The 121,896-nt window shown below is 43.8% G+C and overlaps 1 protein-coding gene across 5 annotated transcripts; it reads left to right on the forward strand.

The window, feature by feature from the left end:
• The first annotated feature begins 42,508 nt into the window (after window positions 1-42,508).
• Window positions 42,509-121,123, forward strand: hspbap1 (hspb associated protein 1). 5 transcript variants are annotated; one of them, XM_068034847.1, is made up of 8 exons: window positions 42,509-42,593; window positions 49,161-49,340; window positions 68,822-69,006; window positions 81,234-81,370; window positions 90,932-91,103; window positions 102,304-102,387; window positions 119,791-119,901; window positions 120,569-121,123. In XM_068034847.1, the coding sequence occupies exons 1-8, from the start codon at window positions 42,533-42,535 to the stop codon at window positions 121,052-121,054; spliced, it is 1,416 nt and encodes a 471-aa protein (XP_067890948.1). In that variant the 5' UTR covers window positions 42,509-42,532; the 3' UTR covers window positions 121,055-121,123. The 5 variants fall into 5 exon arrangements, with proteins under 5 accessions (XP_067890948.1, XP_067890949.1, XP_067890951.1 ...); XM_068034848.1 differs by lacking the exon at window positions 102,304-102,387; XM_068034850.1 differs by lacking the exon at window positions 49,161-49,340.
• Window positions 121,124-121,896: the final 773 nt, after the last annotated feature.

Below are 121,896 nucleotides of genomic sequence, written 5' to 3' on the forward strand. Positions count from 1 at the left end.
GATTCAGAGAAATGATTTCCTCTGGTGGAGAAATTTAGAACAAGAGGGCACAATCTGATATTAGAGTTTTAAAATTTAGGAATGAAATCAGGAAGTAGATTTTTTTCCTAAAGGGTCGTGGAAATCCAGAACTTTCTCCCCCAAAAGGCTGCAAGTGGATGGTCAATTAAAATTTTCACAACTGAGAGCGATACTTTTGTAGATAAAGCGATATGGAGTAAAGTCGGAGATATGAAAATGCAAAATACTGCGGATGTTGGAAATCTAATATAAAACAGATAATGCTGGAAATACTCAGCAGGTCTAGCAGCATCTGTGGAGAGAACCATAGAATCATAGAAAAATTACAGTACAGAAGGAGGGCATTCAGCCCGTTGCGTCCATGCCGCCGAGAAAACTAGCCGCCCAATTTAATACCACCTTCCAACACCTGATCCACAGCCTTGCCAGTTACAGCACTTCAGGTGCATGTCCAGGTACCTTTTTAAAAAATTGAGGGTTTCTGCCTCCTCCACCATTCCTTTCAGTGAATTCCAGACACTCACCACCCTCTGGGTGAAAAAGTTTTTCCTCATGTCCCCTCTAATCCTTTGTATCAATCACCTTAAATCTGTGCCCCCTTGTAATTGACCTCTCTGCTAGGGGAAACTGGTCCTTCCTGTCTACTCTATCTAGGCCCCTCATAATTTTATACACCTAAATCAAGTCACCCCTCAGCCTCCTCTGCTCTAAGGAAAACAACCCTAGCCTATCTAATCTTTCCTCATAACTGCAACTTTCAAGCCCTGGCAACAATCTTGTAAATCTCCTCTGCACTCAATTATGTCCTTCCTGTAATGTGGCGACCAGAACTGTACGCAATACTCCAACTGTGGCCGAACCAGTGTTTTATACAGTTCCAGCATTACATCCCTGCTTTTGTATTCTACACCTCAGCCAATAAAGGAAAGCATTCCATATGCCTTCTTCACCACTTTATCGACCTGTCCTGCCACCTTTCGGAACCTGTGGACATGCACTCCAAGGTCTCTCACTTCTTCTACTCCTCTCAATATCCTCCTGTTTATTGTGTCTTTCCTTGCTTTATTTGCCCTCCCCAAGTGCATTAATTCACACTTCTCTGGACTGAATTTCATTTGCCACTTTTCCGCCCACTCAACCAAACCATTGATATCATTCTGCAGTCCACAGCCGTCCTCTTCACTATCAACTACACGACCAATTTTTGTGTGATCAGCAAATTTCCCAATCATACCTCCCATATTTAAATCCAAATCATTAATATATACCACAAACAACAAGGGACCCAACACAGAGCTCTGTGGAACGACACTGGAAACAGCTTTCCATTCAAAAAAATATCCATCGACTACTACCTTTTGCTTCCTGTCACTGAGTAAATTTTGGATCCAACCTGTCATATTCCCCTGTATCCCATGAGCTTTCATTTTACTGACCAGTGTGCCATGCTGGACCTTGTCAAATACCTTACTAAAATCCATGTAGACCACATCCATTGCACTACCTTCATCAATCCTCCTTGTTACTTCCTCAAAGAGTTCAATTAAGATAGCAAGACATGACCTTCCCTTAACAAATCCATGCTGCCTATCCCTGATGAATCTGTGCCTTTCTAAGTGGCAGTTTATCCTGTCCCTCAGAATTGATTCTAATAATTTACCCACCACTGAGATCAGACTGACCGGCCTATAATTATTTGGCCTATCCTTTGCACCCTTTTTAAACAATGGTCTAACGTTCATAGACCTCTAATCCTCTGGCACCTCGCCCGTATCCAGTGAAGATTTGAAGATGATCCTCAGCGCATCTGCTACTTCCTCCCTGGCTTTCTTTAACAACCTGGGATGCAATCCATTCCGCCCTGGTGATTTATCCACTTTCAAGGATGTCAGACCCTCTAGTACTTCCTCTCTCATTATGCTAATCATATCTAATATTTCACACTCCTCCTCTTTTACTGCAATGTCTGCATCATCCCTCTCCTTTGTGAAGACAGAGATCAAAAACTAATTAAGAATCCTGCCCACATCATCTGTATCCACATGTAAGTTCCCTTGTACATCGCTGATAAGCCCTACCCTTTCCTTAGTTATCCTCTAGCTCTTAATGTACTGATAAAACATCTTTGGGTTTTCCTTGATTTTACCTGCCAATATTTGTTCATGTCCTCTCTTTGCTTTTCTAATTTCCTTTTTTACTTCACTCCTGCGCTTTCTATATTCCTCTAGGCTTTGTAAAGTATTAAGTTTTTTGTGATCGTCATAAGCTTTCTTTTTCTGCTTCAACATACCCTATAAGCTTCTAGATAACCAGGGTGCTCTAGATTTGGACGTACCACCCTTTATCTTTGTGCGGTCATGCCTACACTGTGCCTGTAGAATCTTGCTTTTGAATGCCTCCCACTGGTTTGCCACTGATTTTCTTCAGTAGCTGTATCCAGTCCACTTTCGCCAGATGTCCTCTCAGTTTCGTAAAATTTGCCTTCTCCCAATTTAGAACTTTAACTCCTGTCTTATCTTTGTCCTTTTCCACGATTATGCTAAAACTAACTGTATTATGATCGCTATCTCCAAAATGGTCACCACAGCTCCTTCATCTACATGCCTAGCTTCATTACCGAAGACTAAATCTAGAATTGCGCCTCCTATCATTGGGCTTGTTACGTGCTGGCTAAAAAAGTTCTCGAATGCAGTTCAAGAATTTTGTGCCCTCTGTGCCCTTCACACTGTTTGTATCCCAGTTGATATTAGGGTACTTGAAATCCCCAACTATTATTGCCCTATACTTTCTACACTCAGAAATGTGCCTAAACATTTGTTCCTCTATCTCCCTCTCACTATTTGGGCGTCTATAGTACACTCCTAGTAGTGTGGCAGCCCCTTTTTTATTTCTGATCGCAACCCATATGACCTCATTTGATGATTGATTTCGCATATCATCCCTCCTCACAGCTGTTATTGATTCCTTAACCAATAATGCGATACCCCCACCTTTTTATCCCCTTCTCTATCCTGCCTGAAAACTTTATATCCAGGAATGTTGAGCTGCCATTCTTGCCCCACTTTAAGCCAAGTTTCTGTTACAGCAACACTATCGTGTTGCCATATGTCTATCTATGCCCCAGCTCATTGGCTTTATTCTCCGTGCATTTAAATAAATACCTTTTAACACTGCCAAATTCCTGTGCTGCACACTTTTGAACCTTTGCTTCTTCTGTCCTTCCAAGTCACTCGCTAATTTTCTGCCTTTTGTTCCCTGGCCTGAAATTGTCCTATCTGAAACTGCCCTCAGGTTCCCATCCACCTGCCAATCTAGTTTAAACCATCCCCAACAGCACTAGCAAACCTTCCTGCAAGGATATTTGTCCCAGTCCTGTTCAGGTGTAGACCGTTCAGTTTGTACAGATCCCACCTTCCCCACGACCGGCCCCAATGGCCCAGAAATCTGCACCATCTCTCAAGCCATGCATTCATCTGGTGCATTTTCCTATTTCAAAACTCACTAGGCCTTGGGAGAGAGAAACAGAGTTAACGTTTCATGTTGATGTCCTTTCATCAAAACTGGGAAATGTTAGAGATGTAATAGGGTTTAAGCAAGTCAAAGTGTGGGATGTGGCAGGGGGTGGGGGGGGAGGTGAGGGTGCGGGGGTGGAAAAAGAAAAAAGTGCTAAATGGAGTTGAGGTGCAGCCTGGTCATGATCTAACTGTGAGGTGGAATAGGCTTGAAGGGCTGATTGATCTCCTCTCCTCTTCAAATGTTTCAAAAAATTTCAACTGCTTATCGTGCCTTCATCTTATTTTTAAGCTGATAATTTTAACCGATAAAAGCTCACATCTGATTAAGTGCGAAAGGATTCGTTACTGTAACATCACTTCTGATGAAAGGTCATCGACCTGAAACGTTAACTCTGCTTTCTTCTCCACAGATGCTGACTGTTTCCAGCATTTTCTGCTTCTGTAATCATCACTTCTTTGAACTGAATAGAATAGAATGAAAGAAGTGGCAATTATTTTTTTTCATTATATTTTTCTTCTCTTAATCTTCCTAATTGCTTCAGTCATTGAATTAGAATCATAAAATCAAAAGCACAGAAGGCAACCATTCAGCCCATCATGCCGGTGCCGGCTCTTTGAAAGAGTGATCTAATTGGTCCCACTCCTCTACTCTTATCCCATAGCCCTGCAAATCTTTCCTTCAAAATCACTTTCAAAGTGTTGGCACTGCTGTTTTGCAAGCAGCTAATTTGTCTACAATAAGCTCCCACAAACAGCAGCAAGATGAATGATCAGTTTTGGTAGCGCTGGTTGAGTGATGAATGCTTGCTTGGGCACTGGGAAAACTCTCTGCTTTTATGTCCATCTGCATAAATTAACATTGATTGTTTAAATATTCTGCCCCTGACATGACTTTGTTAAAATGCATTGGACTTAATTTTTCAGTAGCTGAGTTGTTACAGCATCATTCTTTCATACAGTTGATGGATTAATTACAATTAGAGTGGGTACTTATTCATCTATTCATTTAATTAAATTCACAGCGAAGTGAAAAACATTCATTTGTTCCTCTTCTCTCTGACCCCTTTGGGCATGTTTTTGTTTTTCCGATTTAAAATATGACAGTCAGAATCACAGTTCTTGGTCATGTCATATTAATAGGTCAAGAGTGAAGGAGGTTTTAAAATATTAAAAACGCGATTCTGCTCTACAGCCTTGTGATTTTTCGTTAACAAATTAGGATGTTTAAAGCGAAGTGGGGAGGGGGTTGTGTGTTTTGCAAGCTTCTGAATTAAAAATATTTCACATTTCAGCACCTGACTGGCAAGGGGAGGCAGTGGTGTAGTGGTAATGTCACTAGACTAGTAATCTAGAGCTTCGGCTACACAGGGGGACACAGGTTAAAATCCCACCATGGTAGCTGGTAAAATTTGAATTAAGTTAATAAATCTGGAATTAAAAGCTAGTTTACTGGTGACAATGAAACCATTGTCAATTGTTGTTAAAAACCTGTCTGGTTCACTAATGTACTGTAGGGAAGGAAATCTGTTGGCCTGCCTGTAACTCCAGGCCCACAGTAATGTGGTTGACTCTTAAATAGCCTAGCAACCACTCTGTTTGAGGGCAATTAGGCATGGGCAATAAATACTGGCCTAGTCAGTGGACTCCTACAAATGAATTTTAAAAAAAGATAAGATTTGAAAAAAGGAAGACTTGCATTTCTATAGTGCCTCTCTCAGCCTCAGGATGTCCCAAAGTGTCTTATTGACATTGAAGTACTTGAGAAGTGCAGTTATTGTTTTAATGTAAGAAACACCAATTTGTGCACAGCAAGATCCCATAAACAGAAATGTGAGTTGATCAGATAATCTGTTTTAGTGATGTTGGTTGAGGGAGAAATATTGGCTGGGAAACTGGGGAAACACCCCGCTGCTTTTCTTCAAAAAATAGTTTTTTTTTACATCCACCTGAAAGGGCAAATGGGGCCTAAGTTCAGCATCTCACCTGAAGACAGTGCAGTACTCCCTCTCAATCCTGCACTGAGAGTGTTTACCTGGATTATGGGCTTAAGTCTCTGGAGTGGGACTTGATCCTGCAACCTTCTAATTTGCAAACGAGAGTGCTACCCATTGAGCCACAGCTGACAGCATAAAGGAAAATCATCTGACACAGTTGTAAAATAAGTGAGACCAATTTCCTCTCGTTCTCACACCCTCAGTTTTAACTGTGCTGCTGTGCAAAGATATCAATTTGAGATGAGGCAATTCACCACAGGAAGAGGAAAGAATGGAGGGACTATCATCCCATCATCTTGTGCAACTATTTATCCAGCACAAGTCTGTGCAGCAATTGCCCTCTTTGTCTTGGATGTTGCATTGCTCAGGGGAACTAATTATAAGAGGAGGAAAATATTCAGAAAGGGGAAGTTTCAACCTCAAAGACAATAGACCAACTGAACCAAGAACCTTATCAGTTAATTAGAAAATAATAAAATCTAACAGGGTTACTTCCAAAAGGCATTCGACACAGTGCCACACAACAGAGTTGTGAGCAAAGTTATAGCTCATGGAATAAACGGGTCAGTAGCAACATGGATACAGAATTGGCTGATTGACAGGAAACAAAGAGTAGTGGTTAATGGATGTTTTTCAGACTGGAGGAAGGTTTGTCGTGGAGTTCCTCAGGGGTCAGTTTTGGGACCCTTCCATTTCCTTATGTTTATTAATGACCTAGACCTTGGTGTGCAGGGCACAATTTCAAAGTTTGTGGATGATACAAAAACTTGGAAGCATTGTGAACTGTGAGGAGGATAGTGCAGAACTTCAAAATGACACAGACAAGTTGGCGGAATGGACAACAGGTGGCAGATGAAGGTCAATGTAGAGAAATGGGAAGTCATTCATTTTTGTAGGAGCAACACGGAGAGAAAATATCAAATAAAGGGTACTAATCTAAGGGGGGTGCAGGAGTAGAGGGACCTGGATGTGTATGTGCATTAGTAATTGAAGCTGGCAGGACAGGTTGAAACCGCAGTTAATAAAGCAAACTGTATTCTAGGTTTTAATAGGGGTTGTTGCGACCCAGGCAGGAGGACTGCACTGTTTATTCTAGTTCCAATTCTCCATGGGTCACAACATATATTTAAAATTTTTCCCACTTACCGATACGGTCAATCATAGACTCTATTTTTATGCCAGAATAAAACACACCAACCAGGTTTCTTTAATGAACAACAAAATTATCAGTTTATTATAAAACAAGTCTTAACCAGTAATGAAGTAAAGCATAAACACACAGATTGAAATATTACAATTCCCTTTTTACCTTAGGCTCTCATACTCACACACACACACATGCACCGGTTAACCGGAAAAATAAAGGATTTTTGTTTTTCGAGCTCTATTACAGGCAAAAAAACACTTGGGCTGAATACTTGCTCATTCTTGAAGAAACAGCAGATGAGATATGTTGTGTTCCAAAACTGGCATACAGTCTGGCCTCCGAATACACGTAGATGGGTCACTGGGATCTTTTAAAACAGTTCTTTTCAGGTGGCGTTGAGAATTAATTTAGCAGGCTTTCTTCAAAGACAGGAGATGAGATGAGTTGACACAATGGACTTCTAAGGGTCTTAGAGAGGTGCTGGAAAGCTGAGCTGGGTTCTGGTCTTCTCTCCTTCCTTGGAAATTCTCTTCTCTCCTTGGAAGTTCTCTCTGTTTTTATACAGTTCAACCCCACAACTCAAAACAATTCTAAAGTGAAACCGACAACAGGAGGTCAACCTTTTCACCTCCATGAATCATGACCTGTCACTTCTTTGTAAACAATTTCTCCAGGTGTCCAAAGTTCTCCATGGTATATTGAGATGGAAGTCAGGTGGTTTTCCGGAAAGGCTTGTTGTTGTTGTTGCTGGAAGTCAGGTGGTTTACCAGAAAGGCTTGTTTTCCTCACAAGACCTCTCAGTGCCCCTTTTAAAAACATTTCCGGAGGTAATGCTCCACATGAGCCTCTTTCAATCCTTCCTCATCTAATTCTATCATCATAACCCTCTACTTCCTTCTCCCACGTCTGCTTATCTAGCCTCCCCTTAACTGCATCTATACTATTTGCCTCAGTCCTCAGTACCTTGCTCTACGGCAGCGAGGCCTGGACAATGTATGTCAGCCAAGAGCGACATCTCAATTCATTCCATCTTCGCTGCCTCCGGAGAATCCTTGGCATCAGGTGGCAGGACCGTATCTCCAACAAAGAATTCCTCGAGGCGACCAACATCCCCAGTTTATACACACTACTGAGTCAGCGGCGCTTGAGATGGCTTGGCCATGTGAGCCGCATGGAAGATGGCAGGATCCCCAAGGACACATTGTACAGCGAGCTCGCCACTGGTATCAGACCTACCGGCCGTTCATGTCTCCGCTTTAAAGATGTCTGCAAATGCGACATGAAGTCCTGTGACATTGACCACAAGTCGTGGGAGTCAGTTGCCAGCGATTGCCAGAGCTGGCGGGCAGCCATAAAGGCGGGGCTGAAGTGTGGCGAGTCGAAGAGACATAGCAGTTGGCAGGAAAAAAGACAGAAGCGCAAGGAGAGAGCCAACTGCGAAACAGCCCTGTCAATCAATTTTATCTGCAGCACCTGTGGAAGAGTCTGTCACTCTAGAATTGGCCTTTATAGCCACTCCAGGCGCTGCTCCACAAACCACTGACCACCTCCAGGTGCTCACCCATTGTCTCTTGAGACAAGGAGGCCAAGAAGAACTATTTGCCTCAACAATTCCCTGTGATAAACAAGTTTGACGTTCTCACTATTCTGTGGGTAAAGAGGTTTCTTCTAAATTCCCTATTGGATTTCTTGGTGACTATCTTATATTGATAACCTCGAGTGTTGCTCTTCCCCACAAGCGGAAACACTCTGTGTTTACTTTATCAAAAAACTTCATAGTTTTAACAATCTCTATTTGGTCAGCCCTCAGCTTTCTGTTTTCAACAGAAGAGAGTTCCAGCCTGTTTCTGTTAGGTATTACCTTGCATTTCTGGTATCATTGGAATGTTGTAAATGCTTATTGCACTCCCTCCAGTGCCTCAATGTCCTTTTTATAAAATGGCACTTGTATGGAGTAGAATTGTACCTAGTACTCCAGGTGTGGTCTAACCAAGGTTTGTTACAAATGTAATATAACTTCTCTACTTTTTAATTCTATCCCTCTAGAAATAAACACTAGTGTTTGGTTAGCTTTTTTCATATGGCCTTATTGACCGACATCGCAACTTTTAGTGATTTGTGTATTTGTAGTCCCAAATGGCTTTCCTCCTTTACCCCATTTAGATTCTTAACCCTAACCCTAACGCGGTAAAAACTTTTCGTTCCTTTTTCGTTTATCTAAGTTAAGACTAACTTAAGCTGAAGATTGAAAATGGCAGGAGATCTCAGACCCGTGTTATGCTCCTCTTGCTCAATGTGGGAGCTCAGGGACACAGCTGATGTCCCTGACTCCTTCACGTGCTGGAAGTGTGTCCAGCTGCAGCTCTTGTTAGACCGCATGACGGCTCTGGAGCTGCGGATGGACTCATTTTGGAGCATCCGCGATGCTGAGGAGGTCGTGGATAGCACGTTTAGCGAATTGGTCACACCGCAGATTAGGATTGCTGAGGGAGAAAGGGAATGGGTGACCAAAAGGCAGAGAAAGAGCAGGAAGGCAGCGCAGGTGTCCCCTGCGGTCATCTCCCTCCAAAACAGGTATACTGTTTTGGATACTGTTGAGGGAGATGGCTCACCAGGGGGAGGCAGCAGTAGCCAGGTTCATGGCACCGTGGCTGGCTCTGCTGTTAGAAAGGGCGGGAAAAAGAGTGGAAGGGCTATAGTCATCAGGGATTCGATTGTAAGGGGAGTAGATAGGCGGTTCTGTGGTCGAAAACGAGACTCCCGAATGGTATGTTGCCTCCCAGGTGCACGGGTCAGGGATGTTTCAGATCGGCTGCAGAACATTCTGAAAGGGGAGGGTGAACAGCCAGTTGTCATTGTGCACATAGGCACCAATGGTATAGGTAACAAACGGGATGAGGTCCTACAAGCAGAATTTAGGGAATTGGAGCCAAGTTAAAAAGTAGGACCTCAGAGGTAGTAATCTCAGGATTGCTACCAGTGCCATGTGATAGTCAGAGTAGAAATGAAAGAATAGTCAGGATGAATGCGTGGCTTGAGAGATGGTGCAGGAGGGAGGGGTTCAGATTTTTGGGACATTGGGATCGGTTCTGGGGGAGGTGGGACTATTACAAATTGGGCGGTCTACACCTGGGCCGGACTGGAACCAATGTCCTTGGGGGTGCTTTTGCTAACGCTGTTGGGGAGGGTTTAAACTAATGTGGCAGGGGGATGGGAACCAATGAGGTCAGTGGACAGTAAGGAGGTAGTAACAAAAGCCTGTAAGGAACTAGATAATTAAGTCAGCGTGACTAAGGGAAAGAGTAGACAGGGAGCAGATGATGAACGCAAAGGGACTGGTAGTCTGAGGTGCATTTGTTTTAATGCAAGAAGTGTAGTAGGTAAGGCAGATGAACTTAGGGCTTGGATTAGTACCTGAGAGTATGATGTTATTGCTATTACTGAGACTTGGTTGAGGGAAGGGCATGATTGGCAACTAAATATCCCAGGATATCGATGCTTCCGGTGGGATAGAGAGGGAGGTAAAAGAGGTGGAGGAGTTGCAGTACTGGTCAAAGAGGATATCACAGCTGTGCTGAAGGAGGGCACTATGGAGGACTCGAGCAGTGAGGCAATATGGGCAGAACTCAGAAATAGGAAGGGTGCGGTAACAATGTTGGGGCTGTACTACAGGCCTCCCAACATCGAGCGTGAGATAGAGGTACAAATATGTAAACAGATTATGGAAAGATGTAGGAGCAACAGGGTGGTGGTGATAGGAGATTTTAATTTTCCCAACATTGACTGGGATTCACTTAGTGTTAGAGGTCTAGATGGAGCAGAATTTGTAAGGAGCATCCAGGAGGGTTTCCTCGAGCAGTATGTAAATAGTCCAACTCAGGAAGGGGCCATACTGGACCTGGTGTTGGGGAATGAGCCCGGCCAGGTGGTTGAAGTTTCAGTAGGGGACTACTTTGGGAATAGTGATCACAATTCCTTAAGTTTTAGAATACTCATGGACAAAGACGAGAGTGGTCCTAAAGGAAGAGTGCTAAATTGGGGGAAGGCCAACTATACCAAAATTCGGCAGGAGCTGGGGAATGTAGATTGGGAGCAGCTGTTTGAAGGTAAATCCACATTTGATATGTGGGAAGCTTTTAAAGAGAGGTTGATTAGCGTGCAGGAGAGACATGTTCCTGTGAAAATGAGGGATAGAAATGGCAAGATTAGGGAACCATGGATGACAGGTGAAATTGTGAGACTAGCTAAGAGGAAAAAGGAAGCAGGAAAAAGTCTAGGTGGCTGAAGAAAGACGAAGCTTTGAAAGAATATCGGGAATGTAGGACCAATCTGAAACGAGGAATTAAGAGGGCTAAAAGGGGTCATGAAATATCTTTAGCAAACAGGGTTAAGGAAAATCCCAAAGCCTTTTATTCATATATAAGGAGCAAGAGGGTAACTAGAGAAAGGATTGGCCCACTCAAGGACAAAGGAGGAAAGTTATGCGTGGAGTCAGAGAAAATGGGTGAGATTCTAAACGAGTACTTTGCATCGGTATTCACCGAGGAGAGGGACATGACGGATGTTGAGGTTAGGGACAGATGTTTGATTACTCTAGGTCAAGTCGGCATAAGGAGGGACGAAGTGTTGGGTATTCTAAAAGGCATTAAGGTGGACAAGTCCCCAGGTCCGGATGGGATCTATCCCAGGTTACTGAGGAAAGCGAGAGAGGAAATAGCTGGGGCCTTAACAGATATCTTTGCAGCATCCTTAAACACAGGTGAGGTCCCGGAGGACTGGAGAATTGCTAATGTTGTCCCCTTGTTTAAGAAGGGTAGCAGGGAAAATCCAGGTAATTATAGACCGGTGAGCCTGACATCAGTGGTGGGGAAGCGGCTGGAGAAGATACTGAGGGATAGGATCTATTCCCATTTGGAAGAAAATGGGCTTATCAGTGATAGGCAACATGGTTTTGTGCAGGGAAGGTCATGTCTTACCAACTTAATAGAATTCTTTGAGGAAGTGACAAAGTTGATTGATGAGGGAAGGGCTGTAGATGTCATATACATGGACTTCAGTAAGGCGTTTGAGAATGTTCCCCATGGTAGGCTGATGGAGAAAGTGAAGTCGCATTGGGTCCAGGGTGTACTAGCTAGATGGATAAAGAACTGGCTGGGCAACAGGAGACAGAGAGTAGCAGTGGAAGGGAGTTTCTCAAAATGGAGACGTGTGACCAGTGGTGTTCCACAGGGATCTGTGCTGGGACCACTGTTGTTTGTGATATACATAAATGATTTGGAGGAAAGTATAGGTGGTCTGATTAGCAAGTTTGCAGACGACACTAAGATTGGTGGAGTAGCAGATAGTGAAGGGGACTGTCAGAGAATGCAGCAGAATATAAATAGATTGGAGAGTTGGGCAGAGAAATGGCAGATGGAGTTCAATCAGGGAAAATGCGAGTTGATGCATTTTGGAAGATCCAATTCAAGAGTGAACTATACAGTAAATGGAAAAGCCCTGGGGAAAATTGATGTACAGAGAGATTTGGGTGTTCAGGTCCATTGTTCCCTGAAGGTGGCAACGCAGGTCAATAGAGTGGTCAAGAAGGCATACGGCATGCTTTCCTTCATCGGACTGGGTATTGAGTACAAGGGTTGGCAGGTCATGTTACAGTTGTATAAGACTTTGGGTCGGCCACATTTGGAATACTGCGTGCAGTTCTGGTCGCCACATTACCAAAAGGATGCGGATGCTTTGGAGAGGGTGCAGAGGAGGTTCACCAGGATGTTGCCTGGTATGGAGGGCGCTAGCTCTGAAGAGAGGTTGAGTAGATTAGGATTATTTTCATTAGAAAGACGGAGGTTGAGGGGGGACCTGATTAAGGTGTACAAAATCATGAGAGGTATAGACAGGTTGGATAGCAAGAAGCTTTTTCCCAGAGTGGGGGATTCAATTACTAGGGGTCACGAGTTCAAAGTGAGAGGGGAAAAGTTTAGGGGGGATATGCGTGGAAAGTTCTTTACGCAGAGGGTGGTGGGTGCCTGGAATGCGTTGCCAGCAGAGGTGGTAGACGCGGGCACGATAGCGTCTTTTAAGATGTATCTAGACAGATACATGAATGGGCAGGAAGCAAAGAGATACAGACCCTTCGAAAATAGGCGACATGTTTAGATAGAGGATCTGGATCGGCGCAGGCTTGGAGGGCCGAAGGGCCTGTTCCTGTGCTGTAATTTTCTTTGTTCTTTGTTCTTTGTTCCAAGTAATATGTGAACTCCTTATATTTCTTACGAAAATGTTGTACCTCACATTTTAATTTGTGCTGAAATTCATTTGCCAATTGCAAGACCATTCTGCAAGTTTATTAATGTCTTCTTGTAATTTTTTATAGTCCTCCTCAGTATTGACTAACCCCTCCAATTTGAGTGAGTGGGCAATGACCTGGCAAATAGAGTATAATGTGGGAAAGTGTGAAATTGCCCACTTTGGCAGGAAGAATAAAAAAGCATATTATCTCAATAGTGAGAGATTGCAGAGCTCTGAGATGCAGAGAGATCTGGCTGTCCTGGTGCATGAATAGCAAAAGGTTCGTATGCAGGTACAGCACGTAATTAGGAAAGCTAATAGAATGTTATCGTTTATCGCAAGGGGAATTGAATACAAAAGTAGAGAGGTTATGCTTCAGCTATCCCGGGCATTGGTGTGACCACATCTAGAGTACTGTGTACAGTCTCCTTATTTAAGTAACGATATAAATCCGTTGGAGGCAGTACAGAGAAGGTTTACTAGACTAATACCTGGAATGGGCGGTCTGTCTTACGAGGAAAGATTGGACAGGCTAGGCTTGTATCTGCTAGAATTTATAAGAATATAAGAAATAGGAGTAGGCCATTCAGCCCCTCAAGCCTGCCCCGCCATTCAATAAGATCATGGCTGATCTGTCCCAGGCCTCAACTCGTCTTTCGGTCCTGCTCTGCCAAACCCTCGACTCCCCAATATTTCAAAAACCTATCTACCTCCTCCTTAAATACATTTAGTGACCTAGCCTCCACAACTCTCTGAGGCAGAGAATTCCAGAGATTCACCACCCTCTGAGAGAAGAAATTCCTTCGCATCTCAGTTTTAAATGTGTGCCCCCTTATTCTGTAATTATGTCCCCTTGTTCGAGATTCCCCCACTAGTGGAAACATCTTCTCAACATCTACCCTGTCGAGCCCCCTTAAAATCTTATATGTTTCTATAAGATCACCTCTCATTCTTCTAAACTCCAATGAATAAAGGCCTAACCTGTTTAGCCATTCTTGATAAGACAGCCCCTTCATCCCAGGAATCAGTATAGTGAACCTTTTCTGAACTGCCTCCAATGCTAGTATATCCTTCTTTAAACACAAAAGTCCGAGTGTATCAAGCCTGTGTCCTCAGTACCTTGCTCTACGGCAGCGAGGCCTGGACAACGTATGTCAGCCAAGAGCGACATCTCAATTCATTCCATCTTCGCTGCCTCCGGAGAATACTTGGCATCAGGGGCAGGACCGTATCTCCAACACAGAAGTCCTCGAGACGGCCAACATCCCCAGCTTATACACACTACTGAGTCAGCGGTGCTTGAGATGGCTCGACCATGTGAGCCACATGGAAGATGGCAGGATCCCCAAAGACACATTGTACAGCGAGCTCGCCACTGGTATCAGACCCACCAGCCGTCCATGTCTCCGCTTTAAAGACGTCTGCAAACGTGACATGAAGTCCTGTGACATTGACCACAAGTCGTGGGAGTCGGTTGCCAGCGTTCGCCAGAGCTGGCGGGCAGCCATAAAGGCGGGGCTAAAGTGTGGCGAGTCAAAGAGACTTAGCAGTTGGCAGGAAAAAAGACAGAGGCGCAAGGAGAGAGCCAACTGTGTAACAGCCCCGACAAACAAATTTTTCTGCAGCACCTGTGGAAGAGCCTGTCACTCAAGAATTGGCCTTTATAGCCACTCCAGGCGCTGCTCCACACACCACTGACCACCTCCAGGCGCTTACCCATTGTCTCTCGAGATAAGGAGGCCAAAGAATAAATACAGGGACCAAAACTGTATGCAGTACTCCAGGTGTGGCCTCGCCAACACCCTGTACAGTTGTAAGAGGACTTCCCTATTTTTAAACTCTAACCCCTTAGCAATAAAGGCCAAAATTCCATTTGCCTTCCTAATTACTTGCTGCATCTGCATGCTAACCTTTTGTGTTTCATGCACAAGAACACCCAGATCCCTCTGTACTGCAGTATTTTGTAGTCTTTCGCCATCTAAATAATAACCTGCCTTTTTATTTTTCCTACCAAAGTGGATGACCTCACACTTTCCCACATTGAACACCATCTGCCAAGTTTTTGCCCACTCACTTAACCTATCTATATCCCTTTGCAGATTTTTTGAGTCCTCATCACTACATGCCTTCCCACCTATTTTTGTATCGTCAGAAAATTTGGATACACTACACTCTGTCCCTTCCTCTAAGTCATTAATGTAGATAGTAAATAGCTGAGGCCCTAGGACCGATCCTTGTGGCACCCCACTAGTTACGGCTTTCCAACCTGAAAAAGATCCATTGATCCCGAATCTCTGCCTTCTGTGTGTTAGTCAATCCTCAATCCATGCCAACACATTACCCCCAATACCCTGAGCTCCTATTTTGTGCAATAACCTTTTATGTGGCACTTTATCAAACGCCTTCTGAAAATCCAAATACACAACATCTACTGGTTCACCTTTATCCACTCTGCTTGTTATATCCTCAAAGAACTCGAACAAATTTGTCAAACATGATTTCCCTTTCATAAAACCATGTTGACTCTGTTTGATTGCATTATGTTTTTTCTAAATGTCCTGCTATTTCTTCCTTAATAATTGACTCAAAGCATTTTCCCAATGACTGATGTTAAGCTAACTGGTTTATAGTTTCCTGCTTTCTGCCTCCCTCCTTTCTTGAATAGGGGTGTCACATTAGCAATTTTCCAATCCGCTTGTACCCTACCGGAATCCAGTGAGTTTTGGTATATTATGACCAATGCCTCCACGATCTCTTCAGCCACTTCTTTAAAAACCCTTGGGTGCAGGTCATCAGGTCCTGTCGACTTGTCTGCCTTTAGTCCCATCAGTTTGTCCAGCACCTTTTCCCTCGTGATAGTGGTTATTACAAGTTCCTCCCTCCCATTAATACCTTGCTCATCTATTTTTGTTGGGATGTTTCTAGTGTCCTCCACTGTGAAGACTGATGCAAAATATTGGTTTAAATTATCTGCCATTTCCCTGTTCCCTGTTAATAATTCCCCATCCTCATCCTCTAAGGGTCCCACACTTACTTTAGCTCTTTCTTTTGGGCCTCCTTATCTCGAGAGACAATGGATACGCGCCTGGAGGTGGTCAGTGGTTTGTGAAGCAGCGCCTGGAGTGGCTATAAAGGCCAATTCTGGAGTGACAGGCTCTTCCACAGGTGCTGCAGAGAAATTTGTTTGTTGGGGCTGTTGCACAGTTGGCTCTCCCCTTGCGCCTCTGTCTTTTTTCCTGCCAACTACTAAGTCTCTTCGACTCGCCACAATTTAGCCCTGTCTTTATGGCTGCCCGCCAGCTCTGGCGAATGCTGGCAACTGACTCCCACGACTTGTGATCAATGTCACACGATTTCATGTCGCGTTTGCAGACGTCTTTATAACGGAGACATGGACGGCCGGTGGGTCTGATACCAGTGGCGAGCTCGCTGTACAATGTGTCTTTGGGGATCCTGCCATCTTCCATGCGGCTCACATGGCCAAGTTATTACAAGTTCCTCCCTCCCATTAATACCTTGCTCATCTATTTTTGTTGGGATGTTTCTAGTGTCCTCCACTGTGAAGACTGATGCAAAATATTGGTTTAAATTATCTGCCATTTCCCTGTTCCCTGTTAATAATTCCCCATCCTCATCCTCTAAGGGTCCCACACTTACTTTAGCTACTCTCTTCCTTTTAATATACCCATCGAAGCTCTTACTGTTAGTTTTTGTATTCCTTGCCAATTTACTCTCACAATCAATTTTCTCCCTCTTTATTAGTTTTTTAGTCATCCACTGCTGGTTTCTAAAAAATTCCCAATCCTCTGGCCTACCACTCATTTTCGCCGCATTGTATGCCTTTGCTTTTGATTTGATACTCTCCTTAATTTTCTTTGTTATCCACGGGTGGTTCATCATTCTCTTCGTGTCCTTCCTTCTGACTGGAATAAATGTTTGCTGAGTGTTATGAAATATCTGCTTAAAAGTCTGCCCTGCTCATCCACTGCCTTCCCCTGTAGTCTATTTTCCCAGTCTGCTTTAGACAACTCTTTCTTCATACCTCTGTAATTGCCCTTGTTTAAGTTGAAGACACAGGTTTGAGACCCAAATTGCTCACCCTCAAACTGAATTTGAAATTCTACCATGTTATGATCACTTCCCCCGAAAGGATCCTTAACTATGAGATCCCTTATAATCCTACCTCTTTTTTTTTCATTCAGGGATGTGGGTGTCGCTGGCTCGGCCAGCATTTATTGCCCATCCCTAATTGCCCTTGAGAAGGTGGTGGTGAGCTGCCTTCTTGAACCACTGCAGTCCATTTGGGTTAGGTATACCCACAGTGCTGTTAGGAAAGGACTTCCAGGATTTTGACCCAGCGACAGTGAAGGAACAGTGATATAGTTCCAAGTCAGGATGGTGTGTGACTTGGAGGGGAACTTGCAGGTGGTGGTGTTCCCATGTATTTTCTGCCCTTGTCCTTCCAGTTGGTAGAGGTCGCAGGTTTGGAAGGTGCTGTCTAAGGAGCCTTGGTGCATTGCTGCAGTGCATCTTGTAGATGGTACACACTGCTGCCACTGTGCGTCGGTGGTGGAGGGAGTGAATGTTTGTAGATGGGGTGCCAATCAAGTGGGCTGCTTTGTCCTGGATGGTGTCGAGCTTCTTGAGTGTTGTTGGAGCTGCACCCATCCAGACAAATGGAGAGTATTCCATCACACTCCTGACCTGTGCCTTGTAGACGGTGGACAGGCTTTGGGGAGTCAGGAGGTGAGTTACTCGCTTCAGGATTCCTAGCCTCTGACCTGCTCTTGTATCCACGGTATTTATATGGCTACTCATATTTTTATAGACCCTTTGACATAAAATATCCGAAGATGCTTTTCTTTCTTTCTTTCTTTTGGGCCTCCTTATCTCGAGAGACAATGGATACGCGCCTGGAGGTGGTCAGTGGTTTGTGAAGCAGAATTAGATGAACGCAGATCAATGTGTAAGGAGGTTCTGCTTCCCAAAGGAAGCTGAGACTGCAGACCAAATGGGGTATGAATTTATCTTGGTAATAACATTACAGGGGTGACAGTGAATGGGCAGTGAAAGATTTTAATAGGTATGCTGGCTCACTTAGCATTGGGAACAGTGCATAATCTGATTCCACAAAGGCTGATCCAGTTGTCGGACTCTTCAGTAAACACCACTGTCTCTTCGCTTTGTTCTTTAGTTTACAACATTGTCAAGGAAATTACACTGTCAACACAGTTACTTCAGGCACTCTGACACTTGGACAATCAGCTGAGCTAACTTGGGGCTATGTCAAGAAGAACAACTGTCAGTGATGGCTCCACTGCCACATTAGGTTGTGCGGGAGGAGCTGCGAGTGTGATCTTTGCAATTTCATCCTCAGCTGGCTGTAATTTTCAGTGAAATTTCCTTTGACAAAGTCACTGTCCTTAAGCATAATGCTATTCAGAACCTAACTGAAGCTAGCTATGGCTTCAATGATATGGTTTTAAAGCAACATTTCCACATTCAGATTCAGGTGAGGACTTATTGTTTGATGAAAGCCATTTTGTTGAGACTTGTTTGTTAACTTTGTTGTCACTCTGAATTAAATCAGATCCCCATGGAATTGAGAGTGCTTTAGAAGTTTGAACAAAATCTCAAGAAAAATAACCTGCAAAAAAACAATCTGTGTCGAGAAAACAAAAAATAAGACATTGGCTTTCCAAATGTGAAATCATCCATAATCAAAACACTGGAATTTGCACATATTCTGGCAGTTGATGGACTGATTGACACACATAGCTCTAAAAAGTACTGCAAGCTGTTTGATGGACGATGCTTATGTTATGAGCAGTAACAAAGTACATTGGCAGCTCAAATTGGCATCCGATCAAAGCACTTCAAAAATAATCTCCGCATGTTCCAAGAGAAGTGCAAAGACATTAAGTGCTTAGCTTGTATTTCAAACGGGGAGAGCCAAGGCAGCTAACAGATTCAAAAAACTGAGGCTTCTTTCACTGGACCAGAGAAAGGTTAAGGTGGTGGTGGGGAGGGCAATCTAATTAACGTTCTCAAAATAGTGAAAGCTTTTGAGAGGATGGATGGTGAAATATTGCTTAATCTGGTTGAAGAATTGGCAACAAGGAGATGTAGATGTTTGAGGATCATCAATGGAAGAATGCAAGGCAGAGCTAGAAGTAATGCATTCATGCAAAAGCCTTACTGAAAACACGCAAACCTTTTCCGTAGGTGACTATTTAGGCTGTGACAACAACATTATTTAAAAAAGAATTGGAAAACAAGAATATTAAGGAGTGGAAGGGAAAAGCAGGAAGATGGGATTAGAATAGTTAGCTTCCGTTAAAGAGCTTGCACTGGTACAGATGTAATAAAGCCAAATGGACTCCTTCTGTGCTGCATTTCTAACATTCCCAGTCAACAATACTAACAGCAACAACTTGCATTTATATAGTACCTTTATTGTAATAAAACATCTCAAGGCACTTCACAAGCATCATCAGACAAAATTTGGCACAGTTTAACTCTATCCTATACTGCAAAACTCAATTAGGCATGTAGGAACAGGAGGAGGCCATTCAACCCCTTAAGCCTGTTCCATATTTCAATTCGATCATGGCGCATCTGTATCTTGACTCCATCTGCCCGTCTTAGTTCTGTGACCCTGAATACTCTCGCCTAACAAAAATCTATTAATTTCAGATTTGAAATTTTCAATTGACTGTCAGCCTCGACAACTTTTTTGGGCAGAATGTTCAAGACCCTTTGTGTGAAGAATTGCTTTCTGACATCACCCCTAAGTGGTCTGGCTCTAATTTTAAGATTATGCCCCCTTGTTCTGGACACCCCAACAGAGGAAATAGATTCTATCTGTTTACCCCATTAACTCCCTTGAGCATCTTAAACACCTCAACTGGATCACCCCTTCATCGTCTATACTCAAGGGAATACAAGCCTAGTCTATGCAACTTGTCCTCATAATTTAACCCTTTGCCCTTGGAAACTCAGACAAGCCCATGAAGAAGCGTGTTTGATGCATCCAATCTTGTGAGAACCTGGAACAACACTGCCACAGTAACTTGGTTCCACCATGCAAGCAAGATTCTCCTGACGTGTAGAACACAACCCATCACAGCATGCTAAAATAACATTGCAAGGCAGCACTGAACCATTATTTTTGTGGCTGTGGGCCAGACCGATTATGTTTGTAAGCTGCAGGCTTAATGATGCACAAGGCTGCTCTTCACATGCTGAAAACGTTTTATTTAAAGTGTCGCTGTTTACATCTGCAGCTGAGTTTATTAGGGCCATCTGCGAATAAAGGAAATGGCCTGACTGCCAGGAGGCACCTGACACCAGCCACACACTCTCTCTCTCTCCTGCAGCTGTCCTTGTTCTGTTATAGGATAAAGCAGGCCTTGTTTAACCTTCATATGGTTTCACTAGGGATGTTGCAGGAGCAGAGAGAAAAGAAGATATATCTTGGAGCACTGGTGACAATGAAGATTTGAAAAACTAGGCTTCGCGTCCTCAGGGTCAATTTTAACCTCCAAGTGAGCAAGACACACTCGCTGGCCTAAGTTTGAGGGCCTTGGGGAATGTTTAAGTCCCCGATCTTATCTTAATACTGTCGGTCAGCTGACTGCTTGATAGGGGCAGAAAACGGCAGCTACCCGTTGGGCAGGACAGTGAATTCCAGGTGGCCAGGGCCACAATATGGCTTACCGGCAAGCAGGTAAATCGCGAGGAAGGGGTTTCGGGAGGGTATCACACGATGGAAGGAGGGTTGCATGGGGTCTGGGGAGTCCACAGGGAGAGAAGTCCTCCTTGTGGAGCCTGTGGAGGAGGACTTCTGTATCACCCACCAAAGGAACACTTACCTTGTAGGACCTCTTCATCCCTCCTGAGAGCTGCCAACCAGGCATCTGGTGGGAAATCCTCAATGGCTTCACCGCTCAGGTCCAGGTTAAAATGCATCAGGGCCTAGTGATTTTATATGACCTCAATGTGCATAACTTGACGAGGCACCTCAGTTGTCTGAAGAGCCCCACAGGTTAAGACCACAGGTGGTATCAAAGGGGTGAGTTACGAGTGGGTAACTAACCTGCCTGTTTTTTGCTAAGTGGCTAGGGTTAAAATCGACCCTCTTGTCTCTGTTTTGTTTCAATTTCTTCCTTTCACCAATTTCTCCTTCTGCTCCTGAAGGAAATGGTTTCCTCACTGAGTCCTGCTCCACAGAAGAATGGAAAGTTCAGATGAGGAGGGTGTTGTCGAGTAAGATGACTTATTTCCACACTCTGACAACATTCAACAAAAGTGGTTTCTTTTGCCCACGCCAGACCAGATGTTACAACTTAACATACTTGATAAAAGATTCATGCGACTGGATCAAAGGTCAGGAATTCTGGTGTAGAGATGATCTGTCAAAATATAGTTGTGGGATCTGTTCTATGGATGAAATAAAAACTTATATTGACCCACTGAACATAGGTAATGTCATGGACAATTTACCAGTATAGTCTATTTATATTAATTTTTTAAAACATGTTTTAAATAGTTTGTGTTGCAAATATATCACAAGATGAAGCAGGGCCTCCAGCTTTTTTGATCTCATTCTTACCATCTGCACCATCTTGTATGCTGAGTAAAATGTGGAAGATGACATGACAGGACATGAGTAAAGATAATCAACGTGAATGAAGTAGAATTTATATAAGTAGGATAGACACTGTCACTTTTCATTCTGTGTTCATTTTACACACCATGTGTGCAATTGACTCATACCAGAAATGTTCATTGCTCATGAATTATCAATCAGAACATATGGGCTTGAGGGAACAGGAATTAGCTATTTGGTTCAATGAGCTCATCCCTTGAGCAAATCTGTCATTTGTTAGCTGTGGCTTTGTGGGTAGCGCTCTCACCTCTGACTAAGAGGGTTGTGAGTTCAAGCTCCAACTCAAAGAGTTGAGCCCATAATCCATGCTGAGGGAGTGCTGCACTTTTGGAGGTGCTGTCTTTCAGATGAAATATTAAACTTGCTCTCTCAGATGAGTGTAAAAGATCCCATGGCATATTTCAAAGAAGATCAGGGGAGATCTTCATGGTATTCTGGCCAATATTTATCCCTCAACCAACATCACTATAAATCAGATTAGATGGCTATTATGACATTGCTGTTTGTGGGACCTTGCTGTGCGCAAATTGGTTGCCGCGTTTCCTACAACAGTGTCTGTACTTCAAAAAGTGTTTCATTGGCTGTGAAGCGCTTTGGGATCTCCTGATTGTGAAAGGCAACATAGCAATGCAAATCTTTCTTTTTCTTTTTACCTATCTCGCTACTCACCATATCCCTCAATCCTTTCTCCAGAAATGCATCTGATTGCATTTTGAGCCAGTATAACTTAAGGAAGAGATGGGTTTTGAGGATATTGTTGAAGGAGAGTCTGCTGGAGAATCAGAGAGGTTTAGGGAGAGAATTCCAGACTGTTGGGTATCTCAGTATGAAGATCTATGTAAATAGATCTATGTAAATCCCAATTATCTTTCCACCTTTATAAAATATTTGAAATACAAATAATAAGGTAAATTAGGATACATTAATAAGGATCACTTTGAACTACAAATAAGAAATGATCCTTATTAATGGTTTTACAGATTCAAGACAAACTCAAGCTCATGCATTATCCTACCAACAGATATCTGTATCTAGACCAGCTGCACTTTTCCTCGGCTACAGATGTTAATCACATGAGCTCTGCTTACTGAACTATTAAAATAAACTATAACCTGGTGTATACAGGTTACAGACACATTGTACTCATTCAGTGTTGGTGAAATGTTGACAGACCAATGGTGCGCTGGGTTGTGTTTAACAAACACAGCAGGATTCTCACAAAGATTTATCTCATCTCCACACACTTTAAGCTGCAGCCAGTGAAAAGGAGAACTGATTTACCAACAGAATGCATACATCATGGTGCCCAGAGTGATATTTATACAAATGGAGTAAATCCTTTAGCATCTCGTCGAACTGACAAGTTATGTAAATAGAATATGTGCTATCCTGAGTAGCATGTTACCATCCAACCGTGCATTCTCCAGTTCACCAATTCCTCTCATAAAGGGCCGTAATATGTGTGGCAGGGCAACTAATAGGGTGGAATTTTATGGGCTGTGCAAGAATGAATTTAGTGGCATGTGGAATGATATAATTAAGTGGGAGATGCTTTCTCGGATTCCCAATGGAGGGATATTTTAGAGAAGTTAGTCGGCAGCGGGTTTGCAGCATTCCGGGGTTCCCCCAGTGTGGTAGCGGATTGCAGCTTTGCATTCATTTAAATAACATGAGTACTCATTACCCTATGTATAGTTACAATTCAGTCCTACCTGTCAGATTAAGTGAATGGCGAACGATATTCCCCTGCCCCCGGTTCACAATTGCTTTACCGTAGTGTGCAGCAGTCGGATTTGTGCATTTGAGTCTCAGGTCTGTGCTATTCTCTCTTCAACTCACCGTTAAACTAATGTCAGCATTGGAAAGGATGTTTGCCTCCAGGCTCGGCACCAGCAAGGATGAATCATCTCAGGGGATGGCAATGAAGACAAGGGGGAGGGCGGGCTACATGGAGAAGCAGGGCATTTGGGAAGGAAAGGGTGGGGTTTATCGGGTGCATCAACGAGTAGGGCAGGGTGGAGTGGAGCATCCAGATTGTTGAATTGGTTGATGTTGCTGGTGAAGATGCATGTTGTCGGCTGTAGGGTTTGTGGGTGGATTATAGCAATTCAGTGTGAAGATATTTGGCAAGGGCCTAAAGGAAGGGATGTGTGTGGGGAGCTGTGGGGCAAATTGACGGGACTGGTTAGCAGAGGAAACAGTCACAGTCAATGGGGGCAAATGGATTCTGTAGGGGGGAAGGTCAAGACTAATGGTCTTCAATAGTATTCAACAACTTCATATGGAGGGGAACAGGACTGGGCAACAATGGCCAGGTCGATGTGAGGAGGTTCAAGGGTAAGACTCAATAGTAACAAGAGTAGGAACAGAGGGGAAGGATGGCATGAATAAATTGATGACTACATTGTACATGTAATGGGAGGAGGCTCAATGGTAATGGATGGAAGGGTAATGGTAACATTAGGTGGGTTCAAGCTGGAAGTTTCCAGGTGGGGAGACTTGCCCTGAATTCCACATGCACCATTTTCTCCAATGATAATGGAAACCACATGGACACTTAAGGATAGCAAGGAGGGTGGGAGGACACAAACGATAGTGGGTGTCTTTTCTAATATAAAAACAAGAAATGCTGGAACCACTCAGCAGGTCTGGCAGCATCTGTGGAAAGAGAAGCAGAGTTAACGTTTCGGGTCAGTGACTCTTCATCGGAACCCAGGTCACGGACCCGAAACGTTAACTCTGCTTCTCTTTCCACAGATGCTGCCAGACCTGCTGAGTGGTTCCAGCATTTCTTGTTTTTATTTCAGATTTCCAGCATCAGCAGTATTTTGCTTTTATTATGTGGGTGTCTTTTCTACCTGGCTGCAATTTGAAGGCAGAAAAAGAGAGTTGATCATTGCCTCGATGTTTCAGCTCACTGGCAACAGAGGGCTGAATCGCCATGCTCTACTCAGTTATTGTTCAGAAATGCTGCAGCAACATGGGTCTCATATACTGAATTTGTCTAGTAGCACAGAAAGAAGAGCAAAGGGAGAGACTAAGGAGGGCTCAACTCATGATACCTGAGCACCAGCAACAGGCAGAACAGGAAGGTGAGGATACGCCAAATGATAATATCCAGGAACGTCCTTATCGGAGACAGGCACTGGCACGTCATCGCATCCTCGGGACAAGGATAAATTACCTACAAACCGTCACAGAGGCAATGCCAGAAACATGTAAGGATGTCACGTGAAATGGTCACAGAAATTTGTAGGATCCTGTGGCATGATTTGCAGTCGCTCAGATTCGGTGGGAATCCCATGCCCGTTGCCCTCAACGTGGCTGCTGCACTCAGTTTTTTTGCTAGCGGGTCCTTCCAGGGATCCGTTGGTAACATATGTGGCATCTCGCAGTCTGCGCCCCACAAGTAGATCAAAAAGGTGACCAATGTCCTTTCTCGACATGCCAATGATTTCATCTACTTACCTGGAGATGAGGACAGCAAGGGGTGATCGACTGTACTCATGTGGCCATTAGAGCTCCCTGGGATCCGCCTGCTGTATTTGTGAATCGCAAATGCTTCCACTCTTTAAATGTTCAACTGGTTTGTGACCACAGGAGAAGAATCATGCATGTTTGCGTGCATTTCCCAGGGAGCTGTCATGTCTCCCACATTTTGAAGAACTCCCAACTGCCAGCAATTTTCGAGGAAACAGCCAAAGTGGATGCTTGAATCCTGAGTGACGAGGGTTACCCCCGCTTTGTACATGATTGATGACGCCAGTACATGATCCCCAAAGCGCTGCTGAAGAGAGATACAATGCAGTTCACGCATCCACCACAGCCATCATTGAACACACCATCGGCATGCTGAAATCCGTTGCCTTGACCGGTCTGGAGGGTCTCCTCAGTACGTGCCACAGAGGGTGTCATGAATAATCATTGACTACTGTGCCTTGCACAAGCTTGTAATTAGACATGGCAAAATTTTGCAGGCAGAGGAACAGGAAGAACACCAGTGCTCCTCAGATAAGGATGACAATGAAGAGGGTGAGGAGGAGGGCAACAATGCTAATGATGCAGTCATTGATATGAGAGCCATGGAGAGAAATGCAAGGGATATCAGGAAGAACCTCATTTGTGCACATTTCAGCCAAGAATAAGCCACACCATCAAGGAATGTTAGGAGGAGAAAAATAACAATTCCCCGCAGAAATACACTTTGGCCTGAGGTCTTATTCATCTCTGCAAACTTAATGAAGTGTTGCAGCACTTTCATGTGATTGGCATTTGAAATCATAGACCCTTCAGGCCATCGTGTCTGTGCCAGCCATCAAGCACCTAACTATTCTAATCCCATTTTCCAGATTTAATGACATGGCAGAAAATGCATCACAACCATTGCATACTTGCATCAACATCATTCATTCTGCAGTGGCTTTCGCATGACACATCCAAGCACATAAACAATGCCAATCTTCACCTTGGCGCAAAATCATTTAGTGAATGGCACCGAGACTGCTCACGCATTCCACTGCAATCCTTGTGTACCCTCTCCCTTAAAGACATGGAGCCAGGGTGGAAAATAATGGAGCTGCTTCGCCAAGACCACTCACCCTCGCCAATCTGAGCAAGTCATTGATGCGCTTGCGGCACTGCACCCAGGTTATGTTCTTCCACCTCTGGAACATTGCTCATTATCTCTGACTATTGCTGCTGAAAATCTAAACCACATCTTCACCGTGGGAGCATTGATTTCCCAACACACTCCTGCACGGCCTATAAACCTTCAATGAGTTCAGAAAAACTCTGCTCTGTTGGACTATGTCTTACACACCAATTGCCACTGGCCCCTTTCCCTACCAAGACAAATTCCATTAACTCCCTCTGTCCTAGTCAAATTCAGTATTCTCATCCTTGTCTTCAATCTTTCCAGAGCATATAATTGTAGAATCTTACAAAACAGAAGGAGGCCATTCGTCCTGCTGTGTCTGTACTGGCTCTTTGAAAGAACTGTCCAATTTAGTCCAACACCCCATAACCCTGCATGAGTTCTCTTCAAAGACATGTCCAATTCCTTTTTGCTCATTCCTATGGAATCCAATTCCACTTTATTATTCCAGATCATAACAACCTTCTGTGTGGAATAATCTCTTCTTATTTCCCCTCTTGTTCTATTGGTAATTATCGGTCACTCAACCTTTCTGAGTGAAGTGGGCTGCTTTTATTTTGGATGGTGTTGAGCTTTTTGGATAGGCTGGGTCTGTTTTCCCTGGAGCAAAGGAGGCTGAGAGGGGACATGATAGAGGTATATAAAATTATGAGAGGCATGGATAGGGTAGATAGCCAGAGTCTGTTTCCCATGGTAGGGGTGACTACAACTAAAGGGCATAGATTTAAGGTGAGAGGGAGGAGGTTTAAAGGGGATCAAAGGGGTAACTTTTTCACACAAAGAATAGTGGGTATCTGGAATGAGCTGCCTGAGGAGGTGGTGGAGGCAGGAACAGTAGCGACATTTAAGAGACATCTGGACAGGTACTTGAATGAGCAAGGCATAGAGGGATATGGAATTAATGCAGGCAGATGGGATTAGTATAGATAGGCATTATGGTCGGCATGGACGCGGTGGGCCGAAGGGCCTGTTTCTGTGCTGTACGACTCTATGACTCTATGAGTGATCTCCTTCAACCCTGGGCTGAATCGATTGCTGCCCCACCACTACATAGAACATAGAACAGTACAGCACAGTACAGGCCCTTCGGCCCACGATGTTGTGCCGAACATTTAACCTACTCTAAGATCAAACTAACTACCTACCCTTCATTCTATTATCATCCATGTACCTATCCAAGAGTCGCTTAAATGCCCCTAATGTATCTGCTTCTACTACCACCGCTGGCAGCGCATTCCACGCACCCACCACTCTCTGTGTAAAGAACCTACCTCTGACATCTCCCCGAAACCTTCCTCCAATCACCTTAAAATTATGCCCCCTGGTGAGAGCCCTTTCCACCCTGGGAAAAAGTCTCTGACTATCCACTCTATCTATGCCTCTCATCATCTTGTACCCCTCTATCAAGTCACCTCTCATCCTTCTACGCTCCAATGAGAAAAGCCCTAGCTCCCTCAATCTTTCTTCGTAGGACATGCCCTCCATTCCAGGCAGCATCCTGGTAAATCTCCTCTGCACCCTCTCTAAAGCTTCCACATCCTTCCTATAATGAGGTGACCAGAACTGAACACAATATTCCAAGTGTGGTCGAACCAGGGCCTTATAGAGCTGCCGCATAACCTCGCGGCTCTTAAACTTAATTCCCCTGTTAATGAAAGCCAACACACCATACGCCTTCTTAACAACCCTATCAACTTGGGTGGCAACTTTGAGCGATCTATGGACATGGACCCCAAGATCCCTCTGTTCCTCCACACTACCAAGAATCCTGTCTTTAAGCCTGTATTCCGCATTCAAATTCGACCTTCCAAAATGAATCACTTCACACTTTTCCAGGTTGAACTCCATCTGCCACTTCTCAGCCCAGCTCTGCATCCTGTCAATGTCCCGTTGCAACCTAGAACAGCCTTCCACACTATCCGCAACTCCAGCAACCTTCATGTCATCGGCAAACTTGCTAACCCAGCCTTCCACATCCTCATCCAAGTCATTTATAAAAATCACAAAGAGCAGAGGTCCCAGAACAGATCCTTGTGGAACACCACTGGTCACCGAGCTCCATGCTGAATACTTTCCATCTACTACCACCCTCTGACTTCTATGGGCCAGCCAATTTTGTATCCAGACAGCCAGATTTCCCTGAATCCCATGCCTCCTTACTTTCTGAATGAGCCTACCATGGGGAACCTTATCAAACGCCTTGCTAAAATCCATATACACCACATCCACTGCTCTTCCTTCATCAATGTGTTTTGTCACATCTTCAAAGAATTCAATAAGGCTTGTGAGGCATGACCTGTCCCTCACAAAGCCATGCTGACTATCTCTAATCAAACCATGCCTTTCCAAATAATCATAAATCCTGTCTCTCAGAATCCTCTCCAATAATTTGCCCACTACCAACGTAAGACTGACTGGTCTATAATTCCCAGGATTATCCCTATTCCCTTTCTTGAACAAGGGAACAACATTTGCCATCCTCCAATCATCCGGTACTACTCCAGTGGACAGTGAAGATGCAAAGATAATCGCCAAAGGCGCAGCAATCTCTTCCCTCACTTCCCGTAATATCCTTGGGTATACCCCATCTGGCCCCGGAGACTTATCTGTCCTCATATCATTCAAAATTTCCAGCACATCCTCCCTCTTAACCTCAACCTGTTTGAACATATCAGCCTGTTCCACGCTGTCCTCACAAACGACCAGGTCCCTCTCACTAGTGAATACTGAAGCAAAGTATTCGTTTAGGACCTCCCCTACCTCCTCCGACTCCAGGCACAAGTTCCCTCCACTATCCCTGATCGGCCCTACCCTCACTCTGGCCATCCTCTTGTTCCTCACATAAGTGTAGAACGCCTTGAGATTTTCCTTAATCCTACCCGCCAAGACATTTTCATGTCCCCTTCTAGCTCTCCTAAGTCCATTCCTCAGTTCCTTCCTGGCTACCTTGTAACCCTCTAGAGCCCTGTCTGATCCTTGCTTCCTCAACCTTAAGTAAGCTTCCTTCTTCCTCTTGACTAGCTGTTCCACATCTCTTGTCATCCAAGGTTCCTTCACCCTACCATCCCTTCCCTGCCTCATCGGGACAAACCTAGAGTCCAATCATTCAATCCTCTGCTCTCTGGAATTCTTTCCGCAAACCATTTTGTCCTATTACCTCCCTCTGTACCTTCAAAAACCTTTTAGTGGTCCTTTGGTTTGCCCCTCCAAATGCCTCCTTTTATCTGTTGCCTCCTTTACTGCCATGTATGGTAATGTGAGGGGCTCAACATAAATGTAACCTATTGTTGTGAAAGGAATTGGTTTGTTTAGCCTCTGATGTGCCAACAGAAATGTGAGCTGAGTAGATTGAGATGTCAGTGTGAGTTGACTCTTGTGTGTTTACTCAGATGCCCAAAGATGGCAGGCAAGTTAACGGAGATGAGAGCAGTCTTACAGGTGTCACCTAGATCTGTAAATTTGTTTTAAATTGTAGTGAGCCGACATAGGGAAGGTGATGTCTAAGGTCAAGGTAAAAGGAGCAATGATCAAGATCACAGCTGCTGACAAAACAGAAATATTTATCAAGGTGGTTATCCAATCTGTCTCTCAATATAGAGGAAATGGTAGTGTAAGTGGCAATTATAGTGCACTTCAGATTCTCTGCATCTAGTTGCGATTGACATCAAGGGATATGGGGATAGTGCGGGAATATGGCATTTGAGGTAGATGATTAGCCATGATTTAGCATGGCAGAACAGGCTCCAAGGGCTGAATGGCCTACTCCTGATCCTATGTTCCTTCCTATGTTCCTATCATTACATCAAGTGTGTGGGCAGACATTAACTACTTGTGCAAACAAAAACAATGCCAGGTATCTCACTAAATAGGGAGAAATGCGGTTTAAATCGGACTGTGTTTTGATGGCATTAGGTTGGCTATACACTTTATATACAAATTAATTGCCCCCATGTACGTTGCTGAGCCAATAATTTTGTCAAATGTCCATGGTGCAACATGTTGGTGCCTATCCCTGTATCTGCAAATGACGTTTGATGACTTCTGATGAAAGGTCACAGACCTGAAACGTTAACTCTGTTTCTCTCTCCATAGATGCTGCCAGAGCTGCCAAAGTATTTCCAGCACTTTTTTAGATTTCCAGCATCCACAGTATTTTGCTTTTATTATTATGGCAGTTGATGTGAGATCAATTGTAAAACTGAAATTGATAGATTTTTGTTAACCAAAGTTATTAAGATGTGGGATTCCAGGAGTCTGGCCAACATTCCTCTGTCAAATAATATCACCGATTGATTATTTGTAGCCTTTTCACACCAGTGTGTTACTTCTGATTTATTGCCCACTAAACCAGTCTTCTGATGTATGCACCCATGGCACTCCACTACTGTGGTAAAGAGCCTGTGTTTGAAAAGCTTCTCTTAACAATAATATTGAAAAGGACTTAAACAAATCCTTTCCATATTATAGCACTGCCTCTATTAAAACAAATAGAATGTAAAAGCATAATCAACATTCTTACAGGAACTTGAACCCATGACCCACAGGTGAGGGTGCTGCCACTGAGCCAAGGGCATCTTGTAAACATTGTTTGCTCTTCTGCTGGAACACTTTCCTCTTCTGGGTATTCCAGCTGATTTCTATAAGCCACAACCTCTGGACACCAGCTGCTTACTTCTATCCACAATCTCTGGACCTCAGCTGTTTTTTCTATCTCTAACCACTGTACTCCAGCTGTGTTCTTCTACAAAAAGGAAAAAGACTTGCATTTATATAGTGCCTTTCACAACTGCAGGACATCCCAAAGCCAATGAAGTACTTTTTTAAAGTGTCGTCACTGCTGTAATATAGGAAATGCAGCAGCGAATTTGCACACAGCAAGCTCCCACAAATGATAATGTGATAATGACCAGATAATGTGTTTTTTAGTGATGTTGGTTGAAGGATAAATATTGGCCAGGACACTGAGGAGAACTCTCCTGCTCTTCTTCAAAATAGTGCCATGAGATCTTTTAGGCCCACCTGAGAGGGCAGATAAGAGTTTTTGTTTAAGGTTTCCACAGCAATGTGGTTCACTCTTAACTGCTCTCTGAAATGGCCTAGCGAGCCACTCGGTTGTATAAAACTGCTACATAAAAGTTGAAAAGGAATAAGACTGAACGGAACACCAGGCATCAACCTAGGCACTGGAAATGACAACAGCAAACCCAGTCCTGTCGACCCTGCAAAATCCTCCTTCCTAACCTCTGGGGGCTTGTGCCAAAGTTGGGAGAGCTGTCCCACAGACTAGTCAAGCAACAGCTGGACAGTCATACTCACGGAAACATACCTTATATCCAATGTCCCAGACACCACCATCACCATTCCTGGGTAGGTCCAGTCCCATCGGCAGGACAGACCCACTAGAGGTGGCAGCACAGTTGTATACACTTGAGCGGGAGTTGCCCTGGGAGTCCTCAACATCAACTCCAGACCCCATGAAGTCTCATTGCACCAGGCCAAACATGGGCAAAGAAACCTTCTGCTGATTACCTCCTCCCTCAGCTGATGAATCAGTAGTCCTCCATGTTGAACACCACTTGGAAGAAACACTGAGGGTGGCAAAGGCACAGAACATACTCAGGGTGGGAGACTTCAATATCCATCACCAAGAGTGGTTCGGTAGCACCATTACTGACTGAGCTGGCCGAGTCCTAAAGGATACATCTACCAGACTGGGCCTGTGGCAGGTGGTGAGGGAAACAATAAGAGGGAAAAGCCTACAAGACCTTGTCCTCACTAATCTGCCTGTTGCAGATACATTTGTCCATGACAGTATTGGTGTGAGTCACCACTGCACAGTTCTTGTGAAAAGTCACGTCTTCACACTGAGGAATACACCACTGTGTTGTGTGGCACTACCACTGTGCTAAATGGGATAGATTCAGAACAGATTTGGCAGCTCAAAACTGGACATCCATGAGACACTGTGGACCATCAGCAGTAGCAGAATTGTATTCAAACACAATCTGTAACCTCATGGTCCGGCATATCCTTCACTCTATCATTATCATCAAGCCAGGCAATCAACCCTGGTTCAATGAGGAATGCAGGAGAGCATGCCAGGAGCAGCAACAGTCATACCTAAAAATGAGATGTCAATTCGGTGAATCTATTGCATGCCAAACAGTGGAAGCAGCATGCAATAGGCAGAGCTCAGAAATCCCACAACCAATGGATCAGATCAAAGCTCTGCAGTGCTGCCACATCCGTCGTGAATGTTGGAAGGCAATTAAGCAACTAAGAGGAGGAGGAGGCTCCACAGGTATCCCCATCCTCAATGATGGGGTTGCCCAGCACATCAATGCAAAAGAAAAGACTGAAATATTCACAACCATCTTCAACCAGAAGGGCCAAGTGGATGATTCATCTTGGCCTCCTCCTGAGGTCCACAGCATCACAGATGCCAGTCTTCAGTCAATCCGATTCACTCCATGCGATATCAAGAAACGGCTGAAGGCACTGGATACTGCAAAAGCTATGGGTCCTGACAACATCCTGGCTGTAGTAGAACATAGAACATAGAACATAGAAAAATACAGCACAGAACAGGCCCTTCGGCCCACGATGTTGTGCCGATCCTTTGTCCTCTGTCAAGGACAATTTAATCTATACCCCATCATTCTCCTTTATCCATATACCTATCTAAAAGCCGTTTGAAAGTCCCTAAAGTTTCTGACTCAACAACTTCCCCAGGCAAGGCATTCCATGCCCCGACCACTCTCTGGGTAAAGAACCTTCCCCTGACATCCCCCTTATATCTCCCACCCTTCACCTTAAATTTATGACCCCTTGTAACGCTTTGCTCCACCCGGGGAAAAAGTTTCTGACTGTCTACCCTATCTATTCCCCTGATCATCTTATAAACCTCTATCATGTCACCCCTCATCCTTCTCCGTTCTAATGAGAAGAGGCCTAGAATGTTCAGCCTTTCCTCGTAAGACTTATTCTCCATTCCAGGCAACATCCTGGTAAATCTCCTCTGCACCCTCTCCAAGGCTTCCACATCCTTCCTAAAATGAGGCGACCAGAACTGCACACAGTACTCCAAATGAGGCCTTACCAAGGTCCTGTACAGCTGCATCATCACCTCACGGCTCTTAAATTCAATCCCTCTGCTAATGAACGCTAACACCCCATATGCCTTCTTCACAGCCCTATCCACTTGAGTTGCAACTTTCAACGATCTATGCACATAGACCCCAAGGTCTCTCTGCTCCTCCACATGCCCAAGAACCCTACCGTTAACCCAGTATTTTGCATTCGTGTTTGTCCTTCCAAAATGGACGACCTCACACTTTTCAGGGTTAAACTCCATCTGCCACTTTTCAGCCCAGCACTGCAACCTATCCAAGTCCCTTTGCAGACGACAATAGCCCTCCTCGGTATCCACAACTCCACCAACCTTTGTATCATCTGCAAATTTACTGACCCACCCTTCGACTTCCTCATCCAAGTCGTTAATAAAAATCACAAACAGGAGAGGACCCAGAACTGATCCCTGCGGCACGCCACTGGTAACTGGGCTCCAGGCTGAGTATTTACCATCTAAGACCACTCTCTGCCTTCTATCAGTTAGCCAATTCTTAATCCAACTGGCCACATTCCCCACTATCCCATGCCTCCTGACTTTCTCCATAAGTCTACCATGGGGGACCTTATCAAATGCCTTACTAAAATCCATGTACACCACATCCACTGGTTTACCCTCATCCACTTGCTTGGTCACCTGCTCAAAGAATTCAATCAGGCTTGTGAGGCAAGACCTACCCCTCACAAAACCGTGCTGACTGTCCCGAATCAAGCAGTGTCTTTCCAGATGCTCAGAAATCCTATCCCTCAGCACCTTTTCCATCAACTTGCCTACCACCGAAGTAAGACTAACTGGCCTGTAATTCCCAGGGTTGTTCCTATTCCCTTTCTTGAACAGGGGCACAACATTTGCCACCCTCCAATCACCTGGTACCACCCCCGTCAGCAGAGAAGATGAAAAGATCATTGCCAGCGGCTCTGCAATTTCATCCCTTGCTTCCCATAACATCCTTGGATATACCCCGTCAGGCCCGGGAGACTTGTCTATCTTCAAGTTATTCAAAAACCCCAACACATCTTCCCTCCTAACGAGCACTTCCTCGAGCTTACCAGTCTGTTTCACACCGTCCTCTTCAGTAATACACCCCTTCTCATTCGTAAATACCGAAGAGAAGTACTCATTCAAAACCTCACTTATCTCTTCCGGCTCAACACACAGTCTCCCGCTATTGTCCTTGACCGGACCTATGGTCCCCCTAGTCATCCTCATATTTCTGACATACGCGTAAAAGGCCTTGGGGTTTTCTTTTATCCTACCCGCCAAGCATTTTTCATGCCCTCTCTTAGCTCTCCTAATCCCTTTCTTCAGATCCTTCCTGGCCATCTTGTATCCCTCCAGAGCTATGCCTGTGCCCTTTTTCCTCAACTTTATATACGCATCCTTCTTCTTCCTAACAAGACTCTCAACCTCTCTTGTCAACCACGGTTCCCTCACATGACCATCCCTTCCCTGTCTGACAGGGACATGCTTATCAATGGCCCCTACTATCTGCTCCTTGAAAAAGTTCCACATTTCGACCGTGCCCTTCCCTGCCAGCATATGCTCCCAACTTATGCTCCTCAGTTCCTGCCTGACAGCATCATATCTACCCTTCCCCCAATTGTAAACCTTGCCCTGTTGCACATACCTATCCCTCTCCATTACCACAGTGAATGCTACAGAATTGTGATCACTATCTCCAAAGTGCTCGCCCACCAACAGCTCTATCACTTGCCCTGGTTCATTACCTAGTACCAAATCCAATATTGCCTCCCCTCTGGTCGGGCAGTCTACATACTGAGTCAGAAAAGCTTCCTGGACATACTGCACAAACACTACCCCATCCAAACTATTCGATCTAAAGAGTTGCCAATCAATATTTGGGAAGTTGAAATCCCCCATAATTACTACCCTGTGACTTCTGCTCCTTTCCAAAATCTGTTTCCCAATCTGCTCTTCCACCTCCCTGCTGCTATTGGGGGGCCTATAGAAAACTCCCATCAAGGTGACTGCTCCTTTCCTGTTCCTGACCTCAACCCACAGTGCCTCAGTCGGCAGATCCTCCTCGAAAATTCTTTCAGCAGTTGTTACACTATTTCTAACTAACAATGCCACCCCCCCACCTCTTTTACCACCATTCCTAATCTTATGAAAACATCTATAACCAGGTACCTCCAAAAACCATTCCTCCCCCTCACCTATCCACGTTTCAGTGATGGCCACAACATCGTAGTCCCAAGTGCCCATCCACGCCTTCAATTCACTCACCTTATTCCTGATGCTTCTTGCGTTGAAGTATACGCACTTTAACCCTTCTCCGTGCCCATCTGTCCTCTGTGACAGTGCTACCTTCCCCAATACCTCACTACACTCTTTGTCTTTCTGAGTGGACCCACTGGTCCCTGGATTACAAGTCCGGTTCCCATCCCCCTCCCAAACTAGTTTAAACCCTCCCGAACAGTACTAGCAAACCTCCCTCCCAGGATATTGGTGCCCCTCTGGTTCAGATGCAGCCCGTCCTGTTTGAACAGGTCCCATCTTCCCCAGAATGCAGTCCAATTATCCAAGAACTGGAAGCCCTCCCTCCTACACCATTCCTGCAGCCACGTGTTCAGCTGTGCTCTCTCCCTATTCCTAGCCTCACTATCACGTGGCGCCGGCAACAAACCAGAGATAACAACTCTGTCCGTCCGAGCTTTCAGCTTCCAGCCTAACTCCCTAAACTCACTTCTAACATCTGTGCCACCCTTCCTTCCTACGTCGTTGGTGCCAATGTGCACCACGACCTCTGGCTGCTCCCCCTCCCCTTTAAGGATCCTGAAGACGCGATCACAAACATCACGGACCCTGGCACCAGGGAGGCAACAAACCATCCGTGCGTCTCGCCTGCGCCCACAGAACCGCCTGTCCGTACTCCTCACCATCGAGTCCCCGATGACTAGTGCTCTCCCATTCTCCCTCCTTCCCTTCTGAGCCACAGTGCAGGACCCCGTGCCAGAGGCCCGGTCACTGCAGCCTGCCCCCGATAGGCCGTCCCCCCCAACAGTATCTAAAACTGTATACTTGTTGTTGAGGGGAACGACCACAGGAGATCCCTGCACTGACCTCTTCCCACCTCTAACTGTTACCCAGCTGCCTTTGATTTGTGGAGTAACGACCTCCGTGTAGCTTCTATCTATCAACCCCTCAGCTTCCCGAATGATCCTCAGTTCATCCAGCTCCAGCTCCAATTCCCTAACACGGTCTGATAGGAGCTGGAGACGGATGCACTTCCAGCAGGTGAAGTCGGCAGGGCCACCGGAGGTTTCCCTCACCTCGAACATTCTGCAGGAGGAGCAATACACTACACTGGCTGCCATTTCTTTTATTCAATTACCCCTTAGTTAAGTACAACTATAGATATTAACAAAAACAGTAAATAGCTTACCTGCTCAGTCCTTTTTGGTTAGAGGAGGAGGGTAAAAAGGGTCTTATTATTAGGTTAGAGGAGGAGGATGGGTGGGAGACACTACATGTGTAGTGGCTCGGGTTTACTCAGCTCCGCACCTTTAAGGAAAATACCTACCCAGGAGTCCTCGCTGCCGACCAGCTTCCGGTTCCTCCGGCGCCAAAAGAAACTCAAAGACAAGGAAAACAGTAAGTAAAACAGTAAGTACTTACTTTTAAAACACAGCTCCTGATGCCTTCACTCACCCACCGAAGAGTCGCTACCTTCTCCTGCTGCTCCGCCGGGAAATGAGGCCGAGTCCACGGAGCTCCGCACCTTTAAGGAAAATACCTACCCAGGAGTCCTCGCTGCCGACCAGCTTCCGGTTCCTCCGGCGCCAAAAGAAACTCAAAGACAAGGAAAACAGTAAGTAAAACAGTAAGTACTTACTTTTAAAACACAGCTCCTGATGCCTTCACTCACCCACCGAAGAGTCGCTACCTTCTCCTGCTGCTCCGCCGGGAAATGAGGCCGAGTCCACGGAGCTCCGCACCTTTAAGGAAAATACCTACCCAGGAGTCCTCGCTGCCGACCAGCTTCCGGTTCCTCCGGCGCCAAAAGAAACTCAAAGACAAGGAAAACAGTAAGTAAAACAGTAAGTACTTACTTTTAAAACACAGCTCCTGATGCCTTCACTCACCCACCGAAGAGTCGCTACCTTCTCCTGCTGCTCCGCCGGGAAATGAGGCCGAGTCCACGGAGCTCCGCACCTTTAAGGAAAATACCTACCCAGGAGTCCTCGCTGCCGACCAGCTTCCGGTTCCTCCGGCGCCAAAAGAAACTCAAAGACAAGGAAAACAGTAAGTAAAACAGTAAGTACTTACTTTTAAAACACAGCTCCTGATGCCTTCACTCACCCACCGAAGAGTCGCTACCTTCTCCTGCTGCTCCGCCGGGAAATGAGGCCGAGTCCACGGAGCTCCGCACCTTTAAGGAAAATACCTACCCAGGAGTCCTCGCTGCCGACCAGCTTCCGGTTCCTCCGGCGCCAAAAGAAACTCAAAGACAAGGAAAACAGTAAGTAAAACAGTAAGTACTTACTTTTAAAACACAGCTCCTGATGCCTTCACTCACCCACCGAAGAGTCGCTACCTTCTCCTGCTGCTCCGCCGGGAAATGAGGCCGAGTCCACGGAGCTCCGCACCTTTAAGGAAAATACCTACCCAGGAGTCCTCGCTGCCGACCAGCTTCCGGTTCCTCCGGCGCCAAAAGAAACTCAAAGACAAGGAAAACAGTAAGTAAAACAGTAAGTACTTACTTTTAAAACACAGCTCCTGATGCGTTCACTCACCCACCGAAGAGTCGCTACCTTCTCCTGCTGCTCCGCCGGGAAATGAGGCCGAGTCCACGGAGCTCCGCACCTTTAAGGAAAATACCTACCCAGGAGTCCTCGCTGCCGACCAGCTTCCGGTTCCTCCGGCGCCAAAAGAAACTCAAAGACAAGGAAAACAGTAAGTAAAACAGTAAGTACTTACTTTTAAAACACAGCTCCTGATGCCTTCACTCACCCACCGAAGAGTCGCTACCTTCTCCTGCTGCTCCGCCGGGAAATGAGGCCGAGTCCACGGAGCTCCGCACCTTTAAGGAAAATACCTACCCAGGAGTCCTCGCTGCCGACCAGCTTCCGGTTCCTCCGGCGCCAAAAGAAACTCAAAGACAAGGAAAACAGTAAGTAAAACAGTAAGTACTTACTTTTAAAACACAGCTCCTGATGCCTTCACTCACCCACCGAAGAGTCGCTACCTTCTCCTGCTGCTCCGCCGGGAAATGAGGCCGAGTCCACGGAGCTCCGCACCTTTAAGGAAAATACCTACCCAGGAGTCCTCGCTGCCGACCAGCTTCCGGTTCCTCCGGCGCCAAAAGAAACTCAAAGACAAGGAAAACAGTAAGTAAAACAGTAAGTACTTACTTTTAAAACACAGCTCCTGATGCGTTCACTCACCCACCGAAGAGTCGCTACCTTCTCCTGCTGCTCCGCCGGGAAATGAGGCCGAGTCCACGGAGCTCCGCACCTTTAAGGAAAATACCTACCCAGGAGTCCTCGCTGTCGACCAGCTTCCGGTTCCTCCGGCGCCAAAAGAAACTCAAAGACAAGGAAAACAGTAAGTAAAACAGTAAGTACTTACTTTTAAAACACAGCTCCTGATGCCTTCACTCACCCACCGAAGAGTCGCTACCTTCTCCTGCTGCTCCGCCGGGAAATGAGGCCGAGTCCACGGAGCTCCGCACCTTTAAGGAAAATACCTACCCAGGAGTCCTCGCTGCCGACCAGCTTCCGGTTCCTCCGGCGCCAAAAGAAACTCAAAGACAAGGAAAACAGTAAGTAAAACAGTAAGTACTTACTTTTAAAACACAGCTCCTGATGCCTTCACTCACCCACCGAAGAGTCGCTACCTTCTCCTGCTGCTCCGCCGGGAAATGAGGCCGAGTCCACGGAGCTCCGCACCTTTAAGGAAAATACCTACCCAGGAGTCCTCGCTGCCGACCAGCTTCCGGTTCCTCCGGCGCCAAAAGAAACTCAAAGACAAGGAAAACAGTAAGTAAAACAGTAAGTACTTACTTTTAAAACACAGCTCCTGATGCCTTCACTCACCCACCGAAGAGTCGCTACCTTCTCCTGCTGCTCCGCCGGGAAATGAGGCCGAGTCCACGGAGCTCCGCACCTTTAAGGAAAATACCTACCCAGGAGTCCTCGCTGCCGACCAGCTTCCGGTTCCTCCGGCGCCAAAAGAAACTCAAAGACAAGGAAAACAGTAAGTAAAACAGTAAGTACTTACTTTTAAAACACAGCTCCTGATGCCTTCACTCACCCACCGAAGAGTCGCTACCTTCTCCTGCTGCTCCGCCGGGAAATGAGGCCGAGTCCACGGAGCTCCGCACCTTTAAGGAAAATACCTACCCAGGAGTCCTCGCTGCCGACCAGCTTCCGGTTCCTCCGGCGCCAAAAGAAACTCAAAGACAAGGAAAACAGTAAGTAAAACAGTAAGTACTTACTTTTAAAACACAGCTCCTGATGCGTTCACTCACCCACCGAAGAGTCGCTACCTTCTCCTGCTGCTCCGCCGGGAAATGAGGCCGAGTCCACGGAGCTCCGCACCTTTAAGGAAAATACCTACCCAGGAGTCCTCGCTGCCGACCAGCTTCCGGTTCCTCCGGCGCCAAAAGAAACTCAAAGACAAGGAAAACAGTAAGTAAAACAGTAAGTACTTACTTTTAAAACACAGCTCCTGATGCCTTCACTCACCCACCGAAGAGTCGCTACCTTCTCCTGCTGCTCCGCCGGGAAATGAGGCCGAGTCCACGGAGCTCCGCACCTTTAAGGAAAATACCTACCCAGGAGTCCTCGCTGCCGACCAGCTTCCGGTTCCTCCGGCGCCAAAAGAAACTCAAAGACAAGGAAAACAGTAAGTAAAACAGTAAGTACTTACTTTTAAAACACAGCTCCTGATGCCTTCACTCACCCACCGAAGAGTCGCTACCTTCTCCTGCTGCTCCGCCGGGAAATGAGGCCGAGTCCACGGAGCTCCGCACCTTTAAGGAAAATACCTACCCAGGAGTCCTCGCTGCCGACCAGCTTCCGGTTCCTCCGGCGCCAAAAGAAACTCAAAGACAAGGAAAACAGTAAGTAAAACAGTAAGTACTTACTTTTAAAACACAGCTCCTGATGCGTTCACTCACCCACCGAAGAGTCGCTACCTTCTCCTGCTGCTCCGCCGGGAAATGAGGCCGAGTCCACGGAGCTCCGCACCTTTAAGGAAAATACCTACCCAGGAGTCCTCGCTGCCGACCAGCTTCCGGTTCCTCCGGCGCCAAAAGAAACTCAAAGACAAGGAAAACAGTAAGTAAAACAGTAAGTACTTACTTTTAAAACACAGCTCCTGATGCCTTCACTCACCCACCGAAGAGTCGCTACCTTCTCCTGCTGCTCCGCCGGGAAATGAGGCCGAGTCCACGGAGCTCCGCACCTTTAAGGAAAATACCTACCCAGGAGTCCTCGCTGCCGACCAGCTTCCGGTTCCTCCGGCGCCAAAAGAAACTCAAAGACAAGGAAAACAGTAAGTAAAACAGTAAGTACTTACTTTTAAAACACAGCTCCTGATGCGTTCACTCACCCACCGAAGAGTCGCTACCTTCTCCTGCTGCTCCGCCGGGAAATGAGGCCGAGTCCACGGAGCTCCGCACCTTTAAGGAAAATACCTACCCAGGAGTCCTCGCTGCCGACCAGCTTCCGGTTCCTCCGGCGCCAAAAGAAACTCAAAGACAAGGAAAACAGTAAGTAAAACAGTAAGTACTTACTTTTAAAACACAGCTCCTGATGCCTTCACTCACCCACCGAAGAGTCGCTACCTTCTCCTGCTGCTCCGCCGGGAAATGAGCTAATGAAGACTTGTGCTGCAGAGCTAGCCCCGCCCCTAGCCAAGCTGTTCCAATACAGCTACAACACTGACATCTACCTGGCAATGTGACAAAAAGCAGGACAAAGCCAATCCAGCATTTACCACCCCATCAGTTGAGTCTTGACCATCAGCAAAGTCGACAGTGCTATCAAGCCCCACTTAAACAGCAATAACTTGCTCATTGATGCTCAGTTTGGGTTCCGCTACGCCCTCTCGGCTCCTGACCTCATTACAGCCTAGGTCCAAAGATGGACAAAAGAGCTGAACTCAGAAGGTAAGGTGAGAGTGATTGCCCTGGATATCAAGGGAGCATTTGACTGAGTGTGGCATCAAGGGACCCTAGCCAAACTGAAATCAATGGGAAAACTCTCCATTGGTTGGAGTCATACCGAGCACAAGGGAAGATGGTTGTGGTTGCTGGCGGACAATCATCTCAGCCCCAGGATATTGCTGTAGTAGTGTCTTAGGCTCAACCATCCTCAGCTGTTTCATCAACGGCCTTCTGTCCATTATAAGGTCAGAAGTGGGGATATTCACTGATGCTTGTATGATGTTCAACCCCATTTGCAACTTAAGAGTGAAATGAGGAAACACTTCTACACACCAAAGGGTGGTGGAAGTTTGGAACTCTTCGGCAAACAGCAATTGTTGAGATATCAATTGTTCATTTTAAATCTGAGGTTGAGAGATTTTTGTTTTTTTTATTGATTCCTGGGATGTGGGCATTGCTGGCTAAGCTAGCATTTATTGCCCATCCCTAATTGCCCTTGAGAAGATGGTGGTGAGCTGTTAATCAAAAGTATTAACAGAAGGGGGCAAAGATGGGTGAATGGAGTTTGGATGCAGATCAGTCATGAACTCATTGAATGGCAAAACACACTGGATTGGCTAAATGGCCAACTCCTGTTCCTGTGTTCCCATGACCATGGTCTTTTTTTCATCCAGCAATTCACACATTCCCAAACCGCAGCTGCCTTTTGATTCAAGCATGGCCTCATTTCACGTATTTCACTTTAACATAAAACACACGAACAACTCCTGATGATTTCAGTGGGTTTTCAATCTGTATCAATGCTGCTCATTACAATGGTAAAGTAACATTCCACCACCACGTGACTCGTTCCCACCCCGCGCATGCGCGAGCCGCGCTCTCTCGTCATGGCGCATGTAGGAGCATGCGCGGAACAAACCCCCCCCCCCCCCCCCACGGCGCATGCGCTGTTTCCCTTCTGGCGCTGTGCCTGCTCTCGGTTGCTATGGAAGGCCTGGACATTCGGTCGGCAGAGCTGGAAGGAAGGCCGGTCATTATGAGCCAAGGTTAGGCCCGGCTGAGACTAGCCGGATGTTGGTTTGGTAAATCATGCTCATGTTATTGGCGGCTTGAGTTGGTGTTTATCGCACGGACTGTGGTGCGCTCCGACCCCCGAGAGAGAGAGAGAGAGATACACAGACTCAGGAGCCGAGTGTGCTGGAGCAGTGACCTGGAAATAGGTTCATTCACTCTTACTCACAATGTGACAGTCACAGTCATACTAAATTAGTGTCACACTAACAGTAACACTCCATTCGTACTGTGTGTGTGTGCGCGCCACCTACTCAGTCTCTCTTTGTCACTTGTACTCTTCACTCAGGCACTGTCTCTCACTTAATCACTCACTCAAATACTCTGTCACTTTCTTAATCTCATTCTTCGTAGCCCCCTCAGTCACGCTCGTCCAGTCTCACTCACCCAGTTACTGTGTCGCTTGGTACTGTCACACAATCACTCTCTCATGTTCACTTTCCAGGACTAACAAACTTGTTCAGCTCAAAAACAAGTTAATTGTTAACGAGTTAACAGGTTAATTGTCCAGCCCTGAACTTCTCAGTTACAGGACGTTGGGGAAAGATTTCTGCTGCTTAATATTTAAAGCAAAATCTTTAAATGCTTTCTCTATGCATTCACTTAGGATTTTGCATAAGTGATATTAGGTGTGGATGTTGAGCTGTAGGAGAGAGATTTGGAAGAATGATTAAGGTTTGGTTGAAAGGATAGGTTTTAAAGATGGAGAGAGGAGAACCAACAAGTGTAGGGAGGGTGTTCCAGACAGTGAGGCTGATGAGGCGAAGACTGATTCTGCTAGTGCAATGAAGATGGCTAGATGCACAGATGGTCAGAATTGGAGGACCGAAAGGCATGGGAGGGGATATAATGCTAGAAGAGGCTGTAGAAATGAGGGAAATGAAACTGTGTACAGGGTTTAAAAATGAGGATGATGGTTAGAAAGTTTCTGTCAGGCTAGTAGCCAATGTAGGTCAGTGAGATCAAGGGTGATGGATGAGTGGGATTTAAGTCTCACTGCTCTTTCACTACTTTAGTATACAAATAGTCATTTGGTAGTACAAAACTTGAGTATTGCTGAAAATAGAGACATGTTGATGAAGCTTTTCATCTTGCACTCATCAGGACAGTCTGCAAGAATACTAATGTAAGGGAAAACAATGACTTTATACTGTATGAGAAGAGAGTGCTGAATGGGGTTGGCACGTGAACTCTGATTAGTAGAGGCATTGCCGTGGAGAATGCACCAGTTTACGGTGACTGACATAAGAAATAGGAACAGGAGTAGGCCGTTCAGCTTTCATTGCGATCATGGCTGATCTTCAACACCGCTTTCCTGCACTATCCCTGTATCCCTTGATGTTTTAATATGTAGAAGCCTATTGATCTCAGTCTTGAACATACTCAATGACTGAGCCTCCACAGCCCTCTGGGGCAGAAAGTTTCAAAGATTCACCACCCTCTGAGTGAAGAAATTCCTCCTTATCTCAGTCCTAAATGACCTACCTCTTATTCTCTTAATTATCCTGAAACACAATCTTATCAAAGCCTCTTTTGTGGCACCTAATCAAGCACCTTTCGAAGATCCATACACAAAATAGATACTGCAGTTCCTTAGTTGTTACTCTGCTACTTCAAAAAATTTATTTGGAGCTGTCAGGACAGCTTACCTTTTATAAATCCTTACTGGTTGTCCTTAATTAACCTAATTTGTTCTAAATGAGTGTTAATTGTCTTGTGTTATGCCCTCAAGAAACTTTGCTCACAGCCAGTTTTAGCCTGCTTGCTCTAGGAAGTGGACTAAAAGGATTTATATAAGGCATGGTGGGAGAGGTGAATGCATAGTGGGGTGGCAACAATTGAGATTTCAAGGGAAGGGTAGAGAGGGGCAGTAGTTTTTGTTTAATTCATTCATGGGATGTGGGTATTGTTGACAAGGCTAGCATTTATTGTCTGTCCCTAACAACTGAGAGTCTTGCTAAGCCATTTAAAAGGGCAGTTCAGGAGTCAAACACTTTTCTGTGGGTCTGGACTGGCAAAGGACAGCATTCTTCCTTCCCTAAAGGATATTACTGAATCAAATGGGTTTTTACAACAATTACTGATTAATTCCAGAATTATTTAATTAATTGAATTTAAATTCCCCAGCTGCCATGGTGGGATTTGAACCAGTGTCTCTGGATTGCAAGTTCAGGAATCTGGATTACAAGTCCAGTAACATAATCACTATGCTACCGTATTCCATGGTATATTGGAGAAGGCAGAAGAGTTGAAGATGTCTCTTGAAGAAGGGACAATAATGCAACTTGGAATAGTTGGGGGAACTGAACTTGGAGGGGGAGTCATTGATGTTGCAACCAAAGGATCAAAAAAAGTTAGTTGTGCAGTCAAGAGTTAGGTTAAAGAGGATTGGTGTTCAAGATGTTGATGTTTTGGAGGAATTGCAATTAAAGTGAAGATTGCAGCTGAGGAAGCTGAGCTTGGTTCACAGAAATTCAATGTGTTCCTCATTGAAAGAGAGGAAGGAGGCACAGAAAGTGATTAATTGTCAAAAAGATAGCCCGACCCTAAAAATAATCCTGGAATAGTAGGGTTTTTTTTAAATATTCATTCATGGAATGTGGGTGTTGCTGGCCAGGCTGGCATTTATTGCCCAACCCTAATTGCCCTTGAGAAGGTGGTGGTGAGTTGCCTTCTTGAACCACTGCAGTCCATGTGGGGTAGGTACACCCACTGTGCTGTTAGGAAGAGAGTTCCAGGATTTTGACCCAGCGACATGGAAGGAACGGCGATGTAGTTCCAAGTCAGGATGGTGTGTGACTTGGAGGAGACCTTGCAGGTGGCGGTGTTCCCATACATTTGCTGCCCTTGTCCTTCTAGGTGGCAGAGGTCACGGGATTGGAAGGTGCTGTCTAAAGGGCCTTAGTGCATTGCTGCAGTGCATCTTGTAGATGGTACACACTGCTGCCACTGTGCGTCAGTGGTGCAGGGAGTGAATGTTTGAAGATGGGGTGCCAATTAAGTGGGCTGCTTTGTCCTGGATGGTGTCGAGCTTCTTGAGTGTTGTTGGAGCTGCACCCATCCAGGCAAGTGGAGAGTATTCCATCACACTCCTGACTTGTGCCTTGTAGATGGTGGACAGGCTTTGGGGATTCAGGAGGTGAGTTGCTCACCGCAGGATTCCTAGCCTCTGACCTGCTCTGGTAGCCACAGTATTTATATAGCTACTCCAGTTCAGTTTCTGTTCAATGTTAGCCCCTATGATGTTGATAGTGGGGGATTCAGCGATGGTAATGCCATTGAATGTCAAGGGGAGATGGTTAGATTCTCTCTCGTTGGAGATGGTCATTGCCCGGCACTTGTATGGCGTGAATGTTACTTGCCAATTATCAGCCCAAGCCTGGATATTGTCCAGATTTTGCTGCATTTCTATATGGACTGCTTCAGTATCTGAGGAGTCATGAGTGGTGCTGAACATTGTGCAATCATCAGCGAACATCACCACTCCTGACCTTATGATTGAAGGAAGGTAATTGATGAAGCAGCTGAAGATGGTTGGGCCTGGGACCCTACCCTGAGGAACTCCTGCAGTGATGTCCTGGAGCTGAGATGATTGACCTCCAACAACCACAACCATCTTCCTTTGCTCTAGATATGACTCCAACCAGTGGAGAATTTCCCCCCTGATTCCCATTGAACTCAGTTTTGCTAGGGCTGCTTGATGCCATACGCGGTCAAATGCTGCCTTGACGTCAAGGGCAGTCACTCTCACCTCACTTCTGGAGTTCAGTTCTTTTGTCCATATTTGAACCAAGGCTGTAATGAGGTCAGGAGCTGAGTGGCCCTGGCGGAACCCATACTGAGCGTCACTGAACAGGCTATTGCTAACTAAGTGCCGCTTAATAGCACTGTTTATGACACCTTCCATCACTCTACTGGTGATTGAGAGTAGGCTGATGGGGTGGTAATTGACCGGGTTGGACTTGTCCTGCTTTTTGTGTACAGGACATACCTGGGCAATTTTCCACATTGCAGGGTGGATGCCAGTGTTGTAGTTGTACTGGAACAGCTTGGGTAGGGGTGTGGCAAGTTCTGGAGCACAGGTCTTCAGTACTGTTGTTGGGATATTGTCAGGGCTCTTAGCCTTTCTAGTATCCAGTGCCTTCAGTCGTTTCTTGATATCACATAGAGTGGATCGAATTGGCTGAAGACTGGCATCTGTGATGCTGGGGACTTCAGGAGGAGGCCGAGATGGATCATCAAGTGGCACTTCTGGCTGAAGATTGTTGCAAATGCTTCAGCCTTATCTTTCGCACTGATGTGCTGGGCTCCCCCATCATTGAGGATGGGGATATTTGTGGAGCCACCTCCTCCAGTTAGTTGTTTAATTGTCCACCACCATTCACGGCTGGATGTGGCAGGACTGCAGAGCTTAGATCTGATCCGTTGGTTATGGGATCGCTTAGCTCTGTCTATCGCATGCTGCTTACGCAGTTTTGCACGCAGATAGTCCTGTGTTGTAGCTTCACCAGGTTGACATCTAATTTTGAGGTATGCCTGGTGCTGCTCCTGGCATGCCCTCCTGCACTCTTCATTGAACCAGGGTTGGTCTGCTGGCTTGATGGTAATGGTAGAGTGTGGGATATGCTGGGCCATGAGGTTACAGATTGTGGTTGAGTGCAATTCTGCTGCTGATGGCCCACAGCCCAGTTTTGCATTGCTCGATCTGTCCGAAATCTATCCCATTTAGCAGAGTGGTAGTGCCACATAACACGAAGGAGGGTATCCTCAATGTGAAGGTGGGACTTCATCTCCACAAGGACTGTGTGGTGGTCACTCCTACCAATTCTGTCATGGACAGAAGCATCTGCGGCAGGCAGATTGGTGAGGATGAGGTCAAGTATGTTTTTCCCTCGTGTTGGTTCCCTCACCACCTGCCGCATACCCAGTCTAGCAGATCTGTCCTTTAGGACTCGGCCAGCTCAGTCAGTAGTGGTGCTACCGCGCCACTCTTGGTGATGGACATTGAAGTCCCCCACCCAGAGTACATTCTGTGCCCTTGCCACCCTCAGTGCTTCCTCCAAGTGCTGTTGATCTCTCTTCCACTCTAGCCATATTCATCAAAATGTTCCCAGGGTTCCAAGGATTAGATTATGAAGACAGATTCCATAAATTGGGCTTGTGTTCCCCACAATGTAGAAGGTTGTGATGATTTGATTGAGGTTTTTGGGATTTTGAATGGAATTAATAGGGTAGATGGAGAGAAACCTTTTATGCTGTGGGGGAAATATTGGACAAGGGGTCATAATGTTAAAATCAGAGCCAGGATGTTTGGGAAAGAGGGAAGGAACATTGCTTCACACCAAGGGTGCTAGAAGTGTGGAACACTCCAATGAAAATCAAGCAATATATGTTTCTAAATGATAGGATCAATCGGAACATGACAAGGCCATTCAGCCACCTCAGACCTGTTTTGCCATGCATTTAGTTCATGGCTGATCTGTACCTCAATGTGTTGGATTCAGTAATATCCCTTTGAGCACAGCAGATGGAAAATAAATTACCAGATAGTTTTTTTAAAAATGCATTTATATAGTGCATTTCACAACTGCCAGACATCCCAAAGTACTTTAAAACCAATGCAGAACGTTTGCAATGTAGTCACTGTCGTAATGTAGGAAACACGGCAGCTAAATTATGCGCAGCAAGGCCCCACAAACAGAAATCTGATCTTTTTTGTGATGTTGATCTTGGGATAAATATTTGCCAGAACGTCAAGGAGAACTCACCTTTTTGAAATAGTTCTATGTTACACCCACCTGAGGGGGCAGTCGTGGCCTTGGTTTAACAATCTCACCTGAGTGCAGCACTCCCTCAGTACTCTACTGGAGTGTCAGCCTTGATTTTTGTGCTCAAGTCCTGGAGTGGGAATTGAACTCACAACCTTCTGACTCAGGCAAGAGTTCTACCCGCTGAGCCACAGCTGACAGCTAAAATGGGTAGCAAATCATTGATGGTTATTGCTTGAAGCCTGAGCTCTTGTGTTTGTGATTTTAGAGATGTCTTGCGTTTAGTCAGGGTGTCAGAATTTGGTGGTTTGCACTGACTGAAGTGCAGTAACGCGATAAAAATCACTTTCCTGATTCTGCTACTTAATGACAGCAACTTGCATTAATATAGCACCTTTAATAATGTGAAGCATTTCAAGGTGGTCCATAAGAGCGCTGTCAAACAAAATTTGACACTGAGCCATATCGGAGATATTAGGACAATGACCAAAACGTTGGTCAAAGAGGCAGGTTTTGAGAAACAGGTGGTTTAGGAGGGAATTCCAGAGCTTAGGGTCGAGGCTGCTGGAATCACGGCTACTCATGGTGGAGTGATTAAAGCCAAAGGATGCCAAAATTGGTGAAGAGCAGATATCTTGAAGGGTTGTGACAAACCCAATAACCTATTCCAAGGGAAGCAAAGGTTTTCAATAAGGGCACTCCTTTGATAAATTGTGATGGTCTGATTAAATGTGATATTGCAATTTGTCTTTTGAATGTATTTTCTTCCTGTAGATAGTAAGCCGTTTAACCCTGAGGAGGTCAGGGTTATCATGGCATCATTGCAGCAACCTGCAGTGTTTCTTAACATGGTTTCTGACTGGCCAGCACTGAAGTGGAATGTGGAGTATCTTTCACATGTCCTTAATGGAAAACCGTTAAAGTTCAGGATTGGAGAGCGGAAGATTACTAAAGGTAAGGCTTTACAGCTGCACCATCTCATTTATTGGTCGCATACTTACATAACAAAATAACATAAATGGGTGTAGTCAACATTAGCCTTCTCTCAAACTTTTTAAACTCAGTTAGAATTTAATACAATTTTACTAATTTATTACTGAGAGATGCCACAGTTTTACTATGCATTTAAGTGCATGGTGTGGGGTGTCTCACAGGTGGTATGTGGGTTCATGGCTGCTGACTCCTTGGCTGCTGAGTTCACATCCATCCTACAACCTTTCTCATTACTTTTATTGATATAGTCATTGCACTGAACTTTCATTCATTACAAGCTGCAACACACTATCCATGTTCTTCTGCCTCTCTGCATCCTCACCATGTTAAAATCAGATCTCCTACCTTTGAAGATTTCAAAACTCTGGACTCCTTGCCTCCCTCAGTCCTCTTTTGCTGCACAATCTGAAGACTTTTTAAAACCCCACACTAGACATTACTTCCCGATTTGTTACTTTTCCTTTTTTCTCGCTTCTACTCTTTTCAACCTTGTGGATCCCTGCACTCTTGTCTTTGAGGTTTCACTTGGGTTTCAGGGGAAAACAGCAGCAGCCAGAGCAGTGGCACCACGGCTGGCACTGTTGTTCAGCAGGGAGGGACAAAGTGCAGAAGAGCAATAGTTATAGGGGACTCTATAGTCAGGGGCACAGATAGGCGCTTCTGTGGACGTGAAAGAGACTCCAGGAAGGTATGTTGCCTCCCTGTTGCCAGGGTCAAGGATGTCTCTGAACGGACAGGGGGCATTCTGAACGGGGAGGGTGAACAGCCAGAGGTTGTGGTACACATCGGTACCAATGACATAGGCAGGAAGAGTGATGAGGTCCTGCAGGGGGAGTTTAGGGAGTTAGGTAGTGAGTCAAAAAACAGGACCTCTAGGGTTGTAACTTCTGGATTACTCCCTGTGCCACGTGCCAATGAGGCTAGAAATAGGAAGATAGTGCAGCTAATCACGTGGCTGAGCAGCAGGTGTAGAAGGGAGGGTTTCAGATATCTGGACCATTGGGCTCTCTTCAGGGACAGATGAGACCTGTACAAGAAGGACGGGTTGCATCTAAACTGGAGGGGCACTAATATCCTGGCTGCGAGGTTTGCAAGCGTCACTCGGGAGGGTTTAAACTAGTGTGGCAGGGGGGTGGGAACCAGAGCAGTAGGACAGTTAGTGAAATAAATGAGGAGGACATAGTAAATAAGGCCAGTAAGACTAAGAGGAAGAGCAGGCAGGGAGATGTTGCTGAGCACAGTGGGACTGGTGGTCTGAAGTGCATTTGTTTCAATGCGATAAGTATAACAGGTAAGGCAGATGAACTTAGAGCTTGGATTAGTACTTGGAAATATGATGTTGTTGCTATTACAGAGACTTGGTTGAGGGAAGGGCAGGATTGGCAGCTAAATGTTCCAGGATTTAGAAGCTTCAGGCGGGATTGAGGGGGATGTAAAAGGGGTGGGGGAGTTGCATTACTGGTTAAGGAGAATATCAAAGCTGTACTGCAGGAGGACACCTCAGAGGGGTCATGCAGCGAGGCAATATGGGTGGAGCTCAGGAATAGGAAGGGTGCAGTCACGATGTTGGGGGTTTACTACAGGCCTCCCAACAGCCAGTGGGAGGTAGAGGAGCAGATATGTAGACCGATTTTGGAAAGATGTAAAGGTAACAGGGTTGTGGTGGTGGGTGATTTTAACTTCCCCTATATTGACTGGGACTTGAAGTGCCAGGGGCTTGGATGGGGCAGCATTTGTGAGGAGCATCCAGGAGGGCTTCTTGAAACAGTATGTAGATAGTCCAACTAGGGATGGGGCCATTCTGGACCTGGAAGTGGGGAATGAGCCTGGCCAGGTGGTCGAAGTTTCAGTGGGGGAGCATTTCGGGAGTAGTGACCATAATTCCATAAGTTTTAAGGTACTTGTGGATAAGGATAAGAGTAGTCCTCGGGTGAAGGTGCTAAATTGGGGGAAGGCTAATTATAACAATATTAGGCAGGAACTGAAGAATTTAGATTGGGGACGGCTGTTTGAGGGTAAATCAACATCTGACATGTGGGAGTCTTTCAAACGTCAGCTGATTAGAATCCAGGACCAGCATGTTCCTGTGAGGAAGAAAGACAAGTTTGGGAAGCTTGGATAGCGCGGGATATTGTGAGCCTGGTCAAAAAGAAAAAGGAAGCATTTGTAAGGGCTGGATGGCTAGAAACAGACGAAGCACTTGAGGAATATAAAGACAGTAGGAAGGAACTTAAGCAAGGAGTTAGGAGGGCTAAAAGGGGTCATGAAAAGTCATTGGCAAACAGGATTAAGGAAAATCCCAAGACTTTTTATACGTATATAAAGAGCAAGAGGGTAACCAGGGAAAGGGTTGGCCCACTCAAGGACAGAGATGGGAATCTATGTGTGGCGCCAGAGGAAATGGGCGAGATGCTAAATGAGTACTTTGCATCAGTATTCACCAAAGAGAAGGACTTGGTGGATGATGATCCTAGGGAAGGGAGTGCAGATAGTCTCAGTCATCTCATTATCAAAAAGCAGGAGGTGTTGGGTGTCTTGCAAAGCATTAAGGTAGATAAGTCCCCAGGGCCTGATGGGATCTACCCCAGAATACTGAGGGAGGCAAGGGAGGAAATTGCTGGGGCCTTGACAGAAATCTTTGCATCCTCATTGGCTACAGGTGAGGTCCCAGAGGACTGGAGAATAGCCAATGTTGTTCCTTTGTTTAAGAAGGGTGGCAAGGATAATCCAGGAAATTATAGGCCGGTGAGCCTTACGTCAGTGGTAGGGAAACTATGAGAGAGGATTATTCGGGACAGGATTTACTCCCATTTGGAAACAAATGAACTTATTAGCGAGAGACAGAATGGTTTTTGAAGGGGAGGTCGTGTCTTACTAATTTGATTGAGGTATTTGAGGAAGTGACAAAGATGATTGATGAAGGAAGGGCAGTGGATGTTATCTATATGGACTTCAGTAAAGCCTTTGACAAGGTCCCTCATGGCAGACTGGTACAAAAGGTGAAGTCACACGGGATCAGAGGTGAGCTGGCAAGATGGATACAGAACTGTCTCGGTCATAGAAGACAGAGGGTATCAGTGGATGGGTGTTTTTCTGAATGGAGGGATGTGACTAGTGGTGTTCCGCAGGGATCAGTGCTGGGACCTTTGCTGTTTGTAGTATATATAATTGATTTGGAGGAAAATGTAGCTGGTCTGATTAGTAAGTTTGCGGACGACACAAAGATTGGTGGAGTTGTGGATAATGATGAGGATTGTCAGAGGGTACAGCAGGATATAGATCGGTTGGAGACTTGGGCGGAGAAATGGCAGATGGAGTTTAATCCGGACAAATGTGAGGTAATGCATTTTGGAAGGTCTAATGCAGGTGGGAAGTATATAGTAAATGGCCGAACCCTTAGGAGTATTGACAGGCAGAGAGATCTGGGCGTACAGGTCCACAGGTCGCTGAAAGTGGCAACGCAGGTGGATAAGGTAGTCAAGAAGGCATACGGCATGCTTGCCTTCATCGGTCGGGGCATGGAGTATAAAAATAGGCAAGTCATGCTGCAGCTGTACAGAACTTTAGTTAGGCCACACTTAGAATATTGTGTGCAATTCTGGTCGCCACACTACCAGAAGGACGTGAAGGCTTTGGAGAGGGGACAGAGGAGGTTTACCAGGATGTTGCCTGGTCTGGAGGGCATTAGCTATGAGGAGAGGTTGGAAAAACTTGGATTGTTTTCACTGAAACGACGGAGGTGGAGGGGCGCCATGATAGAGGTTTACAAAGTTATGAGCGGCATGGCCAGAGTGGATAGTCAGAAGCTTTTTCCCAGGGTGGAAGAGTCAGTTACTAGGGGACATAGGTTTAAGGTGCGAGGGGCAAAGTTTAGAGGGGATGTGCGAGGCAAGTTTTTTACACAGAGGGTGGTGAGTGCCTGGAACTTGCTGCCAGGGGAGGTGGTGGAAGCAGATACGATAGCGACGTTTAAGAGACATCTTGACAAATACATGAATAGGAAGGGAATAGAGGGATATGGGCCCTGGAATTGCAGAAGGTTTTAGTTTAGGCAGGCATCAAGATCAGTGCAGGCTTGGAGGGCCGAATGGCCTGTTCCTGTGCTGTACTGTTCTTTGTTGTTCTTTGTTCTCAATGTTCCAGACCTCAGGCATGTTGTGGTGAGAGGGGAGATGCGATGGAGCTTCTTCAGTGAGCTGTTTTAACTCATGTTCAGTGGTTCCTCTGTTTGTTGCCAAAGCAGAAGTCAGACACAATTTTTATTATTTCTATTTATTTATTCATGGGATGAGAGTGTTGCTGGCTAACATAAGAACATGAGAAATAAGAGCTGGAGTAGGCCATTTAGCCCTTCGGGCCTGTTCCGCCATTCAATGAGATCATGGCTGATCTACTTCAACACCATTTTCCTACACTATCCCCATAACCCTTGATGTTTTTAATATGTAAAAATTTATTGATCTCGGTCTTGACCATACTCAATGGACATACTCAACATTTGTTGTCCATTCCTCGTTGCCCTTGAGTAAGCCGCCGCCTTGAACTGAAGCTGTCCATATGATGATAGTCCACCCACAGTGCTGTTGGGGAGGGGGTTCCAGGTTTTTGACCCAGTGACGATGAAGGATTGACCGACTCGTGTCCAAGTCAGGATGGTGTGTGTTTTAGAGGTGGTGATGCTCCCATGCGCCTGTCACCTTTGTTCATCTATGGGTTTGGGAAGTTCTGTCGAAGAAATGTTGGCGAGTTGCTGCAGTGCATTCTGTAGATCTTGCGCACTGCAGTTGTGGTGCACCAGTGATAATGGGAGTGAATGTTTCAGGCGGTGGAGTGGTTGATGAACGTCCTCGAAAGACTGATGAGAAAAATAACAAAAGGAGGTATAGCGAGGTTTTCATATCTTTCCCAAAAAACAGCTTTTAGAGTCATAGAGTTATACAACACAGAAACAGTGCCTTCGGCCCATCGTGTCTGTGCTGGCCATCAAGCACCTAACTATTCTAATCCCATTTTCCAGCACGGCCCGTAGCCTTCTATGCTATGGCTCATAGCAAGTGCTCATCTAAATACTTCTCAAATGTTGTGAGGGTTCCTGCCTCTACCACCTCTTCAGGCAGAGCGTTCCAGATTCCAACCACCCTCTGGGTGAAAAAATTTTTCCTCAAATCCCCTCTAAACCTCCTTCACCTGACCTTAAATCTATGCTCCCTGGTTATTGACCCCTTCGCTAAGGGAAAACGTTTCTTCCTATCTAACCTATCAATGCCCCTCATAATCTTGTATGCCTCAATCATATCTCCCCTCAGCCTTCTCTGCTCTAAGGAAAACAACCCTAGCCATTTCAGTCTCTCTTCATAGCTGAAATGCTCCAGCCCAGGCAACATCCTGGTGAATCTCCTCTGCACCCTCTCCAGTGCAATCACATCCTTCCTATAATGTGGTGCCCCGAACTGTACACAGTACTCCAGCTGTGGCCTAACTAGCATTTTGTACAGCTCCATCATAACCTCTGCTCTTATATTCTATGCCTCGGCTAATAAAGGCAAGTATCCCATATGTCTTCCGAACCACCTTATCTACCTGTGCTGCTGCCTTCAGTGATCTATGGACAAGTACACCAAGGACCTTCTGACCCTCTGTAGTGCCTAGGGTCCTACCATCCATTGTATATTCCCTTGACTTGTTATTCCTCCCAAAATGCATCACCTCACACTTCTCAGGATTAAATTCCATTTGCCACTGCTCTGCCCATCTTACCAGCCCATCTATATCATCCTGTAATTTAAGGCTTTCCTCCTCACTATTTACGACACCACCAATTTTCGTATTTTATTTAAGTTTTACTAAAATTGGCATTGACTTGCTGTTGTCAGATTCAGAATTGGTTCCAAATGTTGGCATGATTCGTAACTAGTCCTGTTCGTTAAGGTGGAGGTCAAAAATTGACTGATCACCTTGAAAATGGGAAGGAAAAATGCCTTTTTTGATTTTTATTTGGCTTCATAAATTGATTTGATTGTGAAATTTTTTTTCTACATTTAGTATACTTAAAGCCATCCCTACACACCTGAGAATATTGACATGCTGTCCCAGTAATTATAAAATACTTCACTATTCCACCAGATTGAAACGCTGATTATGCTACCACTGCATATTTTTCATGTCTGTTGTGCATTTTCACGGATAAAGATGCTGAAGTTTCACATCCTTTATCCCACAAGCAGTATTGTATTGGAAAGATTGACTATTAGTAATGTTAGCATATCTCTGATGTTATCAACATGATGGAATGTGCTGAGCAATTCATTTCGAGGACTGTGGTCCCCCACTCTTACTAAATAGCATTTCTGCAACTATTCATGGTTTATTGCCACATGGAGTATTAATAAAATTGTTTGAAGTTAAGCTGCTTATTTTGTCTCGGCTCAACAGCTCGAGTAGTGGTACTCAGTCAGAGGGCTTCTGATTTTGCTCCAGTTTCAGACTGCACCTTTTTTGCCAATTCTGTGAAATTAACAAGCCTGAAGCATGACTTGAGGGCATAGGCTATGTGGAATAGACTGATATCTAAAGAAGGTAATCCTGTGTTAATAAAAGCCTTTAATGAATAGCTGGTTGAACACCTGATTAAGAATGAAATTGAGAGTTATAATGGTGACTATAGCTGTAGATAATTAAATGCTGTGTAAAATCTTTGTGCTTAAAGTAAACATTATTTAATCTGTGCTTTTTGGTATGGATGTTATATCCCATTACCACACCCCCCCACCCCCAATCACCCACCTCCAGTTCTTGGGATGGAGAGTGCTAGGAAGAATCAGTTATAGAGACTGCGTGAGAATCCAGAATGGCAATTTTCACCTGCCTGACAGCTTCAAACTGGCTTTGGGACCGCATGGGTCTTATCTGTGTGAAGCAGATAGATTTCTGCTTACTGGAGCAGAGCGAGAGAGAGCACATAAGTATTTTAGAAGAGCAATAGCTATTTAAAAACAAATGCTGTAACTGAGATTGCGGTATATTGGGAGAGTGTTCTAATGAAGATTTACTGTAATGTATTGGTGTGTTCTGCAGTGCTCAGGCCAAATTGCACATAAATGTAAGCTGGGGTCATTCATGCTTCAGATTGGATTGGCAGTGTTTGGGAGGTGGGGAGCTGTAACTGGGCCATTTAGGATTGACTCTTCTATAAGTACAACTCTGACTGATATGCTGTACCCTATCCCCTGGCCAAATGGGAAGAAGCTTCAACCATATAAGTGTCCAAAAGGGGAGATGTGGAGGAAAAAGCTGGAGAAATATGAATACAGCTTATGATGTTTTACTCCCTGGATATTATAGCCACAATTTCCTCAAGGGTTTCAATGGAAAAAAGGCAATAACTGCTATGATTGTGCCCTTTGGATTTTCAGGGGCTGTTAACCCATTTACGCAAGTACTGTGTATAATAAGTAATGCTCAACGGAATAGTAACAGTGACACATTTCTTCAAAACAGCTGAAATTGTTGATGGATTGACATTCTGTTTTTGCATTTCTTGAATGTCGATTTGAGGCCAGGTCAGACTTTGACATGACCTTCTCTTCCTGATGGCTATGGGGACTGTGTGTGAAATGTAATTTAGGTACTCAAACCAGTTCTTAGTCCATAGCAGAAGTTTGCCACATATTTGACACTAATTTATCTATTTCCATTACAGGGGCTGAAATATTGTTGTAGTAATGTAGATTAGATTTTTTTAAAAATCGCACTGGTGTAGTAGGACGTGCACTTTGATATTTGGGCTACGGCACATTGTTAATGCAAAAGAGCGGAAGGTTTACAGTGCTTCCAATTGATCTAGGAGAGCTAACTGCTGACATGCAATGCCAAAAGTGAAAATGCTCCATTCCCCAGCACTATCTATAAAAAGAGGCTTGCATTTGCAAAACACCTTTCACAACCTAGGACGTCTCAAAGCGCCTCACAGCCAATGAAATACTGTTGAAATGTAGGAAACATCGCCTCCAGTTTGCACATGAAGGACTGAAAATGGCGGTCCGTCCAAAGTGTTGGTGTCATTGGGTGAGGGATAAATATTGGTCAGCACACTGGGGAAAACTCTACTCTTCTTGAAATACTGTCATGGGATCAATTATGTTCATCTGAAAGGGAAGATGCGACCTTGGTGTAATGTCTCATCCGAAAGACGGCAACTCCGACTTTGCAGTGCTCCCTCATCACAGGCACATGGGAGTGACAGCCTAGATTTTGCACTTGGGTTTTCTGGGTCAGACCTGGATCTACAGCTTTCTGACTCAGGCGAGAGTGCTACAGACTGAGCCACGGCTGACACCGTACCTTGTTCTTAATGAGTTTGCTTGTTTTCCTCTCTCCTCGCATCCACACCCCTTCTCAAACCATTCTAACCCACTGGCAGTTTTGTCAGTTACGACTGGAAGATCATGGGCTACTGCATCCTTTTCTTCCATTGTAATATTCCTTGTTGATAACAACGAACAGTTGCTCGAAATTTGAAATAAAAACTGAAAGTATTGGAAATGCACAACAGGGCTTTCAGTGGAGGTAAGAGTAAGAGGTTAATGTTTTGGTTATGGTTCTGTTATCAGAAATTGCAAAAGTAAAAGAAGCTGGGAGTGTTATCCTCAGAGCAAAGAAAGTTAAGGTGATATTTAATGGAGGATTTTTTATTTGTTTCATGGCATGTAGGCATTGCTGGTACCACCAGCATTTATTGCTCATCCTAATTGCCCTTGAGAAAGTGGTGGTGAGCTACCTTCTTGAACTGCTGCAGTCCATGTGAGGCAGGTACACCCACAGTGCTGTTAGGGAGGGAGTTCTAGGATTTTGACCCAGCAACAGTGAAGCAACGGTGATGTTTTTCCAAGTTAGGATAGTGTGTGGCTTGGAGGGGAACTTGCAGATGGCGGTGTTCCCAAGTGTCTGCTGCCCTTGTCCTTCTAGGTGGAAGAGGGTTTGGAAGGTGCTGTCAAAGGAGGAGGAGTGAGTTGCTGCAGTGCATCTTGTAGATGGTACGCACTGCTACTACTGTGTGTCAGTGGTGGAGGGAGTGAATGTTTAAGGTGGTGGATGGGGTGCCTATCAAGTGGGCTTCTTTGTCCTGGGTGGTGTTGAGCTTCTTGATGAGTGCTGCTCCAACAACACTCCAGGCAAGTGGAGAGTATTCTATAACACTCCTGATGTATGCCTTGTAGATGGTGGACAGGCTTTGGGGAGTCAGAAGGTGAGTTACTTGCTGCAGAATTGCCAGCATCTGACCTGCTCTTGTAGCGATAGTATTTGTGGCTGGTCCAGTTCAGTTTCTGGTCAATGGTCACCTCCAGTAAGTTGTTAGTGGGGGATTCAGTGATGGTAATGCCATTGAATGTCAAGGGAAGACGGTTAGATTCTCTCTTGTTGGAGATTGTCATTGCCTGGTACTTGTGTGGTGCGAATGTTCAAAATTATGAGGGGTTTAGTGGAACAAGTATAGAGAAACTGTAACTTTCAAGATGGAATTGAAAGTATACATGAAGGGGAAAAATTTACAGTACTATGGTGAAAGAGCAGGGGAGTGGGAGTAATTGGATAACTCTTTGCAAGAACTGGCACAGGTGTGATGGGCCGAAAGGCCTTTTTCTGTGCTGTGCAATTCTAAGCAAGCCCTGCTCCCATTGCTTTATTCAGTCCTTTAAAGGGGCATGTTTATCGCTTAACTTCTATTTCTGGTTAAAATCTGTACCTGAAATGTCAGCTGTCTTTTCTTTGTCTGATGCCGACAGACCTACTGCATTACCAGTGTTTTAGTATAGATTCCTTGTATTCTTTCCTTCTGCCCAAGTCGTAAGTGTGAATCTTATTGACAGTCATACAGCAATATTTGCCTTGTATTTCTGGTTGTACTTGTAGTTCAGGTGTTGTAGCAACTGGAAAAAGGATTGTATACATGTGAGTAGCTTTAACTGAGTACATACAAATTAGAAGCCCCTCGAGCCTCCTCCGCCATTCAACAAGATCATGGTTGATGTGATTGTAACCTCAACTCCATATTCCCACTGACCCCCAATAACCTTTCACCCCCTTACTTATCAAGAATCTATCTACCTCTGCCTTAAAAATATTCAAGGATTCTGCTTCCACCGCCTTTTTGAGGAAGAGATTTCCAAAGACTCACGACCCTCTGAGAAGAAATTTCTCTTCGTCTCTGTCTTAAATGGGCGACCTCATATTTTTAAACAGTGGCCCCTAGTTCTAGATTCTCCCACAAGGGGAAACATCCTTTCCGCATCCACCCTGTCAAGACCTTGTATGTTTCAATAAAGTCACCTCTTGCTCTTCTAAACTCCAGTGCATACAAGCCGGGCCTGTCCAACCTTTTCTCATAAGATAACCTGCCCATTCCAGGTATTAGTCTAGTAAACCTTCTCTGAACTGCTTCCAACACATTTACATCCTTCCTTAAATAAGGAGACCAATATTGTACAAGATCCCTCTGCATCCCAGCTCTGCAATCTCTCACCATTTAGATAGTATGCTTTTTTATTCTTCCTACCAAAATGGACAATTTCACATTTCTCCACATTATACTTCATTTCCCAGATCTTTTCCCACTCACTTAACCTATCTTTATCCCTTTGTAGCCTCCTTATGTCCTCTTCAAAACTTAAGTAGACTGTCGCAAGAAACGAAAGCTAAAGGTCGCAAAAATGAATTATGAAAATTATTAGTGATATATTTCAACTCATTTAGCTCTGAGAAGTGTGTTGATGTGCAGTCATCGAGTATAGAAGGAGGCCATTTGGTCCACCGTGCTTTTGCTGCCTCTTTGAAAGACGTGTTCTAATTAGTCCCACTCACCTCTTTTCCCATAGTCCTGCAATTTTTTTCCCCCTTGAAGTATTTAACCAGTTTCCTTTTGAAGTTTATTCATGTCCTCTTGTATGTTGTTGCACTCCTCTATTAATTACAACACCCAATTTGGTGTTGCTGCCAACTTTGAGGTTGTACCTTTGTGATACCAGCACCGATCCCTGTGGAATTTTTTTTTATTCGTTCCTGGGATGTGGGCATCGCTGGTTAGGCCAGCATTTATTGCCCATCCCTAATTGCCCTCGAGAAAGTGGTGGTGAGCTGCTTTCTTGAACCCTTGCAGTCCATGTGGGGCAGGTACACCCACAGTTCTGTTAGGAAGGGAGTTCCAGGATTTTGACCCAGCGACAGTGAAGGAACGGCGATATAGTTCCAAGTCAGGATGGTGTGTGGCTTGGAGGGGAACTTGCAGGTGGCGGTGTTCCCATGCACCTGTCCCCCTTGGCCTCCTTGGTGGTAGTGGTCGCAGGTTCGGAAGGTGCTGTCCAAGGAGCCTTGGTGAGTTCCTGCAGTGCTGCTTGTATATGGTACTAGCTGCTGTTAAAGTTGCTCGATGGTGGAGGGACTGAATTTTGAAGGTGGTGGATGGGGTGCCAATCAAGCGGGCTGCTTTGTCCTGGATGGTGTCTAACGTCTTGAGTGTTGGAGCTGCACCCATCCAGGCAAGTGGAATACCACTACCCACCTTTTTTCAGTCTGAGTAGCAACCCATAATCTCGACTATCTGTTTTCTGTTTGTAGCCTGCTTGCTATCCGTTCTGTGAGCTTGAAGTATTTAACCAATTTCAACATGCTCTGATCTTAATCATGTCTAATACGCAGTACCTTAACAAAGGCCTTTCAAAAATCCAAATATATTGCAGTGACAATGTTATATAGGTATCTAACAATGGCAACTTGATATAATACCTTCAATGTAATTTGTTCCAAGATGCTTTTGAGGGGGGTTATCAGATAATATTGGACCCCGAGTCACATGAGGTATTGGGACAGGTGAGGTAAGTTTTAAGGAGCGTCTTAAAGAAATTTTAGGAGGGAATTCCAGAGGTTAAGGCCCAGGTAGCTGAAGGCACGGCTGCCAGTGGTGGCGCAATGTAAATTGGGAATGCGCAAGAGGACAGAATTGGAGGAGCGCGGTAGTAGGGCTCGAGGAGGTTAGAGAGATATGGAGGGACTTGAAAACCGGGATGAGGATATTAAAATCAAGGCATTGCCGGACCAGAAGCCAGTGTAGGAAAATGAGCAGAGGGGTGATGGGGGTGGACGTAGGAGGAAGAGGAAATTCCTGTGATATTATTTTTAGTAGAGAATAATTCCTTCTCCTTCACATATGCTACTCTTGTTAATTTTGCTTGTTTTTGCTTGGTGGAGGCAGACGTCTTGTGTCTGTACTTCCTCCTAGGGCTTTTCTGGTCAGACAGGTTAAAGTGGACAGTCTGCATGTGTCCCTCAGCAGTGTCGTTGGCTTTAATGGGAGCCAGTACTTTTGCTTTGAGGAAAATGAGAACTAAATCCGGAACCACGGGAATACAACACTGCTGTGTGGGCAGAGGATTGGGCTACATTCCAACTTTGGTGAGACTACAACAAAGCAGCCTTTATTCCTGTATCTCCATTGATTCACTGGTTCAGTTTTGCTGCTTTCCTTTTGAGTCTGATCCCTTTGTGGATTGCTGCAGCTCTTTCCTGTCCCACTGACTTGGCCGTGTTATTTCACCTGCTGTGTACATCACTTTTTTAAGGCTTAACATTCCCTCTGATTAAAGTTCAAGTGACTATTTTTGGCAGCTGGAACGCAAGTGGAAAATCTCCTGAACAAATAGCAAGTAATTTAAAAAAAATCATTTTTGCAGTGCCATATGGAACTTTGATTGTCAATGGGGAAAGAGAGTGTAGTGATGCTACTTTTGTTCAAAACACTCTTTTTATAGAAGAAAATTTTGAGATATTTCCTAGGCGCTCCTTTTTCTCAATGTCAGTTTAAGCACTGACCTGCAGACCATTTATTCCTGCTTGGACTTTCTAGCGTTATCAGTTACAGGGAGCCTGTGAGAATGGCTAGAGATTGTGTTGACTGCCTCATGCCACTTTTATACCCTGGACTTATCAGGGGCGATACTACATACTGGGAATGCTAAATGGGGTTTGCAGCATTCAAGGCAAGAAGGAGTTGTCCCCTTCTCATCCACATGTTTGTGGCTTAGCTGGTCTGCAAGGCATAGGGCAGTTATCTGTAATCACTGTCATCAGAGAGGCCCAACAGAGAGCGAGACTGTACCCAAGTTCTTTAAGTCAGTGCTAAAATTAATGTTTCTCCTCTTTGGTAAAGAAAAGTTGTAATATTAGGCAGAAGTAGCATTTTCTTGTATAAAAATGGAGAGTTGTTTTTGCAAAAGGTGCACATCCTTATGCATCTCTTTTTTAGAAAATGGAAACTTGTGGCCTTTTTTTTTTGCTGTTGAGGTTTTCTGATATCCTCTCCTCCTGTGCCCAAGGGGAGGTGATCTTGAGCCCTTGTATCACGGGCTGCTTTCAGTTGTATAGAAGTAGCCTTGGGTCTCTCTCTGGTTTCCCCGCTCTGGCGAACTGCTTGAACTCCATATTTAATGTCTTTTCCCCAATGGCCTAGCTGAGGTTGGAAATCTCTTGGTGGGAAGTTATGGGATGGAACTAGGGTTGAAAACGTCTGTTTGGATGTATTCTTGGAGATTTCACACATGACCTTCTCCTTCCAATTTCGCCTGTTTCCCCTACCTGCAATGGTTATCCAACATGTCCATTCTCGCAGCATGACATTTTCCCATGTCCAGTTGGCAAGTGAACAGATTCTATTACCCGATTGGTTCTAGACAGCATTTTGATAACTAACAAACAAAAGTGTTAAAAGAAAATTTTATTGATATGTATTTTCTCCTTGGTTGGCCTGGAGATTAATCATCTATTTCTGAAGGCTCTGGGACATTCCTGGAGAGTTGGCAACCCTGGTGGAAATGCGCATCCTAGCATTTGTTGGAGTTCCACTGGGGATTAAATTTTTTTGAAGACTAAATTACTGAGTTGAATCCACAATATAGGATGCACCAAGTTAGAAACAAGTAGGAGAGCAGATGAGGTAAACCTGGGAGCAATGATTAGAGGATGTCACTTGTGGTTTTAAAAACTGAAGGCTTTTCAGAGGAAGGATTGATTTGAGGGTGGTAAGGAGTTGCGCAGTTATGAAATTTTCTAGCAACGTACTGTGCATAATGGCTTAAATGAACTTTTCATCTTAATGCAGCTTATATAAACATTGAGGTTGTGTCCAAATGATGAATTTGTGTCTTGGTTGTATCATCAGGAAAGTGATATGCCTCCTTTCACAGAGCAAGGAAGTTAAATTTTGCCTGCACCTCACCTCCAGTTTAATTTCCGGTCCCCTCTGCATATTAGGCCTTGCTTCCTGTACGGCCATCGAGTTACTTTGTCCATATTCTTCCCTTTGCTGAAAATACTCCTCCATTGTTTTAAGGAAGGAAAGAGAAACTTGTATTTATAAAGCGCCTTTTTGACCTCAAGACGTTCCAAAGCTCTTTACAGCGAATAAAGTACTTTTGAAGTGTTGCTACTATTCTAATGTAGAAATGAAACACCCAATTTGTGCATAGAAGGTCCCACAAACAGCAATGAGATAATGATCAGATCTGTTTTAGTAATGTCACTTGAGGGCTAAATATTGGTCAGAAGGCCAGGATGAATTCCCTTGCCCTTCTTAGAAATAGTGCCACATGATTTTTTTTTTAGCGTGCACCTGAGAGAGCACTCAGGGCCTCGGTTTAACATCTCATCAGAAAGATGTCACCCCAACAGTGCAGCACTCCCTTAGTCCTGCACTGGAGTGTCAGCCTAGATTTTTGTACTCCGGCCTCCAGAGTGCGACTTGAACCCACAACCTTCTGACTCAGTGCTGCCAACTTAGTATTGATAGATTTAGCTGTGTTAATTTGCTCTTGTGGTAGAAACAGTCAGTGTGTGAATTATAGCAAAGTACATTTAATGGCTCACTGAGGCAGGATTTGTTTCTCCAAAGCAAATTAGAAATTGTACACTGTGACCTTTTCCAGGAAGTTAGTTACATCTCATCAGCAGCAGTCATGGTTAGAACCTGGGTCATTTGTGATATTTTCATTAGCCTTTTATGTTAAATTCTGATGGAACTACTGACCCATTTAGCTTCACTTTTGGTTGAACTATTAAACCATTGTCAAGGTTACGGAGTGCATTGTTATACATGGAGGCTATTGTAATCTAATTTAATTCTGATTTCTACACTTAAATTTTCACACAGATTTTAATTTTCTACACAGATCGGGAGAAACAGAACAGCTCAAGTAGTATGGCAATAAATTTCTAGAATATGTGCAAGGCAGTTTTCTTTTATTAATTCATGGGATGAGGGTGTCGCTGGCAAGGTTAGCACTTAATTGCCCATCCCTAATTGCCCTTGAGATGGTGATTGTCTGCCTTGATTGCAACTGTGTGGCTTGCTAGGCCATTTCAGAGGGCAGTTAAGAGTGAACCACATTGCTGTGGGTCTGGAGTCACATAAATGCCAAACCCGGTCAGGATGGCCAATTTCCCTCTCTGAAGGCCATTAGTGAAGCAGATGGGTTTTAACAATAATCGTAGCCACCATTACTGATACTAGCTTTTTATTCTAGATTTGTTTTATTTAATTGAATTTAAATTTCCCAGCTGCTGTGGTAGAATTTGAACTTGTGTCTCTGGATTCTTAGTCCAGTAACATAACCACCATGCTGCTGAGTACCTGTTCTGGTGATGTATGTTTTAGAACTGACACGGGAACAGGTCATACTTGATTTTGTGATTGAGTAACAAATCAGAATTATGCAACACGGGAAGGCAAGGGAACCTCTTTCAGATAGTGACCATAATATGATTGAGTTTGATATTGCGTTTTGAGAAGGGAAAGGGTTAGATTCAAGCAAAGCAAATATCGAAGGATGGGAAGTAAATTGACTGCAGTTAACTTTTTAAAATGTGTATGGGAGGTAATTACTTCACCATTAATCTTACAGGATTTATATAGCATTAGATGTATCTCAAACTTCTAAAAATGTTTCATGTATGATGAATTACTTAGACATGCAGTTACTGCTGTTATGCTAATGAACACAGCTATTTTGTGTAAGATCCCATAAACAGCAGGAAACTGAAGACAGTTAACTTGTTCTTGTTGGTGGTTGAATGAGCATTGCTGACCTGAATACCAGGAGAATTCCCTGTCCTTCTGCAGGTAGCACTATGCGATCATTAATGTTCATCTGAATCATTGGAGGCAGACGGAGTTTTAGCTTAATGTTTTATTCAATGGTAGCAACTTGGACAGTTCAGCAGTCCCTCTACTGTACTGGATTGAGGTGGTGCAGCATGACTTGAACCATCAACCTCTGACTCAGAGGTGAATGCTAGCAAGTGAGTCAAGTAGGCACTGATGTTGATTGCAAAGCATAGCTTCTCACCAGTTCTTGGGTTTCTGATGACAACAGGTCATCTAAGGATAATTGTAGAGCTACCTTGTCCTTTTAAAGAAGTAATGAATTAGAGCACTTCTATGCCATAACACAGTCTAACCTTGATAACAGTTAATGTTAGATGAGGAAAGGGATGATTTATGTGGTACATTAGTTGTAACAGAATACGTAGGAAAGGTCTGATGACCCTTGAGTATAGCTACAGTTGATGAGGCATAACTATCCTTTAGCTATGAGCTGAATAATGCAGAAAATAAAACTATTTCTCAATGTAATTTTGATGCTGTTTATTCACTGCATGCAATTCTATGCAAACGGTTAAGAAGCTTGGTTAATGAAACTGCACTAAGCCAGAAAGTATTAACTGGTAAGGAGGAAGCTTAAATGTCTGTACACGTAGTTGAATATTAAGTTACTTCATGTCTTTACTGTATCTGAGTTCTCCAACCCAATGAAGGGCAAAGCCAGGTGCTCTCTGGCTTTAACAGATGCCAGGAACATCTTCATATCAATTGTGGCAAGTAGCTACATTTAAAATGTTTTCTTGGGAATTTTGTGCTCATCAGGGTAAGGGATGTTAATGTTGGGAAATGAATCTTTTCTGTGTTGGGCACGCATTATCCACATTCCAAGTTTAGGTATAGCGTCAGTTAGGGGCAGAGTCTGATTTGCCTCGGGTTCAACATCAAAAGAATGTTTCCTATTCCACCAGAGTAATATTTTTTGTTAACAACCATCCTGTGAGCACTGTGAATGAGATTGACAATTTAATGCTCGTTAATACAGAATTAGGAACAGTTGTTTGCTGCCGTTCCACGTTCACGGGGGACTGAAGTGACATTGTCGTAACTCATTTCATGCAGGTGATCACTATCAGCTTTACCTCTTATTTAAAAAAAAATACTCAACACTAAATATGTTAAATTTGGATGCTAATTAAACTTTACATCAAGAATTCACCATACAGCCTGTGTCAGATAATTGTGTGGTATGCCAACTTTCTGCAACATTAATTGTCAATTGTTTAACAAAGTGTAAGATTTTTATATTGTAACATCACAAATAATCTTAAGTGTCTGCTTAGGAAAGGCTCTAATCTATTTAGATCAGAGTGCCTTTGTTGGCCCATCTTTGTGACATTCAGACTGCCTTTTAAATAGTTTCTTGTCAACAGACCCGAGGGTATTTTTTGTAACGTGGCTTAATTTTCTGTTTTAACGATGCATAGCACATTTTAACCTACCTCTTTCCGAATGTTAAGTATTCTCCTGTAAATGAGCAGGCTGAAATCTGAGCACAGTCATTTAATAACCTTCTGCTCCAGTTACTAAAATCATTAACTGATTATTTTTTGATGGGGAGAGTTTAAGGTGTGATACAGAATGTAATATCAGAAAAATATCGGTAGTTTGACAAAATAAACATTGATAGTTTAACACCATTGTTGAGTGGTGTATTGTGTTCCAGCACGGGTGGTTAGGTATAGTTGTGTATGGAAACAATATTTCAGTGAGTGAATGGTCAATCTACAGAGCAGACGGCCGACAGAGATGGTGAAAGGGTAATTGTTGACGGCTGTTTTAGCGATTAGAGGGATGTTTCCAGTGGGATTCCGCAGGGCTCAGTACTGGTCCCCTGCTTTTTGTGGTGTATATTAACAATTTGTATGTAAATGTAGGAGGCATGATCAAGAAGTTTGCAGATGACACAAAGATTGGCCATGTGGTAGCTAGCGAGGAGGATAGCTGTAGGCTGCAGGAAGATATTGATCGTCTGGTTCGATGGGCAGAAAAGTGACAAATGGAATTCAGCTTGGAGAAGTGTGAGGTGATGCATTTGGGGAGGTCAAACAAGGCAAAGGAATACATGATTAATGGGGAAATACTGACCATTGTAAAGGAAGTAAGGGACCTTGGAGTGAATGTCCCTGGAGGTAGCAGGATAGGTCGATAAGGTGGTTAAGAAGGCACATGGAATTCTTTCCTTTATTAGCCGAGGTATAGAATACAAGATCAGGGAGGTTATGCTGGAACTGTATAACTCATTGGTTAGGCCACAACTTGAGTACTGTGTGCAGTTCTGGTCACCTCATTACAGAAAGGATGTAATTGCACTAGAGAGGATACAGAGGAGATTTATGAGGATGTGTCCAGAGCTGGAAAGATCGGATCGGCTGGGGTTGTTCTACTTGGAACAGAGAAGGCTGAGGGGAGATCTGATTGCAATGTACAAAATTTTGAGTGCCCTGGATAGAATGGAGGTGAAGGGTCTATTCACCTTAGCAGAGAGGTCAGCGTCGAGGGGCATACATTTAAGGTGATTGATAGAAAAATTAAAGGGGAGATGAGGAAAATCTTTTTCACCCAGAGGGTGGTGATGGTCTGGAACTCACTGCCTGAAAGGGTAGTTGAGGCAGAAACCCTCAACTCATTCAAAAGGAGTCTGGATATGCACCTCAAGTGCCGTAATCTGCAGGGCTACGGACCAAATGCTGGAAGGTTGGATTAGAATAGGTGGATCGTTCTCTGGCCGGCACAGACATGATGGGCCAAATGGCCTCTTTCTGTGCCTTAAACTTTCTATGATTCTATGAAAACTGTTGGTATTAATTATTTAAAATGCAAATTAATTGAAAGTTTTACAGAAAATAACATTTGGGATGCAGTATATATGCAATTTGAGACATGACCTGTGATGCGTGTAGGTTGCCTGTGGTTACGGTTGATTTTGGAGTTGTGGTTCACAGTGCTCTCCACCGCTGGGAGTTTTCCTCGTCTTTTGTCCAGGTCTGTTATAGCGTAATCGCTAGCGATTTATTGCTATGATTGATCAACAACTTCCATTACAATTGTTTCATGTGACTGCCAGGATGGCAAAAGGAGAACAAGGTGGACCTTGATTTCTCATTGTCCAGCAATTCCTATTTTGTAGAAGTATAAATGCGCACATTGTATGTAAATACAGTGCATAATACACTCAGAATCTACGGTACGCTGCTTTCCTGCACACAGTTCATTCACCTTAAACGTGTGTCTTTCCTAGTTCCTCAGTTTGAAACACACTGTGGGTATGTACAGGCCACACTACAGGAGTTCTTAGTCTGGCTTCATGGCGAATCTGATGTCTCGGCTGGACCATTCAACTCTTTCCCTCGCTCTCAGTACTGGGCCTATGCGGATTACAAGTACATTGCCATGACCTTGGAAGAAAAGGCTGAGCTCTTTCAGGTAACCGAACTATGTAAAATGTATTCAGATTGAACTGGCCGTCGTGAGATTTCCAAAAATTCCCTGCACCATTATAGGCCCAGAACATAATGTTTTGTTAATTAGCAATGAGTGCTTATTGCAGTTTTAATAAGACCTGTCTTTCGATGAGATGTTAAACTGATTCCCTGTCTGGTGTCTCAGCTAGACATAGAAGATTCCATTGCACTATTTCAAAGAAGAGCAGGGAGCTTCCCTCCCCAGGTTTGGCCGATATTTATCCTGTAATGAACATCACTAAAAACAGATTATCTGGACATTATGATATTGCTGTTTGTAGGAGCTTGCTGTGTGCAAATTGATTGCGTTTTCCACATTACAACAGTGGCTTAAAAAGTACTTCATTGGCAGTAAAGTGCTTTGGGACAGCTAGTGCTGTTGGGGAGGGTTTAAACTAGAATGGCAGGGGATGGGAATCTGAGCAGGGAGACAGGAGGGGGAAACAAGGATAGAAATGGAAGACAGAAAGTTAAGAAGCAAAAGTGGAAGGCAGAGAAAACAAGGGCAAGAAACAAATGGGGCCATAGTGCAAAATAAAGCTAAGATGACTAACAGTGTTGAAAAGACAAGTCTAAAGGCATTGTGTCTTAATGCACAGAGCATTCGCAATAAGGTAGATGAATTAACAGCGCAAATAGATATAAACGGTTATGCTATAGTTGCGATTATGGAGACATGGCTGCAGGGTGACCAAGGATGGGAACTGAACATCCAGGGGTATTAAATATTTAGGAAGGACAGGCAAAAAGGGAAAGGATGTGGGGTCACATTGTTAGTAAAGGAGGAAATCAATGCAATAGTGAGGAAGGATATTGGCTCAGAAAATAATGATGTGGAATCTGTATGGGTGGAGCTAAGAAACATCAAGGGCCAGAAAACGTTGGTGGGGGTTGTCTATAGGCCCCCAAACAGTAGTGGAGATGTACGGGATGGCATTAAACAGGAAATTAGAGATGCACGCAATAAGGGTACAACTGTAATTATGGGTGACTTTAATCTACATAAAGTTTGGTCAAATCAAATTAGCAATAATACTGTGGAGGAGGATTTCCTGGAGTGTGTACATGATAGTTTTTTTAGACCAATACTTTGAGGAACCAAGCAGAGAACAGGCTCTCCTAGACTGGGTATTGTGCAATGAGAGAGGATTAATTAACTATCTTGTGCGGGGTCCCTTGGGGTGGATTGACCATAACATGATAGAATTCTTCATTAAGATGGAGAGTGAAGTAGTTGAATCCAAAACTAGGGTCCTGAATCTAAATAAAGGAAACTACAAGGGTATGAGGCGCATGTTGGCTATGATAGATTGGTGAACTTTACTAAAAGGGTTGACGGTGAATAGGCAATGGATAATATTTAAAGAACATGTGCATGAACTACAACCATTATTCATTCCTGTCTGGCGCAAAGATAATACCGGAAAGGTGGCTCAACCATGGCTTACAAAAGAAATTAGGGATGGTATTCGATCCAAAGAGGAGTCATATAACGTTGCCAGGAAAAGCAGCAAGTCTGAGGGTTGGGAGCAGTTTGAATTCAGCAAAGGAGGACAAAGAGGTTGATTAAGCGGGGGAAAATAGAGTATGAGAGTAAACTTGCGGGGAACATCAAAACTGACTGTAAAAGCTTCTATAAATATGTGAAGAGAAAAAGATTAGTGAAGACAAATGTAGGTTCCTTACAGTCAGAAACGGGGGAAATTATAATGGGGAACAAAGAAATGGCAAAACAATTAAACACGTACTTTGGTTCTGTCTTCACGAACGAGGACACAAATAACCTTCCAGAAATGTTAGGGAACCAAGGGTCGAATGAGAGAGAGGAACTGGAGGAAATCAGTATTAGTTTTTTTTTTAAAAAAGTGCACGGGAAGTTAATGGGTTTAAAGGCTCACAGATCCCCAGAGCCTGATAATCTACATCCCAGAGTACTAAAGGAAACGGCCCTGGAAATAGTGGATGCATTGGTGGTCATTTTCCAATATTGTATCGCAGTTCCTACAGATTGGAGGGTGGCAAATGTAACCCCACTATTTAAATAAGGAGCGGGAGAAAAAACAGGGAACTACAGACCAGTTAGCCTTACATCAGTAGTGGGGAAAATGCTAGAATCTATTATAAAGGATGTGATAGCAGAACACTTGGAAAGCGTAAACAGGATTGGACAAAGTCAGCATGGGTTTACGAAAGGGAAATCTTGCTCAACAAATCTACTGGAGTTTTTTGAGGTTGTAACTAGTAGAATAGATAAGGGAGAACCAGTGGATGTGGTGTATTTGGATTTTCAGAAGGCTTTTGATAAGGTCCCACATGAGAGGTTAGTGTGCAAAATTAAAGCACATGGCATTTGGAGTAATATACTGGCATGGATTGAGAATTGGTTGACAGACAGGAAACAGAGTAGGAATAAGCAGGTCTTTTTCCGGGTGGCAAGCAGTGACTAGTGGGGTACCGCAGGGATCAGTGCTTAGGCCTCAGCTATTCACAATATATATTAATGACTTGGGTGAGGGAACTAAATGTAATATTTCCAAGTTTGCAGACGATACAAAGCTGGGGGGACTGTGAGCTGTGCTGTGAGGAGGATGCAAAGAGGCTGCAGTCTGATTTGGACAAGTTGGGTGAGTGGGCAAATGCATGGCAGATGCAGTATAACATGGATAAATGTGAGGTTATCCACTTTGGTTATAAAGACAGAAAGGCTGATTATTATCTGAATGGTGATAGATTGGGAAAGGGGGTGGTGCAACGAGACCTGGGTGTCCTTGTACGCCAATCGCTGAAAGCAAGCATTCAGGTGCAGCAAGCATTTAGGAAGGTGAATGGTATGTAGGCCTTCATTGCAAGAGGATTTGAGTACAGAAGCAAGGATGTCTTACTGCAGTTATGCAGGGCTTGGTGAGACCACATCTGGAGTATTGTGTGCAGTTTTGGTTTCCTTATCTGAGGAAAGATGTTCTTGCCATGGAGGAAGTGCAAGGAAGATTTACTAGGCTGATTCCTGGGATGGCAGGATTGATGAATGAGGAGAGATACAGTTCAGTTCAGAGATACAGCACTGAAACAGGCCCTTCGGCCCACCGAGTCTGTGCCGACCATCAACCACCCATTTATACTAATCCTACACTAATTCCATATTCCTGCCACATCCCCACCTTCCCTATATTTCCCTACCACCTACCTATACTAGGGGCAATTTATAATGGCCAATTAACCTATCAACCAGCAAGTCTTTGGCATGTGGGAGGAAACCGGAGCACCCGGAGGAAACCCACGCAAACGCAGGGAGAACTTGCAAACTCCGCACAGGCAGTACCCAGAATTGAACCCGGGTCGCTGGAGCTGTGAGGCTGCGGTGCTAACCACTGTGCCGCGGATTGGGTTGACTAGGCCTATATTTACTAGAGTTTAGAAGAATGAGAGGGGATCTCACAGAAACCTATAAAATTCTAACATGACTAGACAGGCTAGATGCAGGGAGGATGTTCCCGATGGCTGGGGGGTCCAGAATCAGGGGTCACATTCTCAGGATATGGGGTATGCCATTTAGAACAGAGCCGAGGAGAAACTTCTTCACTCAGAGGGCGGTGAACCTGTGGAATTCTTTACCGCAGAAGGCAGTGGAGGCCTAATGATCAAATATGTTCAAGAAAGCGATAGATATATTTCTTAATGCCAAAGGGATCAAGGGATATGGGGAGAAAGCGGGAACAGGGTACTGAATTAGACGATCAGCCATGATCTTTTTTGAATGGTGGGGCAGGCCCGAAGGACTGAATGGCTTACTTCTGCTCCTATTTTCTCTGTTTCTATGTTTTCTATGTCTCAAGATTGTGAAAGGCACTATATAAATGCAAGTCTTTCTTGCATCTAAAAATAAAAAATACTGGTCGAATATGGTTGAGATTCCTGGATTTTAGAAAAGGGAACATTTCTGCCTATGACAGGTTATGTTATTGTTTTCTGTCCTTCTGGTCACGGTGCATATAGGGTTAAAATTAGGTTCGCTTATAGAAAATGGTTCTGTTTGGTTATATATACATCAAGACAGACCAGAAACCAAGTACAGGCCAGGAAGGTCTTGATATGCAAGTGTTTGTTACTGTTATTGTTGGATGAGACATGACTCATCAATCGTCCAGTGTTTTTGGACAGATTAATCTGTTTTCCCAGGAAGTGGTTAAGCCATTCAATTCCTGTGGATCTTTGCAAGGTGTATGTAGATATATTTTATAGCAGCCGTCATTTAGTTTAAGATACACTTTTAACAATTCTTTTTTTGAATTTAAAGGATTTTTAGAGCTCCATCTGGGGCTGGCTTCCTCAAAGTCATTAGAGTTTGACGCAGGTGAGAAATGACTTTGTGGTAGGTCAGCAGTGAACTCTGTAAGATTAATCAGTTACTGCTTTCTGAAGGTTCACATAGTGACTTTTAATTTAGTTTAGAGATACAGCACTGAAACAGGCCCTTCGGCCCACCGAGTCTGTGCCGACTTTTGTTGTTTTCTGTCTCCGAAGGAGATAAAATGAAGTCTTAAGCCACTGCAGTCTGATGCACCTTTTTGAAGTTAAGAAAATTATGTGCTGTTACATGATGCAACCAGTAAACCTGATCACAGTGACAAGGATTCAACCCCTGGGCTCACTGTAATTGCCTTGATATTGGGCACGTAAAGACACATTGTGATTTTTGAGCTTGAGGCTAACTTGCAGGAGTGTTCTGTGGCGTTGAACCCAAGGGAGATAGCTAGTGTAAAAAAAAAAGCACAAACCATAACAAGCACTCAAAAACATTAATCCCTGCTCACTGCAGTTCCCTATAATATAATGTACGTTTACCAAAAGAGAAACCATACAAAGAAAACTGACTGCAGTAAAAAAAAAACTTGCATTTATATCGTGCCTTTCATGACCTCAGGCCATCCCAAAATCAATGAGGTACTTTTGAAATATAGTCACTGTTGTAATGTAGGAAAGCTGTTCTAACTCTCCTTTTTGCAAGGTTAGCATTTAATGACATCACATTTCAAAGAACCTTCTCAATGTATTGTTTTAATTACTTTTGATGTGCAATGACAGCCCATGGCAGTCATTTTGCCCTTATTAAGATCCCACAAACAAACTGATTAAGTGGAGGAATGCTGTCCAGAATACCAAGAGAGCTCCCTGTTCTCCTTAAGGTACCATGGGGCCTTTAACACCTACCTGAAGCCATTGGGACAGGCAGAGTGGGCCTCTGTCTCAATTACCATCGGAAGGATGGCACTTCCAACAGCATTCCCTCTGTAGTTTATTAGGGTCTTCATCTGTTTGCGTGCTCAGGTCTTTGAGTCTGTTTGAGGGACATTGCATGTTAAAATTGTGGCACTATTAACTTGTGCCTTTTTGTGTGCCAGTGAAAGATGTGAAATTGAGTAGAGGGAGCAGTTAAAGAAAAGTGGACGATTGACTGCCAGACAAATTCAAAACTTCTAAAATGGTCTGCCAGGACGGACCTGTTTTTAACTGGTCTCCGAGGTTGTTAATTTTAGCCAGTCCCTGCCGTTTACATTTGCCTTGTAGCTAGCCGAGCATTAACGTGTCCTTTGGAAGCCAATGGCACTACAGCTTGAAAGCACCTTCACAGTAGGGCAAAAGAAGGCACTGCCTGCTGTTGCATTACCCACTGTTGCGTTGCAGCACTGTCCTTGACTATTTGCAGTCACATTGTAAACAGAAAAAAAAATACAGCTAGCGGAGCATCAGAAATGACATTGTTGATTGTGTCAGTTGCACACGCGTACACAAACAGAGCCCAGCAGCCAACTTAACTGTTGCCTCCCTTAGCTAAAAGAAGCATTATTAACTGGTAAACAGCACTTGATGTGCAAAGCCATCAGCTGGATCTAGCATATATTGAATCAATCCTTGGAAGCAATGTGGAAATGGTGCTTCATTTTGGTGCCTTATTTTGTATAGTAGTTGTGGTTAAAATTCCAATAGCTGTGCCACAATATGAATAGCTGGCACAGGCATTATGGGCCAAATGGCCTCCTTTTTGTAAAATTCAGTTTTTTTTTGTGTCCATTCCTAGTTGCCGCTACACTACTCTGAAGGGCAAGCACATATTGTGGGACTGGAGCCATGCATAGGGCCAGGGGTGGCAGGTTTCCTTTGAAGGATAGCAAGAAACTGGTCGTGTTTTTAAGGATAGATATATTTTGTTGTCAACCCACAAATTAATTCAGATTCACAGCATGCCTTGGTGGGAATTGAACTCACGGCCTCCAGATCACTAGTCCAGTACCAGACCCCCACTGCATTATCATGCCATGGCAATAAACCCCAAAACACAGCTGAAGTTTAGTAACTTTTAGTCTGTAGCTTTGCAACCTGGATATGGTCTATCTCCAGCTGCTGCAGGGAGTTTCATTAGAGACATTGTGATAGCTTTTGATAAATCCTTTTGCCAAAGCTTTAAGTTGTGTTTTCTTTTCATGCTTTCCTGGTACATTTAGTCCCGTGTGTCACTTTGAATGAATTGCCAACTGAAAATAAAAGCTAACTTATGAACAAGAAGTCAAGCTTTTCATTACTGATTGTTAAAAAGTTATGAATTAGCATCATTTCATCCTACTCACTGTTAGAATAGTTTAAATTATTACCAGCTATAAATTTCTATCAGGAAACATAGACTGTACAGTTTTTTTTGTTGCAGATCATATATTTGCAGAACTGCTTTCCTGCAGGATTATTGCTCCCATTACGTTGAGTAATGCCATTATGCCTTAGAAAAGTCAGAGGAAGAGGATTTAAAAAAAATTACAATCAGCTATCAACTGATGTTTATCAGGTTTAGATTCCAAATAAAAGACTTAGAAAATGATGCTGAAGCAGTGCCATGAAGATCATTTGTATGTTCAGACAGTATTCTATCACCTTACTTGGGTCCATCCTAAATTAAGATCACCTCCCATTGATTGAAGCATGATATAGAATTATTTGGATGCTAAAAATGTGAGGTTATCCACTTCGGTAGGAGGAACAGATGTTGCAGAGTATTTCTTAAATGGTAAGAGATTAGAAAGTGTAGATGTACAGAGAGACCTGGGTGTCCTTGTCAATAAGTCACTGAAAGCTAACATGCAGGTGCAGCAAGAAATTAGGAAGGCTAATGGTATGTTCGCCTTTATCGCAAGAGGATTTGAGTACAGGAGTAGTGAAGTCTTGCTTCAGTTGTGTAGAACCTTGGTTTGACCGCACTTGGAATACTGAGTGCACTTTTCGTCCCCTTACCTTAGAAACATAGAAAATAGGAGCAGGAGTAGGCCATTCTGCCCTTTGAGCCTGCTCTGCCATTTATGATGATTATGGCTGATCATCCAATTCAGTAACCTGTTCCTGCTTTCTCCCCATACCCTTTGATCCCTTTAGACCCAAGAGCTATATCTAACTCCTCCTTGAAAACATACAATGTTTTGGCCTCAACTGCTTTCTGTGGTAATGAATTCCACAGGCTCACCACTCTCTGGGTGAGGAAATTTCTCCTCATCTCGGTCCTGAAAGGTTTACCCCATATCCTTAGATTATGACCCTGGTTCTGGACTCCCCCACCATCGGGAACATCCTTCCTGCATCTACCCAGTCAAGTCCTGTTAGAATTTTATAGGTTTCTATGAGATCCCCCCTCACTCTTCTGAACTCCAGCGAATATAATCCTAACCGACTCAATCTCTCCCCATACGTCAGTCCCGCCATCCTAGGAATCAGCTTGGTAAACCTTTGCTGCACTCCCTCTATAGCTTGAACATCCTTCCTCAGATAAGGAGACCAAAACTGCGCACAATATTCCAGGTGTGGCCTCACCAAGGCCCTGTATAATTGCAGCAAGACATCCCTGTTTCTGTACTCTAATCCTATCGCTATGAAGGCCAACATACCATTTGCCTTTTTTACTGCCTGTTGCACCTGCATGCTTACCTTCAGCAACTGGTGTACGAGAACACCCAGGTCTTGCTGCATATCCCCCTCTCTCAGTTTATAGCCATTCAGATAATAGTCTGCCTTCCTCTTTTTGCTACCAAAATGGATAACCTCACATTTATCCAAATTATACTGCATCTGCCATGCATTAGCCCACTCACTCAACTTGTCCAAATCACCCTGAAGCCTCTCCGTCCTCCTCACAACTCACCCTCCCACCAAGTTTTGTGTTGTCTGCAAATTTGGAAATATTACATTTAGTTCCCTCATCTAAATCATTAATATATATTGTGAATAGCTGTGGTCCTAGCACCAATCCCTGCGGTACCCCACTAGTCACTGCCTGCCATTTGGAAAAAGACCTATTTATCCCGACCCTTTGTTTCCTGTCTGCCAACCAATTTTCTGTCCATCACAATACACTACCCCCAATCCCATGTGCTTTAATTTTACACACTAATCTCTTATGTGGAACTTTGTCGAAAGCCTTCTGAAAGTCCAAATAAACCACGTCCACTGTCTCCCCCTTGTCAACTCTACTAGTTACATACTCAAAGAATTCCAGTAGATTTGTCGAGCATGATTTCCCTTTCGTGAATCCATGCTGACCCTGCCCGATTCTACCACTGTTCTCGAGTGCTCTGCTATAAAATCTTTGATAATGGACTCTAGAATTTTCCCCACTACCGACATCAGGCTGACTGGTCTATAATTCCCTGCTTTCTCTCTACCTCCCTTTTTAAATAGTGGGGTTACATTAGCTACCTTTCAATCTGTAGGAACTGTTCCAGAGTCTATAGAATCTTGGAAGTTGACCACCAATGTATCCACTATTTCCAGGGCCACTTCCTTAAGTACTCAGGGATGTTGACCATCAGGCCCTGGGGATTTATCGGCCTTCAATCCCATCAGTTTCCCCAACACCATTTCTCTACTAATAACTGATTTCCTTCAGTTCCTCTCTGTCACTAAGCCATGTGTTCCCCAACATTTCTGGTATGATATTTGTGTCCTCCTTTGTGAAGACAGAACCAAAGTATGCATTTAGTTGGTCAGCCATTTCTTTGTTCCCCATAATAAATTCCCCTGTTTCTGACTGTAAGGGACCTAGATTTGTCTTCACCAATCTTTTTCTCTTCACATACCTATAGAAACTTTTACAGTCAGTTTTTATGTTCCCCACAAGCTTGCTCTCATACTCTATTTTCCCCTTCTTAATCAATCCCTTGGTCCTCCTTTGCTGAATTCTAAACTGCTCCCAATCCTCAGGTCTGTTGTTTTTCTGGCAAATTTATATGCCTCTTCCTTGGATCTAATGCTATCTCTAATTTCCCTTGTAAGCCATGATTTGGCTACCTTTCCCGTTTTACTTTTGTGCCAGACAGGGATAAACAATTGTTGCAGTTCATCCATGCGCTCTTTAAATGTTTGCCATTGCCTTCCACTGTCATCCCTTTAAGTAAAAATATTCCAGGTGTGGCCTCACCAAGGCCCTGTATAATTGCAGCAAGGCATCCCTGCTTCTGTACTCGAATCCTCATGCCATCAAGGCCAACATACCATTTTCCTTTTTTACCGCCTGTTGCACCTGCATGCTTACCTTCAACGACTGGTGTACGAGAACACCCAGGTCTCGTTGCATATTCCCCTCTCTGTTTATAGCCGTTCAGAGAATCTGCCTTCCTGTTTTTGCTGCCAAAGTGGATAACCTCACATTTATCCACATTATACTGCATCTGCCATGCATTAACCCACTCACTCAACTTGTCCAAATCACCCTGAAGCCGCTCTGCATCCTCCTCACAACTCACCCTCCCACCTAGTTTTGTATCATTTGCAAATTTGGAGATATTACATTTAGTTCCCTCATCTAAATCATTAATACATGTTGTGAATAGCCTTAGGAAGGATATTGCCATAGAGGGAGTGCAACGAAGGTTCACCAGACTTGTTCCTGGGATGGTGGGACTGTCCTATGAAGAGAGATTGGGGAAGCTGGGCCTGTATTCTCTAGAGTTTTGAAGAATGAGAGGTGATCTCATTGAAACCTACAAAATACTGAAAGGGATAGACAGGGTAGATGCAGCTAGGATGTTTTCCCTGGTTGGGGAGTCTAGAACCAGGGGGCACAATTTTAAAATAAGGGGGAAACCACTTAGATGAAGAATAATTTCTTTACTCAGAGGGTTGTGAATCTTTGAAATTCTCTACCCCAAAGGGCTGTGGAAGCTCAGTCATTGGGTCTGTTTAAAGCAGAGGCTGACAGATTTCTAAATACCAGTGACATAAGGGGATATGAGGATAGTGTGGGAAAAAGACATTGAAATGGATGATCAGCTATGATCATATTGAATGGCGGGGCAGGCTCGATGGGCTGAATGGCCTACTGCTGCTCCTATGTTCCTATTGAAGGTCCACAAAGCGTCCTCTGAATATTTGTGGAATTATAGATCCATATTTTTTCCTCTTTTGCCTTTCTCAGCAGATTACATAACCTTGGAGGTGGGAGGGAAGAAGTGTTTCGCCATCGTGGTCTGACCATCATAGTGTGGGACAAGCTTGATGTACCCGCTCAACTAAAGCAAAATACTACGGATGCTGGAAATATTGAGCTGGTCAGGCAACATCTAAGGAGGGAGAGAAAGAGTTAAAGTTTCAGATCGATGACCTTTCATCTGAAGATGAAATGTTAACTCTGCTTCTCTCTCCACAGATGCTGCCAGACCTGCTGAGCATTTCCAGCATTTTCTATTGATGGACCAGCTGGTCTTTTCCTCTTGTGAATTTCATATGTTGATATATAACAATGCAGCACAGAAGAGGGCGGTTCAAGCTCATCGTGCCTTTCCCGGCTCTTTGCAAGAGTTATCCAGTTGGTCCCACTTCCATTGCCCTTTCCCCTATAGCTCTGAAAATGTTTCCCCTTCAAGTAGATATCTATTTCCTTTTTGAAAGTTACTATTAAATCTGCTTCGACCATCATTTTAGTGCATCCCAGATCATCATAACTCACTGCATTAAAAAAAAATCTTCTTGTCTTCCCCTCTGGTTTGTTTGTGTCCTCTGGTTTACTGACCCTCCTGCTACTGGAATCAGTGTGGCATTTGAATTGATCGACAATCGTAAAAAGTAGAGACGGAATCTTGCTGTTTTGCTTTTGCAACGGAGGTTGGAATTGGAAAGGGAAGATTGCATGTGTTTGATGCGAGGAATGAGTTAAGAAAAAAGCATTAAAATACTTGAAAACATGTAGCATCTGGCGCAAGCTAAGAATATTAACAAGAAGTAACCAACACATGATCTCATACAGCTGGCAGTATTCGGGTTGCGATCAGTCTTAGATGACATCAACATTATTTCACTCAACAAATTGGTTTGTGTAATTTCCCTCAAGACTGGCTTGTTAACAGGCAAAAGATTCCAGTTTTTAATTTCAGCATGATGTAGGTGACAAAATGGATTTTGATGAGATGTGGTGAAATGTGCAATATTGGAGACACATTCAGTTAGAAAAGGAAGAAATGGACAGTGAACTAGAGACAGGAACGGCGACAAAATGTCCAGTCAAATTCTGTTTGTGTCTTGGAGGACTGGGTGGTGCTCTGATTAGTTCACTGTGTTTTCACTTGTAATTGGGCTCAAATCCAGGCCACTCTGATGGAATAAACATATCCTTTCTCCATTCAGCTGTAAGGGTCTGGTGTAAATGAGATTAGGATCAGCTGTGCCACTGTGAAGAAGGAAAAGTGGAAGCTCAGATATTTTTGGTTGACTCCTAAAAATAAAGAATTGTATTTATATTGCAGCTTTCATAACCTCAGGACATCCCAGAGCACTCTACAACCAATGAAGTATTTTTGAAGTATAGTCACAATTGTAATGTAAGAAATGTGACAGCTAATTTCTACACGGCAGGGCCCCACAAACAGCAGTATGATAACGACCAGGTAATCTGTTTGTTTTATTTAGTGATGTTGATTGAGGGATAAATATTGGCCAGGGCACCAGGGAGAACTTCCCTTCTTTACTTCAAAATAGTGCTCTGGCATCTTTTACATCCACCTGATGGAGCAGACAGGACCTTAGTTTAACATCTGGTCCTTGCCTTCTGGAGATCAGCTACAGAGTAGCATCAATGGCAGCCAATTAAGCGGTGCAAAGAGACTGAGGAGAAGAAAGACTTGAAAAATTAGTAACGGTGCACTAACATGTACATTTCTTTAGGAAGTAATCTGGTCTGACTTTGGGTTTCCTGGGAGAGATGGACGAGACAGCACACTGTGGATTGGCAGTGAAGCAGCAAACACCCCCTGCCATCTTGATTCCTATGGGTGCAATCTGGTGTTGCAAGTGCAAGGAAGGTACCGCTAAATTCACTTTTGATATCTTTCCCCTGCTTACAATGTTTACTTGCCATCTCCCCCTTCCCATGCTACTCTTATTTTGCTGACTCAGATGGCTGGGATAAAGCTTCCTCCTCCCTGCCCGCTGCGTTGCAAGATCTACAAATGGTAATTAAGAGGAAGACCATAATTTAGTAGATATTAAAAAAAGCACCATGCAGACTGAAGGGCCCAGATTCAATTCCTATTTAGCACTAAATTAGCCAGATCTTAGCCAGGGCACCAGGTGGGAATTTGCAGTGACCTCAGTGCTACAGGATGTCCCAAAGTGTTTTCGGCCAGTGAAGTACTTTGAAGCGTAGTCACTGTTATAGAGTAGGAAATGCAGCAGCCCATGTGCACAGCAAGGTCCCATAAGTAGCAATGTGATAATGACCAAATGATCTGTTTTAGGAGTCGCTTTGAGGAACCAGGTGAGAGGTTAGGAGATTTTTTTTAAATGCAGAGGCTTGTTGGGTTCTTTTTTTATTCATTCATGGGATGTGGGCGACGCTGGCCAGGCCAGCATTTATTGCCCATCCTAATTGCCCTTGAGAAGGTGGTAGTGAGCTGCCTTCTTGAACCGCTGCAGTCCATTTGGGGTAGGTACACCCACAGTGCTGTTAGGAAGGGAGTTCCAGGATTTTGGCCCAGCGACAGTGAAGGAACGGCGATATAGTTCCAAGTCAGGATGGTGTGTGACTTGGAGGGAAACTTGCAGGTGGTGGTGTTCCCATGTATTTGCTGCCCTTGTCCTTCTAGTTGGTAGAGGTCGCAGGTTTGGAAGGTGCTGTCTAAGGAGCCTTGGTGCATTGCTGCAGTGCATATTGTAGATGGTACACACTGCTGTCACTGTGCGTCGGTGGTGGAGAGTTATCGAATGCTGTACCAGAAACAGCAGTGGAAGCAGATTCCACAATAGTTTTTTTAAAATTAATGCAATAAATAATTGAAAACAAAAAAAATAAGTATTCGGGGAATAGGACTAAGTGGACAATTCTTTCAGAGAGACAGCGCAGGAGCAACAGGCTAACTGGGCTCCTTCTATGCTTAAGATTCGATGATTCTAAACCCACAGTACTACTACAGTTTTATCAGGGTTTGGGGCATTGCCAGCAGCACGTAAGATTAATCTCTTCATAGTCTGATACTGATGTTGGATTGCATCCAGAATATGTTTCACAATGTAAATTAACTATATTAAATATGCTAAGCGAGTGTCAGTTTTCACCTGATCAACCTATGAGGCAAGGTTTGTGTCTGTGCTAATTTTGATGCATGCCAGTGTAAAATCAGAAGTGAACTTTTGACCAGATATCCCCATTACTGCTCCACCTGCCACTTGCTGTAACTGACTTGAACTGGTGTATGTATGCAACCCTATTACCTGCATCAAGTCCTGTTCACCCATCACCCCTATGCTCGCTGACCTGCATCGGCTCCCGGTTAAGCAAAGCCTCTTTTTAAAAAAAATTCTCATCCTGGTTTTCACATCCCTCCATAATCTCACCCCTCCCTTTCTCTATAATCTCCTCCAGCCCTAAAACCCCTCCGAGACATCTGTGCTCCTCCAATTATGGGCTTCAGCATCCCTGATTTTAATTGATTCACCATTGGTAGCTGTGTCTTTAGCTGTCTCGGCCCTAAGCTCGACCCCTATACCTCTCTACCCCTCTTTCCTCCTTTAAGATGCTCCTTAAAACATACCTCTTCGACCAAGCTTTTGGCTATCCATTGTTATGTGGCTTCGTGTCAAGTTTTGCACTGTAACACTCATTTGAAGCTCCTGGGGATGCTAAGGTACTATCTAAATACAAGTTGGTGTTCTCCCCAAGTGATGAGATAATCTGTATGCAGTTGTATCTGTATCCCTGGAGGTATACATCGAGTCTAATTTTAAAAGGCTGTTACCAGATTTGGGAGGCTACAACAATCAGGAAATCTGAGCATGCTGGGGTTCTTTGGAAAAGAAAGACTAAGAGGAGACCTGATAGAGGTCATTAAAATTATGAAATGGCTTGATTGGGTGCATTTAAAAAAAATGTATTCATTCACGGGATGTTGGCATCGCTGGCAAGGCCAGCATTTATTGTCCATCTCTAATTTTCCTCGAGAAGGCAGTCGTGAGCTGCCGCCTTGAACTGTAGTCTGTTCAGAGAAGATTCTCCCACAGTGCTGTTAGATTGGGACTTCCAGGAATTTGACCCAGTAAAGATGAAGAAATGGTAATGTCGTTCCAAGTTAGCATGGTCTGTGCCTTGGTGGTGTTCCCATGGTGCTCTTGTTCTTTTAGATGTGGAGATCGCAGGTTTGGGAGGTGCAGTGGAAAGATGCATGGCAAATTGCTGCAGTGCATCTTGTAGATGGTACACACTGCTGCCGCTGTGCGCCAGTGATGGAGGGAGTGAATTTTTTTATTTCATGGGATGTGGGCATTGCTGGCAAGGCTGGCATTTGTTGCCCAACCCTAATTGCCCTTGACAACTGAGTGGCTTGGTCGGCCATTTCAGAGGGCAGTTAAGAGTCAACCACATTGTTATGGGTCTGGAGTCACATGTCGGCCAGACCAGGTAAGGACAGCCGATTTCTGTCCCTAAAGGCCACAAGTGAACCAGATGGGATTTTATGGCAATCAATGATAGTTTCATGGTGCCATTGTTGAGGTTAGTTTTCAATTAGATTTTTATTAATTAATTGAATTTAAATTCCACCAGCTGCCATGGTGGAATTTGAGCCTGTTTCCCCAGGGCATTAGCCTGGGCCTCTGGATTACTAGTTTAGCGACATTACCACTTTGCCACCACCTCCCCATGTAGTGGATAGGGTGTTGAGCAAGTGGGCTGCTTTTATTCTGGATGGTGTTGAGCTTTTTGGATAGGCTGGGTCTGTTTTCCCTGGAGCAAAGGAGGCTGAGAGGGGACATGATAGAGGTATATAAAATTATGAGAGGCATGGATAGGGTAGATAGCCAGAGTCTGTTCCCCATGGTAGGGGTGACTAAAACTAGAGGGCATAGATTTAAGGTGAGAGGGAGGAGGTTTAAAGGGGATCAAAGGGGTAAATTTTTCACACAAAGAATAGTGGGTATCTGGAATGAGCTGCCTGAGGAGGTGGTGGAGGCAGGAACAGTAGCGACATTTAAGAGACATCTGGACAGGTACTTGAATGAGCAAGGCATAGAGGGATATGGAATTAATGCAGGCAGATGGGATTAGTATAGATAGGCATTATGGTTGGCATGGACGCGGTGGGCCGAAGGGCCTGTTTCTATGCTGTACGACTCTATGACTCTATGTTGTTGGAGCTGTATTCATCCAAGCAAGTGGAGAGTATTCCATCACACTCCTGACTTGTGCCTTGTATGTGGTGGAAAGACTTTGGGAAATAAGGTGGTGAGTCACTCGCTGCAGAATACCCTAGCTCTGACCTGTTCTTGTAGCCACTGTTTATATGTGGCTGGTACAGTTAAGTTTCTGGTGTATGGCAGCTTCTGGGAAGTTGATGGTTCGGGTGGAGGGTGCTTTCGATCATGGTAATACCATTGAATGTCAAAGGGAGGTGGTTAGATGTGGAGGAAGTGTTTTCATTTATAGTTGAGTCCAGGATAAGTAGGGGGGGCATAAATATAACAAGTAAGGATTTCAGGAGGAATTCCTTACAGAATGGTGAGAATGTGGAACCCACTGTCATGTGGAGGGGGTTGAAGCAGATGGTGTTCATGTATTTATGGAGAGACTTGATGCAAGTAAAAGGGAATAGAGACTTAAAGTTGGAAAGAGGTAAGTAAAGTAGAAGGAGGCGTGTCTGGAGCATAAACACCAGCATATAATAGTTGGGCTGAATGGCCTGTTTCTTTGTTATAAATTCTATGTAGATTAGGGTATCAATTTGTGGTATGAAAAGTAAGAACAAACTTGCATTTATATAGTGTTTTTCACATTGTTAGGACATGCCAAAATGCTTCAGTGGACAAGATGTTAAAATTATGAGGGTTGATTTCACTGGTGAGTGAATAACCAGAAGATGTAAAGAAACACCAAAAAGAACTGAAGGAGAGGTTAGGAGATGGAATGTTACAGCAATGGAAGCAGAATTGATAATAGAAGAGGATATATAGTTAGTTAAGAAAAACTGAATGAAATGGGGAAAGGGCATGGTAATGGACAAAACAGATAGCTCTTTTGGAGAACCAGGACAGGTGTGATAGGCCAAATGGTCTTTAATGGTGCTGTAAAACGCTCTCACTTGTTCTGGATGTGCATTCTGAAACCTGAATTTTTGCAAAAACTGCACACACAAATTGAGCTTTGGACAGAACACTTGAGTGTTGGTTGTTGCCACTTGTAATTGCAGACTGTTTATCTCCTTTACCTCTGTGTTTCTGTTCTTCCACTAAGAGTGTGCAATTTTTCTGTGTTGCAAATTTTAATAGATACTAACTGAATAGAAGAGGGAAAAAGAATGATGCAAATTGTTGAACTTTTAATGGTTCTTCTGTTGGTTCGGTAGAGAGAGTCCCATTTACAGATTCTTGCATTTGCAGATAGCTCGAAAGACTTGGATTTACATAGCACCTTTCATGAGCTCAGGATGCCCCAAACACAATAAAGCCAAGGAGCTACTTTTGAAGTATGGTCACTATGGTAACATAGCAGCCAATTTATGCACAGCAAGGCTCAACAAACAGCAATATGATTTAAAAAAAAAAGTTTCTCTGGTCATTTATTGATGCTGCTTGAGGGATAAATATTGTCCAGGGTACCAGGAAGAACTCTGCTGCTGTTCTTCAGAATAATGTCATGACATCTTTAACACCCAGCCGAGAGGATGATAGGCACAGTGGCGCAGTGGTTAGCACTGCAGCCTCACAGCTCCAGCGACCCTGGTTCAATTCTGGGTACTGCCTGTGTGGAGTTTGCAAGTTCTCCCTGTGTCTGCGTGGGTTTCCTCCGGGTGCTCCGGTTTCCTCCCACAGCCAAAAGACTTGCAGGTTGATAGGTAAATTGGCCATTATAAAATTGCCCCTAGTATAGGTAGGTGGTAGGGAAATATAGGGACAGGTGAGGATGTGGTAGGAATATGGGATTAGTGTAGAATTAGTATAAATGGGTGGTTGATGGTCGGCACAGACTCGGTGGGCCGAAGGGCCTGTTTCAGTGCTGTATCTCTAAAAGTAAAGGTTCTCTGTTTAATGTTTCATGTGAAAGATTGCACCTCCGACAGTACAGTCCCGCACTGGAGTGTCAGCCTAGATTATACTCTCATATACATAGAGAATAGACTGAGGATAAATATTGCTCATTGTTTTTGCCAACTATGTAAACTTTTTTCCTCAATTTTCCCTGCTCCTTGTCGCATCCTGCATATTTATCCCCTTTCAAAATTTGTGTGCGGAAGTAAGTGATGATGAAAAGGGCACATTTATTATCTATCCCTGTTTATTTTGAGCATGTGGTGGTGAGCTACCTTCCTGAAATGCTGAAGTAGTTTCAGTGGTGGTGTTAGATGTGGAACTACTGAGATATTGACCCAATGATGATTAAGGAATTGATAATGCACGTCCAAGTCAAGATGGTGTATGTCTTGGAGGTGGAGGTGTTTTTATGATTTTGCTCTTGTCCTTTTCAGTGCAGTAGTTGCTGGGCAGGAACATGCTGTCAAAGCAAGCTTGATGAGTGATGTGCTTGATGCAGTGTGTTTCGTAGACAGGGTGTACGAGTGGTGGATACTGAACAGCAGGGGCATTGATCAAGCAGCAACTTGTCAAATTTGCATCAGTAGGCTCTTCCCCCAACCCTGCTGACCTTCACTGATGAGAAGGACAAAAGCAGCAATGTCATGGGAACCCCAAAACCTCAAGTTCACCTTTGGTTGCACACTATCTTGAATTGGACATAAATCACCATTTGTTCATTATTGCTGGGTTAGTATCCTGGAATTTCTTACCATCGTGGGAATACCATCACCACAAGGACAGTCGCAGTTCAAGAAGAATATCTTAACTCCATTTACGTGCCTTGTGTGCGAATCACTTAATACCCTTTCCTATCAAAAATCCATCAGTCTCAATTCTTTCAATTGACCCCCAGCCTTGACAGTTTTTTTTGCAGGGTGTGGGTAGGGGGCTGGGAAGAGTTCCAGATTTCCACTACCCTTTGTGTGAAGAAATGCTTCCTGACATCACCCCTAAATAGCCTAGCTCTAATTTTACGGCTATGAACCCTTGTTCCCTACTCCCCCACTAGGGGAAATAGTTTCCCTGTATCTACTCTTGTCAAATCTTTAAACACCTCAATTAGATTATCCATCTTTAATGCTTAAGGGAATACAAGCCTTATTAACATTATTAATTGCTCACAATTATTGTGTTGCTGGTTCAAGAAAGTGGATGCTACTAGAATAGAGAACTTCAAGTTTTATCACAATTTTGGAGGGCAGTTTTGCCTAGCTCAAAAGTGGGAACATTCTGCTTTGTGGGAGGAAAGGGTTGGGTTACATTGCAGATTTAACTGAATTGTGTACAGTCTGCTTGGTTTATGTAATTTCTCCAGGGCTTCAAACTCTCTTTCAAGATTCTGAATCCTTTTCAACTTTGAATGTTTTGCAAGTAAATGACTGCACCTCTGAGGAAGCTTTGGCCTTGTCCCATGGGAATATGGGAGATACATCTGGAATGCTGTTATTATGCAACAAGCCTGTTACTTGCTCTGTTTAAAAGGGTCAGTAATTTAGTTTTGGTTGAACAAAAGCAGTGGCAAAGGTTGCAGAAGTTGGACCATGATCTAAAGAAGGTCACCTGTTTGTTTAGATAAACTGACTTGGTGCAGCTTTGGAAGGTGACTTTGAAATCTGATAGAGATCATTTTAAAAGTTTCGGATCATGTGGCGGTGAATGAAACAAAGGCTTGTTCCTGTGGTGTGCAGCAATCTCCAACTATCTACAAGAACTGTCTCTTGTGCCAAGTCTCAAATAAGGTTGCAAATTCTGGCAGTCCAGGCTTGGGTTGAGTTTAAATACCCCTCCCACTGCACGTGGTTGTTTACTGAACTACAACAAGATTTATGTAAACTGAGTCAGGAGAAGGTCTGAATACGTTTCGAGGTTCAGATATTTGTCACTGAGATCATTTCCAATCCTTGTTTACTTGATGTCTCTAGTCGAAGTAATACGAGGGAAGTATTTTCTAATAATGCCTTTTGAGCCTCACCAACAACCTGATGGAACGATATCTCTCCATCTTCCCTCAACAGAATAATTTATTTTGGTCCCAATATATCTGATGGTCTTATGCCATTACCTCAACTGAAAAGGTGGATCATGCGTCTTGCTTTACCCATCTCTGATAATATGCCTTCATTTTAAAAAAAAAAGTCTGCAATTTATGGTTGAGTCCACTGAACTCCTGACTCTTGGAAGAATTGTTCCTTTACTGTAAAGCCAATTTACTGAAAATCAACAGCTTTTAGCAATTATCTTTTCAGTTCAGTGACAGGATGGTGCAGTGGTTTAGAATGTTGTCTATTTACTGCTGAGACTTGGATTTAAATACAGCCCAGACTAATTGGCTGAAAGTTTCCTTTATCTAGTTTGTAGTAGGTGAAATGAGCTCAGGGCATCCTTAAGTCATAAAATAGTGAGCATGCAGCCACAGCACAAAATTGCCATAATTTGACACTTAAATTGTCAGTCACACTCAGAGTGATCGTAAGGTGCAGGAGGTGACAATAACAATATTAGGTCTTTGGCTTTGGTTCAAGAACAATAGAGAGAGATTTACTCTGCGCAGTACCTGGGCAGGAAATATTTGATGCTGAAGTGTAAAAGCAATATATGAACATAAGAAATAGGGCAGGAGTTGACTACGTGGTCCCCTCGAGCCTGCCTTAACTCCGCTTTCCTGCCTACTCCCCATATCCTTTGATTCTCAGATTTAAAAATCTGTCTATCCCAGCCGTGAATATACTCAGTGATGGAGCACAACCCTCTAGGGTAGAGAATTCCAAAGATTCACAACCCTCTGAGTGAAAACAAATGCTCCTCATCTCAGTCTTAAATGACTGACCCCTTATCCTGATGTGCCCCTGTGTTCTAGATTCCCCAGCCAGGGGAAAAACCTTCGTGTCTACCCTGTCAAGCTACTTCAGAATCTTGTGTTTTGCAATGAGATCACCTCTCATTCTTCTAAACCCCAGAGATATTTACTCAGCCTCTCATCGTAGGACAACCGTCTCATCTCAGGAACCAATTTAGTGAACCTTTGCTGTACCACTTCCAGGGCAAGTATATCCTTCCTTGGATATGGAGACCAAAATTGCGCATTGTACTTCAGGTGTGGTCTCACCAAAGCCCTAGACAATTGTAGTAAGACTGCCTTGTTCTTGCACTCGGCCCCCTTGCAATAAAGACCAACATGCTATTTGCCTTCCTAATTGCTTGCTGTACCAGCATGCTAACTTTGTGTTCCTTGTATGAGTGCATCTCAAAATTAACATTTAAATGTTTGATGTCTTTAAGAAATGTGCTGCTTTGGATACATTATTCTCAGTCTCCAAATCATTAATATGGGTTGTAAATAGCTGAGGCACCAGCACTGATCCTTACAGCATTCCACTTGTTACAGCCTGGAAATGCTGTAGCACCGCAGCCTCACAGCTGCAGCGACCTGGGTTTGATTCTGGGTAATGCCTGTGTGGAGTTTGCAAGTTCTCCCTGTGACCGCGTGGGTTTCCACCGGGTGCTCCGGTTTCCTTCCACAGCCAAAGATTTACAGGTTGATAGGTTAATTGGCCATTATAAATTGCCCCTAGTATAGGTAGGTGGTAGGGGATTGAAGGGAAGGTGGGGATGTGAGAGGGCAATGGGATTAATGTAGGATTAGTATAAATGGGTGGTTGATGGTCGGCACAGACTCGGTGGGCCGAAGGGCCTGTTTCAGTGCTGTATCTCTCTAAATAAAAAAAAAAATGCCCTGTTTATCCCTACTGTCTGCTAGCCAGACTATTTGGCTGAAAGTTTCCTTTATTCCTTAAAAAAAAAATCCCAATATAAAAAATATAAATGAATATTTTGATGGAATGGGTGAAGTGCTTCAACAATTGGAGTATTATAGGATGCTGTAGCACTACAGATGAGAATTTGCTTTTACTCAGAGGGTTGGCAATCTTTGGAATTCTCTACCCTAAAAGGTTGTGCTCCATTATTGAGTATATTCAAGGCTGGGATAGATAGATAGATGTTTAAATTGCTTAGAGAATCAAGGGATTGCAGGTTCCTGAATTGCCAGTGTAGGCTACACTGCTCTGGAGAGGTGCCAAGCAGAGGTCAGGTGCCTCTTACCGGAATGGAAGGACAATTGAGTGAGAGTTGTACACTATCTGAAATAATATTGCCCTTAGAAAGTTTGCCACCAGCTTGAGACTATGCACGGCTCTGAGAGATAGGTTAAGTTTTAAGGGAAAAGAACTTTTAACTACTATATGCAGGAACGTTTTTCTCGTTGGAATAATTAAGGAAGTGCTTTTTTTAAAATACATTTTTAGAAAACGATGGCATCTTTTCCCCCCAGAAGACACCACCTACCTGTATTCCACCAGAATTCCTTATGAAGAGTCTAGTATATTTAGCAGTGTGAACGTGGTCAACCCTGATTTGGAGCGCTTCCCTCGATTTCGTGCAGCCAGACTGCATGCTGTGACCTTGCACCCAGGAGAGGTAAGATTGTGTTTTTTGCCAGAATTTAGCAACCGAGGAACCAGGCGGAGGCCATTCAGCCCCTCAGGCCTTTCATGTCATTTAATTAGATCATGGCTGATCTGAATTGTTTCTTGGTTTTGGATGATCATTGTGAATGATGCATCGCAGTGGACTTCATTTCTCAGTTTTCGTTGAGTAGTTCTTTAGAGCTATGCTATAAATAGAGTGCTTAAAAAAATTGTAATTATGTTATGCCTTATCGCTTCAATGGAATGTCTGAGTTTCACATACTGGATTTGACCCGGAGTTGAGCTTCCGACCACATATCTGCTCCGTCACCAAGACCACCTACTTCTACCTTTGTAACGTTGCCCTTCTTTAGCTCATCTGCTGCTGAAACTTTCATCCATGCTTTTGTTACCTCTATACTATTCCAGTGTACTCCTGGCTGTCCTCCTATCTCCTACCTTCCATAAACTTGAGTTCATTCCAAAACTCTGCAGACCGTATCCTAACTTGCACCAAGTCATGTTCACTTATCAACCTTGCCACTCCTGGTCTGGAAATGCTTCGATTTTAACACTTTCATCCTTGTCTTCAAATCCCTCCATGGTCTTGCCTCTCCTAATCTCGGCCCTACAATCCTCTGAGATCTCTGTCCTCCTCCAATTCTGGCATTTTGCACATCTCCGATTTTAATCCACCACTACCTTCACCAACCTCTGGAATTCCTTCCATCACTACCTCTCTTTTTTTAAGACGCTCCCTAAAACCTATCTCTGAGCTCACCTGTCCTAACATCTCCTTGTGTGGCTCGGTGTCAAATTTTGTTTGAAAGCATTCCTGTGAAGTGTCTTGGGACATCTTACTACATTACAGATGCTATATAAGTCAAGCTGTTAGATTACCTGACTTTTAAGCAGCAGTTTTGTGAGTAGCCCTCGTAGAGCCATTTACCAGTATCTTCAAGAGAGTAATGAAGCGTTTTTCAAATTGTTTTCAGGATCTGGATAGCACAGGCAAAGCCGCATTTATTTCCCATCCCTAGTTGCCCTGCGAATATGGTAGTGGGTTTGTTTACAGTTGAGTAACTAGGCTACTTCAGAGGGCATTCCATGGGTTCCAGCAGCTGTCCAGTGTCTTGATGTGTCTTATTAGCCATTCCGTCTGTGTGAACCCAGACAGTAAATGGTGGCTGACTATTTCTCCCTGGGAGAGTGGGGCGTTACAGCTAAATGTGCTCACTCGAAATCCAAAAGTATGGAATTTCAATGAGAAAATTCTTCCCTGCTTTCCCCTGTCATCCTCCGTAACTTAGCTCAGAGGTCTCCATTACCTTTTCAGTTGAAATCGTCATTCAACCAGATGAAGGGTCATTAGATATAGGAACAAGAGTAGGCCATTCGACGCAGTGAGCCTGCTCCACCATTTGGTAAGATCATAGCTGATCATCTACCTCACTCCACTTACCTGCCTTATCTCCATATCCCTTGATTCTCTTAGTATCCAAAATTCTTTCAATCTTTGTCTTGAATCTGCTCAACAACAGCACCCACAGCCCTCTGGGAAAAGGAATTCCAAAGATTCACAACCCTTTTGAGAAATTTCTCCTCATCTCTCTCCTAAACAGCTGACTGCTTATTCTGAGACTCTGAACCCTAGTTTTACACTCTCCAGCCAGGAGAAACATCCTCCAAACAACGCGATCACCTCTCGTTATTCTAAACTCTAGGAAATGTAGGCCCAGTCTACTTAATCTTTCCTCATAGGGCAATCCCCTCATCCCAGGACTCAGTCTAGTGAGCCTTCATTGCAGTCCCCTAAGACAAGTATATCCTTCCTTAGTTAAGGGAACCAAAGCAGTACACGGTGTGACCGAATCTGGCATCTCAGTTTGTACTACACCATGTGGTGCACTCACTCATTAAGCCCAGCAGTTATGGTGCAATTAAATCATCTTGTCCTGATTTCACCTTGTTCTTCTAAAATTGACTTAAAAACCACAGTAACCTTCAACATTTAGATTTATTATGGCTTTAAAAACTGTTGTTGACTTCTCCAGAATTTGGGACTATTACAAGAAAGACAAAATATCTTTGAGAAAATCTCCACTGTCTACATTTTTTAAATGACATTGAAATAGGCTAAAGCCCTGTAGGCTAAGACTGCACCGGACAGAAACAGCAGTTTAAAGACTTGCGTATATGGCTGGGCAGTTTTTATATGTTTGAATATTCTCACTTTGTAATACATTTACCATTGTTTAGATAGAGACATCTGTGAACTGCATTTTGAACCTGGCATGGTGACAAAGACCCACACATTTTGTGGTGAAAGCAAAACCAACTGAGCATTTGACATGCTCTAAGAATGCACATTCTGCTTGGGCAAGGGGCAGTCATTTTTTTATGCCTATGCTAAAATCGACTGGGAAAAATCAGTTTTTTTTTGATGAATTTCATTGTGATCTGTCTCTATGTCAAATGCTGGAATGTGGTGAGTGCTTAACTAATGGAAGTTCAGAATCTTGAGTACTGGCTTCCAACCAAATGGTTGTGCGTTCAAACCTTGAGTTTGAATTTTGAATTTGTTTTAACTGGATGACTTTTGTTAATTTCTAAAGGCTCATATGGGGCCAGATTTTGCCGTTGTAATGATATAACTGTCAGCGTTCGCCATCATAACTCTGAAATTGGCAGTAACTTTGGAAGTCCACACACAACGCAGAAATCCAGCAGTTGCTGTCATTGATTCTCTGCTCCTCCACAGGGTGTGCTGTTGAATTTCATACATATGGAAATCACTGAATTGATGTGAACTTCTACTTTATAACTATTATTTTGGCTGTAAAAAAACCCTTGAAAAAGTTATGCCATGTTGAATGAAGTATAACTGGGTTTTTAAGTGTACGGAGTCATAAATTACTGCTGAACAACTCTCCTGGTCCAGAAAATAGTTTTATATTTGTGGATTGCCAAATTTCTCCATGTCATGTTAAAAATTCCATAGATTTTTAAAATAATTGTTTTTTTTAATGTTTGCTATTTCAGCTTCTACTATAAACTCCTGTACATCTCAATGTTTATTTCACTTCCTGTAAAATTACAAAAAGTGAATGATAAAATCCTGACTCTTACTTCCTGGTTTGCTGTCTGTGAGAATTCTCGGTTGATTGATGACATCACTGTTGCTGGATACTGGAGATCCTTGGGGGAGGCGGTGGCGTAGTGGTATTGTCACTGGACTAGTGACCCAGAGACCCAGGTTATTGCTCTGGGGACAGGGTTCAGATCCCACCACAGCAGAAGGTGGAATTTGAATTCAATTAATAAATCTGGAATTAAAAAACTAGACTAATGATGGCCATGAAACCATTGTCGATTGTTGTAAAAACCCATCTGGTTCACTAATGTCCTTTAGGGAAGGAAATCTGCTGTCCTTACCCGGTCTGGCCTACATGTGACTCTAGACCCACAGCAATGTGGTTGACTCTTACATGCCCTCTGAAATGGCCTAGCAAGCCACTCAGTTGTATCTAACCACTACGAAGTCAATAGCACTGTAGGTGTACCTATCCCGCATGGACTGCGGCGCTTCAAGAAGGCAGCTCACCACCACCTTCTCAAGGGAATTAGGGATGGGCAATAAATGCTGGCCTGGCCAGCGACACTCATATCTCATGAATAAAAAAAAAGTCCCCTATAGCTGGCGCCAGAATGGAATTAACGTTGGGAAAGGAAAAATCCATACTACAGAGCTCACTAGATCTTTGTGGGCAACCTTCGTTGAGATTGGCAGCGAGTGTCCTCACTTAACTGCTGACCAGGCCTCGGATGTGAGACATATTACATTGTATGAGCTTTGTTTTTAAAAAAAATAATTTGACTCCTCAAATTGCCCCTCCAGTGAAGTGATCACATGCTTAGAATAATAGTCATGTAGACGTTGAGCCTCCTCAGTGACGAGTGAGACCAAGCTTGTTCTGAAAATGGAGTCCTGTGCCATGTTTTCCATCCATCTTTACCATGTTGTTCTTGCCTCTGTATAGTTTAGAAGCCAGTGAGTATCAATATCTGAAGTGAACTTGGTGTACTTAAGAGTCAATGGCAATGATGACCATCACAGTAAGATGTTACCAGGGAAGAGGGGCTTGTAGCAATGAAGGTCAACTTGAGAAATTGGGGTTTTCTTATTCACTGGAGCTGTGAAGATTAAGGGGTTTTCAAGATTTTGAGGTGCTTTCATAAGTAAATGGTGATTGATTGTATCCACTAGTCAGTGTGAAGGTGCCACTGGGAACCAATAACCAGAAGAATTAAATTTAGAATTCTCCACCACAGATTGTTCAAATAAAATCCATTTCAATGGGGATTAGATTGAGCTTTCAAAAGATTATTAAAGGGCGCAGAGGGCAAGCAGGGGAATGACATTAAGTGGCTCATGGAGAAAAGTGCTGGCATGGAATTGATGGGTCAGTTTGTGTGCTGTAATAGTTTGGGTCTCAATAGGGTTATCTCTGACTTCAAATAGTTTTTATGCTTGCCTTTGGTAAAGCAAATTGAGTTGCTGTATTCTGTATTCTGAAACACGAGGGGACATAGCTTTAAGTTGAGGGGTGATAGATATAGGACAGATGTCAGGTAGTTTCTTTACTCAGAGAGTAGTAGGGGCATGGAACGCCCTGCCTGCAACAGTAGTAGACTTGCCAACTTTAAGGGCATTTAAGTGGTCATTGGATAGACATATGGATGAAAATGGAATAGTGTAGGTCAGATGGTTTCACAGGTCGGCGCAACATCGAGGGCCGAAGGGCCTGTATTGCGCTGTAATGTTCTAATTCTAATTGTCAAATGTAGCTCAGTGGGTAGCAATCTCACCTCTGAGTCAGAAGGTTGGGGTTTCAACTCCAAAAACATAAAGCACAAAATCTAGGCCGATGCTTCAGTTGCTGCCTTTCAGATGGGACATTAAACCAAGGCCCTGACTGCCACCTCTCTGGATGTAAAAAAATCCCCTGGCACAATTTCGGTGAAGAGCTTCTTGGATTCCTGGCCAATAGTTATCCCACAACCAGAATCACTTTTTAAAAAATACAATTACCTGTTCACTATCCCATTGCTGTTTGTGGTAGCTTGCTGTGCACAAATTGACTGCCACTTTTCTGCATTACCCAGCAGTAACTACACTTGAAAAGTGTTTCATTGACTCTAAAGCCTTTGGGATACCCTGAAGTTATGAAAGGTGCTATAGAAATGCAAGTTCTTACTTTCTGGAGGGAACTTGGCTGCAGATTTCAAGTATCTTTGCAGCAAATATGAAGTTGAAACATTCTGCATACAGACATAACAGAGAATCACATAATTTGACTCATGTCATCACTAAATTAGCAGTTTCATTCCTTACTGATTTTTGTTCTTGTGCTGATGCAGTAAGGGCTGCTGCTCTATATTTGTGGTTAAGGCAAGTTGTTATGAAGTGCAGTAGGTTTTAGTCTCTGGTTTGTGCCATCCTGAATTTGGAGTGTTTGATGCTGCCATTGAGGGGGGGAGAAAAGGTCCATCAGCTAACAGCAAGACCTTCTTGCTGCATATCAAAGTTCATACAGCACAGAAGGAGGCCATTTGGCCCATTGTGCCTGTGCTGGCTCACTGAATGCATTTTCCAATTAGTTCCACTCCTCTGCTCTTTTACCCCAACGCTGTAAATTTTTCCATTTCAACTATATTTCCAATTTTCTTTTGAAAGTTATTGAGTCTGCTTCCACCACCTTTTTCAGGCAGTGCATTCCAATTCATCATAACTCACTGCATAGAAACAATTCTCACCTCCCCTTTGGCATTTTTGCCAATTATCTTAAACTGTGTCCTCTGGTTACTGACCTGACTCTAGCTTTTTTTAAAAAACAAATTCTTTCATGGGATGTAGGCGTTGCTGAAGAGGCCAGCATTTGTTGCCCATTCCCAATAACCCTTGACAACTGAATGGTTTGCTGCCAGCGAATTTAAATTCCACCAGATGCAATGATGGGATTTGAACTCATGTCCCCAGGGCATTAGCTTGCACCTCTGGAGTACTAGTCCAGTCATATTACCACTACAATACTGTCTCCCTTACACTATCAAAACTACTCGTAAGTTTGAACACCTCTACTAAATCACCCCTTAAACTTTGCTCGAAGGAGAACAGTCCAGTTGTGCTGACTTTCTTCACATGCTAGTTTTGATAGAAACTTAAAGTTTTCAAATTGAATTAAAATGTTTGCGGTGAAGATGGCGATAGTGACCATCTTGTTTCAGTACTTGTCCTACTCACCTCTCAGTTCTGGCTCTATGTTCGGCTGGTACCTGGAATTAATGATTGAAGGGGTCAGCAGTGGACATGCACAAAATGCATGTTACTAATAGCTTAAGATGGACGACGCAAGATGTTGGAAAAATATTGGAGTTGCAAGGCTTTATTGTTTACCCAGACTCAAGAACCGCTTAATTGCATTTCATATGAGGGTTTTTATTGTTGCACTTGCTCTGTCATCACAACAGACTGTACTAAAGTAGCCTTGCAATGGTTAGTGTGTGGTACAGTGATACTGAGCCAGCGTGACAACATAACTTGGGTTGTCAGTTGACATGTGGACTGTTTTATTTTGAGATGTTCTTCCCTTTCCAATTAGTTTGCACAAGTTATCTTTTTGTTAGCCCCATTAGGGCGGCACAGTGGCGCAGTGCCTCTGCCTCACAGCTCCAGGGACCCGGGTTCAATTCTGGGTACTGCCTGTGAGGAGTTTGCAAGTTCTCCCTGTGACCGCGTGGGTTTTCTCCGGGTGCTCCGGTTTCCTCCCACAGCTAAAGACTTGCAGGTGATAGGTAAATTGGCCATTGTAAATTGCCCCTAGTGTAGGTAGGTGGTAGGGAATATGGGATTACTGCAGGGTTAGTAAAAATGGGTGGTTGTTGGTTGGCACAGATTCGGTGGGCCGAAGGGCCTGTTTCAGTGCTGTATCTCTAAATAAATAAATAGTTCGATACATTTTTCAATTGCATGTTCAAACACAATGTAACCCACTGAGTTGATGCGTCGAATTAATTGCTCATTCGTTTATGCTTATTTTGTAAAAGTGTTTGTAAAATTACTTTCTGAAATGCAACAGTAAATTGGAAAGCTTGAATTACGATTTAATAAATAGGGATAGAAAAAAAATCGATCATTCTGAGTGTAAACTCTGTGCCTCAAAATCCAATGGTGAAATATCATGGTTTGTTTCGTATATTAACATGATGGATGGCAGTGCTCACTTATGGTAATTTCAGACACTATCTTAATGAAGAATAGTTAATTTTAATAAAATCTGACAAGAAATCCTACGTGCTGATCAGGAATTTTGGTGAATTGCTGAAACAATTTTTTTCTCACATAGTGTAAACCAGAAAAAAAAGTAAAAATATGGGAACAAGAATGGATCAAAAAATAATTGCATTTATATAGCACCCTTAAAGTAGTAAAATGTTCCCAGGTGCCTCATAAGGGCGTTATCAGACAAACTTTCAAATGAGCCCCTTAAGGAGATATTAGGACAGATGACCAAAAGCTTAAAACTTTCCTCTTTGGCCAAGGAGCCTGTTTAAAGGAGGAAAAAGAGGTAGCAAGGCCAAGAGGTTTAGGGAGGGGACTCCACAATTGAAAGCACGGCTGCCAGTACTGGAGCGATTAAAATCAGGGCTGCACAACAGGCCAGAATTGGAAGAGGGCCGAGATCTCAGAAGGTTTTAGAGCCAGAGGAGATTACAGAGATAGGGAGGGCTGAGGTCAAGGACGGATTTGAAAACAAGTATGAGAATTTTAAAATCAAGGCGTTGCTGAAGTGGGAGGATTGCAATATAGGTCAGTGAGAATAGGGGTGATGGGTGAACAAGATTTGTTGCGTGTTAAAATATGAGCAGCAGAGTTTTAGATGAGCTAGAGTTTATCCTATCCAATTACTTAATGACCATTTATTATTAACTCTTCTCTGTCCATATACTTGCAGTCTTCAAACACAATGTCATCATCTTGGCAGAAATTGGTTTCGAACTCGATCAGATTTGTGCCAACCGGAGCTTCAGACTCTGGTAGAACAGACTGTGGCCTATACACAGGCTGCTCGATGGAATTTGTGCAGTTGTCTAGATTTCTTCAACATTTGTGTGGCTTGTATTTTTTGATACCTTTCACAACCTCAGGACATTTTAAAGCACTTCACTTTTGAAATGTGGTCATTGTTGTAATATAGGAAACACAGCAGCCATATGTGCACAGAAAGATCCCACAAACAGCAATGAGGTAATGAACAGGTTGGCCAGGGCACTGTGGAGAACGTGCCTGCTATTCAAAATAGCGCCATGGAATCTTTAACATCCACCTGAGAGGGCAGATGAGGCCTTGGTTTAAGTCTAATCTAAAAGACGGCACTTCCAACAATACAGCACTCCCTCAGTACTTGCGCTGGGAGTGTTGACCTAGATTTGGAGCTCCAAGTCTCTGGAGTGGAACTTGAACCCCCAAACTTATGGCTCCAAGTGAGTGGTCACTTGGAAACATGGAAGATGTTTAAGCCCCTGAGGTTTATTTAAAATCTTACTTGGACCAAGACTGTAATGTTAAGCTTATTAAAACACTCACTGTAGAGACATCTCACATGCTTGTGGGCGGAGTATGTTGCTGCTGTAATTAATACTTTTTGATAGGCTTCTTATTTAAGCTGCTGTTGCTTTTTTGCATTTCCTCTCTCTTCCCGCCCACCAACCATGCCTGCCCTCAGATCCATGGCTTTTGTGTTTTGTGCGTCTTTGTGTATGGGCTTGCAGCTAACATGCTATCAAAGCTTATTCCTCAAATAGGTCAAAAGAAAAATAACAATTCGAAGAGTAATGCCACTTACTAATTAGTATTTGTGACAACACTGTCACTAGCTATATTTCATTTGCTCCTAAGTAATTACATCTGTTAAAGCAGTAATCAGCTCAGCTGCAGTGCTGGCGAGGAATCGTGCTCAGAAAGCAGTATCTGCAGTCTTAATTGTTGATCTAACCCAACAGCACTTCTTCCAATGGAATGATTCTCTCTGAGAAAAAGCACACTTCAAATGAGCATTCCCATTAACAAGGGTATCTGTTGAGTGGCTCCTGCTGTGATTTGCTTCTTTTGAATTGTATACAAGTGGTAATTGGCCTGTTTTTAGTTATGTAGCCAAAGCAGCAAGGGTGTGAGATGAGGTAGAAGACCAAATCTTCTAAATTTGTACACAAGTTGTAAGGTGTCCCTGAGGCCTCGGCTAAATGTTTTGGATGGACACCATGTATAGTGAAGTATTATGGCTAAGAATTTACATAAATGTGGGGTGTTTATTCAGTTGTGATTTGTATTTTTTTTTTTGGCTGCATTATTTCGTGAGGCAGTCTAAGAGGAATGCACCCATGAAACAGATGGCACAGAAGAAAAAGCCAGGACATGGACTCAAAGCTATCCTTCCCTTTTTACTACATTCGCCACATTTGGAGGCAGAATTTGCCTGCTTGTTCTGGATTGCACAGTTTTGAATTCTGGAAATTTCTGAGATGTAGGACAGAGGTTGGACGTGTGTTTTTTAAAAAAATATTAATAACAATACCACTTGCATTTATATAGTGCCTATAATGTATTGCTTCATAGGAGCACCATCAACGAACAAATGAAACAGAACTAAAGGAGGAGACATTAGGGCAGGTAACCAAAAGCTTGATCTAAAAAAGAGAGTTGCACCTTAAAGTAGGTGAAAGCTTGGAGAGGTTTATGGAGGGAGCTACAGAGCTTAAGGCCCAGACAGCTGAAGGTACAGTCACTCATAGTGGGACAAAGGAATTGGGGAATGTGCAATTGGGCACAGTTGGAATAAAATAGAGTTCTCGGAGGGTTGTAGAGCGGGACAAGGTTACAGGGAGGAGTGTATGGAAGGATTTTAAAAGGCGGATGAGAATTTGAAAATGGGTGTTGCTGGATTTAGGAGCCAGTGGTCAGCGAGCATAGAGGTGATAAGTAAATGAGACTTGGGACATGTTAGAATATGGGCAGCAGAGGTTTGGATAAACTCAGGTTTATGAAGCGGGGTGGGTGGTGGGGAGTTGCAAGCCCAGCCAGGAGGGCATTGGAATAAAAGCAAAGTACTGCAAATGTTGGAAATCTGAAATAAAAACTAAGTGCTGGCAATGCTCAGCAGGTCTGGCAGCGTCTGTGGAGAGAGAAGCAGAGTTAACATTTCAGGTCTGACCTTTCATCAGAGCATTGGATTAGTCAAGTCTAGAGGTAACAAAAGCACCAGGAAGGGTTTTAGTAGCAGATGAGTTGAGGTGAGGCAGAGGTGAAAGATATTATGCAGGTGGAAGTAGGCATTGTTTTGTGATGGAGAGGATATGGGATCAAAAGCTCAGCTCAGGATCAAATACGACACTGAGGTTGCAAACCGTTTTTGCTTTAGCGTGCGCTAGTGGTTAGGGAGGGGAATGGAATCAGAGGCTGGGGAATGGAGTTTGTGCCGGGGTCCAAAACAATAGCTTCAGTTTTCCAATGTTTAATTGGCAGGAATTACAATTCATCCAGGACTGAATGTTGGACAAACAGTTTGACAACACAAAGGCAGTGAAGGGGTCGAGAGGTGGTGGTGAAGTAGAACTGGGTTTCGTCAGTTTACGTGTGGAAACCGAAACAAAAACAGGAAATGCTGGAAAGTACTCAGCAGGTCAGGCAGCATCTGTGGAGAGAGAAACAGTGTTAAATTTCAGGTTGTGACCTTTCATCAGTGTTAAAACTCGGCCATGATTCCACCTATGACTTCTTGCCCATCTTGCTTTCTCCTTGGTTTTGAAGTTAGCAAAAGGTGACAACTGTGAAGCCCCTTTTTGCTGTGATCAGCACTGCTTTTCCTGCTGTTTATTCTGCATAGATTGGCAGATAAGAGCAGATGGCATGGTTGATTCCTGTATGAGTGTAGCAGAACAATAATGGTTTGCAAACTTTAAACTGTCGTGTATCCTTAATAGCAAAGAATTATATCTGCTATATGTTTCTCTGTGCTATGTATTTAAAATTGAATGATACTAGTGTTTGTAAACATTGAAGCAATCATGAGACAATGCAGACAGATATTTCTTGCAGTGGGTTTATTGCTGCTGATGTGTTCTTCATGCGTGTAATTGCTTTCTCCCTCTAGGTCCTGTTTGTTCCAAGGCATTGGTGGCACTATGTAGAATCCTTGGATCCTGTCACTGTCAGCATTAACTCCTGGATTGAACTGGTAACATATGCAACCTTACCGTTTTCTTTTGAAAAATAAAGACTTGCATTTATATAGTGCCTTTTATGACCACCGGAAGTCCCACAGCCAATGCAGCATTGTTAAAGTGTAGGTACTGCTGTAATGTAGGAAACGCAGCAGCTAATTTGCACACCAGAAACTCCCCCAAACAGTAATATGATGACAAACAGATAATCTGTTTTTGTGATGTTGATTGAGGAATAAATATTGGCCAGGACACCGGGGAAAACTCTCCTTTTTTTTTGAAATAATGCCATGGGATCTTTTACACCCACCTGATCAGGCAGACATCGCCTTGGTTTAACTTCTTGTCTGAACGATGGCACCTCTCACAGTGCAGCATTCCCTCAGTATACACTGGAGTTGTTAGCCTAGATAGTTGTGCTGAAGTCCTGAAGTGGGACTTGAACCCACAAGTTTGTGGCTCAGAGGCAAGAGAGCTACCAACTGAGCCATGATTGACACAAAAAAAGGGCAGGAATACTTTGTGACATTGTTTATTGCCTTCATTTTCTGTAAGCAGCATTCTCCCTCAAATAAAAGCAAAATACTGTGGATGGTGGAAATCTGAAATAAAACAGAAAATGCTGGGAATACTCAGAAGGTCTGGCAGCATCTGTGGAGGGAGAAACAGTTATCATTTAAGGTAGATGACCTTTCATCAGCCTCTCCAGAGGTTCAAGCACCCACTCCAGAGACTTGAGCACATAATGCAGGCTACACTCCTTTACTGCACGATAGGAGGTGCCAGATAAGACATTAAACAGAAGCCCCATCTGCTCTCTCAAGGAACTATTTTGAAGAAAAGCAGGGGAGTTCACCCCGTTGTCGTGGTCAGTATTTATCCATCACTAAAAAGAAACAGTATCTGGTCATTATCACATTGCTGTTGGGAGCTTGCTGTGCACAAATTGGCTGCTGTATTTCCTATATTACAATAGTGATTACACTCCAAAAGTACGTCATTGGCTGTAAAGTGCTTTGGGATGCACTGAAAGGCGCTATACCAACACAAGTCAGCACTGGAAGGAAGGTTATCAGAAATATCTGATGGGTTCTGTTGAAACTGGGAACTTTTAACCCTTTTTGCATATATCAGAGCAAGTACTTGCATTTCAGAAATTTTCAAAAATGCCAGAGAGCTTGCATCAGGTTGATTAAGTAGCCTTACTTGATGGTGGTATTACCAAACACCAGAAAAATAATCTTTAAGACCATTCTAATATAGACATAAGCCACATATGTCCCTGGAGTCAGATGAAGGGTGCAAGGTAAAACGGAACAAAGTGTCTAACTGGGCATGTGCAAGGAAATACTAGACTTGAGCAAAAATCTTCTACAGACAGAAGAAACATAACAGGGTTAAATATCGTGCTCAGCGAAAGACAATGAAAGCTACTGTCAGAGCAGCCGAAAATTCAGTGCCGAAGAAGCCACTGGAGAACTGTGGTACTTCAAAATTCTGCATAGGTTTCAAAATATCTGTTACTAGTGAGCTCCTGCAGGGATCTGTGTTAGTTCTGTGTTAAAACTGTTAGTCTTCACTGTAGATATTGATCTGGATGGGGGCGTTGAGGGATGTGTTGGTCAGTTCAGAGATAACAAAGATTTGTGCTCGTGGCAAAACCCTTGATGAGGGAAAAGAGACCTCATTCGGAAAGGAAAACGAACCAGTGTCTGTCAGTAGACACAAAGTCGATAAATGTTGTGTTATGCGCACGGGCAGGACCAATGCCAGGCATGTACATAGCAGGACTCTACTGAAGTCTCTTGAATGGGAAGAGTCCTAGGCGTTACAATACATTAATCCCTAAAGGTTCATGATCAGTCTGTGAAACACAAAAAAGAGTACTGGGGTGTGTTGCTAGGACATCAAATATAAAAGTAAGCACCGTAATGCCCAAGTGCAAAACCTTGCTTAGACCTCCATAGCCTACAAGGCTAGGGGCCAAGTGCTGGAAAATGGGACTAGAATAGTTAGGTGCTTGATGGCTGGCACAGACGCGATGGGCCGAAGGGTCTGTTTCTGCGCTGTATAACTCTGACTCTATGACCTCATCAAGACCATTGTGTCCAGTTTTTATCCCTTCACGTGGTATGAAAGTGGCCTCCTACCTGCCCGCTTCGTAAACTTGAGCTCATCCAAAACTCTGCTGCCCGTGTCCTAACTCGCATCATTTACTCACACTCCTGTGCTCACTGATCTACATTGGTTCCTGATCCAGCAATGCCTTGATTTAAAGTGCTCATCCTTATTTTCATAAGAACGTAAGAAATAGGAGCAGGAGTAGACCATCGAGCCTGTCAAATCCCTCCATGACCCCACCCATCCCTTTCTCTGAAACCTCCTTCAGCACTCGATCCTCTGAGATCTCTGCAGTCCTCCAATTCTGTCTTGCACATCTGATTTTAATTACTCTGCCATTGACAGCTGTGCCTTCAACTGCTGAAGCCCTAAGCTCTGGAAGTTCCTCCCTAAATCACTCTGCCTCCCTCCTCCTTTAAGACATTCCTTAAAACCTACCAGCATCCTAATTTCTCCTTGATAAGATTGTGTTCCGGGTGGATAGACTATTTGAATTAGGTAGGTCAAGGAGAACCAGGACACTTGCCTATAAGTATATAAGCACAGAATGCCCATCATTAAGAGTGGCTCGGTAGCACGACGACTGATCGAGTGATCGTGTGGAAACCAACACGAGGGCAAAAACTACTTGGCCTTGTCCTAGTCATTCTACCTGTCGCAGATGCATCTGTCCATGCCAGTATTGGGATGAGTAAACACCACACCGTGTTTGTGGGGATGAAGTCCCTTCTTCACAGAGGCCACCCTCCCATCATGTGTGGCACTACCACTGTGCTAAAATAGGATAGATGCGGAACAGACCCAGCAGCTCAAAACTGACATGAGGCGCTCTGGGCAATCAACAGCAGCAGAAGTATATTCAACCACAATCTCTAATCTCATGGTCTGCCATATCCTCAGTCTACCATATCATCAAGCCTGGGGATCAACCCTGGTTCGACAAAGAGTGTAGGAGAGTATGCCAGGAGCAGCACTAGGCATACCAAAAATTGAGGTGCCAACCTGGTGAAGAACACAGGACTCCATGCGTGCTTAACAGTGGAAGCGGCATGCTATAGACAGAGCTAAGTGATCCCACAACCAAAGGATCAGGTAAAAGCTCTGCAGTCCTGCTACATCTGGTCATGAATGATGATGGGCAACTAACCAGAGGAGGAGGCTCCACAAACATCCCATCCTCAATGATGGGGAAGCTCAGCATATCAGCGCCTAAGACCAGGCTGAAGCATTTTCAACCATCTTTTGCCAGAAGTGCCAGGTGGGTGATCCATCTTGGCCTGCTCCTGAGGTCCCCAGGATCACAGATGCCAGACTTCTGCCAATTCAGTTCACTCCAAGTGATATCAAGAAATGGATGAAGGCACTGGATACAGCAAAGGCTATTGGCCCTGACAACATCCCGGCTGTAGTACTGAAGACTTGTGCGCCAGAACTAGCTATGCCCTGACCCAAACTGTTCCAGTACAGCTACAACACTGGCATCTGCCCAGGTATGTACTGTCCACAAAAATCAGGACAAATCTAATCCAGCCAATTACCAACCCATCAGTCTACTCTCAATCATCATCAAAGTGATGAAAGGTATTGTCCACAGTGTTATCAAACGGTACTTACTCAGCAATAACCTGCTCACCGATGCTCAGTTTGCATTCCATCAGGACCTCTTCACTCCTGAACTTATTACAACATTGGTCCAAACGTGGGCAAAAGAGCTGAACTCCATAGGTCAGGTGAGAGTGATTACCCTCGATATCAAGGCAGCATTTGACCAAGTATGGAATCATGGAGCCTTAGCAAAATTTAAGTCAATGGAAATCGGAGGAAAATTCCCCACTGATTAGAGTCATACCTAATGCAAAGGAAGATGGTTGTGGTTGTTGGAGGCTAATCATCTTAGTCCCAGGACATTGCTGCAGACATTCCTCGGGTAATGTCCTCGGCCCAACCACCTTCAGCTGCTTCGTCAGTGGCCTTCCTTCATAAAGGCGGAAGTGGGGACATCGATAATGGTTGCACAGTGTTTAGTACCATTTGCAAGTCCTCAGATACTGAAGCAGTCCCTGTCGGCAAGCAACAAGATATGAGCAGTATTCAGGCTTGGGCGGATAGGTGGCAAGTAACATTTGCGGTATGCGAATGCCAGGCAATGACCATCAACAAAAGAGAAACTAACCATCTCTCCTTGATCATCGCTGAATCCCCCACCATCAGCATCTTGGGGTTACCATTGACCAGAAACTGAACTGGAGCAGCCACATAAATACTGTGGCTACAAGAGCAGGTCAGAGGTTGGGAATTCTGTGGCGAGTAAATTAAGTCCTCAATCTCCATAATAAAAACCAGAAATGCTGGAACCACTCAGCAGGTCTGGCAGCATGTGTGGAAAGAGAAGCAGAGTTAACGTTTCGGGTCAGTGATCCTTCTTCGGAACTGACAAATATTAGAAATGTCACAGGTTATAAGCAAGTGAGGTGGGGGTGGGGCAAGAGATAACAAAGGAGAAGGTGTAGATTGGACAAGGCCACATAGCTGACCAAAAGGTCATGGAGCAAAGGCATCTCATCTACCGATTAGGCACACTACAGCCTGCCGGACTGAACATTGAGTTCAATAATTTCAGAGCGTGACAGCCCCCCCATTTTACTTTCCTTTTTAGTTATTCTTTTTTTCATTTTTACAGTTTTTACAATCTTTTTTTTTTTGCATTTATTTAATTTCATCTTAGTTTGTTCAGTTTGCTTACCCACTGTTTTTTTTTCATGTTTGCACTTGCTGCTGTTCAATCTTCAGTCCGTTAACACCTTATCTGTACTAATGCTTTGTCTTTCAACACACCATTAACCTATTGTTTGCCTTTGCTCCATGACCTTTTGGTCAGCTATGTGGCCTTGTCCAATCTACACCTCCTTTGTTATCTCTTGCCCCACCCCCACCTCACTTGCTTATAACCTGTGACATTTTTAATATTTGTCAGTTCTGAAGAAGGGTCACTGATCCGAAACGTTAACTCTGCTTCTCTTTCCACACATGCTGCCAGACAAACAAAGAACAAAGAAAATTACAGCACAGGAACAGGCCCTTCGGCCCTCCAAGCCTGCGCCGATCCAGATCCTCTATCTAAACCTGTCGCCTATTTTCTAAGGGTCTGTATCTCTTTGCTTCCTGCCCATTCATGTATCTGTCTAGATACATCTTAAAAGACGCTATCGTGCCCGCGTCTACCACCTCCGCTGGCAACGCGTTCCAGGCACCCACAACCCTCTGCGTAAAGAACTTTCCACGCATATCCCTCCTAAACTTTTCCCCTCTCACTTTGAACTCGTGACCCCTAGTAATTGAATCCCCCACTCTGGGAAAAAGCTTCTTGCTATCCACCCTGTCTATACCTCTCATGATTTTGTACACCTCAATCAGGTCCCCCCTCAACCTCCGTCTTTCTAATGAAAATAATCCTAATCTACTCAACCTCTCTTCATAGCTAGCGCCCTCCATACCAGGCAACATCCTGGTGAACCTCCTCTGCACTCTCTCCAAAGCATCTGCATCCTTTTGGTAATGTGGTGACCAGAACTGCACGCAGTATTCCAAATGTGGCCGAACCAAAGTCCTATACAACTGTAACATGACCTGCCAGCTCTTGTACTCAATACCCCGTCCGATGAAGGAAAGCATGCCGTATGCCTTCTTGACCACTCTATTGACCTGCATTACCACCTTCAGGGAACAATGGACCTGAACACCCAAATCTCTCTGTACATCAATTTTCCCCAGGACTTTTCCATTTATTGTATAGTTCACTCTTGAATTGGATCTTCCAAAATGCATCACCTCGCATTTGCCCGGATTGAACTCCATCTGCCATTTCTCTGCCCAACTCTCCAACCTATCTATATTCTGCTGTATTCTCTGACAGTCCCCATCACTATCTGCTACTCCACCAATCTTAGTGTCATCTGCAAACTTGCTAATCAGACCACCTATACTTTCCTCCAAATCATTTATGTATATCACAAACAACCGTGGTCCCAGTACGGATCCCTGTGGAACACCACTGGTCACACGTCTCCATTTTGAGAAGCTCCCTTCCACTGCTACACTCTGTCTCCTGTTGCCCAGCCAGTTCTTTATCCATCTAGCTAGTACACCCTGGACCCCATGCGACTTCACTTTCTCCATCAACCTACCATGGGGAACCTGCTGAGTGGTTCCAGCATTTCTTGTTTTTATTTCAGATTTCCAGCATCCGCAGTATTTTGCTTTTATCCTCAATCTCCATGTTTGTAATGTGTGTCTCTGTATATGAATGCTTACAGAAGTGTGTAAAGATTGGCTCCAGTTCTATCCTTCACCACCTGGCTTTCTGGAATATAATAGTGACTACGCTTTTAAAAGTACTTCATTGGCTGTAAAGCATTTTAGGACATGTTGAAGGTGCTATATAAATGCAAGTCTTTTCCTTTTTTATATTCATATAGACAGGGGACGCCCTGTAATTTTCTCAGTGCTATAAAGCTTCTTCACTTGTCCTTCCTAGAAGGCTGCGTTTGCTGTCCTTCACTGCGACACACAAGACAGGAGCAGCACACAGTCATTGTACTCACAGTTCAATTAAGCAACTAAGGAATGGAGTAAAGGCACAAATGGGGTGAATCGTTCACCTATATACAAATAGGATTTGCAAGTAAACAACTTAATCATAGAAACCAAGTGGCATTGCAGATGATGTGGTTTGAGAATTTGGGTAAATTGAGCACGAACATGATATGGTGTGCGAATGCATTGCATTATGCAGAGGTCTATTTATATAGGTAAACATATTTACAAATAAATCCATATTCATGCACACACTTGGATGTTTCATTGCAGCATTGTCTCCTGCAGTGCTATACATTTAAAGGTCTTGACTTTCATTAGACCTATAAGCCTTGTTCATTGTGCAGAGTAATGTAAATTTATGAATGTGACCTTCTCCTAAATTATAGACTGATTCAGCATATGTTTAGTTTATTCTCATCACATTCTACACTCAAGTATCATCATACACTCTCTACTTGTGAATTATGTTCTCACCAACTATAAATTAAGAGCACCACAATATTTTCAATGCTGAGATATTGTAAGAAGCTAGGAGCACATCAGAACGAAGAAACTGGCGTATAAAAATGTATAAATTACGTGTATGTAATAAATACAACAACTTGCATTTAGACAATGGCAAAATGCTGCGACTGATGGAATTCTGAAATAATAGAAAATGCTGGAAAGACACAGCAGGTCTGGCAGCCTCTGGGGAGAGAGAAAAGCAGTTAACATTTTAGGCCGTTTATTTGAGCGATGAAAGATCATCAACCTGAACACAAGAAGTAGGAGCAGGAGTAGGCCATTCAGCCCCTCGAGCCTGCCTCGCCATTCAATAAGATCATGGCCGATCTGTCCCAGGCCTCAACTCCTCTTGCGGGCCTGCTCCGCATAACTCTCGACTCCGAGATTTCAAAAATATATCTACCTCCTCCTCAAATACATTTAGTGACCTAGCCTCCACAACTCCCTGAGGCAGAGAATTCCAGAGATTCACCACCATCTGAGAGAAGAAATTCCTTCGCATCTCGGTTTTAAATGTTTTAGTTTTTAGTTTTAGAGATACAGCACTGAAACAGGCCCTTCAGCCCACCGAGTCTGTGCCGACCATCAACCACCCATATATACTAATCCTACACTAATCCCATATTCCTACCACATCCCCACCTGTCCCTATATTTCCCTACCACCTACCTATACTAGGGAAAATTTATAATGGCCAATTCACCTATCAACCTGCAAGTCTTTTGGCTGTGGGAGGAAACCGGAGCACCCGGAGGAAACCCACGCAGACACAGGGAGAACTTGCAAACTCCACACAGGCAGTACCCAGAATTGAACCGGGGTCGCTGGAGCTGTGAGGCTGCAGTGCTAACCACTGCGCCACTGTGCCGCCCACAATGTGTGCCCCCTTATTCTGTAACTATGTCCCCTAGTTCGAGATTCCCCCACCAGTGGAAACATCTTCTCAACATCTACCCTGCCAAGTCCGCTTAGAATCTTGGAATGTTTCAATAAGATCACCTCTCATTCTTCTAAACTCCAATGAACAGAGGTCTAACCTGTTTAGCCGTTCTTGATAAGACAACCCCTTCATCCCAGGAATCAGCCTAGTGAACCTTTTCTGAACTGCCTCCAATGCTAGTAAATCCTGCCTTAAATACGGGGACCAAAACTGTACGCAGTACTCCAGGTGTGGCCTCACCAACACCTTGTACAGTTGTAATAACACTTCCCTATTTTTAAACTCTCAGCCCCTAGCAATAAAGGCCAAAGTTCCATTTGCCTTCCTAATTACCTGCTGCACCTGCATGCTAACTTTGTGTTTCCTGTACAAGAACACCCAGATCCCTCTGTACTGCAATATTTTGTAATCTTCCTCCTTCTAAATAATAATCTGCCTTTTATTTCCTACCAAAGTGGATTACCTCACACTTTCCCATATTGAGCAACATTTGCCAAGTTTTTGCCCACTCACTTAACCTATCTATATCCCTTTGCAGATTCTTTGTGTTCTCATCACAACATGCCCTCCCACCTATTTTTATATCGTCAGCAAATTTGGATACACTACACTCTGTCCCTTCCTCCAAGTCATTAATATTGGTATTAAATAGCTGAGGCCCTAGGACCGATCCTTGTGGCACCCCACTATTTACGGCTTTCCAACCTGAAAAAGTCCCATTGATCCTGATTCTCTGCCTTCTGTGTATTAGCCAATCCTCAATCCATGCCAAGACATTACCCCCAATACCCTGAGCTCCTATTTTGTGTAATAACCTTTTATGTGGAACTTTATTGAATGTCTTCTGAAAATCCAAATACACTACATCTACCGATTCTGTTTCTTCTCCACAGATGCTGCCAGATCTGCTGAGTACTTCCAGCATTTTCTGTTTTAACTTACGTTTATTAATCGCCATTCAGTAGAAAATGTCCGAAAGTGCTTCAAAGACAAGAAAGTGGGAGTGAGCCAAAGATAGGAGATATTAGGAGGGATGACCAAATGTTTGGTCAAAGAGGTAGGTTTTAAGGAGCCTCTTAAAGGAGGAGGAGAGAGGCTTAGAGAAGGAAGTACAGAATTTAGGGCCTAACCACTAATATACATAAGGGAAGGAAATCTGCTGTCTTTACCCAGTCTGGCCTACATGTGACTCTAGAACTACAGAAATGTGGTTGACTCTGAAATTGCCCTCTGAAATGGCCTAGCAAGCCGCTCAGTTGTCAAAGGCAATTGGGGATGGGAAACAAATGCTGGCCTTGCCAGCGATGTCCACATCCCATAACAAAATAAATTCAGCTGAAGGATCGCCTGCCAATGGTGCAGTGATGAACACTGACAGGAAAAATAATTGCAAGAAGTGAAGACAGAAATAAATAAAGAACTTAGCTAAATGGATAGCATGCAGAGGAGTAGAGAAGGATAATCAAATCAACCAGTTATAAGTAATGAAAAGACTTGAGATAAAGGGATAAAGTGTAAAATTGGTCAAAACAAATTCTATTGTAAAAGATGGCAGTAACCATGGCGGGACAGGTGTTATATCGCAGCTGTGGTACGTGGGAGCTTTTGGATGCCAAGATGATCCAGGATACAAACAGCAGAAAGTTTAAGCAGCTGGAGGAATTCGGGATCAGGATTATTGATCTGGAAGCCGACTGCAAACACTGCAACATTAGGGAGGGGGTGAAATACCTGGACACTTGGTTCCAGAAGATGATCACACCTCTTAGAACATGATCATCTGTTTCAGTCAGCAGTGAGGGACAGGAGGATGTGACAGTGAGTGAGACAGGTAACGGGTCCGAGCAGACAGATGTGGAGGAGCCTCAGACTTTGCTATTGTCAAACAGGTTTGAGCTGCTCTCAACCTGTGTGGGTGGAAGCAAGGTCTGCAAGGTGGAGGAGTAGGCCATGGCACTGTGGTACAGCAAGTCATTCAAATGGGAGGAGCAAAAAGGAATGTAGTGGTAGTAGAGGATAGGATAGTGAGGGGGATTGACACTGTTCTGTGCAGCCGAGAGTGAGAGTCCAGAAAGCTATGATGCCTACCCGGTGCCAGGGTTCGGGACATCTACTCAGGACTGGACAGGAGCTTGGAGGGGTAGGATCCAGTTATTGTGGTCCATATAGGTATCAATGACATAGGTAGGACTAGTAAAGAGGCTCTGCTTAGACAATATGAGGAGCTATGCACCAAATTGAAGAACAGAACCTCAAGGGTAATTATCTTTGGATTGTTACTTAAGCCACGTGCCAATTGGCAGAGGGCACATAAGATTAGTGAAATGAATACGTGGCTCAAAGACTGGTGGGAGAAGTGGGTTTCGGTTAGTCAGGTACTGGGGAAAGTGGGGGCTGTACTGTTGAACTGTGCTGGGACCAGCGTTCTAGCAAACCGTATAACTAGGGAAGTAGAGAGGGCTTTAAATTAAGGTGTGTGGGGTGGGGGGGGGGGGGGGGGGGGAGGGGAGGAGGGGAGGCTGTGAGGAATCAAGCCTGAGTAGATGTAGCAAATCAAGGGGTAGAGTTAAGGCAGGAGAGCAGAATAGTAATATGGAAATGAAGGTCAGAGAATGGCAGGAAGGGACAGAGAGAAAAAATCTAATAACACACCAACATCAAGACTAGATGTTACAAAGATAGCAAAAAGACAAAACTGAAGGCACTGTATCTGAATGCAAGTAGCATTCACAACAAAGTAAACAAATTGGCACACATTGAGGTAAATAAATATGACCTGATTGCCATTGCGGAAACGTGGCTGCATGATGACAAGGATTGGGCCCTGAATATTGAGGGGTGTATGACATTCAAGAAGAATAGGGAGCTAGGTAAAGGTGGAGGGGTAGCACCGTTAATCAAGGATGTCATTGGTGTAGTAGTTAGAGATGACCTTGGTTCAGGAGATCAGGATGTAGAATCGGTTTGGGTGGAGATGAGGAATAGTACGGGAAAGAAGTCACTACTGGGAGTGGTGTACAGGCCACCTAACAGTAATCAATGTAGGACGAAGTATACAAGAAGAAATATTGGGTGCTTGTGATAAAGGAATGGCAATAATCATGGGTGATTTCTTCTTATAAACTGAAAAAAATCAGATTGGCAATAGTAGCTTGGATGAGGAGTTCATAGAATGCTTTCGAGAGAGTTTCTTAGAGCAGCACGTTCTGGAACCAACCAGAGAGCAGGCTATATTAGACTTGGTATTGTGTAATGTGACAGGATTAATTAATAACCGCAGTAAAGGCTGCTTTAGGTAGCAGCGACCACAAGATGATTGAATTTTACATCCAGTTTGAAAGAGAGAAGAGTGGGTCTAAGACTCGTATCTTAAACTTGAATAAGGGCAACTATGTGGGCATAAAAGCTGAGCAAGCTGAAGTGAACTGGGGTTACTAGGCTAGGAGATAGATCAATAGAGAAGCAGTGGCAGTCATTTAAGGGGATATTTCATAATAAGTATATTCCTACTATAAAGAAAAATTCTAAGGGGAGGACCCACCATCTGTGGTTAACTAAAGAAGCTAAGGAAAGCATCGAACTTAAGGAAAAGGCATATAATTACGCAAAAATGAGTGGCGCATCAGATGGTTGGTCAGAATATAAAGAACAGCAGAGAATGACTAAAAGGTTAATCAGGAGAAAGAAGTTAGAGTATGAGAGGAAGCTAGCTAGAAATGTAAAACAAAAAAAAGCAAGAGTTTCTACAGGTATTTAAAAAGAAGAGTAAGTAAAGTGAGTGTTGGTCCTCAGAGAGTGAGAATGGGGAGTTAATAGTGGATAATAAGGAAATGGTGGATGGAATGAACAAATATTTTGCTTCTGTCTTCACTATAGAGGATACAAAAAATTCTAGTAATAGCTGTAAATCAGGAGGTGGAAGGAAGAGAGGAACCTGGTGAAATTACAATCGCCAGGGAAGCGATGCTGAGCAAACTGATGGAGCTGCGGGCTGACAAGTCCCAGGTCCTGATGGGCTTCACCTTGGGTCTTAAAGAGGTGGCTAATGAGGTGGTAAATGCGTTTGTGTTAATTTTTCAAAATTTGTTTCGGTCTGCAAAGATTCCATCAGACTAGAAAGTAGCAAATATGACTCCTCTATTCAAGGAAGTGGGGGGCGGGGTGGAGGAGGTGGTGGCAGAAAACAGACCAGTTAGCTTGACATCTGTCGTGGGGAAGATGTTAGAATCGCTCACTAAGGAGGCTATAGCTGGGCACTAAGAAAAACTCGGGTAATCAGGAATAGTCAGCATGGTTTTGTGAAAGGGAGATCGTGTTTAACCAATTTATTGGAGAGTTCTTTGAAGGAGTAACATGCGTTGTGGATAAAGGGGAACCCGTTGATGTATTGTACTTGGGTTTCCAGAAGGCATTTGACAAGGTACCACATAAAAGGTTATTGTGCAAAGTAGGAGTTCATGGTGTAGGGGGGGGTAACGGATAGAAGATTGGCTGGCTGGCAGAAAACAGTGCGCATCAGTGGGTCCTTCTGTGATTGGCAGGATGTGGAGTCCTGCAGGGGTATGTGCTGGGGCCTCAACTTTTTACACTTTATATCACTGACTTAGATGAGGGGAACAATGGCATGGTAGCTAAGTTTGCAGATGACACAAAGATAGGTAGGAAAGTATGTTGTGAAGAGGACATGAGGTTGCAGACTGATTACAGATAGGTTGAGTGAGTGGGCAAAAGTCTGACAGATGGAGTATAATGTGGGAAAATGTAACGTTCTTCACTTTGGCAGGAAGAATAAAAAAGCAGAGTATTACTTAAATGAAGAACGACTGCAGAATTCCGAGGTGCAGAGGGATCTGGGTGTTCCAGTGCATGAGTCACAATAAGTTAGTATGCAGGTACAGCAAGTAGTAAAGGCTAATGGAATGCTATCCTTTATTACTAGAGGAATTGAAAATAAAAGTAAGAATGTTGTGCCTCGGTTATACAGGGCATTGGTGGGACCACATCTTGAATGCTGTGTGCAGTTTTGGTCTCCTTATTTAAGGAAGGATGTAAATGCGTTGGAGGCAGTTTAGAGGAGGTTTACTAGATTAATACCTGGAATGAGCAGTTTGTCTTATGAGGAAAGGTTGGACAGACTGGACTTGTTTTCACTGGAGTTTTGAAGAGTGAGGGGAGATTTGATTGGAGTATACAAAATCCTGAACGGTCTTGACAAGGTGGATGTGGAAAGGATGTTTCCTCTTGTGGGTGAATCCAGAACTAGGGGGCACTGTTTCAAAATTAGGGGTCACTCTTTTAGGACAGAGATGAGGAGAATATTTTCTCTGAGGGTTGTGCAACTTTGGAATTCTCTGCTTCAGAAGGTGGTGGAGGCGGGGTCATTGAATAATTTTTAAGGCGGAGGTAGATAGATTCTTGTTAGGCAAGGGAATCAAAGGTTATTGGGGGTAGATGGGAGTGTGGAATTCGAGACACAAACAAATCAGCCATGATCTTATTGAATGGCGGAGCAGGCTTGTTGGGCCGAATGGCCTACTTCTAATTTGTATGTTTGTACTTTCAATGGCATTATCTATAACGAGCAAAAACAAGATGAAATGCGTATGTTGTAAAGTTCACAGTGTGAAATAAACTGAAGCGATTAGAAGCAATTATATCATTTGAAGATATATCTTTAGTAGCACTAACAGAATCTTGGCTGCAAACTGGGGAAGGAGTAGAAAATTAAGTGGGGTTATATTTTTAGGAAGGACGAAATAGAGATAAAAGATTATTACATTAGTCAACCTGAAACGGTGAGCAGGATTCTACCACTGGCTTCGGGACCCTGACATTGGGACAAAATAGGGGTCCCAATCCCACGCTTACTGGCAGCAAGACTGGTTCAGCAATTTTACTGGAGGCGGCCTACTAATTGACTGCCTCTGCTCTCGCTATCCTATTAAGGCAGCAATTAGACTGCCAGCAGTTTTAGAGCCTTGGCAACCCCACCCAGAGATGTGGGCGCTGCTGAGGTAGATTGGGGACGGTGAGGGCGCCTCAAAATGGAGTCACCCTTGTTGGGGTAACTAAAGTTCTGAGCAGCTGAGGGCTGAAGGCCTCTCCGAACAGATGGGAAAGCCCTTTGGGAGGAGTATTTGAGCCACAGGGACTGCCTTTCCTTCATGCGGCCCCTTCAACGGGACATGGAGCCTCTGGTTCCAATGGCTCACTGGGCTGCTGCGGGGAAGTCACCTGCATTAAGCTTGCGGCCTCTCCACGCAGCCTGAGGAATCGACCCTAATTGAGTTATTAAATATTTAAAATGAGTGCCTGCCTGCATGGTGTGGGCAGCCGACCCAAATCCCAACCCGCCGCTGGGAAGCTTCCCCGGTAGCGAGAATGCATCGGGGAGCCATCCTGATGCAATTTTTGCCATTCTGCCGGCCCCAACACCTCTGATACTGCTGTCACTGGACCAGTAAAATTCTGCCCATTAACTCTTTCTCTCCCCAGCTGCTGCCTTATCTGATGAGTATTTCCAGCATTTTCAGTTTTTATTTCAGATTTCCAGCATCCACAGTATTTTGCTTTTGCACTACATTAGTGTGGTTGTACCACAGCCCTGTCATTGTGAGATGGAATTGAAAAGGAACTCTGTAGACAGATAGGGATCTGAGTAAATGATTTTATCTAGGAGATTTTAATGACCCATTCATTAACTGGGGCAAGGAGAAACTGAAAGGAGAAAAGGGAATAGAATTCCTCAAATGTGTACAGGATTCTTTTGTCAAGCATTGTTTGTATGCTTACAATGGGAGAAGTGTTGCCAGATCCAGTTATGAGTAACAAAATAGATCGGGTATAGAATTATAGATCAGATAGGTGGGTTCAACCTGACTTAAAAGACTTGAAAAATTGAGGTTGAGATTACAAGGTGATTTGATAGTTGTTTAAAATTGTGAAAGGTTAGAGTAAAGATAAAAATAGTTCCAACCTTTGAGACATAGATGTAGAATTAAATATAAGAGATTTAGAGAGCTGGTGATACTTGTTTTACACAGTGGGTTGTAAGTCTATACAATCCACTAGCTGAGTTCATGATTGAAGCAGCGACCATGTTAATATTTAAGACTAGGTTAAGAAAAAAAGGCTTGCATTTCTATTGCGCCTTTCATGACCTCATGACATCCCAAAGAGCTTTATAGCCAATGAAGTACTTTTCAAAATGTAGTCATGGTAATGTAGAAAATGTGGTAGCTAGTTAGTACACAGCAAGTCCGCACACACAGCGTTGTGATGAATGACCAGCTAATCTGTTAATGATGTTGGTTGAGGTATAAATAGTGGCCAGGATGCCAGGGAGAACTCCCCTGCCATTCTTCGAAATAGTGCCATGGGATCTTCTACATCCAACTGAGATGGCAGACGGGGCCTCGGTTTAAGGTCTCATGTGACAATACAACGCTGCACTAGAGGGTTACCCTAGATTTGTTGCTCAACTCTCTAGAATGGGACTTGAACCCCCACGAGAGTGCTACCCACTGAGCCATGGCTGACACTTAATAGCTGAATGATACTGACCAGGAAGGTCCCAAGCCCCATCTCCTGGTCTGCACTGAGGTAGCTGTTCTTCAGTAAGCAACAGTAGGAATATTACAAAATGCCTCCTGGGCCTTTGTATTTATGGAAGGAAATATCAGTCTGACCTTCTACTCATTGGCTATCCAATGGCTTTTGCTGAAAGATCTGTTTGCTTGCTTGTGATGTCTTGCTGAATGGACTATCTTGCTGACATTTACTGTCCTGGCTCTCTCATAAGGATTGATCACTTGGGCAGGTGCTGGGAGGGGAGCTGACCCCAATAGAACTGTACCACAGCGCAGGTCAATGCACCAGAGTGGAGGGGAAGCAGTCAAACGTCTGAAAATTGGGCAGCATTTTCATGCAATGCTATTGCAGTGTTAACTCCAGCAGAAAACTTATTCGAAAGGACAAAATGACTCCCAGGAGATAAGTTACAAAGGAAAACGGAAATGCTATCTCTCTATCTTCCTGTCTGCCTGATAGGATCAAGCTAGAAGCACAACCGATCATCAGCGCTGTGTGAAAATGAAGATGGAAGCAAAAATATACCTAAACGTATCGTGTGTGACCCTCCGTGCCAGATTGTGTTTTGTATGCAATATGTAGAGTACGCAATGGAAAGAAGAGAGGAAGATACAAGTGATGAATTTTGATAGCAACTGTGTAAATAAAAAAAGGGGGTCTGTGGAGTGTCTGTGTTATAATTAGACATGTTACAGTACATTATATTGTTGACTGCATTAGATCACTTTGTGCTTTGTAGGATCTCAGTGATTACATTAGGGTACTTTCTCCAACAACTCAAGTAAAAAAGGTACCTCGTATATGGTATTACAGTTTATATGATTGCTGTAATATAGGTAATAAAACAGTAGGGATCTTTATGGCTCTTTATCATGCTGTGATGACATTACACATTACTCTTGCTCAAGGCTAGTTCCTTATTGCTGTTTAATGCTAAGCATAAAATATTTCCATCTTGTTTCTTTCCCCTCCCTGCTTCATGTTGAGGGCTGAGCATTTCAATAATACTCCCCTTGTACTTAATTTGCTTTCAGCAAAGAGCGAGATTTGGGTATTCATAAACAAGTCAAAAAAGAAAGTAGTGGACAGCCACAAAAAGCAATTTAAAAATCTATTAGAACATTGGCTTTTATCTCTGGTGGGCTGGAATACAAAGGGGAGGAAATTATGCTTCAGTTGTAGCTGAAAGTGCAAGCCAGAATTACATCCTTGTTCGATCCCAGTGCTTAAAAGGGAAGCCTCACTTTTTAAAGAGGGAGCCGCTACCTGATACCATCTGAGGAGAAAAATTTGTGCTTTGTTGTGATGGAGACACGTGAATGAATTGTGCCCTTCAATGTGCCAATTATTTGTAAAGCAAAAGGATGAAAATTCATGTTTCCACATGAAACTGAGAAGGTAGCAACCTAGTCAGGAGGTCAGACACCTTGGAGTGAGTTTAGAAAATAAAAAAGTAGGTACAGTAATTGTGACCTCAAGTCCTGGTCAAGCGACTTGGGGTCACTCTTAATATAGTGTACAGAACCGAATCAGATAGGCCGTAGTTAAGGTTGCAACCTGGTTGACAGTGTTAAAGTGTGCATAGTTTGGGAGTAAGGCACAGTTTGCACTTTTTACCCAGGTGATAGCAGTGTTTCTTCTTCCATTCCATTTCTGTAACCAGGATGATGACGACGAAGCCAGAGTTGGGGAGGCATTGACTCGCACTGTTGTTTGTGCTCTGAAGTCTGCGGATCCTTGTGCTGATGTTGCCAGCTGGTTGAATGCCACGGAGGTGCGTAAATCTGTGTTTAGTCTGCTGGAGCTTTGGAAGAGCCCCAGTTACGAAATTCAAGAATGTAAAAATATAAGCATTTGAACTTAGCAGTTTTTTGGGCATTTTATGAAGTAACTGTTGGTTTCATTGGTGATCTTGTAAAGTGCAAACACAGAAAGTGCTGAAAGTGCACAGCAGGCCAGCCAACACGTGGGTTTTGCTGAAGGATCTCACTAGAAATGCTCACCTATCTTTCTGTTTCATTTGCTGACTGACTTATTGTACATTTCCAGCTTAGGTAAGCATGTCCCATCTCTTGTGGTTTTGCTCATGGTGAGTATAAAAGAGGTTTGTAAGAGATTTGGTGAATATCTGAAAGCCAGTGAAATAAGTGCTGGTGTTGAAGTATTTTTTGTTTGGTTCAAATACCCCATTATGCAATCAGGACCAACTATTTCCAAGTTTTTATTGATTGCTTCCAAATTTGCACTGATTAGGCAATATAAACAGTAGAAAAGCATTTTCTGATTGGCTCAAATTTTCCAGCAGCCAATCAATAAAAGGACTTTTGTGTTGGACACACTTGAAATGCAACTGTGTAATATGCAAGATATGAATATATTGAAATAAGTGTATATATTTATAAATCAAAAAATATTTTAATATCTTTTCTCTCTTTGTTTAGGCTGCAGTCACTTCGCACGAGACAAACCTGCACTACGTCAACCTTGCTGTTCAGGCCTGTTTAGACAAGCCAAACTTCGTAAAGGGCAGAAACCCATCAGCACGGGGTTTGTCTTCCTTTTCTAAGAAAAGGAAGTGTGATTCAGGTGAAGGAGCAGAACACTCTGCAACTACAGATGCTGTGAGGAACCTTGCAGAACCTAAATCCATCCTTACCACCAGCATCCCTTTCGGGCCTAACCTAGTTCCTGTTGGCCGAGAAGCAGCTGCTGCAGTCCAGCACAGAGTGTCCAGCATCCCTGGGGATAATTCTCTGACCAATAACCTGGAAGCTAATCATTGTAGCGGAAGAATGGACTGTAATTCCAAACCTACTGGAGTTCACAGGACAGCAATATCCACCGACGAGTTGCTAAACTGTTTGGTGCACCCTGACGTGATCAGCTTAATGACTGAGATTCTGCTGGACAGGCACTGCTCTCATTAGTCAGCTGAGCTCTTCAGTGTTCATTGATTTTATTTTTTTAGTGTAGAAATAAATTATTCCTAAATGGAAGTGTCTATCTCAATATATCAATATTAAAAATCTTATGCAGTACATCTACTCATAAGAAATAGGAGCTGGAGAAGGCCATATGGCCCCTTGAGCCTGCTGCACCACTTAATATCATGGTTGATCATCTACCTCAACTCCACTTTGCTGCCCTATTCCTCATATCCCTTAATGTTCAAAATCTAATGGCTTCAGTTTTGAATATACCCAACGACTGAGCAGCGGGGGTAGAGAATACCAAAGAATTCCAGCGCCTTGAGTCAAGATATTTCTCCTCATCTCAATCCCAAATGGCCGAGACTATGGCCACTCATTCTCGACGCTCCTCGGCTGCAAGTATTATCTCTTGTCACAATTTTTGGCCACATTTTTCTGACAGCTTTCACCTTTGGATATTACCATGTCAACTGTCACAATGTATCTGTAGGTTCTGGCTGTTGGATAATTTGTGGGGTGTCTTGTTTCACTGCCTTGTATATGTAAAAATAATATTTATCAACTGACAGAGAAATTCCACAGAGAAAGTTTACCAGGAGCTGTAATATTTCACCATATTTGCTATGCTTCCTGGTTTGACAGAATTAGGTCCTGATATTACCTGTATTAATGGATATTAATATAAAACAAGATAAGACATTGGAGTGGATCATCCTGTGGCAAAAACATTATCAGAAGTTTGACATGCCGTTTGACAGACTGATTCTGATAACTCCGCACCCGTGAATAATTAAACATTTTTTGCAGACGTTTTGAAGTGTTTGCTCACTTGCCCTAGA

Source organism: Heterodontus francisci, chromosome 7 (assembly GCF_036365525.1).
Source record: "Heterodontus francisci isolate sHetFra1 chromosome 7, sHetFra1.hap1, whole genome shotgun sequence".
NCBI classification, from domain to species: Eukaryota; Metazoa; Chordata; class Chondrichthyes; order Heterodontiformes; family Heterodontidae; genus Heterodontus; species Heterodontus francisci.

Excerpts from the sequence above, each read along its gene's own strand:
- hspbap1 (XM_068034847.1), top strand. The coding sequence starts at position 42,533 with ATGGAAGGCCTGGACATTCGGTCGGCAGAGCTGGAAGGAAGGCCGGTC. Across the intron at positions 49,341-68,821 it reads AGAGCGGAAGATTACTAAAG|TTCCTCAGTTTGAAACACAC; the intron begins GTAAGGCTTTAC and ends TGTCTTTCCTAG. Across the intron at positions 102,388-119,790 it reads TTAACTCCTGGATTGAACTG|GATGATGACGACGAAGCCAG; the intron begins GTAACATATGCA and ends TTCTGTAACCAG.